The sequence below is a fragment of the Crinia signifera genome, chromosome 2 (genome assembly GCF_055691185.1).
Source record: "Crinia signifera chromosome 2, ASM5569118v1, whole genome shotgun sequence".
Lineage (NCBI taxonomy): Eukaryota > Metazoa > Chordata > Amphibia > Anura > Myobatrachidae > Crinia > Crinia signifera.
Window position 1 is genome coordinate 336,780,383 of NC_139218.1, and position 144,179 is coordinate 336,924,561.

The 144,179-nt window shown below is 44.7% G+C and overlaps 2 protein-coding genes across 8 annotated transcripts; one reads left to right on the plus strand and one right to left on the minus strand.

Annotated features, from left to right (window-relative positions):
* Window positions 1-4,616: 4,616 nt before the first annotated feature.
* RAPGEF3 (Rap guanine nucleotide exchange factor 3) lies at window positions 4,617-120,774 on the plus strand. Its single transcript, XM_083169512.1, has 27 exons — window positions 4,617-5,762; window positions 60,189-60,242; window positions 69,794-69,900; window positions 72,939-73,060; window positions 75,658-75,835; window positions 76,475-76,559; window positions 80,554-80,614; window positions 83,368-83,444; window positions 85,456-85,602; window positions 85,978-86,093; window positions 88,456-88,544; window positions 90,071-90,149; window positions 92,629-92,779; window positions 94,052-94,134; window positions 96,833-96,869; window positions 98,783-98,864; window positions 100,606-100,752; window positions 101,257-101,354; window positions 101,763-101,888; window positions 102,562-102,743; window positions 106,399-106,489; window positions 110,455-110,505; window positions 114,538-114,625; window positions 117,426-117,490; window positions 117,991-118,045; window positions 118,639-118,710; window positions 119,946-120,774. Exons 1-27 carry the CDS (start codon window positions 5,592-5,594, stop codon window positions 120,065-120,067), a joined length of 2,736 nt encoding a protein of 911 aa, XP_083025638.1. The 5' UTR covers window positions 4,617-5,591; the 3' UTR covers window positions 120,068-120,774.
* A 3,162-nt stretch (window positions 120,775-123,936) lies between these two features.
* LOC146057811 (uncharacterized) lies at window positions 123,937-140,875 on the minus strand. Of its 7 annotated transcripts, XM_083169518.1 has the most exons (5): window positions 136,847-136,961; window positions 136,578-136,694; window positions 129,205-129,280; window positions 126,526-126,654; window positions 123,937-125,195 (listed from the first exon to the last, which is right to left on the minus strand). In XM_083169518.1, the coding sequence occupies exons 4-5, from the start codon at window positions 126,621-126,623 to the stop codon at window positions 124,115-124,117; spliced, it is 1,179 nt and encodes a 392-aa protein (XP_083025644.1). In that variant the 5' UTR covers window positions 126,624-126,654; window positions 129,205-129,280; window positions 136,578-136,694; window positions 136,847-136,961; the 3' UTR covers window positions 123,937-124,114. The 7 variants fall into 7 exon arrangements, with proteins under 7 accessions (XP_083025644.1, XP_083025641.1, XP_083025645.1 ...); XM_083169515.1 differs by lacking the exons at window positions 129,205-129,280; window positions 136,847-136,961 and adding an exon at window positions 140,857-140,875; XM_083169519.1 differs by lacking the exon at window positions 129,205-129,280 and having other exon boundaries at window positions 126,526-126,649.
* Window positions 140,876-144,179: the final 3,304 nt, after the last annotated feature.

Genomic DNA, 144,179 nt, shown 5'->3' on the forward strand with positions numbered 1-144,179 from the left:
AAATAGGGTCATTTCACACGCTAGAAACTGACTACCCAATTAAATAGCCCTGCAATTGATAGATGTTGGTATAAGCATATAGGCAGAAGTTTTATTTATAGTACACTATATATAAGTATATTACACATGTCTAACATAGAAAAAATGAACCATCATACTGAATTCATGTACTAAATATATTATCATTATCATGATGTAATTCAGTAGCGTATGTTTGTCCAAGTTGCCCAGAGGCATAATACATATTGGTGTCCCCCCCCACACCTCACAATTGAGTTAAGGATCCTCATTTATTTACTCAATACCTGTCTTTAAGCAACTGTATCCTCTATCGTGTTTTTATAACCTATATTTAGTTACTTACTATTTGTATTATATATCTCTTATGCATAGGCAAATCTAAGGGGTGGTCCGGGGGTGCACCGGATCACCCAATAGACTGCCCGGCCGATATGTAAATTTAAATATAGTTTCCCTGCCGCAATGGCCACGGGAGGGCTGCGCGCATGCCCAACTGCACTCAGCTCCTCCCATGGTCCATTGCGGAGCGCGAATGCCGGGAGACAGCTCCCTCCGTCACTTCCCTCCTCCTCCATGTGCTGCTGCGGCTGTGTGTTTGCAGCAGCCAGCGAGTCCGGGTCACACAGCACTGCAGGAGTGCTGGTAGGCAAATTGGCTCCCAACAAATTAACCCTAGAATGACTGCGTGTGCGTGTACATGTGGTAGGGAATATATATATAAGTCCACTGGGGCAGGGACTGATGTGAATGTTCAGATATTGTATGTAAAGCGCTGCGGAATATGTGTGCGCTAATATGTGGAATATGTGTGCGCTATGTAAGAAACTTAATAATAAATAGAGAAGGGATTAGCAGAGTGTTGCAGCAGGACAGGAAGGCAAACCTCACCACTGTATTCAGGAGTTGGAAAAGGCGGGTGAGGGGAAGAAGAGGATGCTGGAATAGACAATGAGGGATATGATAAGAGCATGGACCAGTGTTTTTTGGTTACTTCCAGAGTGAGAATGGGAGATATTGTGGAAATATTAGGAGGGGGAAGCAATAAGACTCACATGGTTGGGAAGGGACAAGGTTGGGAGGGGGGAGGCATATTTTCAGATATTTTTGGTATTGCATGCCATAAGTGATATCAACTGAATTATTCAGTATATAGGCCCTTATTCTGATCGGTGCGGCCGGATCCGAATATGCGGCCAGCACCGTGCGTCCTAAACCCCGCCTTCCATACGGATCGCCAACTCCGTCCGTACGCGGTAAGAAGCTGTCCGAACGGACCGCACGTGTATTTTTCATGAAAACACCTCCTCCATCTCAGGGAACCTCCCCCATCATTCGATGGTCGCAGACCATCGAATGCAGGACCGAGTGGCCAGGCAGCTCCCGCAACCTCAGACCACACGGGCATTTCTCCGTGCAAAAGCAGGGATCTGGGCGGGCAGCTGACATCCGGCAATGTCATATGTCCGCCCCCTACACGTGCGTCACGGCCGCATTACCATATGTACGCCCAGCGTTTGCATGGGAACGCCCATGAAACGCGGGGTGTAAACATATGGTAATGAGACCAAAAAGCCCTTCACACCCCTCTGAACCCCCTGTTCGTAGTGTACACATTTCATGCGGAATGTGGGCGTGCGTCCGTCACGCACATGCGCAGAGACGCCTCTGCACATGCGCAGACACAAAACATCGGCGGCACGAACGCACGCGGATATTACCGCACCAACCAGAATAAGGGCCATAGTTATTTATATTCATGCCACAGCATGTACAGTTGGAATACAGAAAAGTTCACTGAGCCACATACCACTTAAAGATACTTTTATTAGCCAAGTGAAGGAGAAAATGTAAACAGATTTGTTTGTTGAAATATCGTTTTATCAATTGATTCAGAGCACTCGCTCTGAAGGCCCTGCTCCCACATCCTCACCTCACCGCAGGCAGATGGTGGACAGTGGGCGGATGGAAAGGCAGGTGGGTTCCCACTTCCTCACCTCACGGCGGGCGGACAGCAGCGGGGGGGCATACAAGAATGCAGGTGGGATTCCCACATCCACACCTGACAGCGGACGGACAGAGGCGGGTGGGCAGACAGCAACAGGTGGGCGGACAGCGGCAGGCGGGCGTACGAGAAGGCAGGTGGGATTCCCACATCCTCACCTGACAGCGGGCGGACAGTGGCAAGCGGGCGGACGAGAAGGCAGGTGGGATTCCCACATCCTCACCTGACAGCGGGCGTACATCGGCGGGTGGGCGTACGAGAAGGCAGGTGGGATTCCCACATACTCACCTGACAGGCGGGGGACAGCAGACGGGCAGGGGGAGAGGCAGACAGGATTCAGAGCACTCGCTCAGTAGACTGTTGACTGAGATGTTCTGAGCGAGTGCTCTAAATTTACCAGCCTGTCTGTTATTAATTGTAGCCAGATTCGGGGCTGGGGGGCTGCGCTTTTGAATTGCTGTGTATGCCACACACACAGCAATCGCTCAGAAAATGGCTTAATATCGCCCCGTGTGTGGGGCCCTTTAAAGTGCTCTGAGATCCAGTCCAGACACTCCTGAGAAGAATCTGTATGTCTTCTGTTTTACATAACACTTCAGTTCACACAAATTCAGCTCACATACTGTACTGTGCCACACCTAATCTCCTGAGAAGCTCTGTACTGTATACATACAGGTATCCACCCCTGTTACCCTGATATCACACGTTTAATACAGCCCCATGCTTGTTCTAATTTCTGTTATCAGACACTGCAATTAAATGCTTATTGAATATGGCACAATGCCTTCTCATCAGTCTGCATGATTAGGAGAACCAGTCAGACAACAAAATACATCGATGATTCTTACAGAGAACAAGTGGGAATAATAGTTTCTTGAATGAGATCTACAAAGAAAGCATCAACTGAGGCTACAAAATGTCTTCAAATAGCAAAAACACAGTAATAGTTAGAGGCCTTAATTTGTGTGTCTATGTGTATTTTAAAATGTCTAAAGTCAATGTGGTATGGCATTGATCAGGTGGGCATGCTTCTGTACCATCTGAATGCACTTTACGACTTATGTTGGGAGGGGGGCGGTGATGTGTGGTATCTGCTGCCGTACAAGTGTAGCTGGACCTCTTACCTGGTGCCACACCATCTATCTTTTAGGCAAACCATAACGAACCAATGGTCCTGGTAACCTGACTAGTCCAGGACACGACTACCTAGAAGGAAGGAGATGAGGTAAATATCGTCCTTCCTGGATGTAGACTGACGTGTCCACCGTCCCATGACGTGCTTTTATCGGAGCTGATGCTTGAGCTACCCATAATTAACCCAGCTGTGAGACAGCTAACTGATTATTCATATATTCAAATAATTTCATGCATTACTAGCCGATTGAGCAGCCTGTTCTATAGCGGAGACATCACAGGGTCTCCGTCTCTGCTATAGTACAGCAAATGTGACATGTGCGCTATGGTGTGGTTTTTTTAGACACCTAAATAAGTGACATGGTGCGATTACACTAGCCAACAGTGAAAATGCTTCCGAAACAAAAATGGTCATTTCTAGTTTATTCGAGCATGGGAAATACGAATATGGCATTTAAAATGCTGAGTTAGCTCTATGTTCTGAGATATAACCATATTTCATTAAATGCTCGAGAATTTGAGGGATTTTCAAAAAATACTAGGGATTTTTTTTATTTAAATAAATTGTAGGTTGGCAATCCTTAGTGCAGGTATCCTGAGTTATTGTCAGCCATATATTGTTACTCTATATATATGTTACTCATATATGTCACTCAAAATTCATTTTCTCGATTCTCATCTGGACTTTTCCTCCGAATTGTGGTGCAGTAAGTGATGAGCATGGTGAGAGATTCCATCAAGATATTTCAACTATGGAACGAAGATATCAGGGTAAATGGGATGTGTCCATGCTTGCAGACTACTGTTGGACGGTGACAAGAGATGCTCCAGGACAAGAGTACAAACGACAAGCAAAATGAAGGCGCACTCATAAATAGGTCGTCATACAAATAGCAATGCTTGTTACCTTATTTTCTGCTAATTTACCTGTACATAGATGGAGTTAAAACAATTGGTCCTTCTGTTGTGTACAGATATCATATTAATATAATATTGGTTTTTACTACAGAGGTACATGTATCACAAGTAGTGTATCTAAAAAACTAGAGCTAATAAACAAATTCTAAGGTCATATTCGGTTTTCCTGACCCAAATTTTTTGTAAAAGAAGCAATTAAAAAGTTGTTTTTTGTCGGCTAGTGTTGTTTTAGACACCTAAAAAATTTGCACCCTATTACATCACCCCCCCCCCCCCCCCCCCCAGATCCTGGCACCCTAGGCAGCTGCCTAATGTTAGAGCCGGCCCTGCATATCATTTCTCACAATCACTCATATGTCCCAAATAATGCCTTCTTTCCCCAGTATTTGTGCATTCCCTCCCCAATGCTGCCCCTCCTTCCTCTGCTCTCCTGGGAGTGTACATTTCTTCACAATATCTTAGGTCCTGGTCACCTGCCAAGATCTTGTTCTGTAGTTGTAGCACAGTAAAAATCCAGTGTGTGTGTGTGTGACTGTGTGAGAGCCACACAGTGCTTTACCTCTATGCCAGCCAACCACACTGTCCCATAATAATGATACTGGCTGCACAGAGCTACCTGGACACCTCTCTGCATGGGAAGTGATCAATAACCTTCCATACCTGCTCCCTCAGAGGGGACCATTACTGTGCTGTGCTGATAACCTGCCTGACTGCTTGTGTACACTGGCTGGAGGCGTCCTAGTAGGTGCAACCTTGTATGTAGTCAGGGAGCTGAGCTGCAGTTTCTGTGTGTGTACAGGGAGAGCCAGGACGTGCTGCACTGAGTTCTGTGCATCCATTGCTGGGAGTGCAGCTCTGTGATATGTGGTCTCAGAGGGGTTACACAAACCACACTTTCAATAGAGACTTTTATTAGTTGAATTCACTGCCTCCTGCACCCAAGAGACATCATTGTGCTGGCAATGAGGAATAGCTACATCTATTCAGCACCAGGCAGTAAGACTTGGATGACAGTTTCCTATGGACTTCAGCTTGGTGCAACAAGTCCTGGAGATCCGATTTGAGGATTATGGACAACCTCTCTGGAGCAGATCATCAGACTGAGATCTGATCTGAGGATCCTGGACAACCCCTCTGGACCAGTTTGGTAGACTGAAGATGTATTCTCTAACCACAAAATGCTTTTCAGCTGCTAAGTATAACATCACTGCTGGATACAACTATACTGTCATTTAATTCTAAATAGCTCCCTTAAATGTCTGCAACAGATTACTTATACCTATTACAGGCCATATTGTCCATCTGAGATGACAGGAATCATTTTTCTTCTGTGAGATGTTGGAACTTGCAATCTGTGAAAGTATTGCTATTTTTACCTAATCACATTGCTGTTACAGTGTCACAGTTAGTTTATTCTGTAGAGAACAGCATTAGTGGAGAAGAGGCAGCACGGTGGTGCTGGGACACCTGGTGGGGGTACTGTACCTAATAGGCAGGACACAGCAACACCTGGCTGATGCTGGGCTTCACCATCGGGGTCTCTGTACTGAGGGTTCCACATCAGCTGTTACATCTGTGTGATATGAGGCACAGGAACAAGATGCATTTCTTCAGGAGTTACTCCTACGAGATCCAAGTGGACCAGAGATCTGATGACATTGCCAACAGCATCCAGGGCATCAGATGGGTAAGTAGGCACATCTACCTTTAAATGCTTGTCAGTGTGTGTGTGATTTAAAGAGTGGTACCCTTTAAAATGCAGGTTTAATAGAGTGGCATATTTGCTAGACCTGCACCTTGATTATTAATGAATGAATTGATTGAATACACTTTATGCCACAAGTGTATTGTTACTTATTATAGGTACACTAGTACGATATTGGCCCATCAAGCTGATAAATCGAGTGAAAAGTGTCATACATGATTTACATCCGATTTTGATTCTATGCGCGCCCCGTGTGCACTGGATTGGATCTGGCGATCGTCATGGTAACACAAGGATCTGTCATATCTCAAAGCCATGACTGGGTTTGCATATGATACAATGGGTGAAATTTAATAGGATGAGAGATTTCTTAACAAATCTCTCACTTTCTGAATCTCTCATCCTATTAAATTTCACCCATTGTATGCAAAAGGACCACATACGAAGTATCCTACGTGATCCCAGCGGGCAGATACCCAGGTATTGCATGCGAGGCTGCATGTGTTACCTCGGGGTAGTGTATGGGGGCCTTAACAGACAAAAAAAGATAATACAATAGAATATTGCATTAAACACAGATGTTTGATGGTGGATGACGAACAACCTGTTAGTTATGTCCTTGGTACTTTGCTCATTTCTTTAAGTGTGGATTTGCAACTTGATCTATCTTATCAGTGCTGCTGTAATGCTTTCAGTAAAGACATACTTCCTAGAATTCTACAAATGTTCCCTCTCAGGCTTGTCTCCAAACTTCAGAGGCATTCATTCATTTATACATTACAAAGTGATAGAGGATTAATATATCTACTGCTGTTATTTACTGAAGGGAAGCTGTGCATTAACCCTTAAAGCAATCAGCAGTTACATATGAAAGATTTAGTTTGATTCCATTGTCTACAGTTGTACCAAGTGTATGATACAGTAATATACGGTACATGAAGAGAGCATTGTGTAATACTGTCTATTTATGTATTTGTCTACATAAATGTGTGTTGTGTAAATATGTAAAGCCACTATAGTTTAGAAACAAAGCAGATCATTTGTGGATCTAAGTGTGTGACGCCGGCTGGACTTTCTATTGAGGGTATGGGTAAAAACCGGACCCAGACAAGACCCCAGACTGCCGGGGGGGGGGTGTCCCGTCCTGGGGGTGTCCTGTCCCGGGGGGCTTCACATGACACCAGGGAGAGGAGGAGGGGGAGAATAAAGCCTCCCTGTGAGGCTGTAATCTCCCCTTTTCCATGTCCCTGGTGAAAGCTATCACATGTATTCCCCTGGACAAGACACCCCCAGGACGGGACACCCCCCGGACCGGACACTACAAGCTCCGGACTGCAGATTTTGATGTCCGGTCCGGGTCTTGTCTGGGTCTGTTTTTACATAGTCCCTTCCATTGATTCTCTGGAAACGTTATTGATGTTGATGCTAAAGCTAAAAAATAATAATTTATCCCTTCCAATTTGATTTGCTTTTTTTTCACTTTCCAACATACAGTACCTTTCGCAATTATTTGTGTATTTATCTATGTGTTTATTTTCATCCATTTGATCGGGAGCATCCAAGTTACATACATTTTCTCCATCCTAAAAAGTCACCCAATTCCTGTATTTAGGTGGTGAAAGCAGTATACCAGTTATATATAAGACATGGTTGCCTACCCGATCCTCTCCTTCAGGGAGAAAATGCTCTGTTCCTGGACTTCCCTGGTAATGTATGATTGCCAGCACCTGCGGTGAGCTAGCTAATTGATAAGAAAGGTGTTTCACCACAGGTGATGGTAATCATACATTACCAGGGAAGTACAGGAACAGAGCATTTTCTCCCTGAAGGAGAGGGTCAGGTAGGCAACCCTCATATAAGGAGGTTGGTCAGACTTCCCAACAAGGAAATTTCAGGAGGGACAAAATGCTCTGCTCCTTGACATCCTTGCCAGTGGCAATGGAAGTCCAGGAACAGAGCATCTTGTCCCTCATGGAATGGGTCATGTTGGGAGGTATGGGTTGGCTAGGAGATAAGTAAAGGACTCCGGTACAGACACATGAGATGACCCAGAAAGCTCCATACTTTTCTCATTTTGTTTTGGTCTCTGAAATACCTAATCTCAATATTGTACTTTTCTTGTATTCTTGTAAAGTGCAAAGAAACATATTACTAATATACTTAGACTAGAGTACTGTTTACTTATTTGTGTCCTATAAATATGATATCTCTTGTCAAAGTCCTAACCTCAGTAACCCATGTATGCTAATCATCTCACAATTGGGGCCACATCAATTTGGAATGTTAGTGCCCAAGATCATATTGTATGATGCACAGGGCAGTAAGAAGTGGCGCATGCAGGGACTGGTGCCCTGAAAGGAGCCCATTCCTGCAATGTGATTGCTTTAGTGCCAGAGCTCCTGCAGTGGCCATTGCCATGGAGAAATCTGTAGTCCATAGGCTACAGTGGACTAATGTCATTTTCAGATATGTACTAACATATACGGTGACGGAGGCCCCCGCGATACCTGTAATGTGGTGTGCGGGGGGTCGCGCGGACGGCGGGCGGCGATAGAAGTCCATAGGCATCTATAGGGTATCGCCACCCAGAGGGTGGCGATACCCTGCCAGGCGGAGACGGGGCGGACGGGTGATGGTACATTCCCTTTAGTACATCCCGCTGTTAATCTGAGTCCAATGACTAGGGAATCAAACCCAGCTAGCTTGTAGGGTTGGTGTCAGTTTAAGGTGCAGTGTAAATGGGTAAACCAGGACAACATGGGGAGATCCTGCTTCCTGGTTCGTGCTGCAACGCTGATACTGAAATGGGGGCAGGGCTAGTGACATCGATCAGAATGGACTACCAGCATTACTGCAACCGTGTGCAGTTTAAACGGCTCCAACCTGGGAATAATCAGGGTTTGACCTGGTTTGGAGCTGTGGAAAAGGATAATAGAATCATAGTTCTTCTGCTCTGTGGGAAAACAAATTATGATCTATATACAGTATATTTATTATTAAGTATTTAATCTCAAATGCTATTTAGTGCTTTGTATACATCTAGTGATTAACTTTTCTGAGAACTGAATGATCATTGAGATAGGACCTATTCAATTTATATCTGGATGTTTTGTGAAGTCATTTGTGTGTGTATATGTAATTTTCCCAGCATCATTCACATGCCATCCCTTCCACTTACATCTGATAACATTTCCCATTTCCTACTACAAATCACAACCCACACTACCTGTCACATGTTTCTACTGGGTAAACAAGGAATCTGCAAAAAGCATTAAAAAAAATGTATGTAAGCAGTGGGTCTGAGATGCTGGCGGTGGGTTTCTCAGTCCACTGTCATATGCATATTTCAGCAACTCTGCTGCGTTTGAAATGACAGTTGCGAATGCAATGGTGTGCCCCTCTGAATCAGGCCCTTGGTCCATTAATTGTTTTAGTAATAATTGTCGGGAAGAGACAATATTAGTATTGTACATCCAGCAGTATGATTTCTGGGAAATGTAAAAAATGCTTTAATTGTCGAAATCTGAAGATTGGCACACACTAGCTGACATGTGTACCCAACCGTTTCAACTGTCAACGGGACCTTGCATCGGCAAATGCATATGCGCTTGCTGATGCAGGGGAGCGTTGGAGTGTTGCGTGATGCCATACTGTATTTTGCAGAATGGTTTCGCTTGATATGTCTTCTGTCATCCCTGCAGCCGGGTCAGCAAGGAGATATCGCTAACGAAGGTGGGGACGCACATATTTGGCATACACACTGTCTGATATGCGCTGATGTGGACAATATGTAGGTCCTGTCATTCTTTGGAAACAGAGTAGAGGGTTCTCTGGAGGCGATGCAAATGAAATCAGATTACAGTATGTCACACTTTATTCTTCAAAATTCTGAAAGTTCTGTGTCAGTTTTTCCTAAGCATTAAGGGCCTATTTAGTTATTTCTACAGATAACCATGTGAAAATGGCAGTGTATGCATGATTTAAGTATCCTGTATACTGTATGTAAAAGAGGGAGATCACCAAGCTCTAACACTGTGTACACACGCTGCGACTATATAGTCCGAATCTAATAAAAAATGCACTAAATCGCACAGTGTTAGCTGCATTCATTGCAGATTTGATCCTGATGCACGTCCTTGCGGCATCGGGATTGACAGCAGAAATAGACTATGCAGCATGCTCCCCCCCCGCGTGCTGTCTTCCCGCGTCCCTCCCTCCCGGCGGCTGCCAATATTGAATCAGTATCGGCGGCCACTGGGTTGGCACGTGTATAAACCCCATAAGTGTACTAAGCCGTTGGGAGAGATAAAGCACCAAGTAGTCAGCTTCCTGTCATTTTTCAAACACTGGGGCAGATGTATTAAGTCTTGAGAAGAGATAAACTGGAGATAAAGTGAAGATAAAGCAGAAGGCGTTAACGCACCAGCCAATGAACCGTTGGGAGTTGATTGGCTGGTGCTTTATCTCCTTTTACTTTTTCTCTATTTTATCTCCATTTTATCTCTTCTCCGGGGTAAATACATCTGCCCCACTGCCTGTAACATGACATCCAGGAGCTGACGGGCTTGTGCATTGGATCTCAATCATATTCAGAACACATGCGATCTGATCATTTTCATCCGACGGAATCAGATGAAAAGAACCCAAATTGCCCTAATGTATATGTATAGGCAACTTAAATCAGCCCAAGTGCGACCTCAAGGCAATGTTACGGTGTGCAGTAAAGTAATAGCGATTCATTTTGTGCACATTTCTATAATGGGAAAGGCTTTTTGTTAAATAGGCCTGAAAAATGAGTTTTTATCACCATGGTATCCATATAATATATACTAAATATGCATCATCATCATTTTTTTTTATATTTAAAAAAAAATTCTGAAACAATAAAATCAATCTTAAAGTGAGACAGATTTTTTGATTTACTTCCAGATCTCCCCAATACTAATGTATCCTGCTGTCGATTGCAAGTCCTGATCTAATCTGATAACATAGCAGTCAACAGCAGTTATATTTATACAGCATATGAGGTGATATCAAAGTCACAGGCTATGCGATGTGGCAATGTCAAATATTTATAAGAGCATATTATTAAGAGTAATGGACAGAGCTAAGTGTGTCAGCATGGAAGGAGCTAACTGAGTGGAAATATTTGTTCAAGGTGCTGCTGACGTTCATAGTGAAAGGAACCGTGACACAAGAAGCCAAAACAGGTAGAGATTAAGCACACAACAGTCATCTCCGTGTAAGCATTCAGTCATGACATTTCTGCAGGCTCTGTGCTATCCTGTGCTGCTAAGTAGCATTTTCCCATACCATTGATTAAAGTGGGGGACATGTATAACAATATTAAAATGTCCAGTTACCCATAGACAACAAGCAGTCATGTACCACATTGGCGATGCCAATAGAAATCCAACCACCTCTATCCCTAATGGGAAAATACTTTTGTTCTTAGGTGTATACTAAAGCTATTGGCAGGGCCGGCGCCACCACTAGGCAGCCTTAGGCATTTGCCTAGGGCGCCGGCCGCTGGAGGGCAAGCAGTCCCATCCCCGGGGAGCATAGTGGCGTGGCGACCTGCATCACCCGGCAAGCTCCCCCCCCCCTGGAAAGTCACGGCACCGGACCCAGCAACCCCCCTCCCCTCCCTGGGGAGCATTGCGGCGGCTAGCGCCGCATTGCATGGCAAGCGCCCCCCCGGAACATCACGGCGCCGCTCGCCGCATCGTTGGACCCGGCAAGCCGCCCCCCCCCCTCCGCCCCCCCCTCCCTGGAGAGAGTCGCGGCGGCCAGCATCACACGGGTAAGTGATTGAGCACCGGGGCGCCCCCCCCTCCCTGCCTTGGGCGCTCCGGTGCCTAGCACCGGCCCTGGCTATTGGTGAAGGCTCTTTTTTTGCTTCCCACTGGCTGAAGTTAAAACAGTGTGCGCATTGGCTGCGGTAATGAAGACTTCCCTAAACAAAAGCACCCCACCCTCGATGCTTCTCAGCCTAGACGCTGACAAAGCTTTCGACACTGTCTCCTGGACACACCTCCAGAAAGTTTTAACAATTCGAGCATTTGGCAACAATTTCATACAACTGTTAAGATACCTATATACTTGCCCTAGCACATCTTTTCTGGTGAACGGACAACGTGGCCATCCCATCACGACTGCTCGAGGGACACGTCAATGATGTCCTCTATCACCGCTACTATTCAACATTGCACTTGACCCCCTTTTACGGCTTCTACAATCTTGGCCCACATTTCAAGGGTTTCCCATGGGGTCACGTGAAATCAAAGTCATGGCCTCCTTCTATATATAGCACACCCGAATCCACCCTTTACCCTATCCTACAAAAAAAATCGAACAATACGGCACAGTCTCTGGCTTTTCTATAAACCAAGATAAATCCCAAGGCCTATACCTAGGCCCACAAACTCGCCCTAATGGGCAGGGGAAAGCCACATACGCTGGGCCCCGACCGTGATAAAATACTTAGGGGTATACATCCCTAAACACATTTCCAACCTTTATAGACTCAATATCACTAAATTACTGTAAGCTATTTTGGCAGAACTGGAAAACTGGAGACATCTTATGCTTTCATACCTGGGACGTGTTCATTTATTAAAAATGATCACGTTACCTAAACTACTATATCCGGTTCAAATGTTACCAGTTCTCTTAACGGCCTCCGATGAAAAACTCATTAATACCATGTTTCGCAAATTCATTTGGCAAACTAAACAGCCACGGATAAGTTATCTTAAACTACAACAATCAGTCTCTAATGTATCACTTTATAATCAAGCCGGAATAATAAGATATATCTGAGACTGGATTCACGCCACTTCCAACCATACAGACACTGACCAGTCATTTCTACCAAACCAACACCTACTTTCCTTTTTACACTGCCACAAACAGGAACTCATGGATCATATCACACAAAATCCCCTACTGATGACGGCATGGACTGTCTGGCACCGCACACGACATAAGCTAAATCTTAATAGCCATCACTCACTATTTCTTCCACTTCTGGGCAACCCAGATTTCCAGGATGGATCAGCAATGCACCCATTTATTTCTTGGAAATCCAATGGAATCCTACATGTTCGGGCCCTTGTCGATAGCACGGCCACAGCTCCATTGACGGCACAGGCTTTGGTGGACAAATATGATCTCCCAGCCACACAAGGACTGGCGGTTTACCAGGCCCAACATTACGCTAGCGCAATACTCCGGTATTTATCACCTACAGATCATACAAAGGAATTTGACACGCTGCTTTCCAAACATACCTCTGTCAGAAAAGCAATTTCCATTTATTACCAGACCCTTCATACACCTATTGACCATTCTACAATATGCACTGGCCTATCCACATGGTTGCGAACATTCCCTCAACTCACACTAAAACATCTACTACTCTCCTTTTTATACTCATGGAAAACTTTACCAGCTTCAATGTACAGAGAGATATTTTATAATATCTACTAAATTGTCTTCCACTATCGGCAGAGTGGGCAATCCTGGGCATTTTCCCTATGGGAACAAAAAGATGATGCTTATCAGTGGTAGCCCGCAAATGTATCCTACATCAATGGATCCATAGGGACCCTCCTTCTATACCCCTGTTTCAAGCTAAGCTATTCCATATATTCCATCTGGAGTGGGTAGAATCATCCCTCCAAAAAGAGGAGCCTACTGAAAAGTTTTTTCAAATATGGGAGGGCTTTATCGATCCAAGTGGTACAGTCCAAGCAAAGGACTTCGTCAGCCATTGTTTACATTGTTGTCCAATGATCTAAAGTCACAAATCCACATATGCTTCCGTTCCACGCAGTGATACGAGACCCGTGTCCTCACCAGACCCAACCCGATAGACTTCCCAACAAATATGGCCACTATTTGAATGGTGGTATGGCTTGGGTCGTGTCCGTCCTCAGATGACATTGTGTTGGAATTTCATGCTTTCTCAATGTTAAATGTGTTCCTTTATGTATGTATATAAAAAAAGTATCTGTTACCAATATGTTATTTCCATAAATTTTACTGTGATTATGCTATAAATATGCTCAATCCTTAATAAAAATGTTTTTTTTTTTTTTTAAAACACTATTTTCTGATACCCATATACTGTGTAACAGAGGGGTTGAGTGAGAAATTGTGGTGTTGCCCATGGCAACCAATCAGATATTACAGTATCTAAACACTTGTCTTTTGCATTGAAATGATAGAAAGAAGCTTATTTGTTACTGTTTTAGAAGCTTTAGTTAATCTGCCGTAGATACTGTTATTAGGGTTACCACTTCATCCCTGTAACTCTGGACACATGTTAATTACACAGGTTCTGTGGCTGGATGACTTCATGACTCCATTTTACCTGGTTTTAATCAGCCACAGAACCTGTGTAATTAATATGTGTCCAGCATTAAAGGGATGAGGTGGTCAGGGCAGCCGAGAGGAGGGGGGGGGGGGTACTAATTACCAGGGCCCAGGCTTGCTGGAGGGGCCCGGCAGGGGCCCTGGTCCGACCCCTCCCTTCCCCCTCCATCCCTCCCGGGCAGCAACAGCAGCACACACTTCTACAGCATATGCTGTGCCACAGCATGTGCTAACAGCAGGCTCAGCATGAGCGTCTCAATGACAGTGTGAGAGCTCATGCTGAGCCTGCTGTCAGCACAGCACATGCTGTAGGTGTGTGCTGCTGCTGCTGAGTTTAGAGTTGTTAGCATTTTCTTTCACTCCCCTCTAAACATTTTGGGGGCATGGCCTAAGCGCGGGAGGTGATAACCCCTAACTGTTATTGGCAGTCAGTGACAGCTGACTTGTTGCCGGCGGAAATATCACATTCTGGTAGCTTTTCCTGTGAACCAGTTTTCATTCATTGGTACTACTGTATTTGTGCCCAAACCTGGCAGGGGCAAGAATAGCTATTGGGCAGGTGTTTTTAGAATACAGTGGCTGCCTAATAAGTATTACGAATATCATTCATTTAGAAAGTGACAACATCTACCAGAGTACATCCCAAAGTAACTAATACATAGCGGGTATTCAATCCCGGGCAAAATTTTTGCCAGGCAAAAAATCTAGAAAGCGATTTTTTTCTTTGGGCAATTCGACTTGCCCTATTAAATCCCTATACCAACTTTTCACCAGCACTTCAAATCCAGCATTGGTGGAAACCACGTGGATTGGTGAATTTGGCATGAATCCACATGGTTCTGGCTAATTCGCTGCCCTTTACGCCCATGTCGATATGCCACAAAAAAAAAACGGAAGAGGAATCAGTGAAAAAACCTAGAGAAAACACCCATGGTTGAATACTGATTGGTGAATTAGTGATGACTTTTCACCTGGCTGAGATTACCACCATAATCGGCATTATTACAGTTGTAAAAGTCGATGACAAAGCTGTATAGCCCAGTACACATGGGACAATTTTAGCAGGAATTGCCAGGGATATGGTCACTAAATGACCATATCCCAGTGTGTATGGGGTGACAGAAGTGATCGCTGGTCGCAGAAGCAGCAGCTTCAATTGCTGGTCGCTGATGAAAATGAAACATGGGCAATATACTCGCTGAGCGATATTTAGCACTGAGCGATAATTGCTCAGTGAGCATATCGTTTTGTGTGTACAGATCATATTTCAGATACAGAAGTTTCCAATTGTTATCTCGTTCAGCATTTACATATCGTTGATGCATCTCTGCACAGAACTGTAATTTAGAACATGGAGAGAGGTTATGTACAATAAGTAGAATTGTGAAACCTAAACAGTCAACAGAACCCAACACATACAAAGTGTTTATATAGCAGTGATGGATCATGAGAATGGGTAGTATTAATTACCACCACTTATTCTTTTTCTGCCTCCCCCTCCCAATAAGAAAAAAACAATTGCAAAAAAACACACTATTATCATGTTATTAGCTGATGACCATTATTGGGCTATCCAAATTTAATTCTTATTTTTTTTTTCGAATGAAAAAGGACCAGTTTCGATCGAATACTTACGTAAGATCTAGGATATGTTCCTGGCCCCCAGTGGTTTCATGACAAAGCAAATCTCAAAGGCTCTAATAGGACTAGCCCTGAGCCAGTCAATTAGCTGCACTAAATTACAGCAGCTAATTGGATACCGCCCAATACGTGAAAATGAAAACTGACAATAAACATTTAAGAGGTTTTAAAAGTTTAAAGCAGCAGTCTAAAGCAACACCAATAATATGTTCGGCAGTACAGATGGTGCAATGGTTAGCAATACTGCCTCACAGCACTGAGGTCATGGGTTAGATTCCCACCATGGCCCTAACTGTGCAGAGTTTGTATATTCTCCTGGTGCATGTGTGGGTTTCCTCCGGGTACTCCGGTTCCCTCCCACATTCCAGAAATAAACTGGTAGGTTAATTGGCTCCTAACAAATTATGGTATGGAATATAGATTGTAAACTCCACTGGGGCTGGGACTGATGTGAATGTTCAACTATACTCTGTAAAGCACTGCGGAATATGTATGCGCTCTATGAATAACTGGTAAAAATAATAATAGAAAGAAGAATATGTTCAAAATAAGTGCAAAACACAGACGTCCCTAAATCTACCCCATAATATATAATACCGGGAAAGCAGGCCAATTCCTTATATACAAAAACAAATTTAGTGATTGGTAAAGTCGGTAGGCTACTCAATGTATTTTGTATTTTAGCCAATATAAATTTGGTAATGTGTCACTAATATCTACTGTAGGTGTGTTTTACTTTAATTAATAGTTGTACATTTTGGTGAATAGTATCATGGAGAAACATGGAACTAGTATAGTGTTTGGATAGCATCAGTAGATTTCTTCTCATTTATTTATAGTGCCAGCATACTTTGCATTTTTTCATTTGGGAACAAACAGTCATAAAACACGACTGGATATTAACAAACAGAGAAAGGGGATAAGAGAGCCTTGCTCACAACAAGCTCACAATCTACAGGAGCTTCATATACAGTATGAACTAGTGCCCCAGAACGTGTATTATGCCAGAATTAATATAGGAAGACAAATCATACTTATCTATTCACCCAAAATGTCTGGGAGCCTGGAATTTGGGGGAATTTTCTCATTAGTCTACATGCAATGGTCAAGTAGACCAGTCAGCCAGCTCACCCCAACAGTACAATGATGCAAATTGCTGTTTTGTATAGCAAGTGATGTCATTCATGGAGCCACTCCTGTAATGAGGTAACTCATGGTGCCATTCTTCTCTCCTGCACTGCCTACCTGGACTTCCTGGAGGAACCAATGAAAAGTGGGTAAGCATGGAGAAAATGCTTATCAGGCTTTGCAGCAGTGTTGGCTTGAGGTCATTAGTGTTTCCCCCTGCACAAAATATGCTCCTATCTTATTGTACCAACCTATGTCACAGCAAATAATAGGCAGAGCTGCAGACATTGGTGCTTCATTATCATATATAATTATCATATAATATTTGTGGCTAATTTCCAGAAAACACCCAAATATTAAGTATCCTCTGAATTTATCAGGATGGACAGTAGCAGGAAACTCTGATCCCTGCTGCGATCCCACCTGCACCGCCACCAGCTGCTTCCCACAAAGGTTTCATTGGCGTTGCAATGCTGGGCGATGTATTAACATTGTGCAGCATTTCAGCGGGTCCCTAGGATGCCGCCATTCTGAGATGGCGGTAGCCCATTGTAGCGGGGTCAGGGGAGGGTCAGCGCTAACTGTGCATGCCCAGACCCCCTGGCACCAGCAGGGACATACAAACTTGCTGAAAGGATTGCATATTACAATGAGATCCTGGGTGGTAAATCACGTCCAGATCACATTGCATATGCTATCTTGTACTAAATGGGCCCCATAATGAGAAATAAGTAAAAAATAAGGACAAAACACACAACTGGTCTGCACAGAAATATAATTTCCTACATGTTTTCTTTCTCCATTATCTTAATTAATTATTTTTCAACCTTCACCCTTCACCCTTATTATAGATAAAATATTTAAAAAATTCATTATTAGTCATAAAGGGATACATTCTCATATACTGGTTAAGGTCCATACACACAGGGTGACTATGCCCAGCGTGTATGGACAGCAATGATCGCATTCATCGCTGAGGGGGAAAGTGGCTCAGTGCATACACACTGAGCCGCTTTCCCCCTGCCCGGTGCCGCCAGCGGGGAGAGGACGGCTTTGCATAGCGCATCGCTATGCAAAGCCGCCATCAAAGCCGCTCATCTGCTGGTATTACCTGGTATAACCTGCTGTTTTGAGTGACTTTCATCTCAAAGTCGCCCAGTGTGGGCCTTTAGATTATAAAGTAATTCTTCAATGTGATGTCCTTTATACAAGATGGTACTTAACCCGCTATCTTGTATTTTTGTGTGACCATGAAAATCGGTTATGTTTCAAATAAAAGTGTTTCAAATAGCTTTACAGTAGTGTTTCACACTTGTTAGTAGTGAATTATACCTAAACCTGCAGTCATGATTTGAAAACTGTGGATGACTAAGGAAATCTTGAAAACATGACCTGTCCAGAATATTTGTACAAGATATTACAAATATATAGTAAAACTGAAGGGTATTTAGCCATGGGCCTAATTCAGGCCCCTCCCTTCCCACCCATCCTGGTGCGAATGCCCCAGCGAGTGTGGAATTCGCCAAAGGCGTTCGCTACCGTGGTTTGCACATGTGTATATTCACGCATAAGCAAACCCCAAACGTCGACCAGAGTGGCGAATTTGGACCTGAACGATCAGGTCTGAATCACCCTCGGTGTCGCAATGTTTGCGCTTGTGGACTTAGCATACACCTCGAGTGCCACCCACTCACTCACACCCACATCTCATTTCTGTTCCTGGACAAACAGTACGGCAAGGTATAACATTGCCCAACATTGGGATGTCTATTAATATAATACACACTTATTTCCTCTGCTATCCTGTTTAACCTTTTTATGTACATTAAAAAACACCAATTGCATAGCGACAAAGTTGCACTGAGCCCAACTGCTGTGCCCTGAACATGTCTCCTACATCCATTGCCACACACCCATGCAACCATGTGTTTCAGGGGCAGATTTATTAAGCTCGGTGAAGTGATAAACTGTCTGTTTTTTATCACCTGCCAATCAGCTCCTACCTGTGAAGTTACAGGCTTGGTTTGAAAAATGACAGGTAGGAACTGTTTGGCCGGTGATAAAAACCAAACAGTTTATCACTTCACCGAGCTTAATAAATCTTGTGACTGATTTCCCACCACTTTGAAATGTCCACTTGGCGATTAGGGTTTGAGAGGAATTCTGATTCCCTGCAGCAGCAATCAATCCTAGCAGCCAGGGACCTTGTAGTGCTACTTGATGATCTGCCATTTTCTCGCCGGGGGAACGGGACGGGGGACGGGGGGGACTGAAGAGTATTGGAAAGGTGAGTGAGACAAGTGGAAAAGTGGCAGAGAGAACTGCACTAATGGGGGAAGGTTTGAAAAAAGGGCAGAGAGTACTGGGGAAAGTTAAGGTGGGAAGAGAGTTTACAAAATGGAGCAGCTCTCAATGGACGCATGAGATGCTCACAAATCCCGTTCTGATGGAGCCCTCCATCACCTCCCCGCTGCTCCCACATAGCACTCACTCACCCTACCCATCTGAAGCGGGGACAGGCAGGGAATCCGCTCCCCGCCGCCGTCCCAGTTAGAGGGAGTGCCTCTCTGTCCCCTGCTCAGCTCAGGGAATCTAGTGATTCCCTGAGCTGGCTGGGAGGTGCTCCATCTGTACAGTTGGATACTGCAGAGCAGAGGTGAAACTCAGGACAGAAGAGAGAGTAAATAGAACAGAGGAAAGACGTGGGAGAGAAAAACAAAATCTCAGGCAGTGCTGGACACTTAGTATTTAGTATTTTATAAATGTACAGATGAAGCAGCTCTCAAGGGATCATCTCCTGGCGATAGATTTGCCAATCACCGCTGTGCACCATCCGCCAGAAGGGGCACATCTGTATGAAAGAGAATATAAAGCTGCAGGTGTCACAAATAAATATTTGTATACAGTGATGTCCTATAAGACTGATACAGTATATGTGCATTCCGTCAAGCTTGATGGCTATAGAATAGACGCATTTTTGGGTTGCACAAGTCACTATATATAAAAGGCTATGGGGTATTCAATCCCGGACAATATATTCGCCAGGAGAAAAATCTGCAGTTTTTGCCAGTTTTTAGGGCCATTTCAATCCCTGAGCCGGTTTTTCGTCTGGGAGAAAAATCCAGCATTGGTGAAAAATCTGTGAAATTCAATGTAGTTTTAGCGTATTTGAGGCTGTTTTCACCCATACTGATTCGCCAAGAAAAAAAAGGAGTGACATGGCATGGGCACAAACACCTGTGATTTAATAGTGGTAGACAAATCTTTGCTTCTTTTGTCGCCTGGTCAAAACTTTGTCCACCTTAAATCCTCCTCACCTTTTTGAGGTGAAGTACTAGAGACCAGTAGAGGCCACTCAACGGACTCAAATTACTCCGGAACGTAAAACCAAAATGATATGTTTCAAGCTTCCTGGATATGAACATGAGAGAGTTTTGAAGACAGAGATTGGAGATAGGAGCAGATAGAGACTAAGCCACTATTTTGATGGGCTTTTAACTAGTTCACATATACAATGTTAAATTACTTCATAACAGGGATACTTCACATGGAATAATTGTTTTTTAAAAAAAATGAAATTTACAGCACAAAAGTTTATCACTATGGGGGTTATTCTGGTTCACTCGGAAAGGCACAATCACTCTCTAATGGACAAACCCATATGCACTGCAGGTGGGGCTGATGTAACATGTGCAGAGAGAATTAGATTTGGGTGGGGTTTGTACTTCAAACTGATATGTATATTGCAGTGTAAAAATAAAGCAGCCAGTATTTACCATGCACAGAAACAACAAAACACATCTAACTCTCTCTGCACATGTTACATCAGCCCCATCTGCAGTGCATATGGTTTTGTCCATTAGAGAATGACTGTGCCTTTGTGAGTGAACCAGAATAACCCCCATAGTGATAAACTTTTGTGCTGTAAATTTCTTTTTTTTTTTAAACAATTATTCCATGTGAAGTATCCCTGTTATGAAGTAATTTAACATTGCATATGTGAACTAGTTAACCTCCTATGTCAGAATAATGCTGCTACTACTACTACTACGTCTACTACTACTACTAATAATAATATAATTATAGGCCTATGCATTGAATTAGCATGTTATATAATCCTCTGTGAAGCTAAATATAATGTATATAAAAATACACAATGACATTCCCTGTCTCACTTGTCCCATTGTTCGAGACTACAAAACAAAATGTTACAGCTATTTTTATCATGGTAGGAAGTGTGAGTATTGTAATCGCTATAGGTGCAATAAACTACAGGAACACAGTTCAAGTTGTCACAAAAAACACTTATTATAATTCAATTGCAGAGACATAACCTCGGCCAAGAACCAGAACAATCAATTTCTGAACCTTGTGGGAACATGAAAAAATGCTCTTTTACCATTACACTGTATAATGAATATATATTTTAATAGTAAGCCCGCTCAAAGCTAATGCTTGAAAGCTAGTCTGCTACCTTGTGATTGTCTCTATGTTGTGTAGTTTCACTCATTGCCAACAGATGGCAGTGTTTCGGAGGCGAATATAGATATACTTGTATATACACACTAGTAAGCCCCATCGAAGCAAAAGCTAGTCTGCTACCTTCTGTGTTTGTGCATGTGTGAGAAAGCAATGTAGTTTCACTCTCTGCCAGCAGATGGCAGTTTTCAGAGACTCATGGACACTAGACATATATATATAGATATAGATAGATAGATAGATAGATAGATAGATAGATAGATAGATACAGAAGTACCAACACACTCGCCATTCCTAAGAATGGGGTGCAAACAGCACCCACTTCCCAGGATGGTGTGCATTGGCCTGTGACCACACACTCTAGTAAATACAAACACAAGGGGCCCAGCACTCACTACAACTAACTAACTCACCTTAACATTCAAATAATCAATAAATAAATAATGGGGTTTTAGTTCATGAATTGATCAATGCATTTAAGCTTGCAGCCCATCTCCAAGGGACCCCATTTCACTGCAAGTCCTACACTAACAACTGGTTTTCATGGGAACCTGGCAACAGTTTGCACATCATAGCTAAAATGAACATGTGTTATTTTCCTGGGTTAAAGCTCAACTGCCATGTCCTTATGGCTTTTAAAGGTGAGACCATCCCAAACACAATTAGTATTAAAGGGGCAGCTGTCACAGGTTTCAGGTAAATGAGCTTATCTAGGGTGCATGAGAAAGCTATGATCACAGTAACAGAGGTTAATTAAAAATCAACCCAAATATATAGATACAGAAGTACCAACACACTCGTCATTCCTAAGAATGGGGTGCAAACAGCACCCACTTCCCGGGATGGGGTGCATTGGCCTGTGACCACACACTCTAGTAAATACAAACACAGGGGGCCCAGCACTCAATACAACAAACTAACTCACCTTATCATTCAAATAATCAATTAAATAAATAATGGGGTTTTAGTTCATGAATTGATCAATGCATTTAAGCTTGCAGCCCATCGCCAAGGGACCCCATTTCACTGCAAGTCCTACACTAGCAACTGGTTTTCATGGGAACCTGGCAACTGTTTGCACATCATATATATATATATATATAGATGGGTCTATTGAACTGGTGGTAAATGTGGTCAGCTTTTTTATTAAAGGGATTTAACATTTTTAGCTAGTTGACTTTTCAATAAAATGATATCCCAGGACTGGCATTTTCACATTAAACCTGGGTCGTCCATTATACAGAGGGTGACCTGGTTTTAACACTTCTTAAACCCAGGGTCGAATTGCCAGGTTGGTTGACCCAGGTTATTAGATGTGGTGCTTTCGCACCGCACCTCAACCTGGGTTGACTCGGCATCAACCTGGCAATTACCTTGGTTATCACTGCGGTGTGAAAGGGTTATTAGTCAGTAACAGACATCTGTAGTAAGCAGGGCTTAAAGTGGTCCTGGAGAGGTGGTGGAACTTATTTCCAGTTGAGTACCAGGAGGGGCGGACCGTAGATGGAGAAAAACCATGGAGCCACCAGGATCTTAAGAATAGGAAGTGATTCCAGCTTGTTAATGACACTAATGCCACCCGAATCACCTATCAGCATTGGTGGTGGAAGATTATTTTCTGTTGGAACTACTATGCAGGGCAGATTTAGACCTCATGGGGCCCTATGCAAGGTACCTATTTGGGGCCCTTCTCCCTACAACAATCCATAGCACTTTATCTTTGCTGCTGATTGTAGCCAGCACCGATAGAGTACCTAGGCACGTGCTCAGTCTACCGATAAATGCTCAGCTACGTGAACATCGGCATTGTGTACATATCTGCATTGCTAGTATATTATGAATACTATGAAAGCGTATATTGGCCCACACATAGCAGAACAACCTGCTTCCCTGTCTATTGTTTTACAATGTTATGCTGTTCAGGAATATTGCATTATGTTAAATAGCTTTTTTGTTCTTTAATTTGAATGCAAATGCATTTTCTTTCAGTAGTGGGAATAAAGCTTTACTGGACGACTTTGGAAACCAGCGCTACTATATTGAACCTTTAACACATAGAATGGCTGTTGTATATAGTAGAACTTCTGGACAAATGGTGTATTGAGCACGTCAGGCTTGTAATGATATATAATGGGAAAAGCTTTGCAAATATTCCCTTCGAACTAAGGGCAAGGCGGAGTGCCCTACAGCACACTGTGGGTATCCATGGCAGCAACAAACGCCTGCCAAATCCACTCGGGACCAGAGCAGTGAGGCCTGGAGAATGGCCAAGCTCCTGCAGGATGTGTTCTGCAATTCAGGATTTCTGGATCAGAACAGGGCAGGAAACCCTGTGCAATGAGAAAGAAGGAAAGGAGGAGTACGCTGCTATTGTAAGAGGAGAGGAAATATCTTATTTTTACTACTTAACACGTTACAGCATTTATTATTTATTTATTTACAGTTTCTTATATAGCGCCGCAGATTCTGTTTCGCTTTACAATTGATAGAATACATCAGTGGCCAGTGTGATAAAATGGTTTATCTGTACCGAATAGTGCTGGTTTATCTATGCTTACGCTATAAGTAAGATCACAGTACAGATTTGGCCTTAGGGTATGTAGATTTCAGTGGGCATTCCCAGGAGGTATACAAGCTGCAGCATTAGCATGAGACACAGAGGTTAATTTGCAACTGGTTTGAATTCTGTGAAGTCTCAGATTGACAGCCAGTAAATGTTTGGGGAGGTAACATACACATTATGGAGGTCATTCTGGTTTGCAAACTCACATGTATGTTCGCACAGGGGTTTCGATGGCGAAGCTCTGCGCATGCGCATATTCACTTATGCGTATGTGCAGGGCTTCAATATGGGCACCTTCGGAGACTTGCACAGTCCCCTTGGCGCTCACAAAGGCAGCAGAGTGTAGGAAGCGGTAAAGGGGCATCCGCATGGGAAGTCCCTGCATATCCTGGGCGTACCCACAAAAAACACTGGGTGCGCCAAGGAAAACGCTGGGCGTCTCCATGCGAACGTGGGCGGATACCTGCTTTCTGGGGGCCTGCACCCAGATCTCGGAGCAGGACACCGCAGATCTAGGTCAGCAAAGAGTGACTTAGATTTGCGAACACTGAAGAAATCCTTTGATGGTCAGCGACCATCGAATGATTTCGGGCCCACACGCTAGCCTGCGAATGGATGTTGGGTGCGGGGGCATTCGCACGACCGTCAGGCGACGATGCAAGGCTCACAAAGCAGCGAAGAACCACTGCTTTGTGAGCCAACCAGAATGACCTCCTATATCACTTATGTCATAAACCTGGCATGAAAGAAAAACAAGGAGTCATGTATATAGGCAAGGTTGGACAGTATAAATGCAATCATTAATACAGGGCCTGATTCAGAGGTGAGCGGTTGCAGATGATCTACCGCACGTTGGTGCTACTAGTATAATCCTTCCACTTGTTGACTAGTGCAAGCCGGACAGTGCAAAACCCTGAGACGCCCATTTTATGCACCTCTGTCGGTTCTAGACAATATGTCATGGAACCACCATTGCGTTCACCTTCAAGTGCAGTATCTCTGTCTCAACGTGGCCTGTGTTAAAGTGGCTGTACCACTAAGAACGTAGTTGCTTTCATTGATGCACCCTCATGTCACTTTGATAACACTCCTCCATGTAGCGAGCATATCAAGCCTATATCACTCCTACAACACGCACCCACACCATTGTCATAATATACACATGGCACTTCCATTAGATGCCCCCATGTCATTCCCTTAACATGCCCACGTCACTCCCATAGCAATGGCCCAAAGTCACTCTAAATATAAAGTTATGTTATGGTCATATTCATATTACAGACTTGACAATGGTAATAGAAAAATATTTTAAAGAAAGAATGTTACCTATGTTGGAATGCCAATGACTCACATTCCCTACAATTAAGAGTAGGCTGCAACAATGGCTTGGATGGCAAATCAATTACTATTTAATAGTAACCCAGGAACACCAATTAAGGTAACCGTGCAAATACATTAGTCTTCAAATGGGCAGTTATTACTGCTGTGCTATGTAATTACAGTAATAAATCACCATCCATGAAGCACTGAACATTACCAAACTGAGGTCACAATCATTCTGATGCTCTCATTCAATAGCCTACCCCTGTTCTGCCTCTCCAGCATTATGGATGTGCAAATATATTATACAGTGTATTGGCACATCCATTTGCATTGTGGGTGTGTGCACAAGTCAGAAATTACATAGCTTACACATAATAAAATTATAACAAATACAGACTCTCACCACTACAGTCCATTATGAATGCAGCTGCAAGGCTAATCTTCCTAGCCAGACGTTCATCGTCTGCAAAGCTACTCTGTCAGTCACTTCATTGGTTACCTGTATTCTACCGTATTCAATACAAAATTCTTTTACTTACACACAAAAACATAAACCAAACTACACCAACATACATATCTTCTCTTATCTCAAAATATCATCCAACACGACCTCTACGCTCCTCCCAAGATCTGCGTCTCTCATCCACACTCATTACTCGCTCCCATTCCCGACTGCAGGACTTTCTTCGGGCTGCACCCACTCTGTGGAATGCCCTCCCAAGCACAATAAGACTCTCCTCCAGTCTCCAAACCTATAAGCGTTCCCTAAAAACTCATCTCTTCAGGCAAGCTTATCAAATTCCAGAACCAGTCATAGAACCTTGCGTTCTGGTGGAATCGATGCAATAAAGAATACAGTATCTATCCTTATGTATCAATGCCTATTTCCCTATAGATTGTAAGCTTGCGAGCAGGGCCCTCCTACATTTTGACTGTCTGTAAATACCCTGTTTTGTTGTATCACTGTCCCCTATGTAAAGCGCAACGGAATATGCTGCGTTATATAAGAAACTGTTAATAAATAAATAAATAGTGTACACACACGGTCGATTTCCGTTCTATTCGATTCGATTTCCTTTAGAATTCCTTTAGATTTGACCTATTCAACTTCCTTTCAATTTGAGCTAATTTCTCATTCAATTTGTACTATTCGATTTTGATTCGATTTCACTTTACTGAAATTTAACTGGCTTGTTATTTTTCAAAAAGGGGGGTGTGTCTCCTTTTTGTAAATAAATAGCTGTGGCCAATTCAAAATCCGTGCATTTGTGCTTTGTGTCGACTTTGAATGGTATGAACTGTCTGGGTCCTGCATATTACTATTTTGCTACTCGTTGTTTGTGACTTTGCCTGAACAAAGTGCTTTTCTTGCTAACCTATCACCTTTTCATACCGAAGAAGAACTTTTCAAGATAGATCACCACACAGTCACTGTTTTATATGCCCAGGCATGCGCAGTCATGGAGATGGATAGGCAGCAGAAGAAGAAGAGACGTGTTAGAAGATGCCGGACAAAGACGTACACACCCGCAAAGCGTACACATCTTCTCGCAGCACAGCGAGAGGATCAGGCCGTAAGGATGCGTGCATTTGCTGGGGTGAAGTTAACCTGCTTGCTAGGTTACAATATATACTCAACCTAGCAAGCAAGTTTGATTCAATATAAGACACATATTTCAGGAATTCTGTCATGTTCTCTGTAGGAGAGGTGAAACAAGTGAATATAAGGACAACATATGTTTTCTAAATGAATAATTGCATCATTACCTTTTAAGATTTTATAACTGGCACAAATTTCTAATTCTTGGAACTCTGTTTATCTGTCTCCCCCCTGAGAGTCTTCATCTGACTATATTGCATTCCTGGCAGCCACACTCGGTAGAAGAATCTTGTACTATTGACCAGCAAGGAGTAGCGTGTACTGTACTAGTGCTTTCATTAGGAAATCCCCGGGACTGCCCAGGATTTGAACTCAGCTCTGAATACTGTAAACACAGCTGGACAATGTGAACACTTTATAGTTTATTATGAGCAAACAATACTGTGAATCCCAATACTCCAACATGGGCCTTAAAATATTGTATTGTCTTAGAACTGCACAAATTGTAGTGCACAAATATTACACCCGATTCTGACCCGACCACTAATGTGAAATTCGCAATGGACCGCCAGGAGAAAGCCACTGCCTAGATAGAAAGAGAAAACTCCCCTTGCAAAATTGTGAGAGAATTGCGAATAGAAAGGTAATCGCTATCCCCTCACAAATCCATATGCAATTCCCAAACCATTGAAGGTTTTTCAATTGCAATTGTGAGTAGCTCTGAGGCTTCCACTAATCTGTGAGTGAGAGGTTTGAAGTGGTCGTCGCTGATGTCACATGACTGCGTTTTTTTCAGCCACACACAGAAAACGGCAAATGTTCACCCAAAACGCCTGCTTCCTGTCAAAGTCTGCCCATATTGTGTTTATGATCCATACACATTCTCCGGTGGCGTAACTATAGTCCCGCAGCCCCCGCAGGGGCGGGGAGGCGCTAAGAAGGTGGGGGCACCAGGGGGAGTCTGCGGGACTATAGTTACCGCTGGCGCTCCTGCCCCCCTCCCCAGAAAAGTTAACACCCTCCTTACCCTGTTGCCGCCGGACACGCAGATCTGTCGGGTCCCCGGCTCTCCCGGCTACAGCTGCTAATAAGTGACACTCGGAAAATGGCTGCCCCCATACAGTAGACAGTTTTTAAGGTTGCTAGAGGAGGCCGCCGACTCCCTCTAGCATCCTCAAAAACTGTCTGCATTATGGGGGCAGTCATTTTCCGAGTGTCACTTTTTATTACGAGCCGGGAGAGCCGGGGACCTGACAGATCTGCGTGTCCGGCGGCAACGGGGAAAGGAGGGTGATAACTTTTCTGGGGTGGGGTGGTGGGGTGTTAACTTATGGGGGGGTGCCCAAAATTCCAGGCGGGGGGGCGCTTTAAATTTAGTTACGCCACTGACATTCTCTTTAATCAACTGCCCTCCCACATGCGCAGTATTTGAAAAATGTCAGTTAGGAGCTGATTGGTTGGTACTTTGGCCCTCATTTTGATCTGATCGCTGCTGTGAGAAATTGCAGAGGCCTGCGATCAGCTAGCTGCCGCCCTGCCAGAGTGAAAATCCGCCCCGTACAAGTCTGCGAATGGTTTGCGAATCGATCAGTGTCCTGCAAATCAATTTGCAACGTACTCACCATCAAATGATTGTCGCAGTCTGTGAAGGTGTATGTAACTCTGACCCTTGCGCAACTCAGAGACAGAGACAGGCTCACCGAGGCCAGAGTTAACGTCACACTTCCTCTGTGAAAATGCCTGGACACACCTGCGTTTTTCCTGACACTCCCAGAAAACGTCCAGTTGCCACATATAAATGCCAACTTCCTGTCAAGAAAACAGCTGCTTTTATGTTGCTGTTTGGCATCGCAATTGCGCAGTCATCCAATAATCGATGGGCTTGAGAGAACGCACAACAGCGATCAGTTCTGAATAAACCCCTGTTTCTCCCCAAGCTGTGATACATATGCCCCTTGGAACAGGCTCCTGCTGCTGCAAATATTGTGACCATGGCACTCCAAGGCTTAAACTTGGGTATGTAGAACTCTGCAGTAAAACAAGTTTCATAGACCTCATACATGTATTTATTAGACATTTTACATTTATTAGACATTAGGGGCCCAAGTGGATGCTCAGATAACCTTCTTGGCTAGCTGTATAAGTGGTCCACTGACTTTTTACATTGTGCATCTTCAGTTACGATGCATTTAATGGGATATTTCATTTGTACTGCTGTCCTAAACTGAACCTCAGCGAACACCATTGCATCACATAAGAAACAACTGCCACAGATTGATCAAACAGCACTCGGGCAGCATTCAGTGCATGCCAGGAGAAAACTAGCAAACATTTCCAGAGATAGGTATCAGTAAATGGTAAATGTAGCATGGGTCAGCCTGTCCTATGACGCCATCGTACAGAATTAAAATAATATTGACAATTAAAATCAGTAATAATTAACCAAAAACAAGCATATTTAATAGATTGTTGCCAGACGGGTTTGGATGTGGTGTACTGTATGTCTGCATAACTTCTCTCTAAATGATGTAATCAGCTGTTCCAGTCGTCATAAGCTGAATACTAACTATAATGTACTATAAGTGGAATCTTAAAAAAATGTTTCCATCTCTTTTTGGGCTTGATTTAGTTTGTCGCTGATTAGCGAATTGAGTGGATTGCTGGTCAACGAATTTGCAACTTGAATGACTGTGCATGCGTTCCATAGGGTGCCGGACGGGGTCCCGACAGTCGGGATCCCGACAGTCATTAACCCGACGTCGGGATCCCGACTGTTAAAACACCGACGGCTGGGTTCCCGAAGGCCGTCGGCTATTTTCCCTCGTGGGGGTCCACGACCCCCATAGAGGGAGAATAGAATAGGTGGCGAGCGTAGCTCGCCACCGTGCCCGCAGCGTGGCGAGCGCAGCGAGCCCGCAAGGGGCTTTGTTGCGCTGGCCACGCTGTCTGAGGCCAGGCAGTCGGGATCCCGACGTCAGGATAATGACTGTCGGGATCCCGACTGTCGGTGGGTCATACCACACCCGTTCCATACACATCACGCATTCGCGAGCCTTTATAGCAGCAGGAAGCAATGCGTTTGGAGGCGTAGGCGTGCCGAGGCGTTTTAAAGCAGGCTCTGTGATGTTTGCACCAGCCTTGATCAGTTGTGTAAAGCTCCGTACGCTTAGCGACCATATATAGGCTAGAATCGCTGCATGTGTATGGGGCTTAAAAGTCAAGCTTATTTTTGCACAGACTGGAAAAATCATTCAATGGTTCGGAATTGCATATGGATTTGCAGGGGTGGATTTGCGGGTGGATAGCAATCTGCGGTAGTTTCGAAATTCACTTTCATATTTGCACGGGGCGGGTGTCCCCTTAAATGCAGCCATTCAAGCACCGATAACACATGGGTTCTGGATACATATCCCAGATCCCATGTATTATTCTCAATGAAAAAGAAATGGGCTTTAATTTGATAGCACAATGATGATCATTGGTCAAAAATGACACTATCATTTTTATTTTATTTTTATTTTATAGAAATATTATCAGGGCTAATTGAATACTTCCCAAAGTACTCTACATTTGCATTAACAGCACAATATACAAAATAAGCGTAACAGGAAATAAAACTAAGCATTTGGGTTGAATTTCTTTAGGAACTAAAGCAGGGGTGGGGAACCTCAGGCCCCGGGGCCGTATGTGGCCCCCGTAGCCGGTCTGAGTGGCCCTCCCACCCGTCTGGCAGCTTTGCCAGGAGTCAAGTACAGGGGAATTCTTGCGAGAGGTCGGTAGTTCTCGCGAGATTCCTATTAATCAACAGCAGCCGGAAACTGTCAGTCCTATTCAGCGGCGTGGGACGGCTGCAGCAGGACAATTTGTAAGAGAAATTTTTAAATATGGCCCCCGAAGGATTTTTCCCCCATACAAACGGCCCTTGGCACAAAAAAGGTTCACCACCCCTGAACTAAAGGGACATTAGTGATATTATTGAATAAATAGGTAAAGTCTTAAGTGTATTTGAAGGATTCTAGAGTGGGGGCCTCTTGAATTGTGCAGGAAAACGATTTGGTGCCACATGGATAAAAGCTCAACCCCCACAGGAATTCAGGGAGATCCTATGTACTATTAAGAATCTATCATCTACAGATTGCAGTAATTGACCTTGCTTGGACCCTGTTTATGTGAGGAATTGTGAGAAAATCAATATTGAAATAAATTCATCATCAACACTCCAATATGCTAGATTACTTTTAATTTATGCTGTTTCAGGTTAGTCTCCATCATTTTTTAAGTGTATGGGGGGTATTCAATCCTTGATCCCAACTGTCGGTACGTCCCGACAGTTGGGACCCTGGCCTATTTTTGGCCAGTTAATCGTCGAAAAGGGATCTTGTCTGCGAAAACAGCCATAGAGTGTTGAGATTCGTCCGCAAACTCGACAATCCAAGGCTGTTTTCTGCAAAATGGGTCCGTACTATTGATCTGCCTCTTCAATGTTGTTGGGAATGACAGCATTGAATAGGCGCTAAACCGCTATTTTCCCTGTCGGAAATAGCGGTGGAGATTGAATACCCCGCTAAGACACTTTTTCTTTAGCTCACTAGCACTGTTGTCAAACCAAGGAGCTTAACGTTGTGGTATCATAAATTGTATGGTATTAAATACAGATTTAGCATCTTTTATCAAAGTGTGAATAATTGCCTTTGTCTGGAAATAACTCACTGTCACAGAAATCCATCAGCTGGGGTTCTCTTGTGGAAACCATAGGAGAAACTCCTTCACCTAGTGGTCACTATCCACATGCAGAAGAGGGGGGTATGCAATGTGCCTCTCTTCCAATGTGGGAAATAGCGGCGGCTCCCTAATCAATGCTGTCTTTAGCGATAGCATTGAAGCGGGATCACAGCAGAATGGGACCGACTTTAGAAGCTGTCGTGCCCGTTCTGCCGATAACGGCCATGGATTGTCGCGATCCCGGCCGCAGATCGCCAATCCATGTCCGTTTTCGCGGCCACGCCCCCTTTGTGCCGAGCGGCAGATGAGACAGTGAATCCCGCCTGTTGTTCTGCGGTCAATCAGACCACAAATGGGCCAGGATCACGGCTGTCGGCGGGGATCGACAGCCGTGATCCCAGATTGCATACCCCCCTAAGAAGTCTTATGATAACTTTAAAATGCATTTTATGGGGTGATTCTAACCCCCTTGGAACAGGGCGAATTCTTCCCCATTACAGCGGTTGGGGGACTGCGTATGCGCATGGTCATTTATGTGCATGTGCAGGTCCCCTTTGTGAATGGCTTTGGCGACTTGCATAGTCAATGAGACTTTCGCAGAGATTGGGGCGGATGTCGGCGGGGTCAGGTGTCACCCATGGGAACACCCAGCATTTCATGGCCGTCGCCACGTGCCAGGGGCGGGCAGCTGACTTCACATGACATCCGCCGCGTGCCCTGTCTTCATCCCAGGGACCACAAATAGACTTTTATTAGCAAAGCCAGGAGAAATCATCAGCAACCATAGAATGATTTCTCCTGCAGCCGAGGCATGTGCCTTTGTTTTACATCTCCTCGCCTGGTAGCGTCGGGACTCGGCGGTGGGAATTCGGCGAGGTGGGCTCTCAGCACTCGATAAGCAGCTTACCGTGTCAACTAGAATCAGCCCTTTTATTCCATCATAAAGTGTCTCAGTGCAGCAATCATAGCTGATGTTTGGACTGGGCCAATCTGAGGACTATATCCTACTCTCTTAGAAGTGTGCCACAGGTGGGAAATCTGAACTGAATTGGAGAAGCAGTCAATGTATGCTGCAAGCATCTGTCATTGGTGTATGTAGCAAAGAATAGGAAGGGGAGTATGGGGCAGCCTATCGAAGAGAGCCAAGTATGCCTTTCTGGGCTTGCCGCAAACCTTTCATGACGTAATCATGTAGTAACTGAACTGAAAAATAGTATTTTATTCAATTACTATTTCCTGAAATGATTGTAATGAAAGGAGTATTGTAGCAGTGCGAGTTGTGTACAATGCTGACTCTTCAAAAATCTTTTATTCTCTTCTGACATAATACATCTTAGTCAAAATGAGGGTAGATTATCATGATCCAGCCCATATTTGTTGACTTTTAATTCTCCTGTCCAAGAGAAGTCCGAAGAGGATTTGCAGAATGTCACTTTGGGGGGTAGGGCCAATTGGTCAACAGGTCCCATCCCCACAATGCTCATGATTTACTGCAGGGAGGACTAAAGGACGTCATACCTGCCTTTAGCTCCACCCGTTTACAGCCCTGAAGTTGATAATGCTTAATACAGTGAAGTGTAAGGGGAAAATAATGTGATCTACCAGGAGTTTAGGGACCAGGTGAAGGTACGGAGTATATTATGAAGCGTGCATTTATATATAGAAGCCTAATGAAGGTGACAGAACTTTGTGTCAGATACATCAGAGAGACAAGGTGTGTCCTCAAATACCTCAGTACATGTTTGTATTGCTTTATCTTGATTATTCAGCTGTGTGCCTGATTGCAGCAGATAAATACTTACTCAACCCAAATATCTAGTACAACAAGTATATTACATCGATATTAACCTCCACAGCATTATAGTATTAGCAATGCAGACTAGCGGCAGTTTTGGCTTAAAGTCTATCAACATTTTTTGAAAGGCTATACCTCCTCAGAAAATCACCTGAAGGAGGTGCTTTGTGCTGCCAAATAGATTGATGTTAGGATGAGCTCCTCCACCTGCAGAGCAACATGGATTGCCATGGTCTAAATCGAACTATAATCTTGTTGGATTTATCCTAACTCCATATAAGACCCTCTGTATGTAGTTCATACTTACCTACTTTCGGGGGGCACTCTCTGTGCCGTCTGCACCAACTTTGTTGGGATCGTGATTGGATGGGGTATGCAAGTTGACAATGGCAAATGGGTGATTGTCCCTCAGGTCCTCGGCCTGTGATGCTCAGTATCTCCTCAAAAACGCGTTTGATTCCAAATTGAAAAAGCCACCGAGCGCGGCAAAACACGTTTTTGAGGAGATCCTGAGCACCACAGGCCGAGGACCTGGGGGACAAGCACTCATTTGCAATTGTCAACTTGCGTACCCCATTGGTGGTGCAGACGGCACAGAGAGTGATTCCACTAACTACCGCTAACTCGAAGGAGTGAACGCACAGCCCAGCAATTTGGGCATCGTTACAACAGAAGTGCGCTCTCACCCTCCAACGGAGATACTTATTTATTATGCCAGCAGCCCACCAAGCCACCATGTGACATGAGCTGCAGCAGGTGCCCATGTCAAACGATTTATTATGGAAAGTGCAGCTTGAGCCCAGCCACCTACTTGCTGCAAAAGTTGCTGTGAAGTTCATGCAGGCAGCAGGCTCCAATGTGAAGATGATCCCCCCATCACGTGCGCCGGGGCTGGCAGGCCACCTCACCCCACCGCACCCCACTCAGTCTTTCGCGCCCACAAGTGGAGAGACTTCCTGATTTCCTGCTTTCCCAGGGTGCACGGTCCCGGCGAGTGATGACATGGCGGACGGGACCGGCCGCAATGCACTATTGGGAACGGGGGAGAGGGGAGAACTGGCGCACCTAGCGGTAAAAAAAGAGCTGAGCCCGGGGAGCCAGCCAGGAGGGAAATTATGCGGAGTGTCTGGCAATCTGGAATAAAACGGTACATTCGGTACAATCTATATTTGCCGGTACAGACTGTTAAAAAAAACGGTACTGTACCGTCAAATTCGGTACAATTGGAGGGTATGGAGTGGGCGTGGCAGTTAATTGATGTACAAGCCATAAATAGCTGGTCAGCATGCTAGCTGTATACTCTGCTTGCTGGTGTATCCATGTTTGTCCTGATGAGCTTTTGAATAAAGTAACTGCTTCTGCACATTCTCAGTGCTGGTGAGTGCCTGCTTCTCTACAAATGTTATATTTGGCATGGACAATCCTCTAATCCACCCTGTGCCTCTTTATAATGGAGTGCGGTTCCTCCTCCTATATATATATATATATATATATATATATATATATATATATATATATATAAAACAAAAGATATGGGGGGTCCTCTTTCTGCGCTCTAGAACTATGGAGCAGCACCTCTGAGGGATCTTCTGTTAGGTAAGATCCAGGGAATAGAAATGAAAAAAGAAAGTGGGGTTTCAGAGGGCGCTAATATATCACAACAATTTTGATAAAAATGGTATTTATTACAACCTCAGTAAAAATTGTCATAAAAAGCACCTCTTAGGGTGTAATGTTTGCACATAAACAATGAACATAAAACTCTGGTGAGACATTATGAGTCGCAATTGGAACGATGACACTGGTGGTATAGTCAATTCAGAATGGAAGGACCAACGCGTTTCGTCATATTCATGACTTCATCAGGGGCAGTGAAACAATTGAAACGACCATAATATTCAGAAATAAGTATCAAGTATCCAGAGTGAATTTCTCAGCAATTAGCCAGAATGATGGCACGATTATTCAATAAGAGCCGATGGGTTTTGATTTTCTCCAGCAATAAACAATACTGGGCTCAAATGAGAAAATAGCCCGTACAATATTGGAGTTCTGTGAAGAGATGTACACCGCATGAATCCACCAGAGTGAAGAGATTCACTCTGGTGGATTCATGCGGTGTACATCTCTTCACAGAACTCCAATATTGTACGGGCTATTTTCTCATTTGAGCCCAGTATCGTTTATTGCTGGAGAAAATCAAAACCCATCGGCTCTTATTGAATAATCGTGCCATCATTCTGGCTAATTGCTGAGAAATTCACTCTGGATACGTGATACTTATTTCTGAATATTATGGTTGTTTCAATTGTTTCACTGCCCCTGATGAAGTCATGAATATGACGAAACGCGTTGGGCCTTCCATTCTGAATTGACTATACCACCAGTGTCATCGTTCCAATTGCGACTCATAATGTCTCACCAGAGTTTTATGTTCATTGTTTATGTGCAAACATTACACCCTAAGAGGTGCTTTTTATGACAATTTTTACTGAGGTTGTAATAAATACCATTTTTATCAAAATTGTTGTGATATATTAGCGCCCTCTGAAACCCCACTTTCTTTTTTCATATATATATATATATATATATATATATATATATATATATCTAATGATCGCAGGAGTCCGGCACTGCCCACCAGCTTTTTGAAAGGTGCTTGCCCGAGTGCTCATTCAGTAACAGGGGTCACCCCCATCCACATACAGCTATCCAAATAAGGGACGTCACTCCGGGTCTTTTATGCAGAAAAACGTAGTTTACTAAGTGCCTAAAATATTTTTTCAATTCTAAAACATTTATTTGAAAAAAATACACTTATAAAACAAATTTTCACTGTAGTTCCTTGTCAGAGGTTTTTCTTATATAGTGGATGTATACAATAGCCATTTTTTAAAATAAATGTTTTATAATTGAAAAAATATTTTGTCTATGGATGTCTTAGATTAAGGAAAGACTAATATTAATATCCGGGCGCTATATAACACTATTGTGGTGATATATATATATATATATATATAGACATTGTAGAGGCTCTGCACACACTAAATTAACTGATAATAAATAGTGATCATGAACCAAATCTCCACTTTTTATTATCAGTTAATTTAGTGTGTGCAGAGCCTCTACAATGTCTGTTTATACAATGTGGTCACAAGCCATAGGGCACCCCAAAACTAGGAAAGGTAAGTGCCGATGTTTAGTGTATATATATATATATATATATATATATATATATATATATATACACACACAGAGAGAGAGAGAGAGAGAGAGAGAGAGAGAAATTGTTGGGGCTTTGCACTCACTAAATTAACTGATATTAATAAATAGTGGAGATTTAGTTCATGAACTGATCAATGCATTTAAGCCTGCAGCCCCCTTCACGGGACCCCACTTTCTGCAGGTCCTAACACTATTGCTCAAAATGGTTACAATAAACATAGCTATCACATTAATGTTTGATTAAAACATTAATGTGATAGCTATGTTTATTGTAATCATTTTGAGCAAAAACTCACTGTGTACATATAACACCTACACAGCACTAACCAACAGACGAAAACAGGAGAAACTGCCGGGCACTGAGTCCGTGAAAGCGGGATTGATGCTGCTGGATCTGCACATGCTCGGTAGCTTCCTCTGATGGTGCCTGCGTGATGTAGAGAATACAGAGAGCTCTGCTGGCTCAGAGCTCTCTGTGAGGAGCGGAAGTGCTCCCGGGGGGAGGTCCGCCACCACGGGATGCATGAGTGTCTCGTGCGCGCTCCCTGGTGGGAGCTGGCGGCTGGCTGGGGCTGGCGATAATTTTGCCAGCCCCTACAAAGATGAGCCCGGCTCCATCTGTATTTACAGTACTTAATGAACCCTCCTGTCTATTGAACTTGCGAGTCGATTTTGGCTATAAAGCCAATGACCCTCAGGTTCAGCATATCCAGGTGACATCACTGAACAATATTGTTTACCGATATTGTTTAGTGTGTACACTCAATTCGACCCTAACTCTAGAAGTTATGTTATCTCAGATGTGTTATCTCAGGCCTGACAGCAGGAGAGAGACAACTGCAGTATCAATCAAAGTGAGGCGATACCATGAAATGGGTGCCGGACGCAGTCCCTTCAGTCGGGATCCCGACAGTCATTTACCCGACGTCAGGATCCCGACTGTCAAAGGTGGCGAGCGTAGCGAGCTACCGTGCCCGCAGCGTGGCGAGCGCAGCAAGCTCGCAAGGGGCTTTGTTGCGCTCACCATGCTGTCTGAGTCTGGGCAGTCGGGATCCCAACGTCGGGCTAATGACTGTCGGGATCCCGAGTGTCTGAACCCTATACCACACCCCCATGAAATATGGCATGAGTGACACTTGTTACTGCAAGGAATAAATTAGACAGTAAAACCATTGTCAGCTTTAATTGTTAGCTACATGCATAAACTGTATTGGGTTATCCACCATCATATAGCAGTCTGCGTGTTTGTACTGTAAACACATTTACTGGCATGGAAGTCATTCTTCAGGTGACAGCTGGTGAAAGGGAAGGCGCACCAGTGACCTTGTAAAAAAAAAAGAAAAAGGAAGTGAGGGAAAGTAAAGCTAGTATCAGTGCCTGTAAAATGCTTTTGTTTTGTTTGTTATCATAGTTAGTCATATAGTGAGTGATCTTTTATAATATAATGCCAATGTAATGTATTGGGTGGCACGGCTGCTGCCTAATCAACATTATTGTCAGATTTGCACTTGGTAATTGTAATACACATTATTTGCATGGAGAGTGATGTTATTCCAATGGAATATACATTGATTTATCAGAGATACAGCTTAGAATCATAGAATTTTGAAGGCCCATTTAGCTTACCACACACACACATATATATATGCATGCAGTGTAGGGTGGCCAATCCCAGGATCGGGATCGGCAGTATCCTGGGATTTGGCCCCAAAATGTCCGGGATTTCAATTTTGGGATTAGAATGCCGGGCAGCGTCTGGGCACACACTCAGATGTTCCCTGGCTGTTCCCAATGCCCAGTCTGCGCTGCGCAGTGTGACTCGGTCATAGGTCGCAGCGATGCACCTTCGGCGACTGAGCCCTCTCGCCACCCGACCACTCCCGGCCACACACAATGACATAATCACCTCCAGCGTCACACCCACTGATTGCCTCCATTCCGCTGCCGCCTGCCCCGGGATTGGCATCCCTTCCCCTGAACAGTACGATGCAGAGAGCTCTGGAGCAAGCAGAGCTCTCTGCAGCAGGTATGGAACACATGCACACCAGCAGGGGGAGCTCATGAGCACTTGTTACATCTGCCCCACCTGCAGTGCACATGGTTTTGCCCATTTTCCAAACAAATTTGTACTGCTATCAGATCTGAATAAGGGCCATGGCCTCCAGCACTGAGGGATCTCCTACTGTCCTCCTCTTTAGGTGAGTGCTGTATGATGTGTGTGTGTTTGTGTTTCTATGTACTGTATACTGTATACTGTATATGTATGTATGTATGTATGTATTTTTGATCTGCATGTATGAATGTCCTGCATGTTCTATGTGTGTATATTGAATGTATGGTGTGTGTGTGTATGTATGTATATATATATATATATATATACATATATATATATATATATATATATATATATATATCTATATAATAAGTTGAAGAGTCTGTGTGCGTGTGTGTGTGTGTGTGTGCGTGTGTGTGTGCGTGTCCGTCGCATTGCGGACACACCGTGGCACTCAGAGACACCAAATTCAGCAACAAGATACCTCTGGACCCGGTGGTGTGCACCTCGAAGCCCTTTTTGGGAAATTTCACTTAGAAATTTAAAAAACACCAAGTTTTAATTTTCCTTCATTGATGTTCTGGGGAAAAGATCGATGATCTGGGAAACCGGTTGCGAAGGAACAACTCCACACCTGATTTCATTGCTGTCATTGAGTATGAATGACACATTCTAACATTATGGTGAAGGCTTTAAACAATTAGGAAATAATTGAGGATATACATAGACCACACATAACACACACACATACACATTGTACACGCACACACAGTACACCACATACATAGCACACAATACACACATTTATACGTAGAGCACCTCACACACTTACACATTGGACAGACACACACACACAACACACCACATGCAGTACAATACAAATCCATACACACTACAACACACACCAAAAAACAGTACAACAAACACACACTTAAACATTGCCAGGATACACAAAGCACAATACACACACATATATACGTAGCACACCTCACAAACTTACACATTCGGCAGATACACACAACACAACACTCACAGTACAACACACACCCACATTCACTACAACACACACCCAAAAACAGTACAATACACAGAACACACACACTTAAACATTGCACAGATACACACAGCACACACACAGATTTATACATAGCACACCTTACGCACTTACACATAGGGCAGATACACACAACACACACACATAACATACCTCTAACAGCACAACACACACCCACATTCACCACACACACCCAAAAAAACAGTACAACACACACAAAACACACACTTAAACATTGCACATATACACAAAGACACAACACACACATACTGTATATACGTAGCACACCTCACACACTTACGCATTGGACAGATACATACAACACACACAACCACATACACTACAACACACACACAAAAACAGTACAACACACACAAACACACAAAACACATAAAAAATAATTTGCCGTTTATTTAACAGTCTGTACCGGCAAATAAAAACTGTACCTAATGTACCGTTTCTACTTTGTTCCCCATATCCGTCTCTCCAGTCCTCCAGCCTGTCACTGCGCTCCCTGGCCAGTTGCATTGAGAAATCTTTGTCCTGGCCAATGCACCCATTCATCAATACAAAGTGGGTACACTGCACTCACCCTGTTAGTCAGTTGGATATCAGGCACTGCTCTGCCTTAATGGTTTCTTAGACTCTTTTGGTTCATAGATAATGTTTGGTCGATGGGCATGAGCGCTGCATGCATTTATTTGAATGTTATGAGTGTAAGAAGTTGAAGAATAAGACTGAGATGAAGATTTGTCACGTTATAGTGTACAATGTACAATTTACTCAATAAATCGTAAAAAAAAAAATTTGTGTACATAGAAGTACAATCAAGAAATGAATGTAGGGTTAAAAAAATAAATTCTGATTCAAACTGATAATTGTTTGGATGGCGGTGGGTTGCGAAACAAATCTATAGGTGGAGGGGGTATGGATATTGTGGGCATAATTGGTGTTTGGTACACCTACAGGGGGTCCCTAGTTGATGAGAAATTTTCACTACAGTGTCACCGTAGGGGGATTTCCAATTGGGGTTCAGGTGGTCTTTTAGGGACCCCTTTACAATCTCCTGGAGCCTACGGTCTCCCTCAGTGATTGACTATCATTAAGGGAGACCGTAAGCTCAAGGAGAAGAGACGTACAAGATTGTAAAGGGTCCCTAAAAGACCACCTGGACCCCAATTGGGAATCCCCCTATGGTGACACTGTGACCGTGACACTGTACTGAAAATCCCATCAATTGAGGGCCCCCCTGTAGGTGTAACAAACACCAATTATGCCCACAATATCCATACCCCCACTTATAGATGTGTTCCACCCCATCCAAACAATTATCAGTTTGAATCAGAACTTATTTTTTAATCCTACTTTCATTTCTTGATTGTACTTCTACTGTATGTACACTTACATTTTTTTTTCACGATTTATTGAGTAAATTGTACACTTTATAACATGGCAATTCTTTTTCTCAGTCTTATTCTTCAACTTCTTACACTCCAAACCTTATCAATGCAACCATTGATGATTGTGATGGCTGGATCAGTGGATTGGCCCGGCGGGTGAAGGGAAGAATTTGGCCCATTGCACCCATTCCCAGTGGTGCATTACATTACATTTTTAATTAATTATGGCGCGGTAAGTAACGTCCACCCCGGTCCCTTCGCACTCAGCGCCTGTAATTACACACCCTACAAACTGTACCATTGAAAGTATAGAAATGGAGGTGTGGCCACGTCCCTTTCTGATTTTGTACCGATTTCTGACCCTCAGATGTTGGAAGGTATGTCATAGGTGCTAAATCTCAGGAGTGGATGTGGAATTCATCAACAAGTTATCAACTCAGGAGCGTTGTGTTTCAAACAACAACACCACACCTGATTTCATTGCAATCATTGAGTATCAATGCAAACACATTCTAACATTATGGTGGAATCTATAACAAATTACAATCTTAGGTCTTTGGCACAGTATATTGTAAGATGGCATTTTTCAGCAATTTTGGAAATAAAGAAACCCCAAGGTTTTCCCGGGCAACGCCGGGCGGTTCAGCTAGTATATATATATATATATATATATACACACACACACACACACACATACAAACTCCATGTATCTGTATGTATGCTGTGTATATTCAATATATGTATGCATGTATGTATGTATGTATGTATGCAGTGTGAATGTCTAATTAATATGAAACCGAGGGATAATAAGTTTTTCCTAACTACGGGCGAACTAAAGCGTAGCGCCATGTAGCAAACCTTATCTGTAGAAGCTGGTATCCTTTCGCAGTACTTAGTACTTAATTATAAGTAAAAAAAAACAGGTATAATTTCCTTTAAACCTTTCCGCTTATTGCGAATAATAGTCGAGACGGTATAAATTCTGGAATAAGGGTATAAAGTCCTTAACCATATATTTGGGTCCCTAGCGGACAACAGGGGGTTACAGAAATATGTAAGCAAATAACAGGATATACAGATTGTGACGAACCTTCGGATGCCCCACCCCAGTTCGTCAATGGGTAGCCCCCCTAAAGGCCTACCGTGCTTGCACCCCAACACAGGGGGGCAGGCACCCAGCTATTCCTAAACAGCGCCCAGTGACTACCAGACCTTTGCAGGCCTGAAACTGTACTATTTCTCTAAGGGTGTCTGAATCCAGCAGGAAATGCCTTATCTCATCCCCCCTTTCTCCTACAGGAAGCATCAGCCAGTTGAATAGACTGAGACCTTGCAATCCACAACATGGTCTGTTTTGACTTCACACCTGGGCCGCCCCTTATCAGCAATGGTTCCTGGCCTTTTGTTCTCCCCGGGGACTTGTTATAGACTGGCCGGCACCAGACCAGCAGGGGGCCAGAGAGTCCCAGAGAACAACCAGTTTCCAGGGCTCCGGCCTCAGCCAATCCCTACACAGGACTCAGGGGCATTTACATCTCAGGATTCAAGCAACGACCAATCCGGTCGCAGAACTCAAGAATAAAAGGGGCTGACACAGCAGCTCTGGGTTAAACTTTCTGCATCCATCCAGGATCCCTGACCCGGCGAGGCAGGATCCCAGGGGAGGAAGCTGAGTTCCCTCCAGACCCCACCAGAACTTCAGCAGTGGGCAGTCGGCCCTGGCGCAGTGGACCCCATACCACAGCCAGCGGTTGCATCCAGCGGGCCAGCACCCCGACGGCACCCACAGGCCAAGCGGCTGGGATTCATCACCTGCAGGACCAGCAGTGGGCAGTCGGCCCTGGCGCAGTGGACCCCATACCACAGCCAGCGGTTGCCTCCAGCGTGCCAGCACCCCGACGGCACCCACAGGCCAAGCGGATGGGATTCATCACCTGCAGGACCGGCAGCGGGCATCGGCCTTGGCTCAGTGGAGCCCGTACCTCCGCTGGGGTTCCGCATTCCCCCCTCACCAAGGCCCCACCAGCCTCAGCTCAGAGACTGCCCAAGGTGACTATTGACTGTGGAAGGGAAGGGGAGGTGTTCACCTTTGTGTGGTTCTGATATAGTTAGTGTGTGCTGTGTATATTGTAGGCTACCTGTATTGTGTAGTGTTAGTGGTGTGGTTATGGTTTTCATGTACTGTTAATATGAAATAAAGGTGCGCTTTGTACCTTGCTTTTGTGGCCTTACTGTGTGATCCGCGAACCGAGGTTCTCCCGGGACTGTGCAAATGCTGTAAACACTGCCTTTCTCAAGGCGGATACGAGCGATAGGCCCCTCCATGCACCCATGAGCCCGGGAGTCCTAACAATTGGTGGCAAGCAGTGGGGATCACACAGTCCTGTACACCAGGCAGAACCAGGGGCCCGTATCGTTATACGGCCAGGTTCTGTTGGCACAATAGCCCATAACCTGATAGTATAGAACCACACAGGGGGGAACACGTAAGCCAGACCCTAAGCAGGCTAAAATGCAGGAGAATGAGGAGCAGCGGGCTCGACAGGAGCGCGAACATCCCTACCGGAGGGCCCGCAAGCCAGAGCTGCAGGTATTATGCCAGTCCAAAGACATCGCCTTTGTGGATACGGACACCCGTGAAGTCCTCATTGGTCGGCTCGGTGAGTGGGTACGCACCCATCCGGCCGGCCCCGACGACGAGACTGCCACAAGTCCTGCGGAGGACTCCGGCACGGGGACCTCTGCACAGCCGGCGATGGATACCCTCCCGGCCCAACTCCTTGCAGCGTTGGACACGCTGGGACACCGGGGGCCCCGCCTAGGGTTCCGGGATGTGCCTCCATTCCGGGAGGCCGAGACGGACATTGACACACACCTCCAGATGTTTGAGAACCTGATGGGAGTCCACCGGGTAGGTCCGGAGGACTGGCCCAAGTACCTAGGGCCGAGTCTGACCGGGAAGGCCCTGGAAGCCTACCAAGGACTCAGTGTACAGGCCTGTGGGAACTATGCCGAGCTGAAGAAGGCACTACTGGCCCGGTTCCAGATCACTGCTGAAACCTACCGCCAGCGCTTCCGAAGTATTAGGAAGAAGGAAGGTAGTTCCTACGTGGAGTATGGCTCACAGCTGCAGAGCCTCTACCGAAAGTGGACTGAAGGGAAGCAGGCGGCCAGCGCTGGGCAGATTGCGGATCTGATGGTAATGGAACAATTATTGGCCCAATTACCCGTGGACCTCCGGGAGTGGGTGGCGGATCGCGACCCCATCAGCCCGGGGAAGGCCGCCAGCCTAGCCGACGAATTCCTGGCTAACCGCTCGGGATGGAGGAACACGCTCTCTACCCCCTCCACCGGGCTACGGCGAGCCATTCAGGGCTCCCCGCCAGGGAAGCCCCCTACCAAACCCTTGGTCCCACGGTGGGAGCCCCCGAGAGCCCCGGCAGCCAACTTCCCACCACCCATTCCCAGGTCCCGAACCCCAATTGGACCTCGGGACTGCTTCCGCTGTGGACAGCCGGGGCACCTGCAGAGGAACTGTCCCCGGGGTCAAGACCGCCCCACCCCCGTAGCCCTTGTCTACGGGCAGCCGGCAAAGGGGCCCGGTGAAGAGGAGGAGGACCTATATACCGATGGGGATGAGGACAATGAGGGGGTCTATGCCGTGGACCTGGTAGGCGACCCGGGGGCACCTGCCCCGAAAAACATGCGGGGACACATGCAGCCAGTATGGGTCGAGGGACGGGAAGTAACTGGACTCAGAGACTCTGGAGCTTCTCTAACCCTGGTGGAGCCCGACCTAATCCCTCCCGGCCTCCTTCTGCAACAACAGCGAGTGACCATCCGCACCGCAGGAGGCCAGGAGCGGGACATTCCTGTAGCCCGGGTTCGAATGGACTGGAAGGCCGGGCAAGGAACCATAGAAGTGGGCGTGCTCAGCGGACTGCCCGCCAAGGTCATTTTAGGTAACGACCTTGGGCAAGGACTCGTGACCCATTTTGTGCAACCCGTTACCAGAAGCCAAACTCGGGGAGTAGGGAGGGGAGACCCGAACCCCCGACTACGGATCCCGACACCAACCCAGGCGCCGTCCTGGCGTGCAACCCTGGAACAAGGCCCCGGTCCTGAGAGGGTGAGTGAACCAAGTAACCATGACCTCCCGACTGTTCCTGACTTGGGGGAGGGCGACCGAGAGAAGTTTAGGAAGGCCCAGGCTACGGATCCCTCATTGGCCGAGTTGCGCCGGGCCGCCGAACAGGGGGGCCTGGACCGGGGAGGGAATCGTATAGTCTGGGAAAAGGGGCTGCTGTATAGGATAGTCCCCATAAGGCCTGACCTGGGGCCCGGCACCTCACCCAAACAACTGATAGTCCCCGCAGCCTATAGACCCGAGCTCCTAGCCCTGGCCCATGACATCCCGGCCGCCGGCCACCTGGGCACCCGTAAGACACGGAACCGGCTAGTGAAGAACTTCTTCTGGCCGGGGGTGTCACGGGCGGTAAAAGAGTACCGCGCCTCTTGTGACACCTGCCAGCGGTTAGCCGGCGCCCCAACCAAAGCCCCCTTGTTGCCCATGCCCATCATAGGGGAGCCATTCAAAAGGGTAGCGATAGACCTTGTAGGCCCCCTTAAGGTGCCCAGTCGGTCCGGCAAAAAGTACATCCTCACTCTGGTAGATGTGGCCACCCGGTACCCTGAGGCAGTGGCTCTCGCCTCCATAGATGCGGAGCACGTGGTACAGGCCCTGGTGGACATCTTCAGCAGAGTGGGGTACCCCCAGGAGGTGCTCACAGACCAGGGGTCCCAATTCCAGGGAGAGCTAGTGAAGACCCTGTGGGAGAAGTGGGGGGTGAGGGCTCTCCGGACCACCGCTTACCACCCCCAAACCAATGGGTTGTGCGAACGGTTCAATGGGACCCTCAAGTCCCTGCTCAAAGCATACGTCCACTCAGAGGGGAAGGACTGGGAGAAGGCGCTGCCGCAACTCCTGTTTGCCTACCGAGAGGTGGCACAAGAGTCTACCGGCTACTCCCCCTTTGAGCTGTTGTATGGCCACTCAGTACGGGGACCCCTCGACCTAGTCAAGGAAGGGTGGGAAGGGACCTTCCGAGACCCAGAACAGCCGGTTCTGCAGTACGTTGAACAACTGCAGGCGCGACTGAAGCGGGTGATGGGCTTAGCCAGAGAGAACCTAATCCAGGCCCAGGACAAACAAAAAGGATGGTATGACCAGCATGCTCGCCTCCGGGAAATGGTCCCGGGGCAGAAAGTGATGGTCCTGATACCGGTGAAGCATAACAAGCTCCAGGCCACGTGGGCAGGTCCCTACACCGTCATGGAGAGAAAAGGTCCCGTCTCTTACCTAGTATCCCTAGACAAAGGGGGCCGGCAATGCCGCGTCTTCCACATAAACCGGCTTAAGGGGTACGTGGAGAGGCACATAGGGGCGATGGTGGTGTGCTGCCCACCCATGGGTGAGACCGAGCTAGACCCCCTCCCTGACCTGCTAGAGGTAGCTCGACAAAACCAGGGCATTGAGGCAGTGCAGATAGGCGCCCAGCTGGAACCCCAACAGCAGCAGGAACTGGGGGAGGTGCTCCGGGAGCATGAAGCCCAGTTCACCTGCCGTCCGGGCTGCACCCCACTGGCCACCCACAATGTGGACACCGGGGAGGCCAAACCTTGCCGACAGGCGGCGTACAGAATAACCCCGGAAGTATTGAGACAGGTCCGGGCCGAAATAGAAGAGATGCTGCAACTTGGAGTAATAGTCCCCTCCCGTAGCCCCTGGGCAGCCGGGGTGGTGCTGGTGCCGAAGAAAGATGGTACCACCCGGTTCTGCGTGGATTACCGGAAGCTCAATGAGGTAACGGTGACCGATGCGTATCCCATGCCACGAATGGATGAGCTGTTGGACAGATTAGGTGGGGCCCGCTATGTGTCCACCCTGGATTTGAGCAAAGGGTATTGGCAAATACCCCTATCCAGCGGAGCACAGGAGCGCTCTGCATTCACCACCCCCTGTGGCCTCTTCGAATTCACGATGCTGCCATTTGGGATGAAGAATGCCCCTGCCACCTTCCAGCGCACAGTGGATAACATGCTGGAGGGGTGCCAGGAGTTTGCCCACGCCTACCTGGACGACATAGCTATCTTTAGTGACAGCTGGGAGGAGCATCTGACTCACGTTAGGGAGGTGCTGACCCGGATCCAGCGAGCCGGGTTCACCATCCGCCCCGACAAATGCCACATGGGAATGGCTGAGGTCCAATACCTAGGACACCGAGTGGGAGGCGGGCAGCTGCGCCCGGAGCCCGCTAAAGTAGAGGCCATTCTAAACTGGCCCCGGCCTTCCTCCCAGAAGCAGGTCCGCGCCTTCCTGGGGACTGCGGGGTACTACCGAAAGTTTGTACCCCAATACAGTACCATAGCCCAGCCCCTGACCGACTTGACTAAAAAGAAACACGCCAAACAGATAGCGTGGACAGCCCCCTGTGACCATGCCTTCTCCCAACTCAAATTGGCCTTAGCCAGCTCCCCCGTGCTAGCCACCCCCGACTTTGACAAACGGTTCCTGGTTCAGACTGATGCCTCAGACCATGGGCTGGGGGCCGTCTTAAGCCAAGTAGGGGCAGATGGCCGAGACCACCCCGTAGTGTACCTGTCCCGGAAACTGGTGGAGCGAGAGAAGGCCTATGCCACCATCGAAAAGGAATGCCTGGCCATTGTGTGGGCCCTAAAGAAGCTCCAACCATATCTTTATGGGAAGGAGTTCACTGTCCTGACCGACCATAACCCCCTGAGCTGGCTTCAAAAAACGTCTGGAGAGAACGGGAGGCTACTACGGTGGAGCCTTGCCCTCCAAGCTTATAATTTTTCTATTTCTCACAAAAAGGGGAAGGACCACGCCAATGCGGATGGACTGTCCCGACAGGAGGAGCCGGATCCCGCTCCCAGGAAACCACTGGCCCCGATCCTCCCGACTGGCCCTGATCCAAGAGCCAGCCCCTCCGACCGGGTTTAGGAAGGGGGAGGACTGTGACGAACCTTCGGATGCCCCACCCCAGTTCGTCAATGGGTAGCCCCCCTAAAGGCCTACCGTGCTTGCACCCCAACACAGGGGGGCAGGCACCCAGCTATTCCTAAACAGCGCCCAGTGACTACCAGACCTTTGCAGGCCTGAAACTGTACTATTTCTCTAAGGGTGTCTGAATCCAGCAGGAAATGCCTTATCTCATCCCCCCTTTCTCCTACAGGAAGCATCAGCCAGTTGAATAGACTGAGACCTTGCAATCCACAACATGGTCTGTTTTGACTTCACACCTGGGCCGCCCCTTATCAGCAATGGTTCCTGGCCTTTTGTTCTCCCCGGGGACTTGTTATAGACTGGCCGGCACCAGACCAGCAGGGGGCCAGAGAGTCCCAGAGAACAACCAGTTTCCAGGGCTCCGGCCTCAGCCAATCCCTACACAGGACTCAGGGGCATTTACATCTCAGGATTCAAGCAACGACCAATCCGGTCGCAGAACTCAAGAATAAAAGGGGCTGACACAGCAGCTCTGGGTTAAACTTTCTGCATCCATCCAGGATCCCTGACCCGGCGAGGCAGGATCCCAGGGGAGGAAGCTGAGTTCCCTCCAGACCCCACCAGAACTTCAGCAGTGGGCAGTCGGCCCTGGCGCAGTGGACCCCATACCACAGCCAGCGGTTGCATCCAGCGGGCCAGCACCCCGACGGCACCCACAGGCCAAGCGGCTGGGATTCATCACCTGCAGGACCAGCAGTGGGCAGTCGGCCCTGGCGCAGTGGACCCCATACCACAGCCAGCGGTTGCCTCCAGCGTGCCAGCACCCCGACGGCACCCACAGGCCAAGCGGCTGGGATTCATCACCTGCAGGACCGGCAGCGGGCATCGGCCTTGGCTCAGTGGAGCCCGTACCTCCGCTGGGGTTCCGCATTCCCCCCTCACCAAGGCCCCACCAGCCTCAGCTCAGAGACTGCCCAAGGTGACTATTGACTGTGGAAGGGAAGGGGAGGTGTTCACCTTTGTGTGGTTCTGATATAGTTAGTGTGTGCTGTGTATATTGTAGGCTACCTGTATTGTGTAGTGTTAGTGGTGTGGTTATGGTTTTCATGTACTGTTAATATGAAATAAAGGTGCGCTTTGTACCTTGCTTTTGTGGCCTTACTGTGTGATCCGCGAACCGAGGTTCTCCCGGGACTGTGCAAATGCTGTAAACACTGCCTTTCTCAAGGCGGATACGAGCGATAGGCCCCTCCATGCACCCATGAGCCCGGGAGTCCTAACACAGATCACTATACAATACAAAACAATATCTAATTCCTCAGAGGAAGCCGCTGATACTCCAAGAGGCGGGGAAACGCGTCACAGGAAAACCCTAGCTTGTCATTTGACACTCTGAAAGTACCCTGCTGGGAGACCCGGAAGCCGGAGCAGCGTGTTCGGAGACAAGGCTGACAACGCAAGCAGCCGTGAACCCTCTCCAGGCGTGGGCGACTGAATAAACTCCCCTAACAGTGGATTACAAAACGGAGCATAAGTATACTTATTTTTGCATCTATTCATTTACAAGCTTTCTAACACCTTCAAGCTTTGCATGTGGCTCTAATGACTGAGTTATAATATCTGGCCGGAAATTAACCCCTGATTGTGCCTAACAGAAGTATGTCTGCTTAAAATGCTATTTAAGCCTCTGTTATCAGACTAACATCACTTTGCACAAAAGACTGCCAATTACTAACCCTATGCCTGCTTCAACTGTTGATAAAGCCTTGCAACAATAATATATGTGCTTCAACTGTTGATAAAGCTTTACAATAATATATGTGCTTTATATGAAGATACGAATATAATCTCTGCCGGGCTATGCAAATTGCATCTATTACACCTGGAGATATTATAAGATAGTTGCTTATGCACCAATAGGTTTTCTTAACCTTTCAAGTCACCGGCCGGTGCTTTCAGTTTTATAAATGTTTATTATGATTATTGTTAATTAAATTTGTACTTTTACACAAAATTGTGTGTTCTCAGTGTCCTTTAGCGCCGCCTACCTTCTTTCTATGAGAATATAATAGTGTGGCGAGCGCAGCGAGCCACCGAGCCCGAAGCGTGGCGAGCGCAGCGAGCCTCGCGAGGGGACGCGGATACCTTCACAGTTATGCGCGTCCCCTCGCGGGCTTCACAGGTGTCCGTGGCGAGGCGGACACCTGTGAAGCCCGCGAGGGGACGCGTCTACCTGTGAAGGTATCCGCGTCCCCTCGCGGGGCTCGCTGCGCTCGCCACGCTTCGGGCTCGGTGGCTCGCTGCGCTCGCCACACTATTATATTCTCACACCACGCCCTAGTGGATAGTAGGGCATGAAAAGGTCGGAGGACGCGTACCGCCGCCCCTCGCGGGCTCACTGCGCTCGCCACGCTTCGGGTTGGCGTGGATCGTGGGGTGGCGTTAAAAATTTGGGGGGACATTTAAGGGTTAATTTGGCCTATTTGGCCCCAAATCGGGTCCATTGAGGCATTTAACAGTAAAATCGCGGTCAATCTGCCGTTTTAACATTGTTCCCTATGGGAAAATCGCGGTCATCGCGGGCATCGCGGCCATCCCGATTTACCCGCGATGACCGCGATGACCGCGATTTTTACCCCCGACGACCGCGATTTCAATCGCTGGCGCCCTTCTAGGTAAAGAGTACCTAAAGTTCTCTACTGGCCAAGAGGTCAGGTTTCGCTTCTCCTTGATTGGTACAGTAGAATGCACAGCTGTCTCTTTTGTACACAGGCTTCGTCATAGGTATAGAAGTCAAGCTGTGCAATCCTATTAGATCTGAATCTTTCAAATATACTGTCCTCATGGCAATGTAAAACAATATATATGTATTTGGTCCATAACTTTTGGCTGGTACATGTCACGCACTTTTATACAAGAACCGGAGCGCTGCGCATGAGAGACGGAACACACAGATGCGAAATATGTAAAGGGGAAATCGTGTTTTACTATTTATGATATGCGTAGCGAATTTAAACCATATATTTATACAGTATTTTATTATTTGTGCATGTGGGAAATTAATTTATGTCTATTAGTATGGCTGCGCACGGGGTTCGCATAATTATTTCCCCTGGTTCCTATACTCCATTTATGTAACTCTGTGAACCAAAATGGCGGCCATAACATTCTATTGAGGTGTATATGCAAATCGACTTTCACAGCAGTGTGTGTGTTTGTTTGTGTATGTGTGTATGTTTGTGTGTATATGTATGTAGTGTGTGTTCGGGCCCCCTTTGTCTTAAGTACCCTGGGCCCCCCCGGAGCCTTAATCCAGCTCTGTCTGCAGTCAATAGTGAAGTGCGGGACTTAGCATCGCCATCGCTCGGGGCCATACACACAGAGCAATCCATGCTTCATTTCTAAGCAATCTGGTCAGATCGCTTAGAAGAGTAACGTAATGCCAGCAATAGACATGGAGTGAATTAAGCATCCCCATATGTGTGTCACACTGGGAGGCATGTGACTCGGGGATCCAATAGGGACATAGGTCTGGCTGGTTGACTGAGAATAACTATAGCAGGAAGAGGAGGAGACTTCCTCTTCTTCCTGCAGAATTCCCCGCCCTCCCTTCCCTTTTGCTCTACTGAGGGTGGTGGGTTTCATCGCGTTAGCTTATAGGCAGGAAAGAACGGCAGGTTTAATCAATTTATCTCACATTACGTGTTGATGTTTACGTTTATGGCTTGTTTTCGGTGCACTCACCTCTCATTGACTTAGGCCTTCGCTGAATCACCCGTTTGGGGACAGCGACCCCACCCGGCTGGCTGTGTAGTCAATGCAGTTGGGTGGAGTTGGATACTGCTTGTTTTCAGTTAGGCCAGTTACGTTTATAGTTGGGGTGGAGTTATAGTTAGTAGCCGTTCTTTCTTGGCCACCATTAGTTAATTAATCTAATTTAAATAATCAATCTAGCTTAAAATATTTCGATAAATAAATCAGTTAACAATTTCTGCCAAACCTATGTCTCCGAGTCTTTATTTCAGGTTTAGTTATATAAGCCAGTGGTTCCCAACCTTTTTTGTCTCCTGTACCCCTTGATTAGGCTTTTCATTTATGAGTACCCCCTCGTGTTAAATCACCCCCACCCAAGCATAGAGCTGGATTGCAGATGGCAGCAGGAGGGCTGGTGCAGAGGGGTTAATTCCCAAGTGTCCAAGCCGAGTGTTCTATGTGTGGTAGGCACAGAGAATATAGTATAATCATGGGGAAGGAGAGAATCATGAATGGGACGTAGTAAAAGGAATGACAGTAGAATGACAGTCTGGTCTGCTGTTAAAACGGAATGCCAATTGACTATAATGGGATAAAATATCAAAGGGCGTCATTCCATGTAATGGTCTTAGCAAGATGTGTACCAAAAATATAGTTGATATGTTTAATAATTTCAGAAATATACATATAAATGTCATTTTCTACCATTATAGTCAATTGGCATTCCTTTTCAGAAGACCAGACTGTCATTCCTTTTAGTACATCCTGCTGGATTGCAGATGGCAGCAGAGGGGTTAATTCCCAAACGTCCAACCGTGTGTTCTGTCAGTAAAAATAAAATAATATGTTTTAAATATAGTTACCAGTGCTTGTAGATTAGAAAAATGCCCCCATTCACGCTGCTATCCATGCCGCCGAGGAGCTTCCTAGGAGCCGCCCTGATACCTGCAGATGAGGGCGGAAGTGACACGCTGCAGCTTCAGGTCAGCCTCTGCCTCCGTCTCCACGGTAACCCAGCATCTCTGCGACCACGCCACCATGACACTGCGGCGCATACCCTCCCGGCAACCTGTCCCGACTCCCCGCCAACCCGTCCCCCTGTCCACTGCCATTATAGGCAGTGCCAATGCGGACTCCCTGGCAACCCGTCCCCGGCAACTCCTGACCCCTGCTGACAGCCGCCATTACAGGCAGGGCCACCGCGTACCCCTGAGCGGGTGGACGCGTACCCCCAGGGGTACGCGTACCACCGGTTGGGAACCCCTGATATAAGCTAAAGTTTTACATGCTAAAGGGACACATAAGATGTTGGGATGTTTAATGGAATTAAAATCATGTATGTCGCTTAAATTCCGTAAATTAACACAATTTGAGACATCTGCTTGTTAATTCTCTCATTGTTTAAAGTCAACAATACATAAACAAATGTAACTTGACCTATTGATCTTGTAAATATGCTAATGGTATCTGAAAACATTGTTTTCCCTATGTGTTTTACAGTATATTCCCAATGTTCTCCCAAAACCATAAATATTATTTCTGCTGTTTGAGCTGCCTCTACCCAAGACCTCTGCAGTCCAATAAGATATACATTACATCAAATCAAATGATGCTGATACCTATTGTAACCTTATTATGTGTTATTTCATGCACCGTCCTATGCATTGGTGTGTCTATAATGGGTGCAGGATGTTAGGTGCACAAGGGCCCTGGATCAAATGGGGCCCCCACCAGTCATCTTGCACCCATATAATTATACTTACCTCTCCGGGTCCTGTGTCGATCGGTGCAGCAGACAGAAATAACCAGTAATATAGCACATTTTCCTGGAGATTTGAACATGTGCCATAGTGATGTCCCTGGTAATATTTTGCGGGCAATGTTCCCAGAGACGCATGTTCAAAGCCAGATACATATGTGCCCTCTCCGTAAATGCCCCTGGTCCTATGTACTGCAGTGGGCAGAGCATTGTTCATCTATGTTTTCTGAGTAATCCCTTTCAGAATTCATTATATTCTGCGCATTAGAAATGTTGTATTACTAGAACAATTTTGCAGACCAATGGTATATTACTATTATTTTGCTGTCTCTGGTGGAAGCACAGGCCATTGTAAGGCTGTTTTATAACTTCCAAATGTGAATCTAGACAGATGCCCCTATATTTATGTTGGTGATTTTTAATTTGCATAGTGTTACCATATTATTCAGTGTGTTTTAGAGACAGACTTAGGTCAAAAATATAATTTGGGCCCTCTCCTTCACTCCAACCAAAGTTCACAATAAGCCAAACTGTGGCAGCATGGGCCCCTTAGTCCTCAGGGGCCCCTGGTGCTGGTTGGCCTCTACACACACACACACACACACACACACACAATTTCATAATTGTCATGCGTCTGGTACAGGGCCGAATTATAATGGTGGCACAAGGGGTCAGTGCCCCTGGGCCCCCCTCTGTGCATGGGAGTGGGGTAGTGCTGAAGCTTCACCTATCTGCCAATGTGACAATGATTAATGGTGCTGAGCATTGGGAGCCAAGTGTGCAGTGCATTACTGGGAGTTGACTAAGTCCCATGACACTTTGCACCAAAGGGCAGTGGCTGAGACGTTTGTGCTGAGCGCTGATTGGTGGAGCTCATTACATGCTTCTCAGGCCCATGGATAACAGCAGCAGCAGCCTAGTCATGGGAGGGTTTTTATTCAGAGGCAGCACTGGGACTGTGAGGTCTCCTACAGAGTAAGGTGCAGAGGGACAAACACAGGCTTTTCATGTGGTATGTATGTATGTATGTGTGTATGTGTGTGTGTGTGTATATATATATATATATATATATATATATATATTATTGCTGGGCACATTAACACGTTAATAACGCGTTAACGCACCAGCACCTTAACGCAGATTAAATCTTTTAACGCCGTTAACGCTGGGGGGGGGGGGGGGCGGCGCCCGGTGGCAGGGTAGTAGCATCGCAAAGGCGCAGAGTCTCTGACAGCAATACAGAGACCCTGCGCCTCTCCAAAAATGGCTGCCGCCAGAGAGAAGACACACTAGAAGTACTTCTGTACCTCTAGCGCAGTGGTCGCCAACCCGTCGGCAGCGATGCAGGTGGCTCGACCACTGCAACCCGTCACCTGCCCTCCTGCCCGTTCCTCTCTCCCTCCCTCCATTGCCCGCCACTGCTGCCCGCTTAGTTCCCTTCTAAGTTATGGTGTGAGGAGAGCGCATCGTGCGCTTCTCCTTCCCCTCACCGTGTATCTCTGTGACTGACTGGGCCATCAGCCAATCAGAGCTTTGATTTGCTGACGGCCCTGTCTGTCACAGGGAGGGAAGTGAGGGGAGACGCACGCCGAGCTGTGTGTGCTCTCCTTCCCTCAGCTCAGAGCTTGAAGGGAAGCAGCTGCGATGCCGACGGAGGCGACCACTAGCCAGCCAGCAGGGGGACACTGGACTCTCTTCCCTCCTGCTGGTGCAACAAGCAAGGTTAGTTGTGCTGCTGGCACAGTGAGGGCATACCTGTGCGCACAGTGGGGGCATACCTTTGCGCACAATGGGGGCATATTTGGCACCATGGGGACATATTTGGTACAGTGGGAGCATATGTGTAGCAAGCATGGAAAGAGCATGTAATCACCCCTGGCAACGAGCATGGAACCCCTTGCAACGAACATGGAACCCCCTATGACAACAAGCATGCAATCCCCCCATGGCAACAAGCCTGTAATCACCCCTGCCAACTAGCATGGAACTCTTGGCTACGAGATTGTAGGTAAGCAGCACCTTTGTGCCTAAAAATGCGATTAATCGCAGTTAATCGCAAAAATTTAATGCGATTAATCGCGATTAAAATTTTTAATTGTTGCCCACCACTATATATATATATATATATATATATATATATATATATATATATATATATATATATATATATATAGGTCCAAATTAAACAAATTACCAAAACACACTGGCCTCTTGTACAAAGCGACCCAGATGTAGGTGTACAGAACGCCAGACTTCTGACCAGCTATAAACGCTCTAGAAATCTCAAGGATATCCTGGTTAAGTCTGATGCTGCTCCTGCTAAACTAACTCGTACCACACGCAAAATGGGTTGTGTGCGATGTCCATGCGTAACCTGTCAATACCTGATACCTGGCCCCATGTTTTGTCATCCTAGGACGGGACAGAAATTGCACATCCGACACACCTTATCATGTAATACCACCCACACTGTCTACCAGAACGTGCCTTCAAGGAGCGTATGGCAGCCCACAGATCCGCTATTAAAAAGGCCCTGATATCAGGCTCCAGTGACCAGCCTGTCGTATGCCATTTCGCCTTGCACAAACATAGTGTCACCTCTATCAGTTATAGAATGATTGACCACGTACCCCTAACTCTGAGGGGAGGCGATAGGGGAGCAGCGTTACTTAGGTGTGAGGCGAGGTGGATTATCAGACTTGGTACTGTTGCCCCCCACGGCCTTAATGAGTATACGGGTATTTCCACGTTATTATAAGATAATGCCGTTATGATCGTTCGTTCCTGCTATTCTCTCTAAAGCTTATTGTATATAACCATGTGTTGCATTATTGCTTGAGATTATGCATTTCTATATTATCCTTGCTGTTTAAGTTGTCTGCCAATTTGTATGAACTGTTTGTCTCTATTGTCATGGTGACGGGTGCACCTCCTATCAGAGGCCTGATCGTCAGTACGGCGGATGCCGCTGACGTCACAGACCTGCGCCGCACGCACGGTGCCTCCGGGCCCGGCCGGCGCCGAAACACAAGGTGCTTATATAAGGTATGTGTGTATGTTAGGTGTGTGACATTCTGCTTGAAAACGATGCCTGCGTAGCATCGAAACGTTGCAGCAAATAAAAGCTATTCCTTTACCTACCGTCATCGTGCATATTTGGAGTGCTGCACCTACACTGGGATCCTATATATATATATATATATATATATATATATATATATATATATATATATATATATATATATATATATATATTGCGAATAGCCGGCACTGACTCTCCTTGTCTCAGCTTGCGGTGCCCGGACCACGGAAGGTGCAAATATACATACAAACTCCGGCACTCAATCAAAAAAGGCTCATCACGTCAAACAGGTGCTTTGCAACGTTTCGGACCTTTTATTAGGCCCGTCGTCATCCAACTCAAAATCAACTCCTAGGGTGACATCCAGAACACAAAAAGAGTCCATGTATATAGAGAAAAAAGGATGCACTCTCCAGTTTGTTAAATGCAAATTAAAAAGCTGTGTATTTAGTACTTTTGGAGCACTAAATGCACAGCTTTTTAATTTGCATTTAACAAACTGGAGAGTGTGTCCCTTTCTCTCTCTCTCTCTCTCTATATATATATCCCCTGAAGTTACCCATTGACCAAGTTTATACTGCCTTTACTCTGTGTTTTGACAGTGTAATATTCCCCCATGCAGTGTGCGCCAAGTAATGACAAGTGCAAGGGGGCCCCCCTGTCTAAAGTGCCCCGGGCCCCCCGAAGGCTTAATCTGGCACTGGGCTGGTATTTGGGGGTAGCGACAGGAAGCATCACAGAATGCTCTATAGTCCATATTGGGGCATCACGGATGGTGTAATGGTTAGCATTACTGCCTCACAGCGCTGAGGTCATGGGTTTGATTCCCATCATGGCCCTAACTGTACGGAGTTTGTATATTCTCCCCATACTTGCGTGGGTTTCCTCCGGGTACTCTGGTTTCCTCCCACAATCCAAAAATATACTGGTAGGATAATTGGCTCCCAGCAAATTAACCCTAGAATGTCTGTTTGTGCGTGTACATGTGGTAGGGAATATAGATTGTAAGCTACACTGGGGCAGGGTCTGATATATACTCTGTAAATCGCTACAGTTTTTACATATATAAGAAACTGTTAATAATAAAAATAATATATAGTGCATACAAACTGCACAATCTACATAAGTATAAATGAACAATGTTTGTGTGTGTTTTCTATGGATGTTCCACGATAACTCTCGAACGCTTTAACTTATCGTCTTCAAACTTACCTACCTTATCATCTTAAGGGACAATCTAAGTTAATCAGATGAGCCCTTAAGGGTGCTGTAATAAGGGTCCACACTCTTTCTGTTGTTTTCATGCATTGTTAAATGTTGTGTTGGAAAGCTTATGACTTTCTGAATACAACACAATAAACAGACTCTCTTAAATGGACCCTTAAAGGCCTATAAAGGTCCATTAGATGAAAAACATTTTTACTTTACAAAACTTTTGACAAACTGAAATTAATAGTCAATTCATCGGCAGAGCGGTCTGTGAATCAAACACTGTAGATATTATTGTGAGATCCATCCCCAGTCAGTTCTTTCTCTTGATTGTTTTTATTCATTGAGAGTTTTTGGGACCTTCTGTACCTGCTGCAGCAGCTCCTGCCCTGCTGTGGTTGGCAAGGGTAGGTGGATAGTGATAGACTTACTGTACCTGCTGCAGAAGCTTCTGCTCTGCTGTAGTTGGGTAGAGGGATAGTTGGTAAATTGCTCTGGCTGCTGCAGCAGCTTCTGCCCTGCTGTGGATGAAAAGGAGGATAGCTAGAGACCTGCTCTGGCTGTTGCAGCAGCTTCTGCCCTGCTGTGGTTGGGAAGGGTAGGGGGCAGTGTTCCCTCTAAGCTGTGCGCACGTGCACGCACACACAACTCGATGAGCGTGCGCACAGACATTACAACAGAGTGCACAAAGCAGCAGTGGTCCCTTTTTGCAGTTGTGGACTCAATTAATGTGTGTTTCACCCATTAACTACATTGTGTGCTGTGTTTTGAATGTTTAAATGTTTAATATAATTTTGAAGTAAAGTTAACACAAATGCTGAATGTCATTTTTTGTCATTTTCCAGTGACGCACAAAAATTTTAATTTCCTTCCAAAGTTGCACAGCCATAATCTTTTGCCGCACACAGCCTTCATAAAATTAGAGGGAACATTGGTAGGGGGATAGTTGGAGATTTGCTGTGCCTGCTACAGAAGCTTCTGCCCTGCTGTGGTTGGGAAGGCTAGGTGGATAGTTGGAGACCTGCTCTGGCTGCTGCAGCAGCTTTTGCCCTGCTGTGGTTGGGAAGGGAAGGTGGATAGTTGGAGACTAACTCTGGCTGCTGCAGCAGCTTCTGCCCTGCTGTGGTTGGGAATGGAAGGTGGGTAGTTAGAGACCTGCTCTTGCTGCTGCAGAATTATTCTGCTCTGCTCTGGTTGGCAAGGGTAGGGGGATAGTCAAAGACTTGCTGTGACTGCTGCAGCAGCTTCTGCGCTGCTGTGGTTTGGTAGGGTATAAGGATAGTTGGAGACTTGCTCTGGCTACTGCAGCAGCTCCTGCCCTGCTGTGATTGGAAAGGGAAGGTGAATAGTTGGAGACATGCTGTGACTGCTGCATCAGCTCATTCCTTTAAATGTTCACAGGATCACAGGATCCTTCGGACGGGCTTTATGACTAGTATCATTAATGATATCATTCAGTGACGTTACCCAGCCACCTAATAAACATGCAGTCATGGAACATATAGTCAAATTGAACGGCATGTTCAGACGACAGAGGGTTTTTAACAATCCGCAGAAGCACACATCCATAATGATATTGAGGGTACACAGCAGACGATATTGTTCAAAAGGGCCAAAATGAGCGTTATTGTTTGTATTATAGCCTAGTGTGTACGCACCTTTAGTGAACATCTACTTATTTAAGACGCTTCCTGCGGATTTAGCATCAGTTCACACAGCCGCTGCATACAGAGATGCGTAAGCGGAATTAGCACATAGGCCCACAGTCAGTCTCTGCACTTCTGCCGAATGTTCAGAGTCTGTTTCCAAATAATTTCATTATCAGACTGGCATTAATATTAATGCTCCTACTTAGAACGATATCAATATTTTAGCGTTGAGCAGACTGTCTTATACTACTTTTCTTCCAAACTCATCCATATAACATTTGTATATCCCAAATACTGAAATCTTTATATGTTCTGTTTTATACATTTTATTTTTAGGGTAATGTTAGTACTCTTAATACAAACACATCATTATTGTTCGTCCAACTGCTTCTACACTGCGTGTTCATTCCAGAGAACATAGGTTAAGTTTCTTAGGATAAGTTTCTTAAAAACATCTCCTAGGAGTTCAGTCTATAGAACTTGACTCCACCGCTGTCCTCTTTAACCCCCGACAGTGATCTGTTTCTGGCCTTTTCTATAATATAATGAAGATTATCTTTCTTCTTTCAGACCCCGCTTCCTGATATTGAATCTCAAGAGGAGTACAGCCAAACCGTGAAACAGGTAACAGAGAGTTCTCTCTTTTTTTACAAGAGCTTATTTTTACTTAAAGAATTGTTCTCTGTCTTTGGTAACTAAGAATAATAGATAGGTCTTCATCGTCACATTTCATCTAAAGACGTAAAGTGGACACAAGGTTGTTTTTATTGAAAATATGAATAAAAGCATTAAGCAGAATAACCCAATAAGTAGGTCATTTTTTTTACTTCGCTATATAGAAAATATATAATTAATACAATTTTTTCCAAAATTATCATTTATTGCGTAAACCTGAACGCACATTAATAAATTGGGGGTGATGTGTAACAGATTCTGTGTTGGTAAATACGCATCCTGTGGTGCAGTAATAGAGGCCAGATGAGGAAGGAGACCGTCTCCTTCCTCATCAATGTCATCCGGGGTTTATGTACAGTAGAAGTGTGATGACCAGGCTAAGCCACTGCTGACTTCTGCAAAGGTGTATTTCCTGCCAGGGGTTTTCAAGGTGAGCATGGGTTATTTAGTGGACCCAATTTAGATGGACATGCATTGAGTCCACCACTGAAGGTCAACAGGCCTTAGGTCGACATCTGAAATAGGTTGACATGGCTAATTTCGACACAAGCATTAGATTGACCATGGGAAACTGGACAATCAATAGGTCGACATGAATTTAAAAAAATTGGGTCGAATGTAGACACAGTCGACATGGGCACCGTCTAAGTGTACTGCACCCCCTACATGGCTCACTGCACTCACCATGCTTTGGGCACGGTGACTGGCTACGCTCGGCACACTATTTTATTCTCCCACCATGCTATAGTGGATGGTAGGGCATGAAATAACGCCTGTCGGCTCAGAAAAACCCGTGAGAAACTCATGTCGACCTTCCAATTGTCAACCTAATGCTTGTGCGGACATTCCGACCCTGTTGACCTTAGGCATGTCGACCTATTTCAGGTGTCAACCTAAGGCATGTCGACCTTCAGTGGTCGACCCAATGCATGTCGACCTTAATAGGGTATCCCTTTAAGTTGACCTCAGGCACAGGGAACGTGGTTGGCATCGTGTGACATCGGCAAGTATTTAAAGAAAAACAGAGAAAAAACATTTGTGTGAAATATTTGCTTATTCTTGAAATTGCTTTAAATCTACCCCCTTGGTGTAGACATCAGCAAGTGCATTTATTCCCTGACCCAGCCACAATGTTGCATCAGGCACTGTGAAGAAATCTGGCAAGACGGACTTTTGTCTGAATAGGGGCACATAGGAGGGTAGGAAAATAACATACATCTTATGATGCAACCGGACAGCACTGCATAGAAATCATTGCTAATATATAAAAACAGGTCATAAATAGCAGCAAAAAAACTCTAAATGTATTCAATCACAAAGTACATGAAACATATAATAAATTAAAATAAGATATAATGGAAATAACTAAAAACCTGTTTCCAGGTAAATGGAGGTTAACTGCGGGCATCAAGATTGCATACCTCCCAACATTGCCCTCTCCAGGAGGGACACAATGCTCTACTCCTGGACTTCCCTCTCATGTATGATAACCATCACCTGTTTTGAACAGGTTTATTGATGAGATAGGTGCTTCAACACAGGTGATGGTAATCATACATCAAGAGAGAATTGCAGGAGCAGAGCATTGTGTCCCTCCTGGAGAGGGTCATGTTGGGACGTATGCGATTGCATGACTTATAGAGGGTACACACGGTGAGATATGCACTATTTTTCTATTTGATTTTGCTTGTAGAAGCAAAATCAAATAGAAAATCGTATGCGCATCAAATGGTTTTTCTACATTCGATGCAGAATCGATCCCAATGCGCGCTCCCGTGTAGTGTAAATGGAATAGAAAAATAGTCATGTCAACAAAGACTACATTATAAAGTACAGATCTGTAGTATATGGTCAATTCGAATGTATTTTGCGTACCATTTCAGTGGCAAACGCAGGATTTTCAGAAGGGGGTTTCCAGAGGGGCGGAGCAAAGCACGGAGATGGACACTTAGCTGACCCAGTATATGCCGGGTCAGTTAAAGTATTATAGATAGGCCAAATGTATATAAATAATAATAATTTAAGAAAAAAAAAAAATATATATATATATATATATATATATATATATACATACATACATACATACATATATATATATATACATACATACAGGGGCATCAACAGCAGTGTAGATCCCTGGGCATAGCAATGTATTGGGGCACTTACCGATCCTCCAGCGGTAGGGGTGGGGTAAGCTTTGCCCCAGGTGGTATTATATCAACTGCTCAGCATGTAGGGCCTGGATCAGTAATTTCCACTAATTACCCCTTTACTGCACAGATGGTGGGAGATGGGGTGGGAGAAGGGGGCATTGGGCTGAATGAAAGGGCCCTGATACATAACTTCCAGGGTGGTAGAGGATGTTTAATATACAGAGGAGGGGTGTATAGAGGAGTGGGCTTATTATTCATAATTTTCTGGTGGGAGGACAGCTTGCTTGACTGCAGATATCTCCAGTTCACGGAAATAGATATCTTAGATTTTAATGGAATTAAAAACTAGAGAATCCCCCCTACCAAATACTATTGGGCACTAGGGGATCAGAGTTCAGGAGGCAGAGCAATCTGCCAACGAGAATATAAAACTACATACCAGGTGTGTGGAGCTGGAGCAGTAACCAGCTGCTGGAAGGCTGATATCTCTGATTTTTGGAACAGTAGTGACAAGCTACTAGTATCTATCAAAGGGGGAGAGTCACAGCTTTTGGAATATATCCTCAGAAAAACTCTAAGTGAGACAGAACCTGAAATATCTGACTGGGAAGAGCAATTAATAGGCTTGGATGGGGACCACTGCTTTGAAGTCAGATATCTCCGGTTCCCAAGGGCCGATTTTTAAAATTCTTATACCCATGGAAAGAGGTGGCCCTCAGCTTTCAGCCTAGGGTCCTTAGACTCCTGGGGGGGGGGTTTCTGGGTACTCAGAAACCCCCCCTGCGTGCGCTACTGCATTTGATTCGATCCTGATTCGATCCCAATCACTGGCACATTTTCAAAGTTTGCAGGTGGAGCTAATTATTTCACCTGTGATGCACTGTGTGGAGACCTACAAAACATGAACTGTTGGGGGTACTTGAGGTTGAGAACCACTGTATTAGTCTACTCAAGTACACAATATTTTGGAAACTAATATTTATGAATGATGGTCTGTCATTTTCAAGATATTCCTTTCTTTGTGTAAATTGCATTTATGTTGGCTATTGCAATTCATGTCTGATTTACAGGTATTCTCTTTGGAAATCAATACATAGAGTTAAAAAAAAAAAAAAAATCTGGCCTCCAACCTCCCCTTAGAGTCAGCCACTATCAGACCTTGGTACTTGTGTATTATAGCGGCGCCCATCACATCGCATACCATAAGGCATGCGATGGTATGCGATGCGACGCGATATCGCGCGATATTGTACAATGTCATACAATTTTAAAATTGTATGACATTGTGTATGGCATACAATGCCATACAATGCAATGCGATTAAAAATTGTATAAGCACCCTAATGTGTGCTTACAATGTTAAATGCACCCCCACGCCACCCCCCACTATAAACGTGAACCCGAAGCGTGGTGAGCGCAGCGAGCCCGCGAGGGGCGGCGGTACGCGTCCTCTGTCCTTTTCATACCCCCACTATCCATGAGTTGAGAATAGAAAGTGTGGCGAGTGCAGCGAGCCACCGAGCCCGAAGCGTGGCGAGCGCAGCGAGCCCCGCGAGGGGACGCGGATACCTTCACAGGTATCGGCGTCCCCTCGCGGGCTTCACAGGTATCCGCGTGCTTTGCGGTGAGAGTGCTTACTACACTCGCCATGCTGCCAATATTCTATTCTCCCTCTTTGGGGGTCATGAAGGGAGAATAACCCCTGTCAGTCGGGATCCAGACTATTGGGGTTTTAACAGTTGGGATTCTGACATTGTTGTAGTGACTGTCGGAATCCCGACTCTCGGAAGACCATGCATCACCCATGTAGAAGACAACAAGACTTCCTAAAGAGGGAGCCAGGAAGCAAAATCAAAGATTTCCTTATACTGTACCACACTTACACAGAGCCAAGAACCCGGGCAAGCTGGCGTGACTCGAGTCCAATTTCAGTGTGAAAGGGTGAAACTGGGTCTTGCACCCCTGGTCTGACCTGGGCATAATAAAGGAGATTCTTGTGTCTATCCAGGTTGGCTGCAGTGTGAAAGGTAGACCACTTAGTGACATTATTTTCAAGCATTCTATGTGAGTGGGAGGACCCGGGTCCTGGCAGCAGTGTTAAAGATCTAAGCACATCTGAAGCCTTGGCTCTGATCCATGTTCAGTGTTCTGGGTCAGAGTTGGTACCGGGACTCAGTGTAAAAGGAGTATTATACCCCTTTCACACCAGCCTAATTTCCCGTCTATGGAGCAGGGTTGTTCCCGGGTTCAACCCGGGGACCTGGCCGGTGTGAAAGGGGTAGGGGGTACCCGGGTTGCCGTTCCTCGGTGTGTTGTCAGGTCAGGGATCCACACGGATGGCGGGGGCAAATGACAGGACAGGCGGCAGATGAAGGTGACGCAGCTCTCCGGCACCCTCACTGCCACCGGAGAGCTGCGTCATCTGCACCCACCGTCTGACCTGACATCTGCGCCCGTCGCCTGTGTGGACCCCTGGCCTGCACCAAGGACCAGCAACAGGGGTGAGTACTCGCCACCATCCTGCCGCCATTAAGTCGCCTGCACGCCTCCTCCCTGCCTCCTTCCCGCCCCCTTCACACACCAAAAAATGCAGGGACTTTTCTGGTATTCAGAAAGGGGTATTAGAGTTACTTCCCCCTGAGCCATTAAAACTTCTGTGTCACTAAGCAACAGTCTTTCCCTGTTATATACTACACATCATCAAGCAGCAGATACAGGGCGGGATGTTCTAACATCCGCAGCCCAGCTCCACCCCCCTTCGCCACCCATCGCTGACATAATTATCGCATATGCTCTAACATATGCAATAATTATGGCAAAGGACAGCTCTTGCGTTAAGAGCTTTCCTTTGCGGTGAGAGTCAGCGGATCCCAGCGGCTCGATCCCTTACCTGGAGCTGCTGCTGCGCCGGGCTCTCCTCCTCCCTGCACCCGGAAGAGGATCATAGTGCAGGGAGGAGGTCACAGGTCCGGGAAGCACAGCTCTGTGCTGCCCGAACACAGGTGAGGGGGGTCAGTGCGGTGCGTAACTGCCCATATTCCCAGATAGTAGAAAGATGAGACAACTTATATTGGATGGGAGCGTATGTTTATTTATTAACAGTTTCTTATATAGCGCACACATATTCCACAGCGCTTTACAGAGATTATTTGAATATTCACATCAGTCCCTGCCCCAGAGGAGCTTACAATCTATATTCCCTACCAGTGCAAAACAAAATTTTGTGCGTGACTGAAGATTTGCGCTAAAAGCAGCTATGAATAGTCTCTGGAACTCGATAGGACCTACACCAAAGGTCCTTGAAGTTGAACAAATGGAAAAAGGGTTTTGAGATCCAGAAACGGTACACAGCGCTAAGACTAAATACAAAAAATAGTGTGAATAAAAAGTGAACAAATCAATGTGCACAAAGACAAAATCAGGAGTACTTCCCTTCCGTATATTTCAATGGATGAAAGGTAAGTGTATCGATCCCTTTTTCAATGAATAAAATAATTCTTTAGGATGTGAAGTCCATGTTTTTCATACGTCTCTCAAAGAGGTCATAAAAATTAAAAAAATACATTGTGTGAACAGATAAAAAACAATAATAAAGTGATAAAGTTCAAAAAATGCTTTGGAATTGAGGTGTTCTTATTTTGCGCGGGTATCTATGGGGAATTTGTTTCTCCCAGGTTATGTGTCTAGCAAGAAGTCTGCTCCAGGGGCGTACCTCCACTCACATAGACATTATATGTTGTAATCCCATAAAGGTATCTTCTTCAAGCCCGTTCAAGCCCCTTCTATTGCTGGCAGGAAGGATAGATAAGCGTACCCCCACTCACTGGTTACTAGGTGGGGTAACTCTCATCAAGGTATCTTTCGTAGAGGTTTTCTCAAAGTTATATTTCAGACAATAAATTTGTGTTGGCGTACCCCCACTCACATCCAAGATGGTAAATGGAAACACATAAAGGTATCTTTCTGTTATAAATTCAAGATGGCGATTCAAAAAGAATGGCGTACCACACTCACAGTGTTTTGGAAAGGAGCCAGACGCATCAAGGTTTCTTTGTAATATCAGAAAAAGGCCTTTGTGTTTTTCAAAAAAAGGGTCTCTCAACGTAGATTATTTTAGGAACCCAAAAAACAAGGAGAATAGTAGGTAGACTATAAAACTTTAATTTTACAAAATGTCCATAGTTGGACTATGAATACGTACAATGTAAATTCATGTATACAAAATTTGTAAAAACATTCAAGGTAAAAAATGACTTCCTGCCATTACGTGATTGGATTAGCTTCACATAAATACCCAGCAGTTTGCCTTCAGTCCCCATGTCTAGAAAAAGGCTCTTAGAGAGCCGAAACGCGTTGACACTAGGGGACTTTGTGCATCTTGGACCTGCCTGAACTACAGAGGTAACGTTGGACGCCTTAACCTTTCACTCTGTCCGGACGTATAACATCTACTGTTTTTTTGTGACTGTGTTGCAGCTTTCACATTGCCTCCTGGGTCACCAGGTCCTTTTTGCATTTTTTTATTTTATTTTTATTTTTTAAAGTCATTTTTTACCTTGAATGTTTTTACCAATTTTGTAAACATGAATTTACATTGTACGTATTCATAGTCCAACTATGGACATTTTGTAAAATTAAAGCTTTCTAATCTACCTACTATTCTCCTTGTTTTTTGGGTTCCTAAAATAATCTACGTTGAGAGACCCTTTTTTTTAAAAACACAAAGGCCTTTTTCTGATATTACAAAGAAACCTTGATGCGTCTGGCTCCATTCCAAAACACTGTGTGTGGTACGTCATTCCTTTTGAATCGCCATCTTGAATTTATAACAGAAAGATACCTTTATGTGTTTCCATTTACCATCTTGGATGTGAGTGGGGGTACGCCAACACAAATTTATTGTCTGAAATATAACTTTGAGAAAACCTCTACGAAAGATACCTTGATGAGAGTTACCCCACCTAGTAACCAGTGAGTGGGGGTACGCTTATCTATCCTTCCTGCCAGAAATAGAAGGGGCTTGAAAAAGATACCTTTATGGGATTACAACATATAATGTCTATGTGAGTGGAGGTACGCCCCTGGAGCAGACTTCTTGCTAGACACATAACCTGGGAGAAACAAATTCCCCATAGATACCCGCGCAAAATAAGAACACCTCAATTCCAAAGCATTTTTTGAACTTTATCACTTTATTATTGTATTTCATCTGTTCACACAATGTATTTTTTACATTTTTTTATGACCTCTTTGAGAGACGTATGAAAAACACGGACTTCACATCCTAAAGAATTATTTTATTCATTGAAAAAGGGATCGATACACTTACAGGTACCTTTCATCCATTGAAATATACGGAAGGGAAGTACTCCTGATTTTGTCTTTGTGCACATTGATTTGTTCACTTTTTATTCACACTATTTTTTGTATTTAGTTTTAGCGCTGTGTACCGTTTCTGGATCTCAAAACCCTTTTTCCATATATTCCCTACCACATGTACATGCACATACAGCCATTCTAGGGTTAATTTTTTGGGGGGGAGCCAATCAACCTACCAGTATATTTTTGGATTGTGGGAGGAAACCGGAGTACCCGGAGTAAACCCACGCAAGCACGGGGAGAATATACAAACTCTGCACAGTTAGGGCCATTGTGGGAATCAAACCCATGACCTCAGTGCTGTGAGGCAGCAATGCTAACCATTACACCATCCGTACTGCTGTATGTTCCAGTGAGCCTTACTGAATTCTAATGGATAATATAGCCAAGTAACATTGAAACCAGAATCATTGGCAAGCCTCTCTATCTCACACAAAACACAGATTGGGGATGGACCCACAAACATGCATACAGCAAAATCTTTTCTGTATTACAGCTATCTCCAACTCAGAGACAATAAATAGAGTCAATTGCTATAGATATAGATAGAAATATTTCCAGGGAGATTGGTCATTCCCATCAGGCCCACTGCCTAGAGAACAGAAGAGAAAAGTAATGACTATGTTAAAGTTAAAATGTAATCTTAGGTCCATTATAGAATCGCTGTATCTGGATATTACCAATACCCCAAAGATATCAGTGTACAAGGCTCCAAAACGCCTGTTGCCAGCCCTGATCAAACAACCTGTCTTCATCTACAAGGCATCTCAAAGCACTGAGTCTGTTCCTGGTCATTGCTGTGTAATATAAATGATTTAATTGAGCAAAGGAATTTATATACAACAATATACAATAATATGTTCTGATTGTTTAAACAATGATAGACCATATTGTCATATTGATACATTGCACGTTATATTGTCAGTTGTAAAGGCAACAATATTTCCGTGCAACCTTAGTATACTGTCTGCAGCTATCCCAATATAAAGGTGTCTTCTGTTTGATCAGTGAATGTGCACCAGTGAGGTCATGTGACATACAGTGGAAGGTAAACTTCATCTGTTCTGGCTTGTTATTACCAAAGGCAAGAAACCACACCTCTTTTTAAACACAAGGCGTCACACACCCTATGAATGTACTGTACATAAGGCATTTATTTGTAACCGATAACTGCACGTTTTTTTTTTTATGCCACGTTCAAATCCTGCAAAAAGGGTTGGTTATTTAAAGCTAAGCTTTAGTCAAGCAGTATCACACAGTACCAAGATTCTAAATGTAGATCTGTTTATTCTCAATTTCAGAAAAATATTAAGAGGGGCATTCAATGCCCTGATGGCGAGCTATGATGGCAACAAGTGCCGATAGCTCGCTGTCAGTGTATTCAACGCACTCCCCTTCACTCGCTGTTTCCACCTCACCTGTTCCATGAGATGAGGTGAGGTGGAAACGGCAAGTGTGACGATTAAAACGGAGGGACCCGTCATAAAATGTGGCGGACTCCCTGCATTTGCAGTAAAACTCACCATTTAAGGGGATCCTTGCCGTCCCCTCACGGCAAGGATTTGGGCCATACATTGAATGGTGGGAAACCCATGCAAGACTGAGGAGGATATACAAATGCCACACAGATATGCTAATGTTGAAAGTAAATCCATGTCACCCATATTTTGAACATACTGTATGCATAGTAAACCTAAAGCAGAATAAATATCCTATATAATAAAAGGCCAACACTGCTCCTCACCTTTATGGGTAGAATAGAGTATGAATATGAGTCATTTCGGTTCAGGCGTGCTCAGTCACCAGCGCTGACATTATTGTTCTATCATTTTGACAGGTTTGTAACTAATGATAGCGTATTTACTAAGGACAATAGATAATAAATACATTGTTAACAAATAAATAATAATATAACTGTGACCATGTTTAGAGTTAGTCTGCAAATATTATCCTCTTGTTTTCCTACAGGTCGTGTCACACAAAGTTTGGAGAGCTGCAAAAGTTTTGCACACTTACCTGCTGAGCATGTCACCCACCTTAATGCGTGATAGAAAACACCATTTTCGGAATTACAGGTAAAGTACTAATATTCGGTGTCTGGATATCATTACAGGTATTTGGAACTATTTTTATTTATATTACTCCCCCCCCCCCCACACACACACACACTAAAATGATGGATACAGTTTCTTGCAATATGAAAACTAAGAAGTCTGATAAATCAATATAGAAAAAAACTGAGGCTTCTTGAAGAGATTCTACAATAGGGCCCTTATTCTGGTTCACTCGCAAAGGCAAGTTCCTTCTCAAATGGACAAAACAATGTGCACTGCTGGGGGGGGGGGGGGCAGATGTAACATGTACAGAGAGTTACATTTGGGTGAGTTTTTGTTTCTGTGCAGGGAAAATACTAGCTGCTTTATTTTTACACTGCAAAATAGATCTCACTTCGAAGTAGAACCCCACCCAATTCCAATTCTCTCTGCACAAGTAACATCCGCCCCACCTGCAGTGCGCATGGTTTTGTCCATTTGAGATGGAATTTGCCTTTGCGAGTGAACCAGAATAAGGGCCTAAATGTAAATTTACTAAAGCTTCTAAAAATAAAAATGGTTTTATCATTTCTCTATTGCATCCTATAAAATGATAGACAGCATCTGGGTGCTGTGGGCAACATGACCTCTGCATTTTTTAGAGGCTTTAGTAATTTTACCACTATGAGCCTGACTTATATTATATATGTGGGCCACCAGCCATGGGCTCTGGGTGCTCAGTAGCCTCATTCAGCAATATGGGGGTTAAAATTAATAAAATATCCCCTGCCAAATTCTTGGGGGTTCATCAAGGCCCTTCTTGTGTCCTGTTTTCTGGGTTTTTACTGCATTTTTAAATGTAATAAAGCCCCATCCGGCAGGGCTTCCCTGTGGGGGGTTATGCCAGCTCTAGCTGGGGTAACCTCAAAGAACAATATGGCTTCTCTCCGAAGGGCTGTAGTTTACTCTTAAGCATAAGTTATCACTTTGACAATAGTGGATTCTGTAAAAATGAACCATATTTTGTATGTGTTTATATAGCAAACATACTGTAGATAGGTATCTCCAATGGTCTAGGCCAGCACTGATGTGAATGGTCAGGTTTTTTCAGTTAGCAATATGTGTAAGCTGTATAAACCTCACAGTAATGTAAATTACCCCATGTAGTGATCATAAGCTATTAACAATGATGTAACTAGTGCCATCTAGTGGTCATATGCACTTATTAACAATGATGTATCTAGCACCATCTAGTGGCCATAAGCACTTGATAACAATGAGTGCTTATAGACCCATCTAGTGGTCATAATACTGTAACTTAGGTTTAGTAATAAAACTACATTGTAGTTCTTTGAATACAGTGTGTAAATGCAGAAAAGTGGTGCTAATAAATGGCTTTTCTGCACTTACCCACTATAGTAAAATAACTTCCATGGGGTCATATGGATTGATCCCATAGTGTTCAGAAAAGGCTGCTGTTTGACGCGCACCTCATTCTCCTTAGCTTCTTTTAAATACATTATACTGTAGTTCTGACTTGTATGTAAATTGATCCTTTAAAAAATATAAAATATGCAGTGATCCACTAACTTAATGTATTTGAAATAATCTTATTCAGTATGAGGGGTATTCAATTCCCTGATGGCGAGTTATATTCACTGTGAATACCTGCGAGGTGCAGCGAATCCTTTTTAGGATTCGCTGCACATTCGCCACGTTCCGGAGCCAGCGGGCTCCGGTATTCAACGTGTCAGGGGCTCGCTGCCCCTGACAGGCGAATATGAGCTCCTGCGGCGAATGCCGCAGGGAGCCTGAGGAGGGTGCCAGGCAGAGAGATGGAAGTCTCTCTGCCTGCCCCTGAACGTTTGAGGGGGGCAGGTGGGCTCCCCAGCTGCCAGGCAGCACAGGCTGCCCCCCCGGGGGTGCCAGCAGGGGGCCGCGTATATTCACTATACCCGATCGTAACATCGGGTGCAGTGAATATATGAATATGTAATGAGCGGCTCGGCTCCGGCGCCCCCTGCTGGCTGCTGTGTAAAAAAAAATATATATATATTTTTGTTAAAATTAAATATATATTCATGTGCTTACAGCACATGAATAAAAATAGCATGCCCCTCCTCAGAATAAAATTCCTGATTTTTAGACACCAAATGTAAAAAACAAAACACTTTATTTTAGAAGTTCACATTCCACTTCACCATAAAAAGATAGCGATTGCTACTCGGTGAATCATGGCGAAAAAAACCTTGAAATGTATTCGCCATGTGGTCATTGAATAGGGTGATTCACCGTTTTTGTCAAAAATTCGCCAAACAGCACAAATTCGCCATAAAAACATGGCGAATCAGGCTCATTGAATACCGCCCATCGACGGCGAGAAGTGCCGATAACTCACCGTCAGTGAATTCAACTCACTCCCCCGAGGCGAGGTTCACTCGCCGTCTGCCTCTTCGCCTGTTCCCTGAGGCGAGGTGGAAGCAGCGAGTGAGGCCATTAAAATGAAGAGACTCACCACGAAATGCGGCGAACCCCGCTGTTTAAGATGATCCTCACCAGCCTTTCATGGCAAGGATTCAGCACAAACATTGAATATGGCGAGTATCGTTTATTTTGCCGGCAGCATTGAATACGGCTCTGTATATTTACATATGGTGAACTGGGTTTAATTTGTTGTTGAATAGCCAATTGAACTTGTGTTGAGAAACTTAAGCTGGGTACACACTGGGCAATATGCCGTTCGGTCGGATGTATTTGACAGGCATACAGCATGATGATGCTATTCGTGCTCCCAGCTCCTGTGGTCACATGTGACAATGCTACTTTTAATGTGCTGCCCATCACACCTAGCAACATCTCTGGTGACACCATGCATGTTAATGAAGGACAGTACAGTGCGTGTTCCGTCCTTCATTAACATCACTCCTGTGCTACAGCTGATCTGGGCTGATGGATTTGTCGGAACAATTCCCCATCGCTCATGTGTGTACCCAGCTTTACAGTAACGATCACATCATATCTTCCCAGGTAGATGTGCTGTATTTACCTGTACTAATGTTTTGTGTCTCTATAACTCACAGGCAATGCTGTTCGGGAAAGGAGCTGGTGGACTGGTTATTTAGCATCAGCCATGGACTTCAGATGCGCAGTCAGGCAGTAGGAATATGGCAGGTGCTGGTGGATGAAGGAGCTTTGGTGCATGGTATTACTATTTTTATCTTCATTTGAACACTTTGATTGCTAGAAAGTATATTGTCACTCTGGGCCTTATTCTAGTTCACTCTTAGTGGCAGATTCCTTCTCAAATGGACAAAACCATGTGCACTGCAGGTGGGGCAGATGTAACATGTGCAGAGAGAATTAGATTTGAGTGGGGTTTTTCTTCAAAGTGAGATCTATATTGCAGTGTAGAAATAAAGCAGTCAGTATTTACCCTGCACCGAAACAAAATAACTCACCCAAATCTAATTCTATCTGCACCTGTAACATCTGCCCCCCTGCAGTGCACATGGTTTTGTCCATCTGAGAAGGAATTTGCCTCTAAGAGTGAACTAGAATAAGGCCCATCGTGCATTGCGGCAGCATCTGCTGTTATTAGAGTATGGATGAAAGCGAACGCTTAAGAAATGTATGAGCAGAACCCTGGAATGAGGTATACATGCCTAGTACGAGGCGTAACTTCCTGGTTCCACGCACACAAGAGCTTCCATAACATCCTTCCGATGTTTAACTAGATTGCTGCCAAAACACTTTCGTCCCACCCAGCCACAGGAAGTCTAGGGGGTTTATAAGAAAATGCCAAACAGTGATTAGTTTGTCAATTTACTAGCGTATCCTAGCAACAGAGATAACTGTTGTTTTTAAGGATTGTGTGGCGGTATTGGTGTATACTATTAAAATAATGAAATTATTAGGAATATGGCTATGTTTTGCAGACACCTGCTAATCAATCTGTTCAAAGAACAGTATAGGTATAGTGTTTTTTTTATACATATACAGTAGCTGCATATGTTTAAATGTTTTGACTGTACTGACTATCTATGGACCTAATCCAGGGATGAAAGTAAATCTGATATTTATGTACATTTGCTATGATACTGGATCTGCTAATGCGCAACATGTGCACCTTCAGGCTTCAGTGTCACTTCAAGTGCCCCAAATGATACAGAATGATTGATACGCTGCTGGCATTTGGGGGGCAGTGATGGGGAGGTTGCAGGCAGCAGTACCAAAAGGGTGGCCTCCTGAAGCATGGGCTGGGGCCATGGATGCAGCTTTAAATCAGGTTACTCAGATAAATTTTATCAACACAGATTATCCATTGATGCATTCGCAGATGCAGCAGCAGCTCGGCAAGAGGCCTCTACTTACAGAAGACGCCTCCTGTGACATTAGCATAAGTCTGGCATCCGCTGCAGCAGTCACTGGGAAAATGGTGCATTGGCCATTTTCCCAGCATGTTGCACATGTGCAGTAGGGGAATAGGCAGTACAATGGCTGACGCCCATCTTCCCGGACTCTTGCGCATGTGCAGTAGAGTCTAGCACAGTGCTAAAGTCTACTAGCTATGTCACTAGGGAGAAGCAGGCAAGAGAGAGTGGAGGGATCCAGGACGGAGAATGCACATGGGACTGAGACGTACATGGGCCTCCTCCTCTCTTAACACTGAGTGCCAAGTGAATTTGTCAAAATAGGTGTGAAAATTGTCAGGCAACCAATTCTATTCATCATAATTACCTGTAATGTATACCTTGTATAGGAAATATAGGGTGACATTTAATAGGATGCGATTTTTAGTAACATTTTGAAATCGCCCCGGACTCTTGGACCAGTGTCCACAGCCTGGCGTCCACTGCCCACGGATGCCGGTGAGAGCCCTGAGCTTCAGCCCTGGACGGGTGAAGCCTGGGGGGGGACCCCTTTATTGGGGGGTTCCCACTCCTCCAGGTACCCCGTCCAAGGCTGATCAGCCACAGTGCTCATGTTTCGGCTGGGGGACCTTATGTAAAAAGTGTCCCCCGGCTGTGGCATGACACCGCGGGGGACCCCTATGCTTTTTGTCCCCGTATTTTTGGAACCAGGTCCGGCTCAATGAGCCCGGGGCTGGTTATGCTCAGGAGGGGGGACCCCACGCCATTTAAAGAAAAAAACTTTTACACATTTTTTAAGACAGGACCATGCACAGATCTCAATGATCTGTGCAGGGTTCTGGCCAATTCGCCTGTCAGAACCTTTTCTGCATGTGTGGCAATTTTTAGACACATTTTCCCCGAATTTGCATCTCATTAAATATGCGAATTGTATACTTTTCCATGGGAAAACATCTGGATGTGAGTTCCTTCGTGACTAAAAATTGCACTTTCAGAATGTGCGATTTCGCAGCAAAAAAAAACGTTTTTGCCGTTTTTACCATCTCATTAAATATGTGAATTTGGGAAAAAGTGTGATTTCAGCCGTTTTTTGCCTAAAATTTGCACAAATCACACTTTCGCATCTCATTAAATGTCACCCATAATCTTTTTTTTTTTTTTACACATTTTTATTTGAATTTATATAACAAATGTGAGCAACGCTGGCATTTTTAGTGGATATTTTGGACATTACTTTCAGAGATGTTGTCACTCACACTGCATCCATCTCTAAATCAGGTCGATAGTTTTTAGAGTACAGAAAATCCAGGAAGGTACCGGATAGAGAGCCCTGGATATTATCCGTACAATGATCAAATCCAGGGCATATTCATTTACAATGCCGAGCACAGCGTAAGGAATATCAAAACATGAATTCATCTTGTTGCAGTGAGACAAGAACCAAACTTCCAAGATAAAGATTCACAGTTTTACAGATTCCTTAAAGCTGAGGTGTTCCTAGAGCCAGCGCTGAGCGACCGCGATACTGACGATGAACTGCAGGAGTCACTGGTGTTCCTCGCACAGCTTGGGCCAGCAGCTTTACTCACAATGATCCTACGCAAGCCGTAAGTTCCCATCATCCTCTCAGGCGGACCCAACAGCGATGAACATACAGCATGATACAAATTGCTCATCTGATCCCACATACACAATGCCCACAACATTGTATTATTCTGTAACATTGCAGTATATGCTATATTGAAGCCATATTTTAACATTTCATATAGATCATTGTGCACAATATCAATAGTATTTTCAGATTCTTAATTTTAATAAGTTACAGTGAACCCATCATATACAATAAGCAGGGGCATACATTTTTTCTACAGAAGCAATAATCAGCTGATCAATTCACTTGTACTAGCGGGAGTGATGTCATGGGTTCCTAACATGTTGATTGGCTGATTTTTCTATAAGCCCACAGCAGGCTGCCTCAGTTCCATAAAGCCACCCAGCTCCTCACTGGTGTATCCATACCTACTGTACAAGCATCTGAGTGACACAATAGGCATTACTGTATTTCTGCCATGTCTTAGTATAAGGTGATGGCAAGGTGAGCAGTATCTCAGAGGTGAAAATTTTTTAGTAGAAATGTTTTTGTGTAATAGGAGAACACTCAGAGCAGATCACTATTTTCTTAGTAAACCTCTGTTGTATTATATTATTGCTAATATATGTCCGCTGTTTATTTTACTGGGTTTCAGTCCATGTCAGCGAACTGAAGAAGAACTGGAGGTGATATTCGAAGAATTGTTACATATTAAATCAGTCTCTCATCTCTCCAACTCGGTCAGTATTCATGTCTAGTCAAAGTTGCTAGCACACTGGTCTGTAATATTATATAATAATGATGTCATTGGTTCTACTCAACTCCTAGAACAGCAGCAGTACACATAAGCATAACTGTAAGTCCTAACTCAAAGGCGCCACTAGCCATGGTGACACCTGGAGTCCCGAAAAGACTCCACTCGTCACTAAAAAAGGAGCTTTGCAATAGGGGTATACCTTCTCAGGAAGGGCGCATGTACATACGGTCCGGCCCCCGTTTTCATTGCTTTATGGGTCCCAGAGATGCTGTGCTGCCCCAGAGACTAAGGGCGAAATTTACTTAAGTCCTGTACACACGGGGTGATATATTGCTGAGCGATATATCGCTCAGGTACTTGTGTAATATCACGGCGCCCCCGATATGTGATCGCGCGATTTTTCATCGCATCGCATGCCATACACCCGATGCACTGCGATGCGATGCGATTTTAGCCCCCTATGCGATGATAAATTGTATAAGCACCCTAATGGGTGCTTACAATGTTAAATGCACCCCCACGCCACCCCCTAGTATTAACGTGAACCCGAAGCGTGGCGAGCGCTGCGAGCCCACGAGGGGCGGCGGTACGCGTCCTCCGACCTTTTCATACCCCAACTATCCACGTCGGCGTGGAGTTGTTTTTATAAAGTGTGGCGAGCGCAGCAAGCCACCGAACCCGAAGCGCGGTGGGCGGGCGCGTATACCTGTGAAGTTATGCGCATCCCCTCGCGGGGCTCGCTGCGCTTGCCGCGCTTCGGGCTCGGTGGCTCGCTGCGCTCGCCACACTTTATAATATCAACTCCACGCCGACGTGGATAGTGGGGGTATGAAAAGGTCGGAGGACGTGTACCGCCGCCCCTTGCGGGCTCGCTGCGCTCGCCACGCTTCGGGTTCACGTTTATACTGGGGGGTGGCGTGGGGGTGCATTTAACATTGTAAGCACCCATTAGGGTGCTTATACAAGTTATAATCGCATCCCATCGCATTGTATGGCATTGTATGCCATATACAATGCCATACAGTTTTAAAATTGTATGACATTGGGGAACATTGCGCGATATCGCATCGCATACCATCCCATGCCTTATGGTCTGCGATGCGATGAACGCCGTGATACTACACAAGTACCATCGCTCACACTGAGCGATATATCGCTAGGTGTCCCGTTTGCATCAGCGACCAGAGATGGTTGCTGATGAAAAAGAAACTGCCGGGGGAGCCTGGCAGTGGAAATCAGCTGGTCACTACGGGCAGAAAACGGGAGCGCGCACCCGGCGATTTATCGCAAGTGCACACTCCCATCGCTGGCAATATGGTCGCTCAGCGACCATATTGCCAGCGATATTTGCAATAATCGCCCCGTGTGTACGCACCTTAAGATGTGTATTCTACTTCACATGTGATGTTGCTATGGGCAACCAATCAGATCCTGTCTACTATCTTCTAGAGTGCTGAATAAATAAGAAGTAGTTTCTGAATGGTTGCCCATAGCAACATCACATGTGAAGTAGAATACACATCTTAGTACATTTATTTCTGCAGTGCCAGCTCCTGCATATGACAGGAGTCAGGTGCTGCACGTAATGTTTCAGTGCAGCACCTGGCTCCAGTCACTGCGGAGGAGCCAGTATTTTAGTGTCAACCCTCTGTTGGTCACAGATGGGAGCATCCTGTACCCCTGCTTTCGAGAGAGATAAAATAAACTTGCCCATAGCAACTAATCTGATTCTAGCTAATATTAATCTAGCACAAACTACGAAATGACAATTAGAAGGTGTTTGGTTGCTATGGGCAACTTCTTCATTTTAAATCTCTCAAAGGTATGAAACATCTCCCCTTAGTTACACACCAGCAAAACAGAGAATGCTGTGGCCTTATGGTCTTTTGGTTCTGCCAACACCTTTCTTCATGAGATACGGTCATTCGGTCGACCCTATTAAGGTCAACATGCATTGGTTCGACCGCTGAAGGTCAACAGTCCTTGGGTTCACACTTGGTATATGTCGACATGGCTAAGGTCGACAGGGTTGGAAGGTTGACACAAGCATTAGGTCGACAATGGCAAGGTCAACAGTCAAAAAGTTGACATGATTATTTCACTTTTTTTTTAAGCCAACATGTGCCAACAGGCGGTATTTTATGCCCTACCATCCACCTTTTGACTGTCGACTTTTCCATTGTCGACCTAATGCTTGTGTCGAGCTTCAAACCCTGTCGACCTTAGCCATGTCGACCGCTACCTTTTTGATCGCTGGCTGTACGCAAGTTGATTTAAAGGAAACCAGCATTTGTGGGTGGTAACCAAGTATCAGGGTAACGCAGGCATGCCCAGGTGTGGTCAGGGAAGGTGTATGACGTCAGCACCAGCACCGAACAGCCTGTTTCTATTGCAGCCACTGAGTAAGTCTTGGGCTAGACTGCACACACTGGAAAAATTGTTCAATGTTGAGGATCTTGCGAATGGATTTGCATCTAATCACCGATCCAGCTTGTTGTTTTTTTTGGCAAGCTGTGCTAAGTGATCTGCAGTCTTGCATGGGGTGGGATTTCGCTGTGGCTGGGTTGCATATACCATCAGGCATGAATAACCCCTATTGTCAATATGTGTGAACTCAAATAAAACCATTTATGGCACTTAGCATCCAGTTCAAATGACAGACTCTGGCGTGTATGTACTAAGACTTGGAGAGAGATACAGTGTAAGGGGATAAAGTACCAGCCAACCAGCTCATTACTGTCATGTTTCAGACTGGGTTTAAAAAATGACAGTAAGGAGCTGATTGGCTGGTACTTTATCTTCATCCACTTTATCCCTCTCCAAGTTAAGCACATACCGTAGACCAGGGCTGGGCAATTGCGGCCCTCCAGATGTTGAGGAACTACACATCCCAGGATGCTTTGCATTAGTTTTGCTATGTGGCCATGCTGAAACTGATGCAAGGCATGCTGGGATGTGTAGTTCCTCAACATCTGGAGGGCCGCAATTGCCCAGCCCTGCTGTAGACCTTTCTGTCCATTTAAGTGCAACTTATAGCTGTAACATTATATGTTGACATACAATGAGGTTTCACTGACCCCCCCACTATGCACGCCACGCCGAAGCGTGTCGAGCGCAGCGAGCCCCGCGAGGGGCGGTGAAACGCGTCCTCCCGACCTTTTCATACCCCCACTATCCATGTCGGCGTGGAGTTGATTTTATATAGTGTGCAAGCCACCGCGCCCGAAGCGTGGCGAGCGGACGCGGAATACATGTAAAGTAATCTGTGTCCCCTCGCGGGGCTTGCTGCGCTCGCCATGCTTTGGGCGCGGTGGCTCGCTGCGCTCGCCACACTTTATGAAATCGACTCCACGCAGACGTGGATAGTGGGGGTATGAAAAGGTCGGGAGGACGCGTTCCACCGCCGCTCGCCACGCTTCGGGGTGGCGTGGATAGTGGGGGGGGGTCATTGAAACCTCATTGTATGTCATACAAGTATATAGCTAATGGCATGGCATCACACCCTATAAAATCTCATGCAATTTTTCGGGAGGTGCAATGCAATGCAATCCCCTAGGGCCAACAGTAGAATAACAGCAGTGAATAAATTACATAAAAAAATTGCATCGCATGGAACTATAATGGCCCATGAGATGCAATGCGATTTTGCTACGGAGAATAGCCCTGTACGCTTACAGCATACTGGGCGCCCTGCTAGGAAACAAGTACCGAATAAACTATATTATAATTTAATATTTTGGGTGAAATTTAATAGGATGAGAGATTCAGAAAGTGAGAGATTTAGTAAGAAATCTTCAGTTTTTTTTAAAGCGGCAATCATTGACACTGCAATATAAAACTGGTTTCGTAGTGTAAATGATTGCCGCTCTAAAAAAAACTGGCGATTTCTTACCAAATCACTCACTTTCTGAATCTTTCATCCTATTACATTTCACCCAATGATATCCTAATAATTAACTTTGTGTTTTGCTTTTCAGGTGAAGAAGGAATTAGCATCTGTGCTGGTGTTTGAATCTCATGCAAAAGCTGGAACAGTGTGTAAGTGTTTCCTGGGTTTTATTTAGTTACAGAAAAATATCATTTTGTTTAAATAACTCATATTAAATCAGTGAGCGTTGCAATAAGTAATACAGTGCACTAATCATCATGTCTCCTAAAGTGGTGGTGTACACAGGTGCTCAAACGCTCATATAAGGCCATAGGGCTGATGCAAGTGCCACCAACAGTGGTACGCAAGGCCCCCATACACTATGCACTTTGGGCCAGGTTTCAATCGCTTCGGATTTCACCCGCTTTGGGATTTGGGCTGTGAAATCGGCCCAAATCGCATGTGTAGACATCCCGTCCAACCCGATGCGCGCTCCTGTGCGCATCAGATTGGAGTAGGGAGGTCGGACCGGAATCTGTGGCGGGGGACGCAGAGAAGTGGCTGGCGGGGGGGGGGGGGGGTGCTGCAAGCCTACCAGAAAGTCAGGCAGGGGAAGCCAGGCAGCGCACACAGAGGCGGCAGGCGGGGGACGTCAGTGAACCGGCGAGGGGAACAAAGAGCCAGGCAGGAAGAGCAAAAAAACAATACAAATGAATGGGAAACCAGTCATTGTCTGAGAGAGCTCTCAGCCAATCAGTGGCTCCCCATTTATTTGTATGGGCTTTTTTTTCTCGCAGCTTGGCTCCCTGCTCTTCCTGCTGCCCCCTGCTCCCTCCACCTGCAGCTTCCCGGGAGTTGCATGTGATAAATCGCATACGAATTATCACATGCAAGTGCCTAATCGTGTGTGATCCCTCCCGGGGAGCTGCCTTAAGGCCGCACCAGTCTGTATCACTGTGTGAACAGTCGCTGACAGTGGACATCTCAGTCCACTGTCAGGACACACGGATGCACGAAAGGGAAAGACTTTGTAGCAACATATGCAGGAACTCACATGACGGGTTGCCGCAAATAGAAGCAGCTGGCGGCCATTCTGCGTCCATCTCTCAACAGACCCTAAGTGACAGATTGAATGGGTGACATGTTATATAGTACAGACGGTGTAATGGTTAGCATTACTGCCTCACAGCACTCCCATAATCCAAAAATATACTGTAGGTTACTTGGCTCCCAACAAAATTAACCCTTAGAATGTCTGTGTGTGCGTGTACTTGTGGTAGGGAATATAGATTGTAAGCTCCACTGGGGCAGGGACTAATGTGAATGTTCAACTATACTCTGTAAAGCGCTGCAGAATATGTGTGCGCTTTATAAGAAACTGTTAATACATAAATAATAGTACGGATAAAACACAACAAATTCTAAGACATGAAACAGTACTTGCCTAGTTTACAGAATAGCCCCAATTCCATGTCATCAGGGAAGGGGAAATGTGGGATAACAAAATGTTACTGTTTTTATATAAAAACAACAAATGCACAAATCATTGGAACAATACTGTTATACATTGCAGATAATATAAAGAAAATAAGTATTGCTCTTCCAAATAAAATAGCTAAAATTAAGTCTACAAAAGAAAAAGTCCTATGGCGTCCTATGATATCACCCAGAGGCGTAACTAGACATTCATAGGCCCCATAGCAAAAGTTTGTATGGGCCCCCTATTTAGCAACTGTTGGTAATAAATGAATATAGCACATATACCTTAGACTGTAAAGATGGGCCCCCTTCAGCTCTGGGCCCCATAGCAGTTGCACCCCTTGCACCAATGGTAGTTACGCCTTTGATATCACCTGGGCTGGTACCAGAGCATTACAGACAGAAAATGGTAATAACATTCAAATAAGCCCAATGGGAGCGGAGCTATGATGAATGGCAACACCTCACCTTCTTCCCCTCCCCCTCCAGAGGCCCAGATAAAATGTCAGATAATGTAACATATAGTTCGATGCTTCACTCCAACAACCCAGAAAATGACTATTCCTATAGTAAGTGCAGATCCAAATATTTTACAAGATTAATGGAATTGATTAAATATAATTCAATAATTAGCCCATCTAAGTAAGATCATATATATTGACACTGGTCAGTAGACATTGGTGTCTTCTTTTTCCTCTATTAGGCCCTTATTCTGGTTCGGACGGTACGGCCCGCGTGCGGCCGTACCGCCGATGTTTTTATTCTGCACATGCGCAGAGGTCAATCTGCGCATGTGCAGCCCCCTTCGCCGCAGACGTATTTCGTCCGCCGCAAAGGGGGCGTATAGGGGCGTGAGGGGCTTCAGACCCTCATTTCCCTATGTGTACGCCCCGCGTTTTATGGGCGTTCCCATGCAAACGCGGGGCGTATGCATGGTAATGAGGGTATGACGCAACTCATGGGGGCGGAAAGCTGACGTCGCCGGATGTCAGCTCTCAGCCCCCATACAAGCTAGCACACGGACGATTGTCCGTGTGGTCTCAGCTTGCGGGAGCTGCTGGGGCGTGCGGACCTGCCTTCGATGGTCGACGACCATCGAATGCAGGGGGCAGCTCCCACCATGGTGGAGGCGTACGCCTCCACCATTTTTATGCGGATCGCCAGCCGTCCGTGTACGGACGGCCGTGGCGATCCGTCTCGTGGGCGGGGATTGGTTTGTGCGGCCAGAGCACCGTGTGCGGCTCTGGCCGCACCAACCAGAATAAGGGCCACAATATGTTTTAAGTGAAATATTATAACAGATTAAGTTATTAATTCTTCAAACACTTCTTATGACCAATGGTTTTATTACTGTTATGCCTGATTGGTATTGTCTTGAGCTGTTGATATCTACTTGGATAATTTATAGGTTTCTATGGTGATCATTTGTTTTTGTACTTTGCAGTATTTAGCCAAGGTGATAAAGGCACTTCTTGGTACATTATATGGAAAGGTTCAGTGAATGTGGTTACCCATGGCAAGGTATGTCTCACTTCATTACACATCTCAGGGATCTAAGTAGAACTTTGCGTCTCCATAGCAAGTTTTCAAAGAGCCCCGCCAATGCTTTGAGAGAGTCAACTGTCCATTGTATTCCTCACAGCAACACCCTAGCTATCTGTATGCTCTGGAGTAGTGTCCTAGTTCTTTTTATGCCGCATAGTAGTAGTGCCCTAGTTCTAGTAGGGTCTTAGATTTTTTTATGCCTCGTAGTAGTGCAATAGTTTCATTTATGCCCCATAGTAGTGACCTAATTATTATTTTTATGTACCATAGTAGGGTCTTACTAGGTTCTTTTTATGCCCCGTAGTGGTATCCTTGCTCTTTTTATACCCCATAGTAGTGTCTTAGGGCCTTATTCCGGTTCATTCTTATAGGCAAATTCCTTCTTAGATGGACAAAACCATGTGCGCTGCAGGTGGGGCAGATATAACATATGCAGATAGAATTAGATTTGGGTCGAGTTTTTCTTCAAAGTGAGATCTATATTGCAGTGTAGAAATAAAGCAGTCAGTATTTTCTCTGCACAGAAACAAAATAACTCACCCAAATCTAATTCTCTCTGCACATGTTACATCTGCCCCACCTGCAGTGCACATGGTTTTGTCCATTTGAGAAGGAATTTGCCTCTAAGAGTGAACCAGAATAAGGCCCTTAGTTCTTTGTATGTTTGTAGATGTGCCCTAGTTCATTTTATGCGCAGAAAGTGTGTCTTGGTTATTGTTATGCTCCGTAGTAGCACCCTATTTCTTTTTTTGCCCCATAATAGTGCTCTAATACTTTTATACCTCAAAAGTAATGCCCAAACTCTTTTATACCCATTAACAGTACCCTAGAACTTTTTATGCCCCCCATTCACAATAAACCACACCGTTCCATCACTTCATTATGTGTCGCATTGTAGTTCCCTCCATTTACATTCTACTGTCTTAAATATAGTCTACTGTATTAAATACAATGGGAGAAATGGAATACGCCATTGGAAAATATGAATCAGTCAAATACGACTGATTAGTAAATCTTCCTCTGGAATATGAATTTGCACAAGGCTTAAACAGCATATGCAGTAGTATCCATTCGTATCAAGAATACGAATATGATTTTTCGTTTTCGTATTCTTATAAAAATTTTCCCCAATGTCACCTATTATCATGTCATTTTTCAGTGATGCCAATGTGAGCTCAGGGCAGGAGAGGTGGGCCCATAAAGTGGGCCCCTTAAGCATCTGGCCACCACAGCAGTGGCACCTTCTGCACCCTATATACTTATGCCCCCCATTTTCTTCTTCTTCACTTACTTACTGTACACTTTGCTTAATTGATAACTTGATTAAGAAGTAAATTGCATTGGCTTTACTCTGTGTTTCATGGATTAAAAGGAGATAGAGGTGATAGAACTGTAGTGTTTATGTTGGTGGATATTGGGGGTTATTCCGGTTGACTTGCTCAGATGCAAATTCACACCCTTGTGAGTCCACCAGAATCCGCCCTGTGAATGGCAGGCTGCCCGCCCCCCATTCACACTCTGTGCACGTTCGCACAGCCTGCAAATGGATTTTTTACATAAACATCCATTCGCAGGCCGGGGGGGAACTCCACATCTTTTGATGGTCGCAGACTGGGCGGGCACTTACGTCACCAGGCGATTACCATGGGAACCCCCAGCATTTTCCTGGGAATGCCCATAAAATGCTGGGCGTTCCCTTGGGCGAGTACCCCGGCCCGCCACCCCACACCAACCCCACCCACCGCCCGCATTGTTGGTGCGTGTACCACGCAAACAGTCTGTTTGCAGTGGCCGAATGCACCTGGCGTATGCAGAAGCGCAGAACTGCGGCTGCGCTTGCGCATACAGCAAACATCGGCCCCCGTGCGAACGAACGTCCGCTGCGCACGGACCTGAATAAGGTCCATTGTGTATGTGGGTGTTCCCAGGCATTGTATAATGTGTGGATAAATGCTTCCCAGCCTCATACTGACGATCTCTGTAATAGGGGCTGGTCACTACACTTCATGAAGGAGATGACTTTGGGGAGCTGGCTCTCGTGAATGATGCCCCGAGAGCTGCCACCATCGTATTACGAGAGGACAACTGTAACTTTCTAAGAGTGGACAAACATGACTTCAATCGGATTCTTCGGGTTAGTAAATATATAAAATCATGTTCATAAATGTAAGAACCATAACTGCTATATATCATCCATGTTATTTTACCACATACTGTATGTAAATATAATAGTCTGGGGCAGATGTATTAAGCCTGGAGAAGAGATAAACTGGAGATTAAGTGGAGATAAAGTGAAAGGAGATAAAGCACCAGCCAATGAACGGTGTTTAAAAATGACAGTTGGGAGGTGATTGGCTGGTGCTTTATCTCCTTTTACCTTATCTCCACTTTATCTCCAGTTTATCTCTTCTCCAGGCTCAATACATCTGCCCCAGAATGAGTAAAGAAATAATACTACTTATTACTTACATATACATACAGAATGTACAGTGTATGATCTTGTCTACAGGACGTAGAGGCTAACACAGTGCGTCTGAAGGAACATGGCAAGGTTGTATTGGTCTTGGAAAAAATCCCTCAAGTGTCTGGGAATAACCTGCATACATCATTACCTGGCAATAACAAGTGAGTCTATGACACAACTGCGGATATTATCAATGATTGGAGAGAGATAAATACCAGCCAATCACCTTCTAACTATCATATTATAGGCAGTGTTTGACAAATGACTGTTATGATATGATTGTAACTTTATCTCTCTACTGTATTACTCTCCAAGGCTTAGTACATCTCCCCTTTTGTTTGAAAAATTATGCTTGGTACTTTGGGGCAAATGTACGTGCCTTGGAGTGTAATAAAGTGAAGAGAAATAAAGTACCAGTCAATAATCTTCAATCATGTCATGTTAGAGGTTGTGTTTGAAAAATGACAGTTAAGAGCTGATTGGCTGGTACTTTATCTCCACCTTATCCAGGGGTGAATTTAGGTGTTAAGCCACCCCAAGGCACACATTTTCTGGCTGTCCCCCCCCCCCCCAGGTTTCCATTTTCCTTGTGTGGACCTTCCGTTGGTGGTGTAGTGGATGTAGTGCGCCTTGAGCTCCTCTGTCTCCTGATTGTTGGTGGTATAGTGGTACTCTGATGCATGGGGAGGCATCCACTGTACTGCACACTGTACTTCCGGGTTCCGCAGTGCGAACAGCCACAGCACACCTGGCTCGATGCCAGGCGGCTGGGTGCTAAGACAGCGCACTGCGCGTCCACGTCACCTTCCTCGGCTCTGCCTCAACTTACACAGACTTTCAGCCGAGCCAGTATCGTCACTGTGACTCCCTCTTTCAGTCTAGTGTGGGCCTGGTTACTCTAATTTAGCTGCCCTTAATAGGTGCCGCCCCTAGGCCCGTGCCTCATGGACCTAGTGGCAAATCCTGACCTTATCACTCTCCAAAGATTAGTACAGTATAGCTTCCCCTTTATTTATCTCCACTGTATCTGTTTCCAAGCTTTTAGAAATCTTTCCATATACATGTATATAGACTGTTGATTATATTTTTAGTCTAGAACAGTAATAAACTCACCATCGGGTATCTTTATGCATACACTTTAATGAACTTAACTTTAAACAACTTAACATTATCAAACTTAACACTAGAATAAAGACACAGACACAAGTGCTGGCGTTTCAAAACTGAATGTCCAATTTATTGATTGACAGCTATGATCTGACAATAAATGGTGGCGGCACAAAAGAACGGTCATAGAAAAGAGGGGGAAAGATCACCACACGTCATTCACACAACGTTGGTGATCAACTCTCCCATTGCAACCCACCCGTGCAGATGGTGTAGCCCATCCCCTGTCCAGGGGCATTGGGCTAATGACATATCGATGTCGGGAGAGCGCACCCATTATTTACATACAATTGCATATAAACAAGGACCATTCTTTACCGCCAAAGCTAGGCCCTAAGCCGCAGCACCACCACCACTAAAAACGCTCAGCACCACTAACCTAACCAACGAAACAAATCCTCCCTAAAAATGGCCATGCCCTCCGACCTATAAAGGCTGTCCCACTGAAATATAATGCCATCATGGCGGATGATCGCCCCCACCATTCGCTAACAAGTATCACTGCACCGCAACATTCACCTTTTAAGGGCGTCATCCAGGCTAGGACCAGACCTCGTATTCCTCCATACCCGCCTGGGTATCATTGAGGACCAAACCAACTGACAACCTGGCAATGACTGCACAATAATATGCAGGTACTTAATGATAATGGACTGCAGCTCCAGTCCGTACACTGACCCAGGTCATTGCCACCAAATCAACACCTCAGGGACCCCAAAGTCCCACAATGCCGTCAATAGCAGCTCCTGCAATGAGCTCCAGCACATCCCTCTCACCAAACCAACTGACCCTATGGGCCTGAGGGAGCACACTAGAATCCAAGACCAAACGTCCATAGCATGCAACACTCACATCCATACCAGAGAGGAGGAAAGAAGAGGACCATGGCCGACCAGACCTTGAGGCACAAACACAAAAACCCCCAGAGTAAACTAGCAGGTATGCCATATCAGATTGTAATTAGGCCGAATTGTGCCCCCGGGGGAAAGTGAACCACCTCAAGACCCCCGCAGTAGGTCAACGAGTACTTATGCGTCCAGTGGACCATGGTCATGCAGAGTGACAGACAACCCCGGCCGAATGTATCTGCGGAATGCTGCAGAGTGCCATCGACCAAGAGAATGAATCTCTGATTCGGAATGGCCCGCCGCAGCAGCAGGTGTGGCCGCCCCGATCCGAAAGGAGTGTGTTACAAACAACTCTCTCACCTCCAGTACATAGTTATGCCTGTGTTTTGCTTTCTGAACAAATATTAAAATATATGGAACTTGATTCATCTCTGTCATTGAATTGGTTTTGTTATGTGAGTAATATATAGTTAGACGTCAGTCTAATGCCGATCTCCATGCTTTGTAGGTACACAGTTATGTCTGGAACAGCTGATAAAATCCTGGAACATTTGCTGGAGACCATGAAGTTGGATTCAACTCTCAATAACTCAGAAGGTAGGGACACAACCCATACACTTTAGGTGACATATATTAATAATGATGGTGGGATAACATCTGCCCCACCTGCAGTGCACATGGTTTTGTCCATTAGCAAACCAAATGTGCTTTGCGAGTGAACCTAAATCAGGCGTAGTGTTTCTTTGTTCGGGCCCTACTTATCAATAAATTCTGTTCTTACCTTAAAATATATCAAATGCATCCTTATCACTGAGGTAAAAATATATATCTCCATGAAACAAACCCAATGGTATGCTCTTTGTGAAATCTCAGATCCTCTTGTGAGCATCAATCCTTGATTAGTTGTGAAATGTCATGATATGAATTTATTCCTCATTTTCTTTTCTCTTATATCAGTAGAATATATGATATACGAGGCTGGATCAATAAGTACCTGTGTTAAGAATGAAGACTAAAACTTTTCACAAAATTTTGTATTTATTTTTCAACATAATCTCCTTTCACGGCAATGCACTTTTCCCAATGTCCCTGCGATTTCTTTAAACCCTCTAAAAAATACGATTTGTCAAACTCACGTAGGCTTCTGTCCCGACGATGGCCTCCTTGTTTGAACTGAATGTTTTTTCCGCGAGCCACGTTTTCAGATAAGGGAATGGAAAGAAGTCTCAGGGCGCCAAGTACGGTGGATGCGGCAACAATTCATAGAGCAATTCATGCAATTTGGCCGCAACAATTCCGGATGAGGGAGCTGGTGCATTGTCGTGGTGAGAAAAAAATCCTAACCTATGAATCAATCTGAAATTTGGTATGGCGTTGTTTGAAAGATGGTAGTAATACCAACTTTTCTCAGCAACGCCACCTGTCTTCAAACACAGGTACTTATTGATGCCCCCTGTACTGTCTGTAATGGATTGTATTTGAAACTGTACACATAGCCCGTTATATTTCATTTGTCTGTCAACAAGAAATGCATAAGATTGAATGGTGTTTCAACAAAACTTTATAATAAAAAAAATGAAAATGCTGTTTCCGCTTATGTAAGAGAAGAATTAGAATGAACTAAAAAGGACGCAGCCCTCACACAGCAGCCATCCCCATTTTGTGTGTGTGTGTGTGTGGGGGGGGGGGGGGGGTGTCAGTATATAATGTGATCTGCCAGGTGTTGCTTCTCAGTCTTGCTTGTTTACTTCAGTTAATTGCTCGGCCGGGTACGAAACTGGAAGCGATCGTGGGTCTTAATTTTGGGGGGTTTGGTTCATTATAAATATTCCCCTTTGTGTAAAGTAGGTGAACTGATGATACAATTCAGGACCATACTTTAGTTAACTTCAGGAGGTCTTACTTCACACCCAAAGCTTACCAAAAAGTATGTTCCATGAAAACCACTCCTTGTGTATAGAGCATTTGTTTCCTAATGGTTACCCCATTTAGGGTTGGATTTCTGCTATCAATTTGAAATAGTGAAACTTCTTACTGTGAGATGCACAGAAGTTCCAGGATAGTTTTGGAATAACATACATTCAAAAAGTTTTAAATGTTTTATCCTTTTTTTGTTCACCCAGACTCCTTTGCTGTTGAATTCCTCTTGACGCACAGTGTGTTTATGCCAACAAACCAGCTGTGCCAAGCACTGCTCCATCAGTATCCTTAAAAATATATATATTGAAATCTGCTGCAACAGAAAATTGACAGAAACCCAAGATACATGATGTTAGTGGAGGGATTTAGTTCCCATATATGATCGATTAAATGTAACTATGGGCCTAATTCAGACCTGATCGCAGGGCTGCTGATTTTTGGAGCACTGCAATCAGGTATACGCCACCCCGCCAAAGTAAAATCCCGCCCCATGCAAACCTGTGAATTGCTTAGCACGGCTTGCGAAAATTAGCTTGATCAGCGATTAGCTGCTCATCCATACGCAAGATGGTCACCATCGAATGTAGGGTAGAACTTACTTGGCGGCTGCAATAGAAACAGGCTGTTCGGTTCCGAAGCAGAAATCACATGACTCCGCTAAAACCCTTGAGCACATCTGCGTTTTCCCTGACACTCTCAGAAAATGGTCGGATATTATCCCCTCAAGCGCCGGCTTTCTGTCAATCAAAAAAAGTAACATGATTTTATCACAGGATGACCTCACGCATACGATCTAGGGGCCATATGCGTGCCCTGTCTATCGGTAATTGCCTGGCCTGCAAATTGACAGCTGTGCGATCAGGTCTGAATTAGGCCCTCTGAAACACAGCTAGACAGCACAAACCTAAAGCATATTAATATTTGCTTGTGATTGAAAAGCGCGAGAAAAAATAAAAAGCTGGAATACACACACGGGCCCTTATTCTGGTTCACTCGCAAAGGAAATTCCTTCTCTGTAGGGGGGGGGGGGGGGGGGCAGATGTAACATGTGCAGAGAGATTTACATTTGGTGAGTTATTTTGTTTCTGTGCAGGGAAACACTGCAATATAGATCTCACTTCAAAGTAAAACCCCACCCAAATCTAACTCTCTCTGCACAAGTTACATCTGCCCAACCTGCACTGCACATGGTTTTGTCCATTTAAGAAGGAATTTGCCTTTGCGAGTGAACCAGAATAAGGGCCAAGGTCCACATGACAAAAGTTAAAAGTTGCAACACATACATTTTTATTTTAAAAAGTCAAGTCAGTTTTTCAAACTCATCGGATTTCTCTGTTTGTAAACACACTCAAATACCTCATCCTTGATTCCCATGGTTTGGAAAACACAATTCCCTCTTACCTCTACAGGTTACAGAATGTTATATATGCCTCCCAAACATCCTACTTCAGTGGGACAGCCTCAATCTCAGGGGACTGCCCCACGATCAGGACGTTCTTCCCAATCCAGTGGTAGATTGGTAGGTATTTACATAAAACACAGTGGGTGGGATTCTCGGGATGCAGTTAAAATCCCGGCGGTCGGGATCCCAGCGTTCAGAATCCCGACGCCGGAATCCCGACCGCCGAAATCCAGACACTTTCTCACTCCGTGGGTGTCCACGACACCCTCGGAGGGAGAATAAATTAGTGTGCCGAGCGTAGCGAGGCACCGGGCCCGCTGCATGGTGAACGCAGCGAGCCGGCAAGGGGGGGGCGATCCACGTCCCCCTCTTGTCGGGATTTCGGCGTCGGGATTTTGAACGCCGGGATCCCGACCGCCGGGATTTCATACTGAATCCGGGATTCTCTAATACCTCCCGCAGCACATCGCCGGCACTCACAGTTTTAATAATCGCATATGCAGTAACATATGCGATTATTAACGCAAAAGCGATGACCGGCGATGTGCTGCGGGTCCCCCCTCCCGCCCTGAACCCTCACATGGCTGTGTGAGGGCTCCTTTTTCTTCTCCCTGCACCCGGAAGCTGTGCAGGGAGGAGGAGATCACTGGTCTGGGCAGCACAGCAGGAGGCTGCCCTGACACAGGTGAGGGAGGGCATCGCAGATCTGCGGGGGGCGCGTGGGCGGCAGGGGACATGAAGGGAAGCCCATAGGCTTCCATGGGGTTACGCCATATAGAACTGGCGTAACCCCCCGCAGTGAAGCCCCGGCGGTGGGGCTTTGCTGCATATGAAAATGCCGTAAAAACCCCGAAAACTGGGTTTTTACGGCATTTTCAGTTTGGTGAATCTCGCCCAATAAATGATTTTGTTTATGTGGGAAACACCAACAGGAAGCATGATGTCTCCAGAGTGATGTAGCTGCACAACCTTGCTGAATTGCCCACTGGCCGATGTTGGTAGCTGTGTAGCTATATAATTATTAATAAAGAAAGGGAAGCAAGTAACAGAGGCAGAATCATGGATAATGGTGTGAGGAGGTAGATAGAGCAGCAAACCACAACCTATTTAGTAATGAGAAGAGCAGGGTCTCCCAACAGCACTGACTAATTATATGACAGTCTAGCAAATTTTCGCTGTGTTAGGATTGTGTTATGATACATCACTAGATATGTATTCCTGTATACCGTTTGTTTTTATTAGCTAGTAGTACATCATAATATTAAAACAGAGATCACAAACAAACTTTATATGAAGCGTCTGTAATGTAACGTGAGAGAGTATCTCTTTTTATGGTCACTGACCTTAACAGCGTTTCAGGTTCAGTGTGGAGGAATCTGAAGTGACGGGGCCTGAGAAGGCCACATACTCACTTCACAAGAGGCAGAATATTGTGCGACTCGTCAGTCTGTGGGTGGAACTCTACGGGAGGCTTCTGGAGGCTGATCCAAGTGCTCAAAGCTTTCTAGAGGTGAGCAATTATGGTATTGTATGTGTACGCATAGCTTAGTAATGCTGGTTACACATGGGGGTAATACTGGTGATGATAACCTAAAGCACTGTAGAGAAGGCCTTTGCCAAATGTCTAGAGGAGGGATTAGAATTTTGTCATTGAGTTCACCCCTCCAAACAGTAGGTGTCATTATAAATCCCACAGCAATGCTTTTAGGTACTATTCATCCTTTTCAACAGTAACTGTGCTCTTTATAACCATGCAAATAATAGAAAATTGGATTCTTCCTATTATCTTATAGAATGTACTTAATTAATGTGTACTAGAAGCTGTGTAGTTGCTATGTAGGATATGTATGTGTGACTGTAACCAGGAAACAAAAGGCTGTATTGTAGACAGAAAAGACCATTTCAGACCACAGAATATGTGATGATGTGCTGTGAATTTGTGCTGCCCCGCCCATTAAATCCAGCCAATCAAACTCAGCCCATGACTCTTACTCATAGGAGTGTGTGCAGGTTCAGGTTAATTCCCCCCCCCCCCCCCCCCCCCCACCTGCAGTATGGTACTTTCCTGAATTACATTTGTAAAGAAAAGAAATAGTGAGAAACTCTCACACATTTAAGCAGTAATTTATTTGCAGGGTGAATATACAATAATTCAGTACTATACACAGTGTTCTAGTTTGGTTTATTACAGACACAAATACTTCTCATCTCAGGAAACTCCTGTCCCTCCCCCAAATCCCGGATACCATGGAACGGGAAGTAATGGAGTCTCTATACCTGATGCCTTACAGGCTCCCAGGAGAGCCCCGCTAACTGTGGAGCATGGGAAAGTGTCCATCTCTCCAGGGACAGAATGAGAACAAATGGTTTACATATAGTATTACTGGATAAGTATAATACAATGGGACAATATCAGGCAATCTTGTCAGTAAATCAGGATCCATACTACAACTTCTGTCAAAATGGCTACTAGTTATGAGAGAAAATAAAATCAGTTTGATTTACATGAATGAGTGTGAGTAAATATAGAGCCATTACATCTTGACATGATTAATAGGCGTCACAATTTGTTGGAAAATGAGTTTATCAAGAGAACACAACAGATGTGCTCATATTTTGTTACTGATCAGATTATAGGTGAAATGCTATTCATTAAAGGTACTTTCTGAGGTGATTTACTTTGCTCGCCCCGGTTACTAAGAGCGACTACTACTGCATGCTACAAGAGTAAGATAGAGGCTACATAATGACATTTGGACGCTTTTCCTCCTTTATTTACCAGAAAGTCTCAGAATATGTCAGCAGAGACCCCCGTCTGCTCGCTTGCTTGAAGGAAAATCTTCAGGATCGACGGAAGAACAGAACGTAAGAGTACTATTTTAGCTATTTCCTAGCCCCGCCAGCCCAGGAAGGGAGATCTGAGTGTGCACAGGGTATCATCGTGTAGAGAAGGCATGTCCAAACTATGGCCCTCCAGCTGTTGTGAAACTATAAGTCCCATCATGCTTTGCCACAGTTTTGCTATTAGGGAACGCTTAAGCTATTGCAAGGCATGCTGGGATGTGTATTTTCACAGCAGCTGGAGGGCCATAGTTTGGACATGCCTGGTGTAGAGACATTTGTGATCATTTACTGTTACAATTATAACATAATTCTAGATTAAAATAAAATATTTTTGAAAATGAGCAATTGCTAAAAGTAAGCAAGAAGTGAATGCAATCACCTTTCTTTGTAGCTGTAATGGTTTGGACTGCCCTGTTGTAGTGGAATGCCAGCATTTTTTGGGGTTTAGGTGTGATAGGGATGGCCATCAGCCATTGATGATTTTATAATCATCTTTTATAATCATCGACGGTCATGGCCAATGTAGAATACTTTTACCATCAATGGAGAAGAACCAGATGATTCCCTCCATCGATTGTGCAGCCTAACCTTTTTTTTTCAAAGGTGTTGGGGCACAGAGCATATCTCGGCCCCACAAAGCCCCACCCTCATGTTTTGATTGGCCCACGGATCAGTCAGCAAAAGTAGTGGGAGTCTTATGGACAGGACCAGGGGTGTGTGTGTGTTTCTAATTACCCGAGCTCTGGGGTGGCCTTGTCATTAGGAAATCTATTTTTAATTGGTTCTGTGTCCATTCTCTTTGGCCCTGGACAAGACCAGTACAAGCCAAGCAAGAACCCGTAATAGTGGTGTAACTTACCTTACTTTAGGATTTAGGAAGATGCAGTACCTTAGTGTCACTCTGAGAAATAACTGACCAATTTGATTAAGCAATGTTACATTAATTTATCAAAAGCTGTGAAATACAGTTTCAGTTATGAATAATAGTCATAAGCTAAGGGCAATTTAACAGAAAACTGCCCAGTCCATAGCCATCGTTTTCTAGTTTTTGCCAAAAGAGCAGAATATGCATACTGACCACTATCAGAACTGAAGTGATCAGCAGGGATAGATTAGCCTGTAGTCAATGAGATCAGGAAAATATTCACAGCAGCACAGACTATTTCAGGAGATGAGAGCATGTTAATTCTCTACGAGGCTGTAACCTATCCACTCATGCGATCATAGAAGTGAGGACATTATCTGACATCCATTATAATTGCTTTCATTGTACAGTATATATGATAAAGTAAAGCTGCTTTAATGGAACAAATTCCAATTTTCCACCATTGATGTATCTAATCAATCTCTTTTCTGAATTGTGGTTTTTCATTTTGCAAAACAGGATACAAATGTTTCCCTCAGCAACCATAACTAACTTGCAAGGAATTCACAGTCATAGAATACCATAATAAATACTACAGCAATAGTCTGGCTGCAGCCTTCATGATATATAAGCAGTAACAGGACAACATGAATCAAAGGCTGGAGCAGCCTTCATTAAAGCATTTCTCTTAATTTATTTGTTTACTTACAGTTATTTATATAGCACACACATATTCTACAGCACTTACAGATCATATTTGGCCATTCACATCAGTCCATTGGTGGATCCAGAGGGGGGGGGGTTAATGGCCCCCTAGCATTATGGGGCTGTGATTACTATCCCTGCTGTTTGTATTACCCGTATGGCAGCTTTACCAGGCCCAAAGATCTTAAGCTGGCCATGAATGAGAGCAAATGACAGTTGGCCATTTGCTTTGAAATGCTGGAAAACTGCCAAAAACGGTCACTCAGATATTACCAGGTTTTTGTTCCAACCAGCCAGATCTGACAATGAATCTGTAGTTGTATGGCCAGCTTTATATTGATTATGCTGTCTGCTACCGTCTTAATTTATTGAGTGCTGATGAGATTCCTGGGCAGTGGCTGCTGTGCTGTGAGTCAGGATTAATTTCTAAACTGCCACCCCTGAAAGAAAATTCTAGATCCACCCCTGCATTTTACCCCATGCTTTTATATCCCTCCTTTTATCCCTATAGATTGTAAACTTGCAAGTAGGGCCCCCCTACCTCTATATCGGTCTGTTACTGCCCAGGTTGTTTTATCACAGTTGTTTCCAAGTGTAAAGTACAATTTAATATGCTGCGTTATATAAGAAACAGTAAATAAATAAGACACAAGGCCAATAATAATAGGGTGTGAGAATCAAAAAGTAGGCATTGTGGGCCAGATGCACTAAGCTTTAAAAGTGATAAAATTCATAGGGATAAACAACCAACCAATCAGCTCCTACCTGACATTTTTCAAACACAGTCTGTAACATGACTGGTAGGAGCTGATTGACTGTCTGTTTACCGCTCTCCATCTTATCACTTTTGAAGCTTAGTGCATCTGGCCCTATGGGAGAGTTTTAACTGTTTTTTTTTAAAGCAGTAATTATTTACACCTATAATAAACCAGATTGATTTTGCCATGTAAATGATTGCTGCTTTAAAAAATAGGAAAACTCTCCCAAAATCTCTCACTTTCTGATTCTCACAACCTATTACTATATTACTATAACTATTAGGCCCACAGTTTTAGTTTTGGTAATTTGCGACAGCCAGCAGCCCTAGATAGACAAATGTGTGTATCGGCATTCTTTTTTAAACTGGAAACTATTTTCTTGTCTTGATAGAACTGAGACCAGTAGCGGAAACTCCCCACAACTAAAGGCAAGTCACTTTCATTTATATATATATATAGGGTGTTATGACTGGTTGGGGGAGGATTCACGTGGTGAAGATGTCTGATCACCATCATGCTAAGTAAAACGTGTCCTCCTTGATTTTTAAACCTTTCTTCTGTTTTTTGCTACTATGTCCGTTATGCACTTTATATGCCTAATAAATTGATCTTTTTCTGATGTTGCTGGCTCTCTAAAGCATTTTTTATATATATATATATATATATATATATATATATATATATATATATATATATATATACAGTATATGCTTAAGTGAGAAATACATGGATTACAGATGTATAACTAAGACGCATACCTTTATTCAGTAGTAGCTGCAAATAAGGCCATCCGGTGCTTAAATCATCCTATAGCAATCAGTCATAGGTACTTGTGTAGTTTCACGGCGCCAGTATGGCGCTGTGTGTCTCAGGCCCCTTGCGGGGCTCGCTTCGCTCGCCCACGCTGCGGGCTCGGTACCCTCGCCACGCTATTTAAAATCAACTCCATGCCAACATGGATAGTGGAGGTATGAACTATCCATGTTGGCATGGAGTTAAGTTACTTTTTTTAACATAGTTTGTGGCGAGCGTAGAACCCGGAAGTAGCACGGCGCCATGCTGGCACCGTGAAACTACACAAGTACCAGTCATATTTTTAAAAGATTATATTATTAATTCTACAGAGTACAATTACTAGAGCTTCTAAAATTAAAAAGAGGTGATAATGTCCATAGCAACCAATCAGATTCTGTCCTTGATGTTCTAGGATGCAACAGAGAAATTATAGAATCTGATTGGTTGCTGTGAGCAACATCACATCTTATAATTTTTCACCTATCTCCACAATGTATAAATCATGGTTAGACATTTCTCCTATGTGGATCCTGGATAAAGAGCAATATTGACCTGAAGTCAGGGCCGCTGAGAGGTATGCTGGGTCCCGGTAACATTTTGGTGGTGTGGCCTAATTGCGGGGGCGGGGTCACCTCCCACGATTAGGCCATGCCCCCAAAATGTTTAGGTGGGGGGGGGGGGGGGTTGATAAAACAAAAGATGGGTAACTAGAACTGACCCTGAGGGACAGAGCTGGGGGGCGCTCACCAGGAGTGAAGTTTCCTGCAGATGCTTGGAAATAGGGATAGTTAGTCCCAAGGAAAATTGCAGAGAAAACAGGTATACTGTAGCAGCGCACAATTTTGAGAATAAATGAAAAACAGTTACAGATTGGATGATCTTATATCAAGAATTTTAATAATACATAATAGAATTTATAGCATATAGCATATAAAAACAATAAAAGAATATGGGGACACCCCGATAATGTGCTAAGTACCACCGGAGAGTCCATCCTATTATACCACTGGGAATAAATGACTTTAAATAAAGATAGTTACCCCCCTTAATCGGGTATGTGATTCCTCCAACAGTCCTCAGTGTGGTCGGTCCAAGATGGCACAAATTACGGATAGCCACAGGGTAGTTGGTATGTCCAGTCCACAAGTTTGTGGGTGTGGGGACTTTTGCAGAAGATTGCTGTAGTGAATGCAAAATATGAGTGGTACAGTATATGTTCTCTTTGTAGAAATTAATGAGTCTCGGGTTTGATAAAACACTCTAAAGTCAAGGGGGAAGTTTTATTGTCCCCCCCCCCCCCTTTCAGCAGCAGCACACATACAGCATGTGCTGTGCTGACAGCAAGCTCAGCATGAGCTCTCACGCTGTCAGCACACCACATGCTGTACGCATGTGCTGCTGGGCCACCCATTAGGGATGGAGGGGGTCGGCCCAGGGCCCCTCCAGCAAGCCTGCCCCCCCCCCCCTTTGGCGGCCCTGCCTGAAGTGCGGGTGACTGGCTGGGCAGTGAGCGCTTGTTAATGCAAGTTCTGTTTTCTGTTAATAGGTTTACAACTATGGGAACCTTCTTTCCAGTCTAGATGAGGATCAGTCTAGTAACTCGTACACAATTCGAGCCCACAATAAAGGTACAGGAGCCAAACATTCTGTGGAAATTACTAGTAAAGACATTTAAGTAACGTTCGTTTCATTCAACTCATCTGTAAAAAAAACTGTCATGGATTGGGCCAGTTACTGTATAATAAATAAAATATACTCAATGATGACGAAACTACCTTCTTATAATTATATTGCCACGTCGACCTATTGCTTTTGCTGACCTTTTTTCAATGTCAACTTTTTGGTGTTGACCCATTGACAATAGACATTGTCTGTGAGCTATCCAGATTCCAAATCAGAGTACAAAGGAGCTAGGACAAAATCTGGGTACACACTGGTCGATATATGATGTATCATTGGACCATCGGCCAGTGTGTACTAGGGATATGTCTGTGAATAGCGTCATCCACAAGCATATCGCGTCAGCTGTGCAACAGAGCCGTTGTCTAATACAGTATATCTTAAGATATGGTTGGTATGATACCGCACAGACTCAATCCGACGGAGGGACCCAACACCGTTTTTTAATTACTTATTTAAATTTCTATTTTTTACACAGAGAAGCCTGAACGGATCTGACTGATCAGTGCAGGCTTCAGCCAAATATGCCTGAGAAAGTATTTTCCAGTCATATTTCCTGCTGAATTACGGGCAGAATCCAGCAGTACAAATGAGAGTAAATGAGCGCATCACCATAAAACTCATCGCCATATACGGTCGAGTTCTATGGATGTTGTATTCATTCGTACATTAGAATTTGAATGAGCTTGCCTTATAAAATTACGGTAAATCAGCCGAATTCGGCTGATAGTAAATTAGGGAATGCTGATCGTACCCATTCAATCTTAGTAAATTTCCCCCATTGTTTCTACTCACTCACTCCTGAGAAATGTAACCCTAGGGAGTTTGTGTAGCCATATATGAGACACACAGAATTCAGGGGATGTACTGTATGTTGAGCCTTATACCTATTAAATTTGATTACTACAGTTTTTGATTGTGCCTTGCGCTGACCACATTTGCTTGCAGAGGTAGACTCTGCCTGCTCACTGATATATGTCTCTTTTGATTAACAGTATTTATATATATGTCATGGTGGTTATTTTAATACTATATCAACACCAAGAAATGAGTGAATTATTTGCTCAATATCATCGATTTCTTTTGGCATACTGTATATGTTTATATGTCTTCCCTACTTTCTTTGGTCACTTGGACGTGAGAGACTTATAGGGGGGTACTCAATATATGCCGAGTTTCTCACCAGGTGAAAGATTTGCCTATCAGTATTCAATCACAAGCATTTTCCCCCCTTTTATAGCACATTTTCGTCCATGCGAATTTGCTGAAACCACGTGAATTTTCTGCAATTTTGTCGATTTACACAGTTTTGCCAATGCTGGAGTTTTCACCCAGGCGAAAAATCTGCACAGCGAGTTGAATTCACCCAAAAAACGGGTGAAAATTGCTGATTTTTTTGCTTGATGAAAATTTCACCCGGGATTGAATTACCAGATTCTAGCTACAGCTTTTATGGCCATAGGAGCTGATTTTTCCCTCTTTTACAATATTTGATTAAAAGTTACGTTTTATTCAGTAGACAGAGTGCCCCTACCCAGAGTCCTTTTCTTATCCTCCCTTGGATAACTGGCCTTAATCTGCTATTTCCAGCAGATTTATTGAAAATTACTATTATATTGATACATTAATTTGTTTATCTTTCTTTACTAATATCCATTCTTTTCTTGAATCTAATATGTCTTCTTCCAGTGCCTTATGATATATATCTACCAGACCATTCCTGTATAACCACTACATTTGCAGTAAATGCCTCTGTCCAAGAAGTGATATTGTCCATAGCTACTAAGAATGGCTGTGACAGAGACAAAGTCTTGGTTAAAGTGAACTCAAATGGAGGTGAGTGAAAATAATTCTATAAGCTCTGATTTCTCTCTGACTGCTGCTTAATCCCCTACCCACACACCCTGCTATCATTTTAATAAATGTATTTACTAAATCAATGCTAATTGGTTACTATAGCTAACTTCTCCACTGGTCTGCTTCTCAACTGTTTTCACTGCTGGATACATCAGTGCCCATGATCCATCTCCTTAGCAGTGCAAGCCATTGGCATTCTAGTAGCACAGTCTCCGACTCCCACTGAGTCCTGTTGGGAGTCTGGACAAATCTGAGCTCTTATACTACTCCGGTGTCACATGCATCTTCTAGTTGCATTCCATTGGAGAGACGCACTTCTAGGCATATTTCTCAGACTATAAAGCAACGCTGTAAACACACAGAAGAGCACCGTGTGTAATTAATACAGCCCAAATGCCCCCTTCCTATTATGACAGATGTAATCACAAATTACCCGTGGACATCTCTGAATTTAGCAGTACATTGTTTCTTTCTCTGCGGCAGAACAAGTATGCCTGAAACATGAGGACATCGGCATCTTCACTTCTCTGGGAGTCAATGAAAGACTTTTCATCTGTGGTGCTCATGAGCTGTCCACTCTGGTGAGTACCAGCAAATGACATTTTCCCTCTGGCATCGCATTCTAAACGATCACACCAGTAGCAGGCCAAATGCTAGACTTTGCATTGGTTTAATGATCAGGCTACATACAGTAAGGCTGATCAATGAGAACAAACACGTACAGACTGCTTTCATGAGAAAATCAGATTTCTTAGCATGCCTATTAAACATAATTAGGGCCAGCTGTATCAAGCTTCAAAAAGTGATAAAATGGTGAGTGATAAACAACCAGCCAATCATCTCCGACCTGTCCCCAACCCATCCTGTAACATGACAGTTAGGAGCTAATTGTCTGTCTGTTTAACACTCTCCATCTGGTGCTTATTCATGGTTTTTCCTGTTATACTAAAGCTAACATGCGCATCTCTTCTGCTTTGTGTTTTCCTCAGTCTCCACTTCCTGAGCAAATGGGACCAAACTCCAGTAGTTACGATGTCCTGACTCTCATCAGCTCGAAGGACCTTGCACATCATATGACAGAACATGACTGGAACCTGTTTACCAGCATCCACCAGGTACTGCTTTGTCAATGTCAATTTACATGTTATTGGCATGTTTTCAGTCACGTGTGTAATAAATACCATTTTTTTTGTCCCATTCGCCACTTTGATTGTAGTAAAGAGGCTAAAAGAGCCTTGAGGCCCCCCTGCAAGAGCCTCGAGGCACCCCATGGTGCATAGGCTCACAGTTTGGGAACCACTGGTCTAGAGTTTATTTATACAGCAAAAAATCCCATTATGGAAATTTTACAGCTCGCACCTCTTGGAAAACATTCTAAATGGCCTCTTTCACATCCTAAGGTCCATGCACACTGGGTGATTTTGACCAGTGTGTATGAAATCGCTGGGCTGAAAATCACTGCATACACACTGAGTGATTTCCCCCCTGGCCAGTGATTTTCCTCGCTGTGAACGGCTTTCCATAGCAGGACGCTATGGAAAGCCATTCAGACTGCCGGCGATGATGCCGGAGTGCACATCAGTGCTCACCACCTGCCCATACTAACTATGTGGCTTTTGAGTTGAAAGCAGCTCAAGCGACAAAACTAAGCTGCTTTCAGCTCAAAATCACCCAGTGTGTACGGGCCTTTACACACTTATCTCAATGACGACAGGTTTAGCCGCCTTTGTCATGTATTGTGCAGTACTCAAGCTCAGTCATTATATAGTTCCCAATTTGTTTGCTCAGGTGGAGTTGCTGTATCACATATTTGGGAAGCAGAGGTTCCGTTACACCACTACCGCTAATCTGGAGAGGTTTATAAAGCGCTTTAATGAGGTGCAGTTCTGGGTGGCTACTGAAGTGTGTTTGTGCCAGGAGGAGGAGAGGAGGGCACTGCTTCTGCGGAAATTCATCAAGCTGGCAGCACAGTAAGTTGTATTTCTATATAAATGCAATAAAAGAGACATTACCATAGACGATTCAAACAAGTACAGCAATGTAACAGAAATGGAGTATCATTTCTTTATGACCCATTTGGTAGAAAACTGCTTACAGTACCGTTCCTCCCAACTGGCCCAGTTACAGCGGGACAGTCCCATACCTCCCAACTTTTGAAGTTGGGAGGTCGGGACGTTCGCGCGGCTTCGACGCGCATGCTCCCAAAAAGGAGGTGCGGCCTCGAGAAAAGGCCTCTCGCGGGGTGACGCGAACTCCGGCCACGCCCCCATTTTCGCCGCTCGTCGGCGCTGAATAGACGCTGTGCGCATGCGCACAGCGTCTATTCATGCCAGGCTGGGGGGGCTCCCAACTGTCCCCCCCCCACCGCGGGACAATGGCGGCCCCGGGCGGAACACGGGAACGTCCCCGAATATCGGGACGTTCCTGTGGTAAGCGGGACAGTTGGGAGGTATGCAGTCCCGCTAATTGGTGACTGTCCAGCTGTCCGTCCCGCAGGGGGCAGCTGGTGATCGCTGAAGAGATGCCGTGCACATCTCTCCAGTGCAGGTAAGGGATGGTGGAAGTGCAGGAGGGAGCTGTGGGCATGCCACCATAAATGATGATGCAGCACTAGGCCACAACCCCTCTGCCAGAGGCCACATCCATCTGACTTATAGCTCTGCCCCCTTCTCAAGACAACTACGCCTTCGGAGTGACAGTTCCCAGTTTTGAAGACCCAAAAGTTGGGAGGTATGCAGTACTTATCTGAGGAATACAGTTATATTTCATACAGTTTGCATAAATTTTATGAACAGTTAATGGCCCTCATTCTAGTTGAATCGGTACTTAGTGTGATCACAGCGGTGACCGATGTTTAAGATCTGCTCATGCGCATATTCTCATATGCGCATGTGCAGGGCTTTTGCACAGGCACCTTCACCGACTTGCATAGTCACCATGGCGCTTGTACAGGTGGAGGATGGAGCCGGGCAGGGGACATTTGCATGCGAACGCCCTGCATTTCCTGGGTGTACCACGAAAACACTGGGTGCACCCAGGAAATCACAGGACATCAGCCGCCCGTCCATTTCTCGGACCCGGATGCCGTAAGTCTAAGTCAGCCCAGACTGACTTAGATTTGCGAGCAGGGTAGAAATATTCAATGGTCGCCAACCATTTTTGGCCCCGCACACTACCCTGCAAATGGATGTTTATGCAAAACATCCATTTACAAAACGGTGGAGACAGCATTAGAAGCCCGGGGGGAGGCATTAGAAGGCCTGCTGAGCAGCGAAATACCACTGCTTACCAAGACAACCAGAATGACCCCCAATGTGTCTTCTTCAACTAAAGTAACACAGAGGAAAGTGGCTACTAGCAGGTGAATATGGCTTAGGCTTAGCCAGACATTTCTCTGGGCCCAAATCAGGTTAATCTACGAATTTGCAGGGCTGACAATTATGGAATTACCACGCATGCACACGGAACGCTATTTGCATGCGCGAGCCATTCGAGTGAATGGAGCCTGCGGGTGTTTAGTGGTTGGATCGCTGAGTTTTCTGGGAGTGTCCCTGAAAACACAGGCGTTCCCCGGCCGTTGGGAGGGAGGGCACTGGTGATCATTATGTGGACAGTGGTCAGGGAACTCGGTCCTCATTACCCCACACAGGTGCACTGGTGTACTAATTACTCAGACATTTTATAAGGTCCGCAGGTGGAGTTAATTATTTCATTTGTGATTCTGTGAGGAGACCTGCAAAACATGCACTGCGTGGGGTAATGAGGACCGAGTTCCCTGACCACTGAACTAGGTCAACATTCAGTCAATAGGTTGATCACTATTAGTCAATTGTGAAATGGTCAAAAGGACGGCACAAGCAAAACCCAACATGGAAATGGTATACACATAAAAAGATTGATATGTTTCACTGTTTTTTGTGTCTGTTCCATCTGTCCACATGGACCCCCATTAATGTGTACCCCCACATGGTGCTTCGCTCGGCACACTTTACCATTCCAAACTGTAGTCAATGTGAATTGTATGTAGTATGAACAAATTACCTGAAAGAAAACAATTGTGGAAAAACTCATGTCGACCTTTTTATGTTTTGACTATTGCCATTTTGACCTATTGCTTGTGTTGATCTTTTGTCAATGTCGACCTAGTGCAGGTTGATCTTTTGACCATGTTGATGTTTTTCGACCTATTTACTGTTGTCCTTATTACTGTCAACCTAACAACCGGAACCAAATGGCACTAAACCTCAGGGTTCAGCTGGCACTGCATCAGAGGTGGTTTAAAAGAGGTTGTACAGTAGACTCTGGCATTGTGCTGATTGGCTTGCTGCGGCATCTCCTGATTGGCCACCCAGGTGTGAGTGCCTATTGGCTTGTGTTGGGCGCGCCATTCAAAAGATTGAAAGCCTATTGGATGAACTTGCATCCTCTCAGATGCAAATTCCTCCAGGCCAAGGACCCACTGGCTCCACCGCCGAACTCCCTGCTCTGAAAGGGTGCTGCCTGGAGGGAAACTGAGGTAAGAGTCCTCCTCCCCAGCACAGCACCCCTCCTGGTCTCTGCTCACAATGGGATGAACATTTTCATTCTTAAAAAATTCCTAATATTTTTAGTCTGAATTTTCGTCGACAAAATTAACACTTCCTGATCCATGCTCCTGTTGATAGCTCTACTGTGCATGCTCAAATCACTGGAAAAATGGCTGCAGCTGCCATTTTTACAGTGATTTCTGCAGCCAGATATTCCAGTAGACTGCATGAGCTGGTGTCATATAGCTTGTATCACACGTTCTGAAATATGTTGTACTGTAATGGTGTGTACACACGGTCGACATGCTGCCGTGCGATGCGAGTCCCGATGCGATCTGATGGCATCGGGACTTGCATCGCACGGCAGCATGTCAACCGTGTGTGGGAACATGAAGGAGGGCATAGTATAGTACCTGCTATGACCTGGTGACCACTGGGTGCCGGGATGTCAGCGTGCTGCGACACCCAGGGCCGCGGCACATCAAACAGCCCCCCCCCCTCCGCCGTGCAGACATCAGGCCACACCCCCCGCCCTCCTCTTTTTGCTGACTTCTTCCGGCCGGGTCATCAGCGATCAGCCCTGCAGCGCAGCCCTAGGAGAAGCCTCTCTCCCTCTGGCCGCCGGAGCTATAGTGAGTGAGTATTCAGGCACAAAGACTATATAGTGCAGATCTGCACTATATAGTCTTGCCTGCCCTCACTATGTCGCTGCCGATTTGCGCTCACTCGGGAGCGCGCATCGGCAGTGCATCGGGCTCGCAAGCCCTCAATAGTACACAATCGGTATGCGATATGGCTTCCGATGTGCACTATATTGGCAACATCGGAAGCCATATCGCACCCGTGTGTACACACCTTAAGTCTTTTGCACATTTTTATTGCACTAATTCAGTCTTTTGTACTACGCAAAGCACTGCGGAATCCTTGATAACATATAAATAAATCTAATATATTATTATTATTAATAATAATAATAATAATAATAATAATAATAATAATAATAATAATAATAATAATAATAATAGACATTGTGAAACTGTTAACTTGGATGCAATTTGTGAGTATTTCTCCAAATGTAATTCTGTGGTTTTGACTTCAGCCTTAAGGAACAGAAGAATCTGAATTCATTCTTTGCTGTGATGTTTGGCCTCAGTAACACAGCGGTCAGCCGCTTGTCCCGGACATGGCAGGTGAGACATTATACAGGACATTAGTACAGTACAGGTTTGTTATACAGAAATACACAGTTCATTTCATGGAGCTGAGCCAGGGCTCTATATATATCGAAAAGAAGCCCATAGGCTTCTGTGGGGTTACGCCAGCTAGTGTAACCCCCATGGCAAAGCCCCGGTGATGGGGCTTTAATGCATATGAAAATGTGGTAAAAACCCGATAACAGGGTTTTTTACTGCATTTTAGTTTGGCACATCCCACCCTTGATGTTTTAAACATCTAAGAGATACATTTACTAAGATGGGAATTCTATTAAAGAAGGATGTTGCCCTATAGCAACCAATCAATCAGATCCTATCTATTATCTTCTAGATAATAGATAATAGAATATTCTAGAAATAGAATGATTGGTTGCTATGGGCAACATCCCATCTTCAGTAGAACTCCCATTTTAGTAAATTGACCCCTATGTGTAGTAGTAGTAGTAGTACGTTTATTTATAAGGCGCCGTAAAGTGTCCGCAGCGCCGTACATAGCAAACAAAAAAAACAAATGACAAGGTAACGTACAGGGTGTGTTGAAAGATACAGTATAAATAGGGGTATAGCTGGTAGAACTAAAATCAGCATCAGTTCAGAAGTAGGTGTCAAAATTGTCAAGGAGACTGAAGATGAAGTAGAGAAAGGGAAGAACAGGACAGGAGCACAGGTGAGGTAATGAGGTAGGGTGAGTACGTGAGGAAGGAGGGCCCTGCTCATAAGAGTTAACATACTAAAAATAGGTGGGTGGACGAACGAAATACAATAGGATAAGTAGGAACGGAGGGGAACGGAGGCAGGATAGGAGGATCAAAAGCGGTTAGGAGGAGGGATAGGCTAGTCGAAAAAAGTGGGTTTTGAGGGAGCGCTTGAAGGAGGTAAGGGAATCAGAAAGCCTGATGGGTGGCGGGAGGTTGTTCCAGTGCAGGGGGGCAGCGCGAGAGAAATCTTGGACACGGGAGTGGGAGGAGGTGATTAGGTGAGAGGTCAGTCGGCGGTCAGCGATGGAGCGAAGTGGACGGGAGGGAGTGTGGATAGAGATCAGTGAAGAGAGGTAGGGAGCTGTGGAGGAGGAGAGAGCCTTGTAGGTGGTGGTGAGGAGTTTAACCCCTTCCCGACATTTGACGTACATGTACGTCATGGTCGGGAAGTACTTCCCGACATTTGACGTACATGTACGTCATGACTTCAAACTGTCACTGCGTCTAGAGACGCAGTGACAGTTAGGTGATGTCTGCTGTCCCTGACAGCAGACATCCCCCCTCGTCGCCCAGGGGGGGCAGGGGTGCCCCCCCCGGTCGGCGATCGCTGTGATTGGCTGTTCAAATCTGAACAGCCATTCACAGCGTTTCCTGTGTTACCGGCGGCTAAGCCGCTCGGTAACACAGGGATCGGTGGTGATCGGTGCAGCACCGATCACCACCGAGCGGCAGCACCCCCCTCCCACCCGCCGGGCACTCACCCGGCAGCAGCAGCAGCTCCAGCGGCTCCACCGCTACGTCCGGAGCGCACGCTGCGCTCCCCTCCTCCCCCCTCCCCCCCGCAGCAGCAGCAGCAGCAGCAGCAGCATCATGCTGCTGCTGGAAAAGTTAAAAAATAAAATAAAATAAAAAAAAATGTGCAAATGTGTATATATATATATATATATATATATATACACACACATATATATATATATATATATATATATATGTGTGTGTATATATATGTATATATATGTATATATATATATATATATACACACATATATATATATATATATATATATATATATATATGTGTGTGTGTGTGTGTGTGTGTGTGTGTGTGTGCGTATACCGCACCGATCACCTACGATCGCCAGCCCCCCCCCCTCCCACCCGGCAGCCCCCCTCCCTCCCACCCACCCGGCTGCCGCAGCGCCAGCACCCCTCCCACCCCCCCGCCAGCCGCAGCGCCAGCCCCCCTCCCAAAGCTGGTGACCAAAATGGGGTCACTTGTGGGGGGGTTCCACTGTATTGGTGCTTCGGGGGTCTTGCTAATGCGACATAGCACCCGCCATTCATTCCACCACCAAAAATCACTCCTTCCCTTCTGAGTCCTGCCATGCACCCAACTGGTATTTTTTGGTCACATGTGAGGCATTGCCGTACCCGGGAGAAATTGGGGCACAGATTTTGGGGTGCTTTGTCTCCTTCATTCCTTGTGAAAATTAAAAATTTTGAGCCAGAACTGCATTTTTGTGTAAAAAAATAAATTTTTTTACACAAAAATGCAGATCTGGCTCAAAATTTTTCATTTTCACAAGGAATGAAGGAGACAAAGCACCCCAAAATCTGTGCCCCAATTTCTCCCGGGTACGGCAATGCCTCACATGTGACCAAAAAATACCAGTTGGGTGCATGGCAGGACTCAGAAGGGAAGGAGTGATTTTTGGATTTTGCAGCACAGATTCTGGTTGAATGACCCCCGAAACACCCATACAGTGGAACCCCCCCACAAGTGACCCCATTTTGCAAACTACACCCCTCAGGGAATTCATCTAGGGGTATAGAGTACATTTCAAACCCCCCGGGGTTTCACCAATTTTGATACAACTGAGCTGTGAAAATGAAAAATTATTTTTTTTCATTTTCACTGCCCAGTTGTACCACAATTGGTGAAACCCCTGGGGGTTTGAAATGTACACTATACCCCTAGATGAATTCCCTGAGGGGTGTAGTTTGCAAAATGGGGTCACTTGTGGGGGGGTTCCTAACTTTTAGCATCTTATGGTGCCTAGAAACCTACATGGTGCCTAAAAAATAATCTCATAAAAAGGAGGCTCCAAAATCAAGTAGGTGCTCCTTCTATTATGAAGCCGGTGGTTTGGTCACCGTGCACACTAGGGCCACATATAGGATATTTATGAAAACCAAAGAATTGGGGGAATCAATTTTTAGTCACATTTCTCTAGTAAAATCTACTGTGTTCCTTAGAAAAATGTATTAAAATTGAAAATCCGAAAAAAAAATGAAATTTTGAAATTTCACCTACACTTTGTTTTAATTCCTGTGAAACACCTAAAGGGTTAACAAACTTCCAAAATGCTGTTTTGAATACTGTGAGGGGTGCAGTTTTTGAAATGGCATCATTTATGGGGGTGTCTCACATACAAGTCCCTCAAAGTCACATCAGAACTGAACTGGTCCCTAAAAAAATCAGTGTTTGAAATTTTCTTGAAAATTTGAGAATTTGCTATTCATATTGTAAGCCTCCTAGTGTCCAAAAAAATTAAAAGGAAGTTGAAATAATGATGGAAATATAAAGTAGACATATGGTCTATGTTAGTTATTCACTATTTTGAGTGGTATGATTATTTGTCTCACAAGCAGAAAATTTAACATTTTGCAAAACGCTAAATTTTCCATTTTTTCACGACATTTTGGTATTTTTCACAAAAAAACACAGACTGTATCGACCCAAATTTACCACTAATTTGAAGTACAATGTGTCACGAGAAAACAATCTCAAAATCACTGGGATAAGTAAAAGCAAAAAAAAGTTATCCCCACTTAAGTGAGACATGTCAGATTTGAAAAAAATGGCTCTGTCAGGAACGCAAAAACTAGCTCTGTCAGGAAGGGGTTAAAGAGAACTCGAAAAGGAATGGGGAGCCAGTGAAGAGATAAACAGAGGGGGGAGGCGGAGGTAGAGCGGCGGGAGAGGAAGATGAGCCTAGCAGCAGCGTTAAGAATGGATTGGAGAGGTGCGAGGCGGGTGAGAGGTAGCCCAGAGAGAAGGATGTTGCAGTATGTGTATCACAGTTGCTAGGTTTCAACTCCTTAGAGATACAGTAGCCCCAATGTATGGTATGTATCTTGTTTTATATGAATCTTTAGTCATCTGTAAGTCTAAATATAATTTTGGCCCAATGGTAATATTACAAGACAGAAACAGAAAACTAACTTTGGTGTTTATTTCAGAGATTGCCAAACAAGACCCGGAAGTTATACTCCATCTTTGAAAGACTTATGGTAATAATCGGCAGTTGTACAGTTATGGGGTGGGTGGTGTTACAGAGTAGCTGGGCCTCGGTCTTGCTTTGGGTAGATGACAGTGGTGGTCTACAAATGAGGTAATGGGGTAACACGGCTCTGACCTCATCCATGTCACCTGAGATACAGTATATTGCATATCTCCCAACTTTGGCCGGTCAGCAGGCGGGACGCCGCTGCTGCGTGCCGCAGGCGTGCCGAAATTTTCGGGGGGGGGGGGGGGGGGGGGGGGGGGGGGGGGGGGGGGGCGTGACCTAATTTGGGGGCGTGGCCTATACTCGCAGCTCCCCGCGAGGCCACGCCCCCATTTTGACGCTATGGGGGCATGACCCAGAGGCTCTGTGAGCCTCTAGCCATGCCCCCAGCCCCCTGGCTGCGGGAATAGGCGCACAGCGTTTATTCCCCGCTGCTTAGCATCTGACGGGGGGACTCCCAACAGCCCCCCCACACCGCGGGACACTGCCGCCCACGGGTGGGACAGCGGGACAGGCCCTGACAATCGGGACTGTCCCGATAAAATCGGGACTGTTGGGAGGTATTCTAGACATCTGACAATGATGTGCTGGCTTTTCCTGTTGCCGCTAGCATAGGGCCGGATTCAGAGGTGCACACAGTTGCATGAACTGCTGCTGTTTTGTTTGCAGTGGACTTGGGGAAATATTTTAATGACTCAGCCACTGTCTTGAGACATCCACTGCCAGCATCTCCTATCCGCCACTCACATACTGTACATATGCAAGAACTTCGGGAACATTGGGCACAAATCTCACAGGCCCTTTAGCTGCAAACAATTATGCAGTGGCTGACTAAACAGTCCCAACAGGCCTGTGTTTTTCTAGCCACCTGTGTTATGTTCCACAACACACTGACTGCTTGTCACTCACAATCGATAATCATTTGATGTGCAGTGCAGCTTTAGCACATGCACAGTAACAAATAGCCCCACCTCGACATTGCGTGCACCCTTGAATCAGGCCCAAGGTCATGCATCCTGCAAGCCACCACTGCACTGGGACCGATTTCTGCTCAGAAGCCGTATTTGTACCTTACATACTGTACACAAGGCAATTATTTGACAATAAGAATTTTTCAAATGGTTACAATCACACATGTGGCTCTGATACTATGGTATCTTCATAAAATATTCCTGATTATGAACAGATATTGGAGTATATCTATGAGGAAATGATGTAGATGTTTTATACAAAGACGTGTTTATGAAATGTTTATATAGTAGTAGTAGTAGTACGTTTATTTATAAGGCGCCACAAAGTGTCCGCAGCGCCGTACATAGCAAACAAAAAAAAAAAAAAATTACAAGGTAACGTACAGGGTGTGTAGAAAGATACAGTATAAATAGGGGTATAGCTGGTAGAACTAAAATCAGCATCAGTTCAGAAGTAGGTGTCAAAATAGTCAAGGAGACCGAAGATGAAGTAGAGGAAGGGAAGAACAGGACAGGAGCACAGGTGAGGTAATGAGGTAGGGTGAGTACGTGAGGAAGGAGGGCCCTGCTCATAAGAGTTAACATACTAAAAATAGGTGGGTGGACGAACGAAATACAATAGGATAAGTAGGAACGGAGGGGAACGGAGGCAGGATAGGAGGATCAAAAGAGGTTAGGAGGAGGGATAGGCTAGTCGAAAAAAGTGGGTTTTGAGGGAGCGCTTGAAGGAGGTAAGGGAATCAGATAGCCTGATGGGTGGCGGGAGGTTGTTCCAGTGCAGGGGGGCAGCGCAAGAGAAATCTTGGACACGGGAGTGGGAGGAGGTGATTAGGTGAGAGGTCAGTCGGCGGTCAGCGATGGAGCGAAGAGGACGGGAGGGAGTGTGGATAGAGATCAGTGAAGAGAGGTAGGGAGCTGTGGAGGAGGAGAGAGCCTTGTAGGTGGTGGTGAGGAGTTTAAAGAGAACTCGGAAAGGAATGGGGAGCCAGTGAAGAGATAAACAGAGGGGGGAGGCGGAGGTAGAGCGGCGGGAGAGGAAGATGAGCCTAGCAGCAGCGTTAAGAATGGATTGGAGAGGTGCGAGGCGGGTGAGAGGTAGCCCAGAGAGAAGGATGTTGCAGTAGTCAAGGCGGGAGATGACAAGAGAGTGAATGAGAATTTTGGTCGCGTCAGTGGAGAGGAATGGTCTGATGCGTGAGATGTTGCGTAGGTGAAAGCGGCAAGACTGTGAGAGAGCACGAATGTGGGGGGTGAAAGAGAGGGAGGAGTCAATGATGACACCGAGGCAGCGCGTTTGGTCGGTGGACGTGATCTCGGTTTCACCAATGCTGATGGAGATAGTGGGAGAAGAGAGGATGTTCGGGGGATGGAAGATTAGAAGTTCAGTTTTAGCCATGTTTAGTTTCAGGAAGCGTTGGGTCATCCAGGCTGAGATGGCCGTGAGGCATTCGGAGACCTTGGACAGAAGTGATGGGGATAAGTCGGGGGAGGAGAGATAGATTAGGGTATCATCAGCATAAAGGCTAGTATTATTTTTGCAGCCTTTTACAATTGGAAACAAACACAGAAAAAAAGTCTGGGTATTAAAAGCAAGGCCACCATCATAGGCGTGCGCACATTGGGGCAGATGTATTAAGCCTTAACAAGAGATAAATGTAAGGGTGATAAAGAGAGATAACTGTCCATCCAATCACCTGCTAACTGCCATGTTACAGGCTGTGTTTTAAAAAAGTCAGTAAGGAGCTGATTGGCTGGACGTTTATCTCTCCTTATCACCCTTGCATTTATCTCTTGTTAAGGCTTAATACATCTCCAGGGCTATTTTTGTGCAGGCTCCAGCAGGAACTGTGGCCCTTATTCTAGTTCACTCTTTCTGACAAAATATTTCTTAGATGGACAAAACCATGTGCACTGCAGGTGTTACTTGTCCAGAGATAATTAGATTTGGGTGGAGTTTTACACCTGCCTCACCTGCAGTGCAAATGGTTTTGTCCATCTAAGAAATATTTTGTCAGAAAGAGTGAACTAGAATAAGGGCCTCAGTTCCTGCTGGAGCCTGCACAAAAATAGCCCTGCATCTGCCCCATTGAGTGTTACGGGTGCAATACCTTTTACCAAAGACTTTCACTTTTTAGAACTGTTTTCCATTAAAATAAGCACCTACAGTATTAAGCAATTATGTGTGTTTTGCATTATTAATTGTATTACACCATTGTCATATCACTACATACCTGCATCATCCATATATGGTTTTGACTTTATTTGCATGTACTGTTACACAGAGTAATTTGAAGATTAAACCTGAAATAGGCAGGTGAATTATGGTGTGGCTGAGAGACGTTTTATATTGTAGTGAGTGCACGCCTGTTTGGCAGTGTTAGACATGCCCACAACAGGTGGTGGTAGACACACTGCTTTGACAGTGCACCCCCTAATAAAATGTGCTGTGCACGCCTATGGCCACCATCAGAGGGTGACTGCCGGGACTGGAGTAATGGGCCCAGACTGAGATGATATCCCGGTCCTAGCTCCTACTACCAATACCTGAAGATCTGATTCAGGGCTGATGCACAGGTAGGAGTTCTTATAAACAAGGCTTCTCTGTGCACCAGAACCTATGAATCATTCCGACAAGTCCGCAGCTCTCCCCCTATATGTGAAGTTATGACAAGTGAAAGGTTTTTGTTTAGGGATAAGGTAATGGGAAAAGTGTCTACCGGGATTTACTCCCGCAATGGTGTATTGGGTAAGTGGATTGATTCAGTGAAGAGAGAAATAAATTAAATTTGTATGTTTTTGTTAAGGGGAAAGTAATTGAATAGAATAGCATACGTTTGATACGTTCATAAAAAACGATTGAGTTTTAATAAAGTGCTTGTATTTCCCCCATGAAGTTTACTGAACATTTGGTACTACAGTCATTTACCATTGTATTTACCTGCAGCCTGTATATTTTGCATTGTTCAAAGCTTTTTCTTTTGTCGCACTTTTACTAAAAGCAGGTGAATAGCATTCGAGAAGCCATTTTTACATTTGAAAAACATCATGTTTGTTCATCTTTGCAGGATCCCTCTTGGAATCACAGATCTTACAGGCTGGCTGTGGCCAAGCTCACTCCTCCCCTCATCCCATTCCTTCCTCTTATACTGAAAGGTATCTCACATAAATGTTGGTTGCATGTACAGGTTGAGTATTTCTTATCCAAATATCCGTTATCCAAATTATTCCAAAAACCATAGTCTCCAAAATGAACTTTTATTTTTTTTTGCTAAAAACCTATAGAGTACATCTGTAACTGGCACTACTGGGGAAATTACTTGTAACTGGCACTGAATATGTGCAGGAAAATGATTGCTTGCCATTCACATTATGGCCTTCATTCAGATCTGATCGCAGTACAAATTTGTTTGGAAAATGGGCAAAAAAAGAATTAGATTTGGGTGAGTTATTTTGTTTCTGTGCAGGATAAATACTGTCTGCATTATTTTTACACTGCAATTTAGATTTCCGTTTCAACACACCCCACCCAAATTTAACTCTCTCTGCACATGTTACATCTGCCCCACCTGCAGTGCACATGGTTTTGCCCATTTTCCAAACAAATTTGTACTGCAATCAGATCTGAACAAGGGCCTATGTGCCTGAGATTGTACACATACTTTGTTTTAGGTTTTAAAACCTCGTTTCATGCACAAATAAAATATATTTGTGTGTATTTCATGTGTTTATACAACATAAATGCAAGATACCGCATTCAAATATAAAAAATACTGTAAAATACATTACGCAACATTCTTCTTGTCCCGAGCATTTTGGATAAGGGATACTCAACCTGTATTAACATTAACTGGATACATAACAATATTGCTTTAACATGACCAAGCATTGTACATTAGTGTAAAAGGGGTACTAGATGGAGCAGTGGAGAAGAGATACCATCCTCCTACGTCTCTTCAGCACCATCCTCCCCCTTCATCTCTGTAGTGTAATTCCCCTACATCTATCCAGTATCATTCTCCTGCGTTTCACCAACTCCATCCCTGTAATGCCAGCTTCGCCCCTCTGCGTCACTTCAACAACATACCCTCTCCATCCTCACCCTTTTCCCCTTGCCTCTTCAGTCTCACCCCTCCACCTGTGTCTCTCCAGCCTCACCCCTCCACCTGTGTCTCTTGAGCCTCACCCCTCCACCTGTGCGTCTCCAGCCTCACCCCTCCACCTGTGTCTCTCCAGCCTCACCCCTCCATCTGTGCGTCTCCAGCCTCACCCCTCCACCTGTGTCTCTCCAGCCTCACCCCTCCACCTTTGCCTCTCCAGCCTCACCCATCCACCTTTGCCTCTCCAGCCTCACCCCTCCACCTGTGTCTCTCTAGCCTCACCCCTCCACCTTTGCCTCTCCAGCCTCACCGCTCGACCTGTATCTCTCCAGCTGCACCCCTCCACCTGTGTCTCTCCAGTCTCATCTTCTATTGATTTTGTGCACCAGTCACTGCTACTCCCCACTTTATATCGGTTTATGTATAATTTGTCACCCAAGCAGCCTCAGCGATCCCTGACCGGACTAAACACTCGCTCTGCCATATCCCCCACTACCATGTTACCACTTTTTTTCTGCCTCCCTGCATACCGCAGGATTTGAGGATAAGACAGACATGATGATGGTCTCATGAGTCTTATTCTCTGCCTGCCATAAGATGGGGAGGGGGGCTGACCAAGTGCAGTTTCATCCTGTTAAAGATCTTTTATGTGCATAGTCATCTATTTGTCCGCTTATTGCATTTACCAAAACCCCTGTTCTGATTTTGGGAGCTTCTGTACCTCTATGACTCCAAAAAAAAAGGAAATATCCCTCTAAAAGTGTATTCTACACATCGTATATACTCGAGTATAAGTCGACCCGAATATAAGCCGAGGCACCTAATTTTATAACAAAAAAACTGGGAAAACTTATTGACTCAAGTGGGACCCTCACTCGAGTATAAGCCGAGGGGGGCTTTTTTAGGAAAAAAAATGGGTACTTGTGAGTTATCCGGGCTCCCGATTTTGTACTTACGATTTGCATGCGATTTGCATGCGATATCGCATACGATATCGCATACGATATCGCATGCGATATCGCATGCGATATCGCATGCGATTTGCGATTTACATGCGATTTAGCATGCGATTTGCATAAGATTTGCTATTCATTTCATTACCCCACTATCCCCAAAGTGTGTCTATCAACGTGAACCCGAAGCGTGGCGAGCGCAGCGAGCCCGCGAGGGGCGGCGGTACGCGTCCTCCGACCTTTTCATGCCCTACTATCCACTAGGGCGTGGAGTGAGAATAGAATAGTGTGGCGAGCGCAGCGAGCCACCGAGCCCGAAGCGTGGCGAGCGCAGCGAGCCCCGCGAGGGGACGCGGACACCTGTGAAGCCCGCAAGGGCACGCGGATACCTGTGAAGGTGTCCGCGTGCGCTCGCCACGCTTCGGGCTCGGTGGCTCGCTGCGCTCGCCACACTATTCTATTCTCACTCCACGCCCTAGTGGATAGTAGGGCATGAAAAGGTCGGAGGACGCGTACCGCTGCGCTCGCCACGCTTCGGGTTCACGTTGATAGACACACTTTGGGGATAGTGGGGTAATGAAATGAATAGCAAATCTTATGCAAATCGCATGCAAATCGCAAACCGCATGCGATCTAGTACCAAAATCGGACGCCCAGATAACTCACAAGTACCAAAAAATGTTCTGAAAAAGTAGGCTTATACTCGGGTATATATGGTACTTCAAACTCATTTAAATAATCTTCTTCTACACCAGAAGCTCTGTGGAGAATATCTTTTCTGTGGAAAATGTGGCACTGATGGCTATATTACATTACATGTGCTCTCAAACTGTAATATTTTACTGTAGATTCAACTGAGTATATGATATAACATAAGTTCAGCTAATGTTGTTTGTTTTGTAGACCTGACCTTCATCCATGAGGGTAATAGAAGTACATTGGATAACCTAGTAAACTTTGAGAAGATGGTGAGTTACTATTTAAGGTATATTTCTGAAAGTTTCTAAAAGGTAAAAGTGCAGTTACCAATATCAAGTAGAAAATAACTGATTGGATATACCAATCTGACACCATAGAATCTGATTGGATGTTATACCATTAGTGATAACACTGCTGTCACCAGGAAGAACCTTAACCAGGGGTAAAGCGGTTAGATACATTTTTTTAAAATATATATATATATATATATAAATAAATAAATAATCAGACATGTTCCTCCTTTATGTCATCATGAATATTAAGAGTTGATTAGTAAAATAAAATATTTCATTGTATAATAAAAATGAATATCTATACAGAAACAATAAATGATGGGTAATTGAGTAGACAGGCTACAGTAAGGGAGTTAGTATTTAGTTCTGTAAGGAGAGAAGTCCCCACTCGTCCCTAGTGACAACTTTGTTATGTGTTACAATAATAGATGTAAGTGCTCTGTATTTTTATTTATTGGTTGGATCTTTTTTCATAGCGTATGATTGCAAAGACTGTGCAGATGTTTTACAATTATCGCAGCCAATGCTACAGTAAGTACAGTTAGTTCTATACATTTTATTTTGTCATTAGTGTAACATATATTGTGTTTTATATATTGTGTTGATTCAGTTCCCACTGATGAGTCTGTGGCAAAGTGTCCCAGAGTGTTATTGGGCCATATGAGCAGTCACGTTTGTTCATTTATCTCCTGAAATTGGCTCTGTCAGAAATAGAAATAAACATTGTAAAGGTGCCCATGCACTGCTGTAATGTATTGCAGCAGTGTATTCGGGCCACCTGACTCCCTTGAGCAATACATCACGTGATCCTTTCACATGTGATTTATCGCATGCGACCCCACTACCCGCCACCCTGAAGGGGGGGCCGGAGTCATAGGTCGAACAGGCAGAAAGTCTGACCTCCAGATCAGGTGCAATGCACATGGGACCATGCATCAGACCTGAGGTGGACATCACACACATCAGATTTGGATAATTTTCCTGATTCTCAGCCCGATCCATCGGGCTCAGGTGAAATCACCCCAAATCGGATAAGTGTATGGGCAAGTTATTTATTACCAATGCATGATGTGTGGTTTGTACTATATTTAGTGATCACATTGTCCTCTGTTCATCCTTTACAGTTCCCTTGTCACCACTGAGATCTAGAACTCTCCACGTCCTTGAGGATGTCAGCGCTGCTCGGATATCTACGTGTAAGAGCACCCAATCATGTAATGTCTAATAATACGTGCTCATTATAGAGCATGTGTACACACAGGAAGAACACACCCAACATGTGCAATGTATGTCTACTGATACATCTACATTAATGTGGGATGACAGGGCCGTAACTAGAGGGGCTAGGGGGTCACATGACCCAGGCGCTGGATAAGGGGTGCGCTAGTGAGCCGCTAACTCTGGCCCCACTGGCGCTGGATGCCCACTGCCAAGATGTCCCATCTGGCCACCATTAGTCCAGCCACCATGGAGGTGTCCCCAGCACTCACCAGGTGCTGACCGGGGCACGCTTTCCGGATACCTGCTGCCGAGGAATCCTGTCCAGCCACCATGGAGGTACCTTCAGTCCCCAGCACTCACTCATCAGGTGCTGCCCGGGGCACGCTGCCTGGACGCGCTCTGATCACCGCAGCAACACTCTGCTTCAGAATGCAAGTGAATCCCAGAGTAGGTACACAGCCATAACCGGGTGCAGCAGGCTCGCTGAGGGGAGATGCTGGAGTCAGAGAACGGGGTTGTGGTAGAAGGGGAACAAGGAACTGTAATATATATGGTTCCAGATATAAGGAGGGAGCATGAAGCAGAGAGTTGCATCCGTCAAAGCTGCAAGTGCAGAGAGAGGCAAAGTTCCGGAATGGGGATTACATGCACAGTGCACAGGGCAGTATAACAGTCATGGGAACTAGAACAGGAACAGGGCAGCATTGCAGGGGACGAATCAACATAAAAAAAATTTTGTTTTGTGTTTTGGGGTGTCCTGGGTGCCAGAAACCCTAGTTTTGGCCCTGGGGATGAAAGAAATCCACATACACGATAACATGTATTACACCACACTTGCCTACATTTGTAGTCTTATTTAGCCCCACCCCCTCTATATGGAGCTATAATATCCTCATCCTGTTCACTTTACTAGGAAGAAGAAATTCAGGCACTCTTCTATACTTGTATGGGACTGCCCAGAAAATTGCAAAGTTGTGGGAGAGTTGGCAAATTGCTGCATAGCAGTAATAAAGTGCATCATTGTATCTAGAGATGTACAAAAAAGAGCTGTGTTAGTCATCCCAAAGAAACAGGTCTATAGCCAGTTCTCACCTGCATTTAAAATAAGTATTATCTTCTCTCCTGAAAGCTTAGCATCATTCAGACTCTCACACAAGGTTTCATTTTTAAAATGAGATAACCAATTCAAGGGTCTTTCTGTTTCCTGCAGATTCAGAGTACTCTTTGAACCTAAGAAGCCCAGTGACCACATGGGCTCATATACAAAATATGAAGGTGATTGACAATCAGAAGAGGTTAATGGAGTTATCTCGCAGCCTAGAGCCATCCTGATACAACTGACCAGCGTATGTGGAACCCGTAATACTGCAGAAGGAACTGGCAGCAGGCTCCTTAGCAGTTGGTCTGGAATATAATCCCTGTATCAGGGGCACACTTCATCAGTGGATCACAGCCAATATTTGGACTCTACCACCTTGGAGAACGTAGACTGAGCATTACCCTTGCCAACCCTTTGCCATATCTATTATTTCAGATGTTGCCATTTATCTTGATTTTACCATAGGATTTATATTGGTGTTTAGAAAAAAGTTGGAAAGCTTTAAATATATAGGCAATTAAAGCGCTGTACATTGCGTCATCATTAGTGAGCATGCATGATGGTGTTACTTCCCACGGTTCTTCTACAACAACTTACACTACGTTGGGACAGACCTTGTCAATATGGGAGATCGGATTTATTATGATCATGTCCAATAAGAAGTTCTCTTTGAAGTATGCAACATATGTGCATTGGAAAACCATAAAACAAACTCAATGTCATCAACAGTGAAGAAATATACAGCCATGTGTGGAGCAGAACTTTTATTTAAGTGCTTATTACAAAATGGGAGAGGTATAAGAAAGCCATAAGAGGAATTTAAGAAGAAATGAAAGACATAAGTAGATTTATCGTGGCAACTGGTGTATCTATTTTCCATAATGTATGCTTTTATGTGAAACCTTGATATCCTGACTAAACAGTTCTTTGAAGACTCTAATGCATCTTGTGGTTTATAGATACAGAAAAACACATGCTTAACTTTCTCTCTGTGGATACAGAAGGGCTGGCTAAATGGTAAAACATGGTCCCTTATGTACCACCCAATGGTGAAAAATATATATGACATAAGCCTGATGCCATTATCTATACATGTCGATACCTAAAGTACAGTATGTTACAGATAAAGATGGTTAGTGAATTATAATCACACGATCCCAGACCATTAAAATTACGGAACATCAGAACGTCAGCACCATGTGCAGAGCAACACTTGAATTGTGCCATCTAGTGGCCACCAGGACACAGCACGCCTGAAGACCAACCCATAGAGGTAAGGAGCAGCATTAGCCTTTTATTGTATAGGATGAGCTATGGCCAAGGGCGTAACTACCATAGGTGCAAGGGGTGCAGCTGCTATGGGGCCCAGAGCTGAAGGGGACCCATCTTTACTTTCCAAGTAATATGTTTTACATACATTTATCACCATCAGTTGCTAAATAGAGGGCCCTTACAAACGATTGCTATGGGGCCTACGAATATCTAGTTACGCCCCTTGCTATGGCAGAATTTTAGAATAAGGTCACCCACAAATGCACATATATAGAGAAAGCAATAATACACCTGCAAATAAAAAAGGTGAGGTGTTGAGCACAAACAGACCAACTTATACAGGACAAGAATGTTAATCTACCACACCCTGAAGAAGTCATTTGCTATGGAACACCTTGGATACGAGTAGCATCCAATAGCCATACTACCACATATAACCACTAAAGGGGTAAACTTACCAAGATGATATGGGGTGGGGGGGGGGGAGGGGGGGGTTTCTATTGAAGATAGAATGTTGCCCATAGCAACGACAGTCATCTTATTTCTTTAGCAGCTTCTAGAAGAAGCTAGATAGAATCTTATTGGTTGCTATGGGCAACATCCCATCTTCAATATAACTCCCATCTTAGATTATTTACCCTAAGAACTTGGTTAGGAATACTTTGGATTTGCTGTTAACATCTGTAGCAACTGGTGGTTATAAGCTCATAAGAATTACATTTTAAGATGTTGAATTAAATACAATTATCACTATACCACATAATAAATGGCCCTCCGCTTTACATTTTTGAGTGCCTTTAACTTGTCTGCCAACCCACCCACAGATTCACTGTCCGAATGGTAAGGCTATAAACATTTACCACCAGATATGTCTGGCCAGATATCACAACTAGCTGGGTATTTGTCCACAGATTCTGCAGCCACTTCACCGATCTGTGGGCAGGTTGGTGGTGGGCAGGTTGGTGGTACATACATCAAGTGTACCAATATACTGTTAACATGTTTTGTCTTTCGTAGTTTGTCTGCTGGACGAACAACTTATTGTATAGTGTGTACCCAGCATTAGAAAATACCATCATACAACACGATCCTTGCCTGCGAAACTATTGTAAGTCAGGAGTAACAAAGAATACAAACAGTACATCTCGGAGATCATTCATATATTAGGAAGAGAGAACCAGACATGAATGACAAAATACCACAAAGACAGGCTTTATTTCAATAAACATTGATATACAGCTAATCTAAAAACTTTCTATACAATCTACAAATAGATCAAAATTAATACTAAGAACCCCCTCTCATAATAATAATAATAATGATATTTATATAGCGCTTTTCTCCCAATAGGACTCAAAGTGCTTTATCATTGTCTTTACAGCTCGAAATACTGTAATAAACAAGCTTAACAGTGGATGTCAGTGAAATGCTTGAGTAAATAAGTATGTCTTTAGTCTATTTCTAAAGGATTCTACAGTGGGGGCTTCTAGCACTGTGCTAGGAAGAGAGCTCCAAAGGAGTTGGAGCAACAAAGTTGAAAGCTCGACCCCCAGATGAATTCAGGGAAATTCTGGGTACTGTTAGTAGGGATTCGGTATGGAATCCCGGCGTTCAAAAACCCAACGCTGGAATCCCGACAAGGGGGGGGGGGCGATGAGGAGAGCCCCCCCTTTCGGGCACGCTGCGCTCGCCATGCAGCGGGCCCAGTGCCTCACTACGCTCGGCACGCTAATTTATTCTCCCTCTATGGTTGTCGTGGACACGCATGGAGGGAGAAAGTGTCGGCATTTCGGCGGTCGGGATTCCAGCGTCGAGATTCTGAGTGCCAGGATTACGACCGCCGGGAAATTGACTGCATCCCGTTAGTAGTCCTCCTTCAACAGATTGTAGTAATTGAGTAGGACAGTAAGGAATCAGAAGCTGCTGCAGGTACCTTGAGCTCTGGTCATGTAGGGCCTTGAAAGTGAGTAAGCCAATCTTGAAAACGATTCGCCATTTTACAGGTAGCCAGTGAAGGGCCTAGAGAATGGGAGTTATGTGGCTGGAGCGGGGCTGGTTAGTTAATTGTCTGGCGGCTGCATTTTCTACCAGCTGCAAGTGGTGCAATTATTTGGCTGGAAGACCCAGGTAGAGAGCATTGCAGTAGTCTAGGCGTGATGATATAAATGCATGCATGACTTTAGGCAGGTCTTCTGAGGGAATTAAGTGCTTGATTCTGGCTATGTTTCTCAGATGAAAGAATGAGGATTAGATTGTGGCTGACGAATAGATAGATAGATATAAAATAAAAAAAACACGTACATTGATGCCCCCAATTTATATTCTGCTTCTAGAAGTACATGCAGTATATAGATAAAAAAGACAAAACATAATATGCATTATAATCTGACCCGCAAGAGGTATTTTCTTTTTTTGGAATTATTTAGACCAGTCTGATCAAACATGGGAGCTTCATGAATGTTCCATTTAACCCTGTGAACCGATTAGGTTTACCAATGATGTTTTCAAATGAAGAAATACTGTACAAGAAAAAACAACAACACGAAACACCACACACAAAATAGAGCCAGAAGGACATATATAAAGTTTAGTTAAACTTTATTTAACTTAACAAAAAAAATAGACATACATAAAAAGCATACTAAACACCGTATTTGTAAATAAAACATTTCAAATAGCAAAACAACAATTTTAGGTATTAGCAGATGTCTTTTTTGCGATCTGCAGGTTATGATCTAGAAATATACATTTGCATATACACAGCAGTCATGATCAATAATACTCATAATGAGTGCATCCATTTATAGGGAGAAGTCAAAATTAAAAAAATAAAAATCCTAAAAGACCTCAGTGTTTAAAGCTAGAAGTAGACATGTATGTTGGTAAGCATACCAGAACTCATTCAAAGGCTAAGAATATAATTATATAAACATATTTAGTACTGTAGCTGCTAATGTGCATTGTTAAAATGTGGAGTTAAAGAGAAGTCAATGGCCAGCAAACTGTACCTAGTTAACTCCTATTAATGGACGCTCTTCTCTTCTCTCCCACAAACTTCTACCATAATGTCCTGGATTCAGCTTTCTTGCCGCCTCTTGATGAGATATATAAAGTTCCTTGCCCTCTTCCGGTGTCTGTTCTTGTATTTCGTATTCGTTCTTAATCTCTTTTGAATGTTGCTTGAGGATGAGTGGAACATGGTTTTCAATCTCAGCAGCTGGAATCGGCTTTTGTAAATTGTCCTGACACCTAGTTCTCCTTGGTACCTCTACAATATCCACTCCGGAGTCTAAACTCGTTACATTGTTAAGCTCCTTATCTTCAAGTTGAGCTCCATCTGATTTAGGTCTGTTTCCAAGAGAGATAAACCAGGCCTGTGGCCTTAAGAAGCCTGGTTTCTCCACAATAATCAGATTTTTAGAGTCTTCTTCAGAAGCACAAGATTTCCTTTGTAGAGTGCTGGGAACCGAAGAAGATTCTCTAGGAGTTGGGTGGCTGCTCAGAATAGACAACCCAGCAGTGTCCCAGGTAAATTGCTGGTCACTGGAATTCTCACACAGTAGAGTGCTGCTCCGACTCAGGTTTCTCGGCAAACTTGATGTATGAAAAGGTTCAGCAGCCACAGAGGAAACATGGACTGGAGACTCCAAAGGCACCATTAACATATCACAATCCACTCCACTTTTCAAGGAAGAACTGCGCCTTTTGGCCTTAAGGCTGAACATTGAACGTTTCTCCAACACATTGGACAACATACACTGGAGCCCTGAATACAGACCTGAGCTCTCACTTTTCTTCCTTGCAGACTTGTTAGCCAGCTCAGATGTCTGAAAGCCTTCTTCATGGTCACTAATACTCAATATGTGGCTATCTAGAAACAGATTAGAAGTCCGGTCTTTGCTTCCTTGGCTGCTTCTGTCCACAGGAATTGGCAAGGAAAATGCCTGGTACTCTACAAGGTCATTATAAATATGATGTTTTGGTTCCGTATCATTCCAAGTGAAGCTGTTCATGGATGTTGCTTGATCTCTCCTTAGTCCCCCAAGCCTTATAGAGTTTTTTTGATTTTTGATTTTAGAAACATTCCTCCTGTAAAATAGTAATAGAAGAACTTCTATATAAAATACCTAATGGTGTAAAGTCCAGAACTAAACTGAGCGATAATTCTAAAACCGAATGTCTTTATTTTATCTTACCATACCTACTGTGATCTCTGCCCTCTTCTCCCCACTCATGTCCCCTATAGACTGTAAATTAAGGCAAGCAGGACCCTCTCCCCTTCTTCTCTATATAATTATCATTGGCAGATGCCTATATACCGGTAGGCAAATGTGAGATGGGCCTATTCAGTGTTGCAACACCTGTGCATCAGGTCACGACAATCCCTAAGTGGTTTGGTCATCTGCCCACCAGTCACCTCCCCCTACATACCGGAGTATAACATTTCCAGTGGGGGGCCCTGCTGCCTATACAGAAAAATGTAGAATGATCTATAATTGTATGTTTAGAACATTATAATTCACATGTAAAATATGCACACTGCATATATGAAAATACAAAACTATTGGTGGATGGAATAAAAAATATGGTACTGGATGGGAACAAATGTAATTTGTAATTCATTAATTTGCTCCCCAATTCTGGAAACTGACACAAATTCTCACTCAGACAAGGTGCGGTAGTTGAATCTGTTTGATTTAAACATTTTTTTTCTTCAATTTTCCTGGGTTTATGAGCAAATTGCTGATTTTCAATTGCTCCCAAACAGTACCAGATATACAGTCCAACCAACTAACTTGTTGGATGGTGGATGAAAGTGGTCTAGTGCAGTGGTTCTCAACCGCGGTCCTCAAGTACCCCCAACAGTGCACATTTTGCAGGTCTCCTCTCAGAATTACAGGTGAATTAGCTCCACTTGTGATCTTTTAAAATGGTGTCAGTGAAAAATGAGTGCACCTGCCAGTTGATCTGCAAAACATTCACTGTTGGGAGTACTTGAGGGCCGATGTTGAGAACCACTGGTCTAGTGCATGGCCAGCATTAATAACTAAAACTGGATACACACTATAAGATTATCTTTCCAATCTGACTGATTGCTTCCAGAAAGTACCAGATTTCCATTCAAAATGACAATTTATGTTTGATCCCAAACATGGAAAACAGACAAAAATACTGGTTAAATCAATTTCTGCAAATGCCAGATTGGAAATCTAATCTTATAGGGTGTATCCAGCTTTAGTTAATTCCTGAGCTTGCACTGTAATTTTCGCATTATCCATCCACCCATATTTAGACAAGTAAGACACACATATGTAGATGTAATAAAATAACATTACTAAAGTTTAGGGTATTTGTTTCTAATTCCCCCTACTACTGTAGACACATTTTACCCTCCCCACATCCCAATAGCCCAGGTTACCTCCAGTAGCACAAAAGCAAGGCAGACACGGCAAGAACCAGCAGGAGAATGCAGATGAGGATGGCCAGTAAGAACGCAGTGTGGTGGCCTGGATCCATATTGTAGTTACGGCTGCTGTTAGATGCTGTGCTTGGGGCCAGACAATGAGAGGAAGAAAAAACAACAACACACTTTTAAACAAAAGACTCATTTTTGATTGTGTACAAAGTATTTTGATTCTTCAAACTGAGGAGGACAGAACAGCCAATGTGGAATCACAGATCATCATACTTACAATTACACTTGTGGAAAGTACAAACATTTTTTATATATAAAGTACACTTTTATTCACGTAGCTATTGTAGACTCACAAAATTAAGCAAACACATATACACAGTTAAAAGGCAAATGCACACAAGATGACTGCATCATTCCCTATCATACAGTCAGGGCAGTTGAGAGGTATGCCGGGCCCCAGTAAAATTGGGGACGTGACCGAATTGCGGGAGACATGGCCACCTCCCGCAATTAGGCCACGCCCCCAAATTATTACGGGGAGAGTGAAAAAAAAATCCTCGAAAGTCGAGTTTGTGTGGGTTATTATCCATCCACCCACCCCTGCAGCAGCAGCACGCACCTAAAGCATGGGTTGTGCTGACAGCAGACACATCGGGCGGGATGTATTAATATACATCGCCGCAATGCTACCGCATATGTACTAACATATGCTGCTAGCATCGGGTTGCGGTGACGGAGACCCCCGCAATACCTGTGATGTGGTCTGTGGGGGTCTCCGTCACATCCCGGCGGCTGCCAGTGTCCCCCTGCGTCTTCTCCTACCCCCTGCAGCCGGATGTCCTCCCGGCTGTGACACCTGCTGGGGGAGGAGGAGATCAATGGAGGACGGGAGGGGGGCTTCTATTGGGTATCACCACCCAGAGCTAGCGATACCCTGCCAGGCGAAAATGGGGCTGACTGGTATTGGTACATAGGAAAATGCGGTAAAACCCCTGTTTTACCGCATTTTCCCTTGAGTACATCCCGCCCATCATGAGCTCTCACGCTGTCAGTGAGACGCTAATGCGGTCAGCATACCACATGCTGTATGTGTGTGCTGCTGCTGCCACCCGGGAAGGATGGAGGGGTTGGACCAGGGCCCCCACAGGCCCCTCCAGCAAGCCCGGGCAATTAGTACCCACTCCCTCCCCCCCCTCCCTCTCGGCGGCCCTGCGTACAGTCACCACTGAATGGATCGCAGACTAGGAACCCGATTCAGAGATGTACGCTAGTGTCACTCTGATTGAGTATACAGCGACTGCGTGAAAATATGTAAATGAATGGAATGATACTGAGGGGTAGATTTATTAAGCTCAGTGAAGTGATACACTGTCTGGTGTTTATCACCGGCCAATCAGCTCCTACCTCTGAAGTTACAGGCTTGGTTTGAAAAATGACAAGTAGGAACTGATTGGCCAGCGATAAAAACCAGACACTTTATCACTTCACCGAGCATAATAAATCTACCCCTGAGACACCACAAGCGGGGTTTGTGATTCCTAGGTGCTGCATACAAAGACGCAGCATCACTCCCAGATGAGTGATTATAGAACTGAGCAGCAGGAAGTAAGAAGATTACAGCTGTGTATGGGAACGTAGGCGCACGCTGGAAAATGGTCACATGCTTGATGTTTTGCTGCCACTCCCTATAAACACCATAATAATGTCCCTGACTGTCAGTCACTGTGACTATATACTTACTGCGACCGCCGTTGCAATACCTTGGCAGCACATGCGCAATGCAACTTAGGCGGATCTGCAGTTGGCAGATAAGCGCTCAACTGCGTATACAATGGGGTATATTCAATGCCGGGGGCGAGCTGTGACAGCGAGCAGTGCTACCTGCTCGCTGTCACAGCTCCCCCTGTCAGTATTCAACTGACCCCCCTGTATACACCGATTCCCCCTCGCTCTGTTTTTGGAGCGAGGGGAATCGGAATATGCAAAAACAAACACAGATTTTGAGCGCTGTTTGGTGATTATATTGCACTGCAGCTGCTCTACAAGGGGATACCAAAAAACCCCTTCAATGTAGAAGAGCAAAGAAAGAAAAAGTGTAAGCAGCGCTTGTGCAAAATAATATACAGTGTTAATACTGTTGTGGCCAGCAACATAGACAAGACTTATACTGCTTTCACATCGCAGAAATGGGTAATGACAAGGTATTCTTAAATGGGACTTTAAAATGGGTCTGAGCCTTGAGACCTTTCACATTGCAGGTGAAAACCGTTTTAAAGATAATTTAATACCATTCAAAATTCAACCCCCAAGGGACACGTTTCAAGCCATTGAAATAGAGCCATTCACACTGCCTAAAAAACGGCTTTAAAACATGTAGGACTCTGCTTTTTAACCGTGTTGAAATACCGGTTATCTTTAACCGGTAAATCAACTTTGGCACTTTCACATTGCAGCCTTAAACGTTTTAAAATGGGAAAAAAACGGCAATATACCGTTTTAAAAGTGCAATGTGAAAGGGGTACTACAAACATAAAACACTCAATAGTAAGGGTTAATATGCATGCATGCTGTCCTTGTGACGGATTAGTAGTTGTAAACTTTTGTATCCAACTTGATGATAATAAAGTTCAGTCTCCCACTCATGTGCACATATTAGTGGTTATTAGTTGGTTAATTGAATACTTGCAAGTGAGGGTTCGGCTGCCAGTCCCCAAAGGTGTTCCCCCGACCGCTGGTGCTTATCCAAGTTTTTGCGTTCCTATCAAGGAAAAGACAATGGTACCAGTCTTTGTGCTGCCAGAACGCTCCCCGTATCCCTCTACGCGTTTCTCCGCCTATTTATGATCAGCGGCTTCCACAGGAGATGGAATCGGAATATGCGACTGCTGAAACCGCGAGACTCGCGGCTAAATACAGCGGGCTCCCTGCATTAGCCATAAGCCTCACTGTTTGGGGGAATCCTCGCCGTCCTGTGACAGTGAGGATTCCCCCGGACCGTAGAATAGGGTGAGCGGCCAGCGAGGGGGTTAAACAGTGAGGATCGTTTTCTGCAATCGCCCCTGTTTAACCCCCTTGATGGCCCCATTGAATACGGGCTATTGGCTTTGCATCTATCTATCTATGAATCCAGCTGTATACAGTATGGCTGTTAGACATATATAGGGAAATTTACTAAGATGGGATATTGCTATGGGCAACCAGATACTAACTATTATCTTCTAGAAGTTGCTAAATAAATAAGTAGTAGATCCTGATTGGTTGCCCATAGCAACATCACATGTGTAATAGAACTAACATTTTATTAAAATGTAACCTCAAAAACATTCTGTACATGGACCCCTGGGCAGCGCTGTTTAGGACATGTACTGCAAACCAGCATTAAACCATCCAACATAACCTGATCACTGACAGAAGCATAAACCAATATCCTGTATTTTACAGTACACGCTTTCCTCCAATAAATACACTATAAGCCTATAAATTACAGATGAACAGATGGGAAGAATGGAGGCCTCTACACTGAGCACAATGCAGTAAGTGGCACTGTCCAGCTGTCTCTGGAAATTCGAGCCATTAGACATTACACTTTATGCCACCGCTGAGTGCCCCATCAACAAGCCAGGCTTTGTGCAATTCCCGAGGGAGCAACAAGGGAATGTCACACCGAGACTTGCCGCTTCTGCCTTTTTAGGCCAAACACTGTTTAACTGCTGCTTATGACAGCCCATAATAATCAGCGGCTTTCTGTCACTACCCACTGCTAGGTAGGTGCACTGCAAGCACCATATATGCAGAACATTCTGGGGGAACATCATTGTCTGCAATCCAAAATGTTGGGGGAAATTTAATAGGATGAGAGATTCAGAAAGTGAGAGATTTGGTAAGAAAGCTCCAGTTTTTTTTTAAACGGCAATTATTTACACTACAAAATCAAACTGGTTTTGCAGTGTAAATGATTGCCGCTTTAAAAAAAACTGGAGCTTTCTAAAAAGGTGTACACACACTAGGGATGTGCACCGGCCACTTTTCGGGTTTTGGGTTCAGATTACCTTGAGGTTTTGGGTTCTAATGGGTTTTGCCAAAACACCCCTAAACATTTTGTGTTTGGATTTTTTTGGTTTTGGGTTCCTATTTACAAAAAAAAAAAAAGCATAAAAACTGCTAAAATCGCAGAATTTTTTTTTTTTGCTCCTACGCTATATTAACCTCAATAACATTCATTTCCACTCATTTCCAGTCTATACTGGACAGCTCACACCTCACAATATTGTTTTTAGGGCAAAAGGTTGCACCGAGGTAGCTGGATAACTATTCTAAGCCACACAAGAGTGTGGCACAAACACATGGCTCATGTAAGAGTGGCACTGCAGCGGTAGATACGGCAGTTCTAGACACCAGACAGGTAGGTATGGCAGTACTAGGCACAAGACAGGTAGATACATCAGCAATACTAGTATATGTGCACCAGTAGAATTTATAATAATTAATTTTATTATTAGGTACTGCTTGGCACTCAGTGGCACACGTCAGTGCACCAGCAGCATGGAATTATTTTTTACAGTCCCACGCAGCACAAGTATTATTTTTAAATTAAATTTTATATAGCAGCCTAGTATGTACTAGATAGGTACACTTGTACACTTAGACCATGGGTCTTCAAACTGTGGCCCTCCAGATGTTGTGAAACTACAAATCCCAGCATGCCTTGCCACAGTTTTGCTATAAGGGAGTGATAAAACTGTGGCAAGGCATGCTGGGATTTGTAGTTGCACAACATCTGGAGGGCCACAGTTTGAAGACCCATGACTTAGACAGTAGCACTGCCAATGGCAACAGTGGACTGAGTAAATAATACTGGCAACCTCTATTCACACAATATTCAGTGCAGGCGGCACCAGTGGACTATATATAATTAAATTAATTAAGTATTAATAATATAGCAGCATAGTAGGTAGAGAAACTAAACTACTAGGTAGGTAGGCAGTTGCACTGCCAGTGGCCACCACAAAAGGTAGTTACACAGCACCAGTAGCAGACTATTATACACCAGCAGCATTTATAATAATTAATTTTATTATTAGGTACTGCTTGGCAGTGGCACCCAGTGGCACACTTCAGGGCACCAGCAGCATGGAATTATTTTTTTACAGTCACACGCAGCACAGGTATTATTTTTTGATTAAATTATATATAGCAGCCTAGTATGTACTAGGTAGGTACACTTAGGCAGTAGCACTGCCAGTGGCCACAGTGGACTGAGTAACTAAATAATACTGGCAGATTCAGTGCAGGCAGCACCAGTGGACTATATGTAATATATATATATATATATATATATATATATATATATATATATATATTATATTACAGCACAGCACCAGAGGTAGGCCCCAGCACAGAGGAGACAGTAGTACTACAAGTACACAGTTAGACTGTCCTCCTTGCTAGGGAGATCGCCCCAGCGAATAAAATATTGCATTCAAGGTCAAGTTCAAGTTTAAGCCCCAGCAGCAGCACAACACACCCTCTCCAAACCCACTACTAGACTGGAGTGAAGATGGCGGGCGCGGCAGCCGCTATTTAGCGCGGCATCGCTGGGCGATGACGTTCTGCCCACGCAGACGGACCTGAGTCAGGCGGGAATCTCCGAGCGCTGCTCGGAACTGGGCTCGGAATGATGACTCTGGAATCCGAGTCTGCACATCTCTAATACACACGGGCTATAATCCCTTACACACGGGCTATAATCCCTGGCAATATGGTTGCTGAGCAACTGAGGAGACACTGAGCAATATATCGCCCCCGTGTGTACACAGCTTTACCAAATCTCTCACTTTCTGAATCTCTCATCCTATTAAATTTCACCCGTGTACCCCATTTACTGATCATAACAACAGGAGTGGAGTTGCAGAACCAGTGCATAACGGTAGATAGATAGAAAGATAGATAGATAGATGCTGACAGGGGCGGGCTGGGCCGGGGGGCAGGGTGCCACATGCCCCCCGGGCCGGTATGAAGTGGCTGGGCCGGGGCCGGCTGTGTGCATCTTGCACAGCCCTGTTGCCGCAGCCATCTCCACTCTCCGGGTCCTGACGCACACATGCCTCCATATATGGCGACGGCCCCTCCAAAAATGGCCGCCGCCTTGGAGGAGACAGACACTAGAGGTACTGCTGTACCTCTAGTGTCTGTCAGAGCCTGGATGACAGCGCGGCCAGCAGAGCAGTATGGGTCCGCACGGGGGAGAGCCATCTCCAAGGGGGCGCAGGGTCACAGCAGGCACAGTGATCTGCATCTGACTGAACACGGAGACAGTGACAGGCTGGGGGCTGCAGCTACTCCCTCCCTCTCCTCCCCGGACATCGGATAGCCTCCCAAGTCCCTGTAAGTTTAATTATCAGAAGTGCTGGAAGCTCTTGTGTAAATAACTATAATGCTTTTATTATACCCTTTCTCACTCCCTGTCACCCTTTTACTCTTCCTTTCATCCTTTTCTCTGCATCACCTCTGTCCTCTCTGTGTCACCCTTGTCCTCTATGTCAACCCTGTCCTCTCTGTGTCAACCCTGTCTTCTCTGTGTCACCCTTTTCCTCTGTCACCCCTGCCCTCTTCTGTGTCAACCCTGTCCTCTCTGTGTCAACCCTGTCCTCTCTGTGTCACCCTTGTCCTCTATGTCACCCCTGTCCTCTTCTGTGTCAACCCTGTGCTCTCTGTGTCAACCCTGTCCTCTCTGTGTCACCCTTGTCCTCTCTGTGTCAACCCTGTCTTCTCTGTGTCAACCCTGTCCTCTCTGTGTCAACTCTGTCCTCTCTGTGTCACCCTTGTCCTCTCTGTGTCAACCCTGTCCTCTCTGTGTCAACCTTGTCCTCTATGTCACCCCTGTCCTCTTCTGTGTCAACCCTGTCCTCTCTGTGTCAACCCTGTCTTCTCTGTGTCAACCCTGTCCTCTCTGTGTCAATCCTGTCCTCTCTGTGTCAACCCTGTCCTCTCTGTGTCAACTCTGTCCTCTCTGTGTCACCCTTGTCCTCTATGTCACCCCTGTCCTCTTCTGTGTCAACCCTGTCCTCTCTGTGTCAACTCTGTCCTCTCTGTGTCACCCTTGTCCTCTCTGTGTCAACCCTGTCCTCTCTGTGTCAACCTTGTCCTCTATGTCACCCCTGTCCTCTTCTGTGTCAACCCTGTCCTCTCTGTGTCAACTCTGTCCTCTCTGTGTCAACCCTGTCCTCTCTGTGTCAACCCTGTCTTCTCTGTGTCGACCCTGTCCTCTCTGTGTCAACCCTGTGCTCTCTGTGTCACCCTTGTCCTCTCTGTGTCAACCCTGTCCTCTCTGTGTCACCCTTGTCCTCTCTGTGTCAACCCTGTCCTCTCTGTGTCACCCTTGTCCTCTATGTCACCCCTGTCCTCTTCTGTGTCAACCCTGTCCTCTCTGTGTCAACCCTGTCTTCTCTGTGTCAACCCTGTCCTCTCTGTGTCAATCATGTCCTCTCTGTGTCAACCCTGTCCTCTGTGTCACCCTTGTGCTCTATGTCACCCCTGTCCTCTTCTGTGTCAACCCTGTCCTCTCTGTGTCAACTCTGTCCTCTCTGTGTCACCCTTGTCCTCTCTGTGTCACCCTTGTCCTCTCTGTGTCAACCCTGTCCTCTCTGTGTCAACCCTGTCCTCTCTGTGTCAACCTTGTCCTCTATGTCACCCCTGTCCTCTTCTGTGTCAACCCTGTCCTCTCTGTGTCAACCCTGTCCTCTCTGTGTCAACCCTGTCCTCTCTGTGTCACCCTTGTCCTCTATGTCACCCCTGTCCTCTTCTGTGTCAACCCTGTCCTCTCTGTGTCAACCCTGTCCTCTCTGTGTCAACCCTGTCCTCTCTGTGTCAACCCTGTCCTCTCTGTGTCACCCTTGTCCTCTATGTCACCCCTGTCCTCTTCTGTGTCAACCCTGTCCTCTCTGTGTCAACCCTGTCCTCTCTGTGTCAACCCTGTCCTCTCTGTGTCAACCCTGTCTTCTCTGTGTCAACCCTGTCCTCTCTGTGTCAACCCTGTGCTCTCTGTGTCACCCTTGTCCTCTCTGTGTCACCCTTGTCCTCTCTGTGTCACCCTTGTCCTCTCTGTGTCAACCCTGTCCTCTCTGTGTCACCCTTGTCCTCTATGTCACCCCTGTCCTCTTCTGTGTCAACCCTGTCCTCTCTGTGTCAACCCTGTCTTCTCTGTGTCAACCCTGTCCTCTCTGTGTCAATCATGTCCTCTCTGTGTCAACCCTGTCCTCTGTGTCACCCTTGTGCTCTATGTCACCCCTGTCCTCTTCTGTGTCAACCCTGTCCTCTCTGTGTCAACTCTGTCCTCTCTGTGTCACCCTTGTCCTCTCTGTGTCAACCCTGTCCTCTCTGTGTCAACCTTGTCCTCTATGTCACCCCTGTCCTCTTCTGTGTCAACCCTGTCCTCTCTGTGTCAACCCTGTCCTCTCTGTGTCAACCCTGCCCTCTCTGTGTCAACCCTTGTCCTCTATGTCACCCCTGTCCTCTTCTGTGTCAACCCTGTCCTCTCTGTGTCAACCCTGTCCTCTCTGTGTCAACCCTGTCCTCTCTGTGTCAACCCTGTCCTCTCTGTGTCACCCTTGTCCTCTGTGTCAACCCTGTCCTCTCTGTGTCAACCCTGTCCTCTCTGTGTCAACCCTGTCCTCTCTGTGTCAACCTTGTCCTCTATGTCACCCCTGTCCTCTTCTGTGTCAACCCTGTCCTCTCTGTGTCAACCCTGTCCTCTCTGTGTCACCCTTGTCCTCGATGTCACCCCTGTCCTCTTCTGTGTCACCCCTGTCCTCTCTGTGTCAAGTCTGTCCTCCTTTTCCCATTCCGTGGCACCCACTATCGCCGTGTCACCCTTGCCCTCTTCGTTTCACCCTTGCCCTCTCTGTCGCCCTTGCCCTCTCTGTCGCCCTTAAGGATTAAAGGACTTTTTCCCCACTGATGTCCGTGATCCAGCTGCTGTCCTGTATAATGCCTCCTATTTTTTATTTAAAAAAAAAAAAAAATATATATATATATATATATATATATATATATATATATATATATATATATATATATATATATATATATATATATATATATATTAGGCCGGGGCCCCACTGCACTGGCCCTGGTGCGAAGGAGTGCAGAATGTAATGAACAAACAGTGGCACTCCATAGGTTAAAGCAGGCAAATATATGTTTAATTGGCATTACGATGTGTGTCATTATGTTTAATGGGCATTACGGTGTTGGCTGTATGTGGAATGGGCATTACAGTGTAAAATTTTGCAGTGCGCCTTCGGCGTGCGCTGTTCCAATTTCGGTTGTGTGTGGGGAAGGATTGTTTAATAATTGCTGCATACTAGAGGGGAGGGGGTAGGGTGGTGAAACGATTGCGATGGTGGTGGGCCACTTGCTTGTGTTGCCCCCCAGGCTGAAAGTTGCCAGCCAGCCCCTGGATGCTGAGTATCCCTTTCCTAAAATGAGTATCCCTTTCCTAAAATGATTAAGACCAGAGAAAGGATTAATTCTTATTGGAGAATATTTTTATATTTCAACGAGCTATCTTGAGGATGGGAACCCATGGTGTCAATGCAAAAATGATATAGCGATTTTGAATTTTAAAAGTCTACTCTGGTGTGCCTCTTAAAAGTTCCAAGGAATAAAACATGCAGAGGACATATTACAATACAGCACATTTTCAAGATAGACTTTATTTGGACTGGTCTCTTAAGGCGCCCATACACCACTCCGATTTTACCCGATTTGGGTGATAAATCGACCCAAATCAGCTGAGTTTTACATCCCCTCGGGTCTGACGCGCAGTCTACATACATACATACACTCACACTGTAATCAATAACACATCCACATTACAATAACAGGAGGTTTTAGGCTCTGAATGCCAAGCACATAAGAATAATGAAATTCCATTTGCATGAATTAATATATGTGAAACAATACCACTAATTAGAATCCTAAAAATAAAACTCATCTGTACTGTATGATATATATATCTCAGCCTATCTACAACATGTCATACAATGTTTTCTTACCACTGCTAGGGATGTTTGTCAGGCAAATTCTCAGAGACAGCCGGGAGTCTCAGACCACAGGCACCAGGGAGCAATCCATAGACTTGGGGCTTTATCAGTTTCAGCTGAAATAAACCACTTGAAAGGAGGGATATATGTTATTTGCTTATATCACAGGCCACTATGAAGTCACTGATAATCTTTGCCATATACCACTGCTACTAACAGGATAACTATGTATTAAATAAACTACAAAGTATAGAAAGTGGACCAAACCACAATAGGTTTACATGGTCAGCTGTAACTCCATCAGATGTATCACATCATTGCAATCATTCCCTGTGCTGCTGCTTGGCTGGGTTCTAATTGCAGCAGGCACCTGAGGATGTATTGTAGTGCAGCATGTATATGTCATTTACATATTAGCATTCACAAACAAAGTCTCAAATTGTAGCTGATTTTAAATAGCTGCCCTGACTATCCCAAACCAGCCTTCAAATACATTATTGATGTTGGCATGCTGTAGATTTTAACCTACAGAAAAACTTTAAATTAAAATTAACCTGAAATTGAAATAAAGAAATCCATTAAGAATAGTTCAGGCATCCCAGGCCATCTTAAGCCCCGTACACACTGGGCTATATTAGCCAGAATTGCTGGCTAGATGGTCGCTGAGCAACCATATCCTCCGTGTTTTCAGAGCAATATCGTTATGAGCACGCCACCGCAACCAGCCCTGTTCTGGTCATTGGTTGCATGCGGCTGTGATTGAGAATTTTCAGTGTTGCTTTATGGGGTGAAATTAGAAGGTTGCTGGAAAAAAGGGTGCAGTGTGCGATATGGTTGCTGAGCGAAAATAAGCCAAAATCCCACCATATTGCATGGTGTGTACACACCTTTACTCCTTTTACAGTGTTATAGAAATCAGATGTCAAGATATATATATATATATATATATATATATATATATATATATATATATATATATAGAGAGACGGTGGTATGGCACTCGTAGCCAATAATAAATTGAAGAAGGAGCCAAATAGATAACAACGTTTCAATTTTTATCAATTTTCATCAGGTTATAAGTACAACAGTGCAAAGAAAGTACCTTTATAGAAGGAAACACCGATAGAAGTGAAGCTGATACGCTCGTGCAAAAAGAGGGGGAAGCCGCCCAATGGCGCAAAAAGATTGCGTCATAATCACGGACGGCAACTAACGGTTGCCAAGGGAATACAAAAAGTGGCGTCGCTCCGGGTATTTAGAAAAAAAGGGAATGAATTACAGAAAATTCTATATAGAATGCCAGAGAGTCTCAACTTCACTTAATAGCGGTGTTAGTACAAGTCATCATACACAAATCAAAAGTCGGCAGTACAGTTGATATAAAAAAAGAAAAAAGTATAAAAAACGACATAAGCAAACAACAAGCATCTGAGGACACAGCCTGTCGACATAATTTTAATGAAGCAATATCTATGTCATTGTCAAAAGTTATGTAGATAAATATATGCGCAATATAAGACAGGACTGTGGATCCGTGGTATAGATGCTTCAGAAATACTTGTGTGCAAGTCGACATAAAAAGAGAGGACATCGGCATGATTTCAACGAAATGAGCTGAAAAAAAACAGATAAATGTATTAATAAAAATACATACAGTCATCGAAACACAGAAAAAGACATATGCTCATTTAAGCCTCTTGGTACTAGCGTGTCGAGGCGGTGAATCCACCTGGCCTCGCAGCGCAATAGTTGTAATCCACGGTTGCCACCTCTTAGGTTTGGTACAATGCAATCAATCATGCGATAGCGCAAGCTACTCAAGGTATGTTTTTTATCAACAAAATGTCTAGCAACGGGGTGGTCGCTAGTGCCCGATGCTAGAGCTTGTCGGATGGTACAACGGTGCATTGCCATCCTTTCTTTAAATTTCCTTTCAGTTTTTCCTATATAGGAAAGGCTACATGGACAAATAAGTTGATACACAGTGAAGGTGGAATTACATGTGAAGTGGTACCGTATTTTAAATTCTTTACCAGAGTGGGGATGGTTAAAAGTGTCACCCGTAAGTAAAAATTGACAGGTAGTGCAGGGGCATCTGAAGCAGCCATGACGGATATTACTCAACCAGGATAGACTGATAGGATCTGGATTGAATGATGTGTTGGTTTTAACCAACAGGTCTTTAAGACTGCGGCCTTTTGTATAACATGACATAATACGATGGTCGGTAAATGGTAGGGATTTATCACTAGAGACAATCGGCCAGTTGGATTTAACCAATTTGGCGGTGGATACCGAAGTGGTATTATAGCGATTGACAAATGGCAGGACCTTGGCATCAGAGTCTGTTTTATCTTTAGGTTTTAATAAAGTTGCTCGGTCAATTTGTAGGACCTTGGATTTACAATCCAACAGATCCTGTTTGTTATAACCACGATCAATAAATTTGTCTACCACCGTGTCGAGTTGGACTGCACATTTAGCCTGGTCATTATTAATGCGATGGTATCGCAACATTTGCGAATAAGGTAAAGAGTTGATTAAACTGCGTGGGTGGCAGCTAGTGGGACCTAAAACAGTATTCCGGTCGGTCGGCTTGACATACACACTAGACGATACAATTCCATTTTTAAGAGAAACCTCCACATCCAAAAAATGTACAGCAGTTCTAGAGATTTCAAACGTAAATTTGATCACATTATCACTTAAGTTATGTGCATTGATGTAATTGCTCAGTATAGACTCATCTCCTTGCCAAATAGCAAAGAGATCGTCTATATATCTTTTGAAAACCAAAAAATGCTCAGAAAAAAGATTGTTAGATAAGAAAATGTCAAACTCAGCTGAAAACATAAATATATTTGCGTAGGATGGAGCGACCGAACTGCCCATTGCGCAACCGCGCGTCTGCAAATAAAATTTGTTATTGTACAAGAAAAAATTGTTATGCAAAATCAAATCCATCAAAGAAACTAAAAATTCAATTTTCATGGGGTTAAAGTCACTGTACGCAACCAAAAACTTTTTCAAGGCTACCAAGCCTAACGAATGCGGTATAGACGTGTAAAGATTAACTACGTCAATAGTTACCAAGCAGCAGTTTTCATCCAGGTTCTTAAATCGTTGCAGGTTCTGAAGAAAGGATGTGGTGTCCAGAAGGTATGTTGGTTGCTCTGCGAGGCCAGGTGGATTCACCGCCTCGACACGCTAGTACCAAGAGGCTTAAATGAGCATATGTCTTTTTCTGTGTTTCGATGACTGTATGTATTTTTATTAATACATTTATCTGTTTTTTTTCAGCTCATTTCGTTGAAATCATGCCGATGTCCTCTCTTTTTATGTCGACTTGCACACAAGTATTTCTGAAGCATCTATACCACGGATCCACAGTCCTGTCTTATATTGCGCATATATTTATCTACATAACTTTTGACAATGACATAGATATTGCTTCATTAAAATTATGTCGACAGGCTGTGTCCTCAGATGCTTGTTGTTTGCTTATGTCGTTTTTTATACTTTTTTCTTTTTTTATATCAACTGTACTGCCGACTTTTGATTTGTGTATGATGACTTGTACTAACACCGCTATTAAGTGAAGTTGAGACTCTCTGGCATTCTATATAGAATTTTCTGTAATTCATTCCCTTTTTTTCTAAATACCCGGAGCGACGCCACTTTTTGTATTCCCTTGGCAACCGTTAGTTGCCGTCCGTGATTATGACGCAATCTTTTTGCGCCATTGGGCGGCTTCCCCCTCTTTTTGCACGAGCGTATCAGCTTCACTTCTATCGGTGTTTCCTTCTATAAAGGTACTTTCTTTGCACTGTTGTACTTATAACCTGATGAAAATTGATAAAAATTGAAACGTTGTTATCTATTTGGCTCCTTCTTCAATTTATTATTGGCTACGAGTGCCATACCACCGTCTCTCTACATTTGCCTTTTGTATAGGCACCGGCCGCAGTTATCTTGTTACGGGGAGTGCCGAACCACAGCTGCTCTATATATATATATATATATATATATATATATATATGTATATACATACTAGTAAGCCGGCTCAAGGCAAAAGCTTCAAAAGCTAGTCTGCTACTTTCTGTGCTTGTAAATTTGTGAGAAAGAGATGTAGTTTCACTCTCTGCCAGCAGATGGCAGTGTTTAGGAGAATCACAGACACTAGACATATATAGACAATTCACGATTGAGATATATATATATATATCAGGGGTCAAAATAAACATTTATGTGGATAACATACACTAATACCTGTGTTATCATAGGCACATACCTCCACAGTGGTCTCCTGAGTTCTCCACTTCTGTAAGTGCACCCCCGCGTTATCTCAGCTCTGACGTTACTTGTTCCCATTCAACTGCAATTCTTGCTGTTAGTTATTTTCAATTTAGAAACAATTCAAACAAAGAAAATAAACAACAACATGCAATCCAATCCCCATACAAGGTTTCTGGTAGGGAGAAGGTTTCTTTTGAAGCATGGAACTATTTCCAGTTACAGTATACTGTACATTAGCACTCCAGGATTAGGCATTATCAGACCATTGAAGCGGGGATAGGGCTGTCCAGACAGGATCAGAAAAGGAGGGACACAGAGTCATTAGGCCTGGGGGCTTCTCTGCACTCCAGATGGTTCTATCTAGGTATAAGATACCCTCAGTACACTCTCCGGACATAGAAATGCAAGACACATGTCATATGAATGGTATAAAATGGTTTTCCCCATCTGTGAAAGTCTAATAATTCCCTAAGGATAACATAGTACATGTGAGTGACCTACACTCTATCCTAAAGCCCCGTACACACTATGTGATTAAGTCAGACAATATGCATGATAACGATATTTTGAACAATATTATCGTGCAAGTCGTTTAGTGTGTGCGAACGATAATGATAACGATGCACGCTCCCATGGGTCGTTATCGTCCTCCTTTCTCGTCGGGACATGCAGTCATATTTAGCCTACTGTGTGTTGTTTATGACTGGTGCATATCGCTCAGTGTGTACGATGGATAACAATAACGATTTTATAAAACAATAAAGCTGTGCACACACGGGGGAGATATATTGCTAATATATTGCTTTGTTTATCCTGTTCATCAGCGACCAGAGATGATCACTGATGAAAAAGAAACTGCCCGGGGAGCCCGGCAGTGGAAATCAGCTGGTCGCAGGAGCATGTTCCTGCGACCAGCGATCACTACAGGGGTAAAAATGGGAGCGCGCACCCGGCGATATATCGCCGGTGCAGACTCCCATCGCGGGCAATATGGTCGCTCAGCGACCATATTTCCAACGATATTTGCAATAATCACCCCCGTGTGTATGCACCTTAAGTCAGTGGTAAAGCAAACTATTTTTAACTTTGTCTTTATCTGTTGAAATCGTTCACTGTGTATGCTCTATATCGTTCATTCTATAGCTCTGTAGAGTTCAAGGGAAATAATTAACATACTTCCCAACATGTTAGGTCTGGAAAGAGGCTTTCACCACGGGCCCAAAATGTTGGGGGTGTGGCCTAGCGGCAAAGGGGCATGGCCTATACTTGCAATGCTCCTGCAAGAATACACCCAATTTTGCCACTGTGGGGCATGGCCATTGGCTCAGTGAGCATTGGCTCTCGACATCCTTTGTAGCGGGATTCCGGTGAAAGCCTCAGGCTCTGTCTGTGGCCGGATGGCCAGGTACTCTTCTGCTTCTCCTCCCCGCTCTCCCCCCCCAGCTTCTGTTTGCCTCTCCTTTAAGGACGGGCACCAACCTCGATCTATCCTGAATACTCCACTGTCCCTGTCCTCCTTCACAGCTGGGCTGCTGGCTGTGTGCTGCTCATCCCCCACCACTACGACATTGTCGTATGTGAAGGATAGCAGCGCACATTTGACCACCAAAAGGGCTGTACCTGCACTATTTAAGCTTTGCTATTTGGAAACACTCATCCACCCAGATCTGTGCAAGCCTACCCTGCGCTGGAGATTCCTCTATTTAGGGGGGCAGCCAGACCAGAGGGGCAGCAGTTTTTCATACCTTTCCTCCTAATAATTCCCCCTGCAAATAGAGCACGCTCACCCACAATACCTATAAGAGCCCACCAAATTATTTTGATGGCAGCTGATAAATCGTGGGACTTGCATGATAATTGAGAAGGGTGACCTCTCTAATGTAGGGTACACACCAGGACGACCCGTTCACGATGCACATTGTGAGCGGGTCGTCAGTGTCTCGTCCGACCTGCTCACGATGACGCGGAGCGCATGACCCGCTCACGATGTGCACCGTGAGCTGTACCGATCTGATGGCGACCAGCACCCTCTGAATAAAGACCGACCCGCGGGGCCGCGCATCCGTTCGGAATCAGATCAAAATAGGACAGAAAAGGGCCCAATCACCACACAATCTACATCCAATTGGTTGGAATTGGATCTAGATTGATGGGATCGGGCCCTAGTCGTCCTGGTGTGTACCCAGCATAAGATGGAATGCTAATCCCCTACTTTTTGTTACAGGTATATATAGTCGGGCAGTAGCAGCTCTATTAGGGAAGAAAAGGAGGTATTTTCCTTTCATATCCCTCCAAATCCTAAATAAAATGTGTTTCCCCACAATACCTCAGAAGCCCAATGATTGACAGTGGAAGCCAGCAAGTATTATTAAGGGTATTTGACTAAAGAAACAGGCAAGGGGACTTCCCTGTAATACATCAAATAACCCATTCTTGCCATAGGTATATAAAGTAGGATAGAAAACACACATCCAGGACCAACAGGGATATTTCAACCTATACTTTATCTCTCTCCCATACTATCTCTCTTCCACTCTCTCTTTTCTTCTCCTTTTTCTCTCTCTGGCCTCCTTTTCCTTTACTTTTCTTTTCCGTATTAAGGGTAGGAGGAAGAGCAACCGTTACTTTATGATTTCAGAATTATTCAAGTTTTCTATACCTGTACCTGCACCAAGATTATTTAAAAATGGTTTTCATATAAATTATTTGATTATCCTCTGCTGCGGAACAAAACATAGGCATATTTTAAGAGCCATAGACATTTATAACTGTCTCACTTGAAATAAACGTGGTCAACTGTAGATACCACTTCATATAGGGTTAAAGTATACTTTGTGCTTAATTATTGCTCTAATAAACACATCTAAATAATATATATTCTTTGTCTCATTAAATTCAAACAACAGGCTGGAGCAGGGGCTGGCTGGCAACTTTTAGCCTGGGGGGCAAGTCAAGAGCACTGGCCCATAAGTAGCGCATAAGTTGCCCATAAGTAGCGCATTGTTAAATGCAGGTTTTTAATTAAAAAAAATATGTATTAATTTTTTAATTAATTAATTAATGTTTTGTATGTATCAGCCCGGCTTTGTAAGAGAATGGCCACTGAGAGGGGTTCGGGACATGGCACACTGAAAATTTGCCTGGCTTCCCACCATCCCACTCCGCCCCTGCCACAGGCTGCTCACCTGTATAAAAAATAGAAGAGGACACCACTGGCTGTTCTCCTGCATAAATAACGATCTGGACACCACAGGCTGCTCTCCTGCATAAATAAATAACAGGACACCACAGGCTGCTCTCCTGCATATATAAAGAACA

Excerpts from the sequence above, each read along its gene's own strand:
- LOC146057811 (XM_083169515.1), bottom strand. The coding sequence starts at position 126,623 with ATGGATCCAGGCCACCACACTGCGTTCTTACTGGCCATCCTCATCTGC. Across the intron at positions 125,196-126,525 it reads TTGCTTTTGTGCTACTGGAG|GAGGAATGTTTCTAAAATCA; the intron begins GTAACCTGGGCT and ends ACTATTTTACAG.
- RAPGEF3 (XM_083169512.1), top strand. The coding sequence starts at position 5,592 with ATGCTGGGCTTCACCATCGGGGTCTCTGTACTGAGGGTTCCACATCAG. Across the intron at positions 85,603-85,977 it reads ACTTCAATCGGATTCTTCGG|GACGTAGAGGCTAACACAGT; the intron begins GTTAGTAAATAT and ends TCTTGTCTACAG. Across the intron at positions 94,135-96,832 it reads GATCGACGGAAGAACAGAAC|AACTGAGACCAGTAGCGGAA; the intron begins GTAAGAGTACTA and ends TTGTCTTGATAG.